The sequence below is a fragment of the Pipra filicauda genome, unplaced genomic scaffold (genome assembly GCF_003945595.2).
Source record: "Pipra filicauda isolate LSUMZ 115617 unplaced genomic scaffold, ASM394559v2 scaffold215_size1667880_pilon, whole genome shotgun sequence".
In the NCBI taxonomy this organism is placed as follows: domain Eukaryota; kingdom Metazoa; phylum Chordata; class Aves; order Passeriformes; family Pipridae; genus Pipra; species Pipra filicauda.
In genome coordinates, this window is record NW_024104327.1 from 1,181,955 (window position 1) to 1,304,598 (window position 122,644).

At 43.6% G+C, this 122,644-nt stretch overlaps 5 protein-coding genes across 26 annotated transcripts in view; 1 reads left to right on the forward strand and 4 right to left on the reverse strand.

The window, feature by feature from the left end:
• Positions 1-618: 618 nt before the first annotated feature.
• PIAS2 (protein inhibitor of activated STAT 2) lies at positions 619-25,635 on the reverse strand. 15 transcript variants are annotated; one of them, XR_005563512.1, is made up of 15 exons: positions 25,248-25,351; positions 19,244-19,718; positions 16,586-16,670; positions 15,917-15,967; positions 15,721-15,811; positions 12,467-12,601; positions 10,373-10,478; positions 9,708-9,781; positions 8,711-8,871; positions 7,993-8,126; positions 7,395-7,566; positions 5,150-5,289; positions 3,660-3,821; positions 3,293-3,330; positions 619-2,604 (listed from the first exon to the last, which is right to left on the reverse strand). XR_005563512.1 is itself a non-coding variant. In XM_039381162.1 (14 exons), the coding sequence occupies exons 2-14, from the start codon at positions 19,713-19,715 to the stop codon at positions 2,398-2,400; spliced, it is 1,869 nt and encodes a 622-aa protein (XP_039237096.1). In that variant the 5' UTR covers positions 19,716-19,718; positions 25,544-25,635; the 3' UTR covers positions 619-2,397. The 15 variants fall into 15 exon arrangements, 4 of the variants coding, with proteins under 4 accessions (XP_039237096.1, XP_027575767.1, XP_027575766.1 ...); XR_005563514.1 differs by adding an exon at positions 4,598-4,656 and having other exon boundaries at positions 2,545-2,604; positions 3,293-3,821; XR_005563515.1 differs by lacking the exon at positions 3,660-3,821 and adding an exon at positions 4,598-4,656 and having other exon boundaries at positions 2,551-2,604.
• A 5,402-nt stretch (positions 25,636-31,037) lies between these two features.
• KATNAL2 (katanin catalytic subunit A1 like 2) lies at positions 31,038-61,009 on the forward strand. Of its 7 annotated transcripts, none has more exons than XM_027719969.2 (16): positions 31,038-31,177; positions 38,862-38,932; positions 39,320-39,486; positions 41,526-41,568; positions 41,964-42,084; positions 43,085-43,195; positions 43,677-43,775; positions 44,385-44,462; positions 47,509-47,607; positions 48,161-48,224; positions 49,472-49,590; positions 51,681-51,772; positions 53,233-53,343; positions 58,930-59,092; positions 60,144-60,246; positions 60,575-61,009. In XM_027719969.2, exons 1-16 carry the CDS (start codon positions 31,127-31,129, stop codon positions 60,712-60,714), a joined length of 1,632 nt encoding a protein of 543 aa, XP_027575770.2. In that variant the 5' UTR covers positions 31,038-31,126; the 3' UTR covers positions 60,715-61,009. The 7 variants fall into 7 exon arrangements, with proteins under 7 accessions (XP_027575770.2, XP_039237101.1, XP_027575771.2 ...); XM_039381167.1 differs by having other exon boundaries at positions 41,526-41,563; positions 41,962-42,084; XM_027719970.2 differs by having other exon boundaries at positions 41,529-41,568.
• Positions 61,010-62,837: 1,828 nt separating this feature from the next.
• Positions 62,838-77,340, reverse strand: HDHD2 (haloacid dehalogenase like hydrolase domain containing 2). 2 transcript variants are annotated; one of them, XM_027719999.2, is made up of 8 exons: positions 77,323-77,340; positions 76,923-76,989; positions 74,313-74,423; positions 72,178-72,386; positions 69,784-69,868; positions 65,669-65,885; positions 64,844-64,907; positions 62,838-63,905 (listed from the first exon to the last, which is right to left on the reverse strand). In XM_027719999.2, exons 3-8 carry the CDS (start codon positions 74,411-74,413, stop codon positions 63,802-63,804), a joined length of 780 nt encoding a protein of 259 aa, XP_027575800.1. In that variant the 5' UTR covers positions 74,414-74,423; positions 76,923-76,989; positions 77,323-77,340; the 3' UTR covers positions 62,838-63,801. The 2 variants fall into 2 exon arrangements, with proteins under 2 accessions (XP_027575800.1, XP_027575799.1); XM_027719998.2 differs by lacking the exon at positions 77,323-77,340 and adding an exon at positions 77,130-77,232.
• A 2,404-nt stretch (positions 77,341-79,744) lies between these two features.
• Positions 79,745-83,681, reverse strand: IER3IP1 (immediate early response 3 interacting protein 1). The gene is made up of 3 exons (XM_027720000.2): positions 83,519-83,681; positions 81,926-82,027; positions 79,745-81,175 (listed from the first exon to the last, which is right to left on the reverse strand). Exons 1-3 carry the CDS (start codon positions 83,607-83,609, stop codon positions 81,120-81,122), a joined length of 249 nt encoding a protein of 82 aa, XP_027575801.1. The 5' UTR covers positions 83,610-83,681; the 3' UTR covers positions 79,745-81,119.
• Positions 83,682-100,328: 16,647 nt separating this feature from the next.
• Positions 100,329-122,644, reverse strand: part of SKOR2 (SKI family transcriptional corepressor 2) — a 35,013-nt gene continuing 12,697 nt past the window's right edge. The window contains exons 5-9 of the mRNA XM_039381170.1: positions 117,284-117,349; positions 116,791-116,889; positions 112,024-112,091; positions 103,355-103,419; positions 100,329-101,076 (exon numbers count right to left, since the gene is read on the reverse strand). Coding sequence (XP_039237104.1) covers positions 103,357-103,419; positions 112,024-112,091; positions 116,791-116,889; positions 117,284-117,349 — 296 coding nt within the window. The 3' untranslated portion in view covers positions 100,329-101,076; positions 103,355-103,356. The remainder of the gene's footprint in view (positions 101,077-103,354; positions 103,420-112,023; positions 112,092-116,790; positions 116,890-117,283; positions 117,350-122,644) is intronic.

Sequence of the window (122,644 nt, forward strand, 5' to 3'; positions counted from 1 at the left end):
TGGTCCCACTGGACACATTGTTTTCCCATTCAGGAAACACCCAAATTTCTGCTGCTCGACAGGTGCAGAACCTCCTGGAGTATGAAAATCAGAAGCCAGCTCAGGCTGAGAGCCTTCAGGAAGGTAGAGCCTTTCTGTCACTAGGATTTTAGCAAATAGCTCACTTCCAGGAACTGCAGAAAAAGTTGCAGCAAACTGATGGGTGAGGGGAAAAAAAAAAAAAAAAAAAAAAAAAAAGGCCAGTTGGTGTAGGAAGGCTTTCATTGCATGCTGTTACCTGCATCTTTAGTTATCTCACCTTCATCTCTTTCTGCAGTTGGCTTGAAGGTTTGATACAGTTCACTCAAAGTAGTAAGGTGTCATCTAACTTTTTCTCCAAGATTTTCCTTGTGTGAGAAGTTCTTGGATAGACAAGAATGTATTTGGGAATTTGCCAAAGGAAAAATAAACCAAAACCTCATCTAGCTACAACAGAGTCCTGCAGTCCTGCTTAGCAGGGCTTGAGAGGTGCAGGCCTCAGTTCAGTTGCAGCCTCCTCCATCCACCCTCTCCACCCACCCCAACAAATTTTCTCTGGTGTCTTGAGGAGAGCAAAAAAAAGCATCTTCAACAACAAAGACCAGTTTTAAATGCTTTATTTTGGAGCCCCTCTCCACACTCTACTTACAGGTCAAGTCACTGTGCAATGGTGATGCAGAAAGCACTGATCTGCTGCAGGCCATCAGGAAAAACTTCCTGAGAAGCATGGTTTTATAGGAAATAAATCATGCTAAAAACTGATCCTTAACAGGTACAAAAAATTAAACAGATAAGGAGAAGAAAAAAAGACTAGATGCACTATTAAGACCAACATGTGAACTCAAGACTGCTGTGAAATATCATACAAAAAAGGCAATAAGGAACAGTAATGCAGCATTAAAGGTGGGAGTACAGGGCAGACAAGAGTTACAAAACATTCTGCTTCAATATTTCTCATCCATGTACTTCGTTCAATACTGTAACAGCAATGGAGAGCAAAAAGCACCAGACATCCAATTAAAGAAATAACGAAAGAGGAACATAAAATTAGGAAAAAAAGTGAAACCTTCACATTAGGGAAGGAATAATCTCAAATACATTTATTCAACAGAAACACACCACTTGGAAAAGCTGCTATGTCAGCATACATAGACAATACCATTATTCCAGCTCTATGGAAATGACTTGTTTTTCCTAGTCTGTAACCTCTTCCACATACAGTACTGCTGAGGTTATCCCCAGGTGTATGGCAGACACTGCACACACACGAACAAAGCAGCACACTTGGAGGAGTAAAACAGGAGGAAATTGTTCCCTTTGAAGTAGAAAAGCAACAATCAGGAGGCCAGGAAACATGGGACAAAGCATCATTGAGCCCTAAACACATAATTCCAATTAGGTGGGGACATTGTGCAGCTTCTGCCTTCCAAAAAACCAAGCCTCCCCCACAGTCTAAGTGCAGTATTCCCATGTGGGATACAGCAGTTACTGAAGTGACAGAAACCATGAGCAAGAAATCCTTGCAAATACATCTGCACTTGAGAAACTAATTCCCATTTTATCTCCTTACAGCTGGCACAGAAAGCAACTGTACTCTCAACTGCATAGTTTGAGTTTTTGTGATGGGGATGTGTCCTGATTCCGACATGGCAGCACAGAGACTGTGTGATTCAGGGTTTGCATAGATAGTCTGTCCCCTTCCCAGCCCAAAGAACACAAAAGAGGAAGAAGTCACAGCCTAGGATTTTGTTGCATTTGAGAAAGACATGAAATTAGGAAAAAACCCCCCCAAACAATCCCATTTACAGAGGTTTCTTATATATCCCCAGGTAAGGGGGAGGTGGGGAACAAGACAAACAACACATCATGGCTATTTCAAAGCTTCATTGTCTTAATGAAGTTTATTACAGGCCCCAGTGAAAATATTAAGAATTCACTAACTCATACACTTCTGCACCTTTATCCAGGTTGTTGTTCTAGAGTGATTAAGTTCCTTTATTTATTAAAAAAAAAAACCACAACCTTATTAATTTTTACATTATTGCTGTTTCTTACAACCAAATTAGAAAACATTTATGGAATCCACCTAGCAAGAAAAAGGCAGTGCTCCCAGAACAAACCAAAAGCATAAACACATGTTCTCCAAGGGCCTTTTCTACACCAGCTACTTAATGAGCAGGGGAAAAAAAACCAAACAAAACCAACCATCCAATCTATCACTTCTGTCTCCTGGCATCAACAAATTTACCCCCCTTTCCAGAAGGGAAATCCTTTCAAAATAAACACCAGGATGACCTCCGGGGTGATGACGCTGGAGTTCCAGAGGGAGGAGCTGCAGCTCTGTGCAATGCCTGCAGGAGTCCAGTGCTGCCCCGAGTGTCAGTCCAGGGAGATGATGTCCAGGGAGATGATGTCAGGAGCACTGCTGTTGCTGCTGCTGGTTATCACCCCGACCTCGGGCTCGGCCCTGCCGGAGGAGCTAACGAGCGTGCTGCTCTCCTGGTGGCTGGCTGAGGTGATGATGCTGCCAGGCGTGCTGCTTGTTAAGGTTGAGGTGAGACTATCCAAAAACATAGGAGGACAGTACTGCTTGAAACAAACAATGAAGAGTGAAGAGACTAACTGCACGAGGGAAATGTATTCTCTGAAGATACATCTTCCCTACAACAAGCACCAGACACGTTTCTAGTGGAACACCATGAAGGTGTGCACAGCAAGAACCAGACTTGTGCAAAGAGAGTAAGCAAGCGGGGATGGCATACACAAGCACTTCCCCACTATCCTCTCCCCTTTCTGCTTTTCAAAGAATCCCAGAATGGTTTGGGTTGAAAGGGACCTTAAAGCTCATCTTGTTCCACTGCCCTGCCACGGGCATGGACACGTTCCACTATTCCAGGTTGCTCCAAGCCCTGTCCAACTTCGTCTTGGACACTTCCAGGGATGGGGAAGCCACAGCTTCTCTGTGCCAGGGCCTCACCACCCTGGCTGTATTCAAGTTAGTACTGAGCATGTACTTGCTTTAGAAAGGCAAACCGCCAGTAAGGAGTGAGTTTCCAGGCCTGGATTTATCATAGTAAGGTTAAACTGAACCTTCCTCAGTGCACCTACATTACTGGCTCTCACTGGGAAACCAGATTTTCCTGGGCTGTGGTTAGGTCCAAGCAAGTGGACTGCAAACATGGTTTGGATGACAACAGCACCCTGATAATTATTGGAGCAGAATGTCACAAAAATCAGACTTGGAAGTTAACACCACAGCGGTTCAGAAACTTACCTGTGATTCAACTGGGATTAGTGAAAGAAAATCCAGACCTAGGAGGAAGAGAAGGATAATAAATTGATAAGTCTCTCTTTTATTCGCACACAACAAATTTAAGGAATTTTTTTTTTGTGGTTGTAGAACAGATTTTGCAATTGATACACAGCTTCTAAATGGAATATACCACTGTGACACCACTCTCAATGACTACTTCAGGCAGCAGCAAAACAAGTTATCTAGTACAAGTGGCTCTTTTTAAGAATGAGGATGACAATGATGTATTATTCACTGGATATTGCAGGGTGGTTCAATGTGGTTGCTTAGATGGAGGTTGCCGTTTGGAGCTGTTGGTTCATAATGCAAGTTTCACTGCATATTGTACCTGACTTGGCCAAACTGGGACATGAAGAGTGTCATCACATTAAAGATGCTGGAATGAAGTAAAGTCACAACATGCACAAGTCCAAAAACAAGCAGCAGGTCTCTTCCTCCACCCACGGGCAGCCAATAAGGAAACATTTCTAATATCATCCCCGTTTTGTGTCTAGACAAATAAAAGGAACGAAGAAGAGGAAACTACAAGTAGTTCAAAGTATATCCTCTAAGAGCAGTGACAACTAGCGTCCATCTTAAACACCATTAGCGTGTAAGCATTTAGGGTAAGATGTTTAGAATTATGAAACCAATGAGAAATTACCACATTTTTTTGTTTTGTTTCTAAATATTGGCCTTGTGTTTGCTATGTCAACAGAAAGAAATGATCGACTTACTCCCTCCCTCTCCCCTCACCTCCACATCTGTTCTGGCCAGTGACATCTCTCCTCCTCTTCTCCATTAGAGAGAAATTTTGAAGGAGATTTAAAGCTCAGTTGCATTTACAGAATTGACAGCTTCTTTTGTTCATGCACATTCTAGAACTTCTGTTGATACAGATGGACAACAGTTCTAGGCTTCCATTCTCTCAGTTCACTCTTCTAACCAATTTGAGAAAACAACTGATTTCATAACAAGGGAGAAGTGGAGGGAGGGAGCAGTAAGGGAGCCAAAATGGACAGAGAAACAAGGGGAATGATATCCATCTCATTGCCAAACTGGTGCTGAAAGAAGAGGAAAAAACCCAGAGATGTTGCAGGGGAGGCATGGAAACAGGCAATGGAGCAGGGAGAGGGGAAGTACAGGAGGCCAAAGTGACACCTGTCACCACAAGTCACCACTTCCTGGGCTCTGGGTTTGTTACAGCCGGCCAAGAGAACCCCCAGAGTCCCTATATACAAGTGTTCTTTTCAAGGAGCCAGGATAGAAAACAATCAGTATCCCCACCTTTTGTCTGATATTTAGCAGCAGTGTTGAAGAATACATCATAGGCATTTAGGGTATGTCTAGGTAAAGAAAGTCAATAGAGGTCAGCTCACAGATTGTAGCTCACCTTAACCTTTTTCATACAGTCTAGACAGAGCACCACTACAATCAGCAAGCAGAGTATCTATACCAAGGGCTGGGATGAGTCAGCACCTTCACAACTCTACTAACTTAAACAAGCAACTACTCTCCCTCACTTCTACAGCGCATAACCACAGGATGTTTACACAAAGTCTGACTGAGCACAGCGAGAGCAGTCTCTGGCTGCTGTGCCCAAGTGCCAATTTGTACCCCAAAAGCAACGTTTGTCACACTGCTGTTGCAAAATGCAACCTGAAACTGGGCAAACAGCCTGTACTGGGCTTGTCTAGACATCACATCAGAGCAATACTGCATATAGTCTTGTTCCATTAGAAAAAAAAACCAACAAAGTGTTAATTTTTACCCCCCTCCTCCCGCCCCCTTAAATTAATAATGCTGTCAGAACACACACGAAAAACATCCAGCACCTACCTGGCAAGTCCGATGAAATACTGGATATTGGTGGGTGATGGAATGGTACTGGGTACTCTGTTAATGAAGGAGGAATTGCAACAGCATCGACCGTCGTCACGCTGGGCACTCTGGCAGTGGATGGCTGGTACATGAGAACCCTGTTTCAGACAGCATGGGAAATTACAAACAACCTGGCCGTTAGTTGCAGAAGGGAAACCACACACTGCTGTGCACTCTCATTCACAAGTCACTGGGTTACAACACAACTCCAGTGTGGCTACTCACTACAAAGTATCCACTCTAATTTCCTCTTTCATAACAGTCTTCATAATAACTTGGCTCTCAACAGCAGCTGTGACATAAGAGCAAGCTGGCATTAAAACAAAGTACAGTGCTGGAGTCATTGGTGACAAAGACAGAAATGGGTGTCTGTGAGCACACTCAGAGGGATGTGCAGGTGGCCAAAGTCAGGAGTGCTCAGTCTGATTTGTCCTCAGAACTCCTCCTCAATGCCAATCTGTCATGCCAGGGGCATGACTGACCATTATCCAGCCCCCGGAGCACAGATTATACATGTGGCAATTAAATATAAGCCCACCTTACTCAAAGCCTGAGCCCAAGCTAAGTTTAGCTCTCCAGGAGCATACAATCAGCTCCAACCTTACTGCCTTTCCTCCTGCTGCCTGACCTCTTCACAACACTGTTACAGACACCACCACGGGTGCTCAGGCCACATGAATAAAACAGTTCATAAACTCCAAGTCAGGTGGAAACACCTAGAATCCTGCACCCAGCTGCTTCACATCACTCCCTCCAGCCATGAGTGTTATCCACTCATGTCTTCCTCCCTGGACTCCTGTCTTTAAGCTACTTCTGGTGTCAGAAACTTGGATTTCAGACCCTCCCTTCATAAGCACCTCTCACACTTCACCTACCTGCCTATAAGACACCCCACGGTTTTGCCAAAACCAGCAGACAACACTGTTTACAGGAGACAAGTTGTTGCCCAAAAGCCTGGCTTTGACCTGAAGAATGAAAACGCCATATTCATACCCAAAAAGCAAGGAAAACACATGGGTCACAGAGAGACAAGAAAACTCAGTCCTCCTACAATTATGGTTGCAGGTAGCCACGTCAAACACAGGAGCATGGAAAAAAGTCTTGGTGCCTTCTGAAACTTCATTAGGAGATGCACTTGTAGCTATTTTTTCTTGTAAAAATAAGAAAGAGTCTCTTGCAGAAGGATTCCTCCACAGTCCTCACAAAAAAGCAACAGCATTTCAGTATTGCTGCTGAAAGTGGTTGAAGATGACCAACTCTCTGTTCACCTAAGCCCACACACACATTCTTGTGGACTAGAGACACAGAGCACCTGCTCATTTCTTCTGGCGAAACAGACGGAGTTTGGGGTTACTTAGTACAAGACATAAGAGAGACATGGACACGCATGCAGCAACACTAACTGATGAGCCATTACTAAAAGCTGAGCTTGGAGCAGCAAGTGCTGGCAAGCCTGACCAGTGCCCCTCGCTCCCTGCAGGTCTCCAGGCCACGAGCAAGAACAGTATGGAAGCCACAAACAGTACCTGAGCCGAGGTGCACAGATCAGGACAGAGAAAAGGTGGCACAGCAGTAAAGTTAAGCCTGGTGCTGAAGTCAGGCCTGACTATAAAGATGGAGCAGTTGCCAGAGAACTTGGGAAGTCGTTTGCTGTGCCAAGCAAGGTGCAGGACTGACTGATAACCACGGCCAACAACAGCGTTCAAGACATTCCAGAGCTTATCAGAGACACGGAGGAAAAGGTTGTCTCGATTCAAAACAGCAAAGTGCCTCCCTTGGATGAAAGACACCACACAGCCTCGCTCCCTGGGCACCAGAGCAGATTAGATAAAGGGTGTAACAAACAGCAAGATAAAGGATCACACTTTAAGAAGAAACTAACTTAGCAAGAATGCACAAAACTCCTCCACATGGCATAATCTACTTTCTCATGGGAACACTGTCCACTAGATTAGTCAGCTTCCTTTTCTATGGAGAAACATCCCTGCAAACACAGCAACAGTCACTGATAGTCTTTTGTAAAGTGTAAAACTATTTAACAGTGTTTTGCCTGCACAAAGTTACCGTATCAATACAACCTTCTGCAAGGAGAGGCCTAGAAATTCTCCTCTGGAAGTGTGGAGTTGGATCCCCAGTCCATTTCTCCACACATCAGTTTATCTGAGACATTACAGAATAACAACTAACTTTAAAATTGACAAACCCTTTGGTTGGGCTCCCTTGTATTTCAGACATGAATATGCACTTCCTTTTGGCAGGAGGATCTTCCTCTTCATCGGAAGAGCTTTCTGTTGTCAGGTCGATAACGTCAACTTTCTTCTTGTTAACTTCACTGGCCACTGTCACAGGACAGGGTTTGCTAACAACACTGGAACCTGAAGAAGAAAATAAAGCACTGTTCTCTAAAGGCTGGTGACATCAGCAGTTTCTATTTGCAACACAACCAGGAACTCAGATCCTGCTTTATAGATCACCTTCCTGGCCACTACAGAGAATGTTACAGCCCAGTAACTGTTCTGTGACCATTCTGTGTCCCATTGAGGATATTAAAGCACAAACTTTTGTCTTCACTTATCAGTTAAGGGATGCAAAAGCAACCTTTTCATTTTCTTAACTGCTATTATAAAGAGGAAAGGCAAAGCCCAAAAGCGCACTCTTTGTTTCTTAGTTCAAATTACAAGACAGTCTGAAGTACTAAGCCCTCCACAAAACAAACACCAACACCCACATACATTATCCAAGCTACAATTAAGTCTCCAAGACTTTTTGCTGGTTTGCAATCAGTACCCAGATGTACATACTTTCTATTTTGGTACATTGAGAACTTGAGACTTTCACAGCTTCTTTCTTTGGCCTCATGGGGCACCAGGAGCCATCTTCTTGGAATTTGATCTCATCCACATCTGAACATTCATTAAGAATTTCCATAAAGAGCCTGAAAAATAAATTTTCCCTTTTGAGTCCAAGTGAAATTTTTCTTCTAAGTGAAAAGGAGACACAGTAGAAAAGATAATTATGATCACCTTCCACCCACTCTTCTCTCTCCTTAGTTCCTGCTTACCTGAAAGCCTGTAATTACAGCCTTTGCAGATATCAGAAAAGATTATCCCAACCTATCCATATTTCACTCCAAGATTACTGTAATTCAAAGGTTTTCATACAAAAGCAGAAATCATCACCATTTGAACCAAGTTTGGCAATTTTTTTATGAGTTAAACTTTGAAGTTAACAGCTTTCAGAGACAGGGACATGTGAAAGGAAGACCTATCCCTAGATGTCACATTTGGATTTCTCCAGAGGAAGTACACTGAGGCTCAAGAGTCTCACGATGCAGTTAGGAGATAACTCACATAGTTCTTTACATGAGAGGAGAAATTAAGAGTCTAACAGTTCCTCCTAGACTAAAGCATTTTGACAAAAAATAGTATGAAATGGTTAAACCTCAAGAACGAAAGTAGCTGTCAAGTACATAATGAAAACTTTTAAGTAACTGTGTAATCTGCAAACCAAGTCTCTTACCCATCTAGTATTAGGCTCTCATAAGCTGCCTTTTTGTCACAGACAGGGCAGATCCAGGTAGGCTTCTTTTCATTCATTTGAAGATAAAGAGCAGCATCAAAACATTGCAGGTGTGTGCAAGTCACAGCCCGGCAGGGGATTGTCAGTCTCATTTTTCCCAGCTGTGGGAGATGCATTTAAAGAGTGTCAAAACTGAAGACAGAAGCAGGCCTGGATGGTTGACAATGAATCCAGAGGCACTGGGTGAAACAGCTCTCTCTGCTCCTACAGAGGTGCCCTGGGATAAGGGTGCTGCCAACAAATCCACCCCACCACAGGACGTACAATGCTCCTAAAGGAACAATTAATCTACATTCAAAGGCTTCCCAAAGCAGAAAACAGTCAGGAACATTTCTAATGGACCTGCAACCATGTTATTTCTAGGATCCTATTTTTAATAAATTACCTACTGAAATGCCTGCTGTCACAATTTTCTTTTAACTGAAAAATTCAGGCGTTTTCCCGAGCTCCATGTACCAGTAAGACTCAGAATGACCAATTTTTGCCCGGAAACAGAAACCCCAAGGCAGCAATACCTTGTTACAAGATGATCAACTTTTTGTTTGCTATAGTAGCTGCATTAAAGCCATCAAGATGAGGAGATATGGATTTTACTTACTTTTACTGTATCCTTTAATTATAAACCAGCCTGCCCCATTAGCCTCAACACCTCAATATACAAGGTTACTCCCTCTACAGACATCACTATACAGGCACAAGCAGCAACTTGCCTCAGTGCTTCACAGCTGAGGTTCTAAACACAGTTCTAAACCACAGATGGGTGACTGCTGCTACAGCCAGGTGCTTTAGATGCAGCCTTCTCCCCACTACTTTATACTGATTAATATAAAATATAAAGCCAGTGAGGTTTCTAAAGCAGGGCTTCTGAAAAGCAGCCCAATTCTGCACTACAGATGAAAATACAAATCTGTATCTGTAAATTTCCAGCCATACTTACAGGACACATCAGAGATACCCGCAGACTGGTTGTAGCAATCTCACTATCAGGATCTGCAGTTAGCTTTTCTTTAACTATTAAAATAAAGTAGGAAGTTACACACAGACATCATTATTTCAAATGCTAATCTTGATTCACTGGTACATGTACTTTCTTCCAGCCATCTAAAAAAATTAAGCATCTAGGAAACTAGTTCGTAGCAATATCAAACAACAGCTTCACTACTTATCAGCAATTGGCAAACTGTATCACAACATTATCTGATGCTGTTTGATTGCAGATGCACTAACAGCCACATGGTTAGTAGAGCAAACTCAACCCAACACGTGAAGAGAGAAATGAAACAATTATCGATGAGTAAGGTACAAGTGAAGAGAATTTTAAGATATTTACCTGCACCTCACAGCCCAGCACAGTAAGGGGTGCTCATGGTATTCCCATAAGGACATTTCAGATGGGATCTCTGGGTGTGCTCCCCACCAGCACAGGGGACCCCCACTTAAAAAAAGTGTGATGCCTCAGCAACAGCAAAGGGAACCTGTGACAACCTGGGCATGAACTTTCATCTCAAAATGCTGCAAATCCCTTCTGTATTACCAGGTTTAGCTTTAAAGAGACACCAACCACCCTCCAAAAGTACAGGCAGGCAAGTTAATGAGACTTACTTAGTGCTCTGGAATGGTCGGGGTTTCTGATACCTTTCAGTTTTAACCTCTGCAAAAGCATAGCTGAAGTGAGCTGACGGACGAGATACACAGACATGGAGTAACTCTATAAAGAGAGTGATTAAAGGTGAAATGTTGATTTCATACAGTACTTCCACTATGTCAACAGATCACTATTTACACTAGCTGTAGCATACAGTAAAAAAAAAAAAAACTGACTTTTTGCTTAACTGTTATTAAAAGTATTGACAGACAACTTCAATTTTGTGGAAGACCAACGGTGTGCCAGAATTCTCTGGCCAATCAAATTCAACTGTCTCACTCCAGTTATGGCAACTAAGAAAAATAATTCCACAACCAAGAGACAACCTTGGCTCTTTTCTTGAAAAGATCAATTAGATAATGACACATCTCATACACACAGTCTTTAGGAACTCCTTACATTTGTATCCTAAATCCTTCCCTTTTCACCAGTGTCAGCGGGGAGTTCAAAGGATCACATGACAGAAGATATATGGTCTTTATGGTGCAAACAGTACACCTTCAGATGGCACAGAACTGCCCCAGTTTCTTTGTACCTTTTCTTTAGCTTGTTCTGCACTTCTAAGCCCAGCTTTGTTACACCGTGTTCACTCTGCTGAGCCTGGCCCCGCTCCCTGGCATTTCCTACTCCTCCCTAACTCACACCACTTGCCAGCTTCTTTTGTTCAGTGTTCACTCCCTCTTTGAGGTCACTAATGAAAAGTCTGCAAGCCCCACTGCTGCAGGATAATAATGGTTTCATCTGTATAATGAGCACAATCCATGACCTTTTATTTCTACTCTCTGCCAGCCACCTTCCTCTGGCTCCTGTACTGCCTGGGTACTGCACAGGTATTTTAGACAACACCTACAGCTCTGCTCTTCCTTTACCATGTAGAGGAAAAACAGCTCTTACCTAGACAAGCAGATAAATTGATCTAATTGCATGTGAAGCCACTAACAAACAAGGATTTTTGGTTTTTTGGTTGTTTTTTTTTTTTTTAAAGAACAACCATCTGTTACCTGCAGAGAGGATGCTACAGGCTCAAGTCTGCCCAGCTCTGAGGGGTTTACACCCCCTTCGCTCAGCACCCTTCACTATCAACCCAGTCCATGCCAACACCACATGAGCTGCTGACACCCCACGCTGTCCCCCAGGGTCTCACTTTGAGGATGAAAAGCAACGGCTGCTACGCAAGTTCTGGCACCAACTTTAAACCAAAGAACTCGCTTCACCTCTCAGGGCAAGAGGGAGGATGTCCAAGCATTCCAAGTCATCTGCTTTGGCAGTACAGGGGGGAAAGAAAGCAGGAGTCAGCAGGAGAGCCAAGACCACACACAGCACTGGAGTCATCTAAAGATTCTGTGCTTTGATTGGGAAGCAACAACTTAGATCTTTCCCTCCACTTCTGTTTTAGAAAAATCACCCTTTGATGTCAGCACTGCCCTTCATTTATTTTATGAACATTAGCTTTCTCTGCAATTTATTTTTAAAATTTTAATATAAAAGCTTATACTGGAGTCTCACTTTGAAACATGTGGTGCCTTCAGTCCACAGAATTTGATTTTGAAGAACAACTTAAGCAGCAAACTACTTTGGTAACTGAATCCAGAATTTACACAACTAATCAGAGATAAAGGAATAAGTAGTTTTTGACTTGTCAAGAGCTGAAAGAGTGTTGCAACAATTATTTAAACCTAGGATGAAGTCAGAAATTCCTTGCACTCTCCCTTTCTTTCCGTAATAAATCCACAGGGGGATTTACTATTTACACAAAAAGAATTTGCTATTTTCGACATGCATTTCAGGCAAACCCTTAAAGGAAGCTTTCTAATGTGAATCCCATAAGGAAGTCTTTCCATCTGTATGTGAATCTTATATGTGTTACTTATATGTGTTACCACAGTTTTAGAGCAAACTTTGTTTCCTGGCACTGATGGTGAGTTCAGCCACCTAACACTAAACACTTGCTGGTGTGTGCCTTGCCAGCCACACCAGGCAGCAGGGGGACAGGAATGCTAGAAGAGGTTATTTAGACAAACTTCCCACACCCTACAGAACACACAGGTTACCTTCCCAATTTCAGAGGCCCAGGAAATGGAAATCTGGTTTGGCACTGCTGACGACAGCCTAACTAGAGATGTGATATTCAAGGGACGGCCAGGTCGCTTCTGTTCAATTCCATTTTTTGGTGGAGGAGCATATCCCTGTGGGAAGAAAGGACAATTAATGTGTTACCAAGTCTGCTGACACAGACTTGTTTTAAACAGATCCATGGGAAGCATGGATCCAACAAGAGACTGCAGCTTTGTCTTGCAAAGAACTGACTGACAGATTTCATTTAGTTCAAGACAGTGTTGTTTTATACAAGAAATGCTCCCAGAAAGAATATGCTGGAAAAATGTGTATTTCTTTACCCAGAGAAACTCATGCATTCACAGACTAGTGCTTGGGAAAGGAGTCACTTTGAAATATGGTAAGTCTGAAAATAAAAACAGTAATAATTAAAAAAAAAAAAAAAGAAAAAAAAAAGATAAAAACAGCCTCTTCCACCCCCTAGACCAGCAGACCATAGGATAATCACTGCTTTTAGTGGTGCTCACCACAGATGAGTGACCAGGAACCTCATAACGTGTGCTTTACCCCAGAACACAGAGGCAGTAGACTCATGGGGATTGCTGACAATTTCACATTTAAAAGATGGAATGATTTGCCTTTTCTTTAACCAGACAAAACAGCTGCAGCCATTTACAGAGTATACATCCCTATTGCTTTGCTGTAGTAGGTCTTTCTCTACTAATGAGCTTATGTGGATGAATACACCATTCCTGCAATATTTAGGAGGGTATTTCCACCCATACCATACCAGCCAAAATAACCCTGCTGCCTCCAACCTACAGTGAAGCTGCCCTGCTTTCAGAAGAAAAAGAATGCAAATTCCCTTACATTTCCCAATTTTTTTCCTTTTTTAGAGACAGACTCTGCAGTGCACGTGACTCATTTCAGTGAAGTTTTTGTTGAGGTTTTCTTCCACAGACGTTTTTCTTGAGAACAGATTCACCCTAAAATTCCTACAACAAATTTGAAGCCTTCCCTTCCTATCCTCCAGGAGCTGAGAGCACTCTGCTTGCCATTCACAACCAGAATGGCCTGTTTAGTCAGGCTGCCAACTCCAGTGGCAAGCAACTGCCAACATTATTTGGACCTTAAGTCTTCCATGCTTCTTCCAAGAACCATATTATTCAAAGCAGGTATCATCTGCTACAGCCAGGAAATTTATCAACAGAAAGAAGACTGCTCTTCTGACTATTTCCAACCTGCCCTGCCCTACTGGACTTCGGCCTTTGAAAGGGACCTGCAGTGGCCCATGGAGGTCCCCTGAGACGAAAAGCAATTTATCTTTTGACTTCCCTACAGTAGACTTCGACAGGAGAAGCCCTCGCTGTAATGCAACATGTATCAAATCCTTGTTACCAGCACGGTAAGCTCTACATTTATTCCTTTTAATTCAGACCCAACACTAAGAGGAGGACACAGACGTAGGAGTACAAAGAAACACTGTGTTAACATGAGCTGGCACAACCTGAACCAGCATTGGCACACTGGCAGCATTTCCATGAAGCTTCTGGTAAGGACTGCAGCCAAGGAGATGACCAAGAATAACGTACAGACACCTGCAGAGGCAAGAACTGCCATACCAGAGAAAGACAGGTCAGTGCTCACTTATGAACTGCGCAAGCTGGCACCGGAGACTGGTATCATTATTTACCTAACACCAACACTACTGAGATGGACAATGCCGGTCTTTGAGGCAAAGAGGTTATCTTACTCTTCTTGCAACAGAAAGGAACCACGAGAGGATGCAGACAGTGACCACATCAACTAAAAAATGTCTGCAGAAGCACTCAGACTGAGACTGTATTTGTCATTCAGCTCATAGTGAAGGAGGAGGGGAAAGGAAGTTGCCAAGACAACAGTGTTTTTTTCACTTTCTCACCTAAAGTTCTGCTAAACAGATGAAAGAGTCATCTTATGACATGCAGGAAGAATCTACAGGATTTAGATGCAAAGCAAAGCAATAATCCAAGACTACAGTTTCTGCCATGACTGTGACAAGTTATGCACAAAATGGAGAGTACAACACAGCACAGCAGGGTGTAAACTATATTAACTCCTATAAAAACTGTAAACTGTATTAACAAGACACTGATGTCCACAAGATAACAACAGACTCAACTCTTTTTGGTTGCTTGCTGCAAGAAATTAAGACAATCTGCCAAAGAAAGGAGAAAATGCTCAAGGTCATCGCAGAGAACGTAAGTGGCACTTGCAAAAAGTACTGACCAGAAAACATACAAAAGAAACCCTCTTATACCCTGAAGACATAAGTAGGGGGAAGAGAAACTGAAGAGTCTCATTTAAGCTGCATAGAGGCACACAAAAAAAAAAAAAGTCATGGCTGCATAAGGGAGGAGGGAAGGTACAGGACAACACATCTGACACACCAAGATGGTTACAAGCATTCTGAAAAAGAAGTTTCACACTTTCTCCTGCCAACCAGCATCTTTGCAAACCCACTGCTGAAAAACACCTCTGTACTATGACTTTTTCCATCTTCTACAGGTTCCAGAACTATTTCTGAGTGGGTTGTATAAGAGTTTCTCTCTGTTCTCTTGAAGAGAGAAACCTATTCCAGAGGTATTTTGAGAATGAGAGTGCTTTTCCCTTTCTGCACATATCCAAGCAGGTGACCCTGCCCATGTACCGCAACATCAGACACCAGTGAAGTGTGACTGCCAACACCGTTCTGTCCCAGTATCAGCAAATGCTGGAAAGCCTAAGAAGTGCCTGTTCATCCCCATAATTAACTCTGCTCTACCCAGAACAGATGCATGGCAATGTACAAGTGGTACACAAGAAGGTGATGCCATTTCCTTGTGACAAGGAAGAACTTAAACCTATCACAAACTCAGATTGCCCACACAATAAGAAATACCACCCACAAATAAACTCAGTCTAAGGACTTATGAGGAGGATTCTCCATGCAGACACTGGTTTGTTCCTGACATATTCTGTTATATGTTAACTGCAACAGATGAGGTTCACTATAGGTGGCTACAACACAATTAGCCATTACTGCTATTAATCATGTTACAGCCACTGCATGGACTATCTCATACAGCAAATGTACAAACCACATGCCTAACATTAGAAGAATTTGACTGTTTGACTAATAGCTTGACTATTTTAGAAAGCCAACATTACAGAGGAATGCAATCTCCCCCCCATAAGCCACCAAGAAGGCACAAATGATACAAACACTTACCGGCAATGGAAAAAGCTTCCCATTTACTTTAATACACAAACTATTAGGATAATTATCTTCTTGAGGGCAGCTTGTCTCTGCCAGGCATAACCTGCGTACACAAAAAAGGGAAAGCATCATTTTCAAGTGTTCCCACAAACACTTATGTTACATTAGCCAATTAAGAAGTTTTAAGAGAACACTACAGAAAAGGTACCTTAGCTGAACTTGGACTGTGTAATCTCTCCTGCCTCCAGGCAAGAAGTCCCTGTGACAAAGAGAAGAAAAAAAAGAGAAGTACCCATTAAGACAGCAGGACTCATATCCCAGTCATACACAGACAGAACTGGCACACCTGCTCCAGCATCACTAAACTTTGTTCTCATTTTTCTTTTATTGATCTATGAACGAGTCTTACAAGCGACGCTTCTGTTTGGCTACTGCTAAGTTATGCAGGACTTCAGTATCGGCATCCTCTATCAAGAGTTTATAGTAGCCATAAAGTTTGATGATGCCAGAGAGGAAAAAGCACCTATGAATTGTTTTGGTTTACACCAACAGGTCTTGCAACAACATGAACCCTGGGACAAACGATAAAAGCAGTCTTCCATGCAGGGAAGAGAAGCTTTCCACCCCTCTAAATAGTGTCAATTATTTAAAAATCAGTCAATGTTAACTCTTTAATGGGGTAGGATTTACCCCAAATGCACACAAATTCTATGCACAGTAGTTCCTGAAGAAAACACGACAGATAAACTCAGCATAACTTGAGGATTATCACTCTGCATCTACAGAGCACATGATGAACAAAATGAACAAAAACCCGCACACTTTCTCTTGAAATTTTGCAGAAGTGTACTTACATTATGCCACACTCATTTCTTACCTGGAAATACAGATTTCTCTGACTTGCTGAGGTGTTAAAGCAAAGATAAAAAACTTCTCTTGGAATCGCTGAATACTGCTCTGTACTAGAAAAAGAGAGACACAAAAGAGGTTGAACCACAGTGATTAAAGTCATTGATTAAAGCAGGATCTGCAACTGAGTTTTTCCTGGAATGAGGCATAAGTCATTGAATGTACTCAAATTGTGGCTGAATTGCATGTAACTGTCACAAGGAAAGCAATGGAACAAATCACTCATTCAACTACACTCAGATGGTTTAACATCATGTTACACTTCAGTACTAAAGCAGCTTGGCAAACTGTGTTACAATCCTTCCTCCCAAGGGAGGAAGGCTCAAACAAACACACAACAAAATATTACACTGGATACCTGACATAAGGAGGACCACAGAGATGCTGACAACTTCTGTAACGTACTACAGGAAGAGAACGTGCACCAGAAGTTATCAATGGGCAGCTGGGAAATTCAGGAACAGCTAAAGGTAACTAAACCTTTGGGGAGGGAGGGAGACACCACAACCCCTAGTGCCAGAGAAGCCAGCTAGACTTTGTGTCTGGAATTACCCATCAGTAGCATCTGGCAAAAAAATAAATAACTACAACTTTCACATCAGAGTCCAACTTGTCTGTCAGTGACGGGAAGCAGAAAGATTTTAGTATTAAAGGTCAATAGTACGCACATTTTACTTTTCTACTTTCTTTCAACTTGAAAACTTAAAAATCTTGACCTGAAATAAAGGAAGACTAGACATGTGCAATTTAAAATAAGCAGCAAGGAGGACATATGCAAAAACAGCACAACTAAACCAGGCATACTTGTGAGAGCTGGACTGCCCTGGACACTGCAATATTGAGCAGATATCTCTATGCCCAGAAAAAACACACAAAAAAGAAGACAAACTTGAAATAGAGCCCCGGTGGAGCAAACACACATCAAGTTCTTCAAACAGTTACAAACAGCTACACTGTGCACACATGCACATACACACCACAGGAGGCACTTGATATTTTAAAATAATACTTGAGTACATGTCAAAAAGACCACAGAAATATTTTGCTATTTAATTAAGTGGGGGTTAAAACCACACACCTACACTTGTGCTCTCATGTTAGTGCAAAACAATACCTACACTCATCCCTTTTAAAAGAGTTGCAGTGAAGTGGACTGAACTCTCTGACCTACTTGTTATTTGAATCCTTAATTCCCAAACTGTTTGTTCCATGTCTCAGTTGCCAAGGTCTACTAACTGGGAACACAAGCTATCCACATAAATATAAAAATATTAAATAAAAGATGCCAAATTTCCACATGAGTCCACAATTAGCATGATTCACAGTCAATGTTACCATATCCCTATAACATCTGAAGGGCCCATTATTTGCATATCAATTACTCCTCATATCTGATTTCTATGCTCATCCAGTACATTGTGGCACTGACAGGTTATCTCTGCAAGGGTAATGACAGCACAGGTCAGAGCTGTCCAACACCAAAATAGCTATTGCACCAATACCCAGGTAGATATTAAACCCTCCTCTAACAGGGTGTCACAACAGACACAAAGAAGTGACAACTGGCACTGTAAACAACATTTCTTAGTAAAGTTTTCTGCTTTAGGTACTGGAGTATGACCAATGATCAGTATATGCCTCACTGAAATATAAGTCACAGACTAAAAGGTTTTATGATCAGTTTCAGAAATAAAATGTTTAATAGGATGCAAACAGCTTATTACTAAATAGTTAGGGAACTTTTTTTGCCTTTTAAGGTAAGCCACATTGAATTTCAAGACAGAAAATGTAGTTCAAAATAATTAAACATAGAAGACTGAGGTACTTGAGGAAGACAAACCGGATTTCAGGTTATTTGGAAGACAAAGGTCCACTCCACGTTATAACATCCAGTATGGCAACAACCTTCAGGCTAAGAAACCTTCAGCACTCTGAGCTCAACACTGAACATCCCAGCACAAAGTATCTCTTTCAGTGACAGATGTCAGAGCCTGCAGAATTGTTGCAGTGAGATAAGGGTAAAATAGACAAATGAATTTGTTCTCTTTACATTGTTGCAACTTGTAAGTTACTGAGACTCTGAAATCCTTTTCCTACTGACCCCGCCAGACCTATTCCTCATCTGTAACAGGCAGAGTTTTCAGGTCCAAATCTTTCAGCGAAAAAGTGGAGGTTCAGACAAGGTATTAGGGAGCATTTATTTATCAGGAGTGTGATCAAACATCGGAACAGGCTTTTTGGAGAGGCGGTCAATGCCCCAAGCCTGTCAGTGTTTAAAAGGCATTTGGACAATGCCCTTAAATATTACTCTTCAACTTTCGGTCAGGCAGTTGGATGACCATTGTAGGTCCCTTCCAACTAAACTACCTGGCTCTATTATTTAATATTCAAAAGACAAAGGTCTTTAAGCATATTACATTTACAAAAGAGAGCACTATTTTCCATGAAGTGTAGCTTTGCACTTCTGGGGACAAGTGGTGCAGAGAGGGCAAGCGTAAAGACGAGAAAGGAAGGGTGTTGCCACTTCTCCCCAGGAGCAAAAAGTCATTTAAGTCTGGGCTCAGTACTGTCAGAAGCAACACTTATTTCACAAATTAAGCCATCTGCAGAGGTGGTAAACACTTACCTAGACTCGTGGGTTTTATGAGCACATCAAGTACATCGTAGAAAGGCAAGCTTTTCAGCTGAACATCAGGATGAACGGGTGGGATTGGAGGGGACGGCTGCTGCATCTCAAAGTGGGACTTAGTGTCTTGGAGGAGCACGGATCTGACAGGCGAGGAAGGAGACTGAGGCGTGACCGAAGTGGAAGGGAGTGTGTGAATGCCAGAAACAGCCAGCTCAGGCTCCACAGGAGAGGAACTACTGTCCAAGTTGAAAGCTGCAGGTTTTATTGCCGATAAATCTGAAAGTCCCTCGATCGTCCTGGGGTACCGTCGCCTATAGAGTTCTCGGATTTTGATCTGAACTGCCGGGCTGCAGCCGCTTTTCACTAAGTGCAGAGCCCTCATCAGGAGGTCATGTTTGCGCCCACTTTTGTTACGTCCAGCAAACCCCAGCAACACTTGCAGTTCAGAAACACGAAAACTTGATACCATATTCTAGAGAGGAGAGAGAGACAAGCACAGGTGAGCCAAGAGTGCCCCAAGGAGGCCTTTTCAAGGAGCATGATGAAGCATCTACTTTCCATCATCGCACCTTAGGTACTACCCACACCCTGACCAAACAAAAGAGCACAGCTGGTTTAAAATGAAGAAACAAAGTGTCCAGGATGCAGGTTGAGTTTGGCTGAGTTAATAACTTCAAAGACTTGTTTCCACAGTGAAACAATACTAACAAACCTCTAATGCAACTCATGCAGCATTACCTTAAACTCACAGGCAGAAGTACATTCTGTAAGACAAAGTAACTGGCTCACTTAAAGGAACAAGCAAACAACAACAACAAAAAAAAAATCAGATGAATCAGTACTGTGACCTGTCTTCCAACACATTTCAAGCACTTCCTTACTTTATTTCTCATTTTCTGCATAGTTTGTTGTGAAATTCCCTTTATTTTGGACAGAGTGTTAAAGGCAGGCATGAACAGAGACAGGCACATCAGGTTTCACTGCTGAAAGGATGGCACAGCAAGGCAGAGTTTTTAAAAAGCCACATTATATCTTACTGTATACAGTCTATATACATCATACAATAGACACAGACTGTTTAGCCAACAATATTGATTCTTCAAATGTCACAAAAATCTTCCTGTCTTTTTCGTATCACATTCTGGCAACATGTGACACAAAGATCTCCGTTACTTGTGGAAGACCTTGAGGATTGAACTATGGTGTTTTGACTTTGCCTTCCCTAATCCTTACTACACAGAGCTTACACCCACGTGTTCTAACATAGATCTGATCTCAACTGAAGTTATAACACAACTATGGCTCAACCATGGAGTCAGTCACCAAAAAAACTCAAAACTTCCCCTGTGCCCCTGGCTGTTTGGTCCCTATCCCCCCCCTTGACATTGTGAAAATTGTTTTGACAGTAAGACAGACCACCAAATTGTGTCAGATGAAAACTGAACTTAGAACCACAGAATCATTAAGGTGGGAAAATCCCTCTAAGATCAGAGTCCAACCATTCCCCAGTACTGCCAAGGCCACCATTAACCCATGTGCCCAAGTGCCACATCCACAGAGTGTTTATATCCCTCCAGGGATGGGGACTCCATCACTGCCTTGGGCAGCCTCTGCCAGGGCTGGACAATTGTTTCCATGAAGACATTTTCCCAGATATCCAATCTAAGCACCATCACCACTCCCAATGCAACTTGAGGCCGTCTCCTCTCATCCTGTCCCTTGTTCCCTGGCAGCAGAGCCCGATCCCCCCCAGCTCCCCCCTCCTGTCAGGGAGTTGCAGAGCCAGAAGGTCCCCCCTGAGCCTCCTTTTCTCCAGCATGAGCCCCCCCAGCTCCCTCAGCCCCTCCTGCTGCTCCAGACCCTTCCCCAGCTCCGTTCCCTTCCCTGCACACGCTCCAGCCCCTCCATGTCTCTCTTGGCTGAGGGCCCAGAACTGCCCCAGCACTGGAGGTGCCTCAGCAGTGCCAGCACAGGGAGGGCACTGCCCTGGCCCTGCTGTCACACCACAGGCTGGGACAGCCCCGGGGCCATTGGCCTCTTGCCCCCCTGGGCACATCTGGGCTCGTGTCCAGCTGCTGTCAATGGCCATTTCTTGTGCCATTAAAAGATAGCAGGAATTAGTAGCCAGGACATGACTTTTCAAGGCCACATTATTTGTGGACATCAAAACAGCCATCTAAAAATACTATGGCAGTACTCTCATCAGGCACACCCTTTCTTCATTGTTGAGCAGACATGAATTCAGACACTGAATTTCAACATTTCCAGGCAGCCTGTAAGGATATACTCATGCTTCTATCAAGCAGATATTTTGATCAGAGCTAACGCAGCAGCCTTGAAACAAGTATTCCCCCAACACCCTGTCTATAAATGCACCACAGACACAGGAGGCAGAGAAAACAAGTCACATTTGGCATTGAGCAGCTCACCCAGACTTCTGAAGAGCTCAACAGCAGATGTCACCTTAATTTCATCCCAGCAACTTCTTTCAACAGGAAAATAATATAATACAAGAGGAGATGGAAACAGAATTCCAGCAGTTTGCAAACTGCTGGAGAAGTTTAGTTTCCACCTGGCATTCCCCTTCTACTTTTCCTTACTCTCAGTCAAACAGGGTGAGGAAAAAGTGTTTCAGCATTCATAAAAAATTGTTTGAAGCACTATAATAGCTTTATAGTTATGACACATAAAAGAGGAGCTGTTTTAAAATACTGATATTCATGAATTTACTGAGAACTTGATGTTGCATTTTTCTGTAGATGGCTGCACAAGTTTGATAGCAACTCCTTTATTTCAGAAGCAGGCAGTAAGTATGATTCTGGATTCCATAATCAGAATGCAAATGAGCAAAATAATCCCTTACACAGATTAAGGAAACAGCATGTATTGCAAAATACCATCTATTACCCTGCCTGCTGCCTTCTGTGCATTCCTGCAAGTTAATCAAGGTGAAATGTGCAGTCAGTCACACCTCAAAACAGCTAACATTTCAGAGGGAAATTCCACAAACTAGCACTTCACTACATGATGGATTCCATTTTATTAGAAGACACAGGCTGGATTCAATACCATGGTCAGAAAAATTTTAAATTAACACCTACATTAGAAGTGCCTGGGAGTATAAAAAAATACACATGGTTTTGTCCATTTCAGGCTTTTGAAATAAGTCTTGCAAGGGTAAGGTTTACTGTAAGTATTTAAACACTGGCTTTTACAACATTTCCCCCCTAAAGCTGATTCTACATTCACTTTAAGGCAACAACCACCATGTAAATTAAAACACACCTCATCTAATCAACAAATTCTGCCTGACAAATCTGAAATAAAAGAGGTGAGAATGTGCAAACCTCATGAAGTTCAACAAGGCCAAGTTCAAGGTGCTGCACCTGGGTGGGGGCAATCCCAAGTACAAACACAGCATGGGTAGAGAATGTTGCTCAGCCAGGCGATGCTCTATGGAGACCTTAGAGCTCCTTCCAGTGTCTAAACAGGCTCCAAGAGAGCTGAAGAAGGACTTGGGACAAGGGGAATGGATTTCCACTGCCAGAGGGCACTGTTAGATTGGATATCAGGAAGGAATTCTTGGCTGAAAGGGTGGTGAGGCCCTGGCACAGGTTGCCCAGAGAAGCTGTGGCTGTCCCTAGATCCCTGGAAGCATTCAAGGTCAGGCTGGACAGGGCTTGGAGCAACTTGGGATAGTGGAAAGTGTCCCTGCTGTGGCAGAGGGAGTGGAACTGGATGGCCCTTGAAGGTCCCTTCCAACCCAAACATATCTATGATTCCATACACATTTTACCTTCTCACTCCGTTTACAGACATAAAGTGGACACTCTTATCATCAACACAGTTTTATGGACACAACATACACTTTGGAGCATTTATAATTACGGTGCAAGGCAGGTATGGCTTCCAACAAACCCTAACAAGTTATTTTCTTTTGAGGTTCCAGCAATATTGCAGAAGACTGCAGCCTAGTTATTAACATGCTTTTCACATCACTCAATTAAGATTAGACATTCAAGTTGTGTCGTGTAAATGCCATCAGTTTTCTCTTAAGAGAAGTTCTTTACAGCTGCACAGCCCAATAAAAAAGCCTTTTTAACACAGAAGACCAAAGCTATTTTAGTTTTAATGTTTCTCCATGAACACAAAGAGTAGTTTGACAGAACTCTAAAGAAGGAAATCAGACTATATAATTCAAGCACTTTTATATTCCAGAAACATTTTTCCCCCTGAAATTCATACTTGAAGGTCATATGAAGTTTCTTATTACTAAACTTTAGCAACCATGATTAATCAGCAGAAATACTGTTCCAAAGCATTAAGCCGTAGGTGTATCTGATGTATCCTCTTTATGAAAAAAAAAAAGGCAGCTAAGGCCTTGCAGGCATGAGGCAGACTGCTACATTCTCTTCCAAAAAAATACCTAGAGCCTTCCCAAAACAGGCCATGAATTATTATCAAACGTATGTTGAACATTTAGAAAAGCTCCAGGCTAACAGATTCATCCCATAGGCACTCCAGTTTACAAATAGGATGAATAGGAACATCAAAAACACGTCTTCAGACAATTTTTTTTTTTAACTAGTGGCACCTCTTCTTTTGAGTGATGAAAGGGCAGCCCTGCAGCCAGCCTGAAACCCAGCTCCTTTTCCCCTCCATACCTCCTATACTATTTCTGGCAAGCAACTCAGGTGAGTTGCTATTAATTATCTGTTAATTTCAAAGGTATTTAGGTATCTAATTCCCAGAAGGAGACTATCAATACTTCTGGATATCCATCACAGTGCCCTGGGAAACATGGATCACAGCTCCAACCTAAACCTGAAGAGGAGGAGGTAAAAGAAGGGTCACCTCTGCCACAAAGTTTACACTGGGGCGTTCGCTAAACCCTTTGAGACACCTTGGAATGAGGGTTGAGAATGAATGAGGACACCGAGCAAAAACACAAACAAGTTTAAAGGGAAAAATAAAAAACAAACAACATAAGGTTACCTTAGGAAAAAATGAACCAACCATTCCTAAACCTAAAACTGAGACAGAGCGCTGTTGTCCTCAGACAAAGAAACTCAGTTCTTCCCATTATATTTTTACAAGCGAGCTCCTCAGCTGCACCCCAGCCGTGTTAGTGCTGGAAGAAGCCTCGGTGTAGGAAATTCTCTGGCGATTGCAGCACATTTCCCGCTCCTGGTCGCACCAACATCAGCTCAGCCCTCAGACCTTCCTCTCAACTAAAGCCCAGCTCACAGCGGTTCCTATTTAACCCGATTTTATTCCTTCAGTAGCAAAGTCTAGGTCGGGGGGACAAGGCGGCGGGTTGGCGTTCCCGCGGAATTCCCAGGAAGAATTCCACTTTTGCAGGTGCGGATGCTGCAGAAGGAACAACCTCCTCCTTCCGAACAAAGATACCCGCGGATTGCTCAGGAAACGGGAGGAAAAATATAAACTGTGCAGTCAGCTTTTTGTGTACACACCTTAAAAAATGAAAGGTCACACACACACACACACACACAGAGACAAATCTGCTACAGCACAACATGAAAGACACTGAACTGGAGATAAAACAGGTCTGAAAAGCCAACGCCGTGCTCCGCGTTCCGCAGGCACAGCTTTCCCGGTGGGAAAGCAGTCCACGGATTCCCACAGATTCCACAACTATCAGCATTTTCAGCAACCCGGGGGTTATTCATCGCCTTCCCTTCGGCTCCCGGCAGGCGCCATGCGAGCCCCGGGGCCGCACGGCAGGGCCGAGGCGGCTCTAAAATGTCGGGAGGCGCGGGAAGAACCCCCCCGGCGGCGGCGGCAGCAGCAGCAGCACAACCCGCACGGCGGAGATGGAGAACCGGGCACCGAGAGGGAGGGTCCCCCCGGGCAGACCCCGCCGCCCCCCGGGGAGGCCGGGGCGTCCCCGCTCCCTCCGTCCCTCCCCAGGGAAGCCGCGGATCCCCCCGCGCCGACATCTTGTCCCGCCGCCGCCTCTCGCCCCCTCTTTCCCCCTCACCCGCAGCTCCTCGAAATCCGCCATTTTCTACCCGCCGCCGCCGGACGCCGCCGCCACCATCATCGTGCACCCGGTGCGCGCCCCCGGCACGTGACGGGGAGGGCGGGCCGGCGGCGAAGAGGGAGGGACGCGGGGGGACCCGCGGGGAAAGGGCCCGCTGCGGTACCGGGAACCCTGGGGGAAACCGGCCCGCTGCGGTACAAACACAGCGGCAACCATGAGGGGAGACAGGGCCGGCGTGCCACAGACACACCGGGAACCGTGAGGGAAATCGGCCCGCTGTGGCGCAGACACACCTGCCGGTGCCGGCCCTGGCTCCGCGGGGCTCCTGCGGCAGCTGCGGGGTGGCAGGAAATCCAGCCGTCATGGACGTGATCCCGGTGGGATCACAGAATTGTTAAGGTTGGAAGGGACCTGTGGAGATCATCCAGTCCACACCCTCCCGCCCGCCAAAGCAGGGTCACCAGGAGCAGGTCACACAGGAAGGCATCCAGGTGGGTTTGGGATGTCTCCAGAGAGGGAGACTCCACGCCCACCCTGGGCAGCTGTTCCAGTGCTCTGCCACCCTCAACATGAAGAAGTTATTCCTCGTGTTGAGGTGAAGCTTCCTGTGTTGTAGTTTACGGCCACTGCTCCACATCCTGTCGCTGAGCGCCACTGAAAAGTCTGGCACCGTGCTCTGACACCCACCTTTGAGATGTTTATGTGCATTACTTATGCCCTCTCAGTTTTCTAGACTAAACAGGTGCAGCTCCTGCAGTTACTCTCTGCTCATCAGAGGAGACTCGTAATCATCTCTCTGCCCTTCACTGGACTCTCTCCAGTCTTTCTGGTACTGAGGAGCCCAGAAATGGACACACCTGCTGTGCTCCCTCCCCTCCAGGATTAACACTCAGCTCTTCAACAGAATTGTTCTGTTACAAAAAGAAAAAGAAAAACAGCAAGTCACGGAAATAATAAATAAAAAATAACCCGGTATTGCAATTGAAGTGGATTAAATGGAAAGGTTATGATTTTACAGCTTTCTCAGTTTATCCACCCAATCAAGAGCACTCTCTCATAATTTGTGTTATAATGATGATGCAGCACGTTTTATTAATAAAAAATGAAGGGAAAATGTCACCAGCAGTAAGCTTCAAAAACTGGATAATGGGTTTCCCGCTGCAAGGGAAATGTTGAGACATTTACAGAAAAATAAACATCGAGGTGCAGCTGAGAATATTGTTTTCAAAAGCAGCCAGAGATCATTATCTAGTCACAATAATTACCTAGTCACAATATCCAGTTTCGTTGGCAACTGGGCCGTTAAACCAAACAACCAATTTATTGCAATAAAAAATAGCAAAGACTTGGCCAACAAACAGGCAAGCAGCCCAACCAACCCCCACAAGAAAATGAAGAGACACTGGAAGAGAAAGGAGGTCTGAAATGCAAGACATATTTGGTCATATGAACCAAAAGGCAGCTGTTTCAGCACAATTGACAGATTCAAAGCAGTGACTGCAACATTAACTTGTGGGCCAAGGGTCCAGGCTGTTCTGCTGGGGGGGATGCTGGCAGACAATTTTGGGAACAAGTAGCTGAGCTTTTCTAGAGGATACTGATCTCTACCATACACACCAGCTATAGACACTTAATACTGCTACAAGACCTGGACACCAGGAAACTCAATAATTACCATTACTAGTGGTAATTTTGCAATAGCTTTCTGAAGCAGGCTTTCCTTTTTATTTACTGTCAGCTACTCCAAAATAAACCTTTAGCTATGCTAAAATTTTTAAACACAGGCACAGATATCTAGTCCTCTGCATAAACTCGTTCTGTGCTTGGTCATAGGACACCCATTTCCTTGAAGGTTTAAACATGTGGACTTTATTAATTCCAAGCCCCTTTTGTTAGTCAAAACCAAGAATTCACAGGCTAATAAAACATGCCATCTGCCACACCGTTGTGCAAGTTCAACTCCCAAGTCCATCAAATGCTTGTTTTTCCCTGTGATTCAATACTAGACTAAAGGGGCAAGCTGTAGGTTAGGCTCTCTGAGATCATTAAAACACAACCAGACCAGAGCTTTCTCCTTGTCCTTTTTGCACATCCCCACAGGTTCCTTCCTGCAAGGACACTGGGAGAGACAACAGTGTTCAAGGTCACATCAGAGCTGGGCATTTCTTTTCTCGTGTACATTCACCTCTCACTTCATAACCACATCTTTCAATATTCCCATTAATCCCATCCTCAATATCCGCTGGGATAAGAGCTAACGATATAGTTTATGTTTTAACACCTCACATGCATAAGAGAATAAGAGTTTACATAGTAGCTTATCCTAATTTTTTTCTTAGAGTTCCTTCATCGTATTTTGTTTTCCTCCACCTTTTCCTCACAACCTTTCTGTTACACATCTCTGGAGCCATATCCTCAAAAAAACCCCAAACAAAACAAAACCAAAAAAGAAAAACACAAACCAAAAAAACACCCCAACACCAAATAAAACAACTATACTTTTGGTCCTCCTCAAGTTTTTTCTTGGGTCCCTACTTCACAAAAGCATAGGCCACAGTCATATCCTCTCCCATTCCATTATCTCCACACTGAAATTTCTCTCAAATCTCCCTCTTCTGCTTTTACAGTAACAAGAATCAGTCTCCCCTTTTGCTCTACTTCTTCAAAAATCCTGCTCTTTTATCAAAACCCCTCACACACACATCAACTCTAGGCTTGCACTCCCCAGTTACCAGGCCATCTTACCTAAATTTCAACCATTCCAACATTTCCCTTTCCTCCAAACTTTTAAGAAACCTACCTCAAGTCTCTGACATCCTTCCAGGTTCTGATGCTTCTTGCACTGACTCTTCCAGTATCGCCTGTTTCCCCTCCTCCTTTTCCTCTGGTGACGTGTTGCTGCAGCTTCTAAACCATTCTGTGGGCTCTCCTGTTCTGGGTCTGCAGGGGAGGCCTCAGCACTCTGCTCATCAGCAGCCATCCGAGGAGCAGGAGACCTACCCTTCCCCAAGGCACTCAGTCCACAACCCCATCTGACAGGTTATCACAGGAGTTTTTTATATTTTTTTCCCCCAATAGGCTATAATTGGGGCAAGAAGGCAGCCTATAGGTGCTAAGCATCCCGCCCCCTAAACTGAGGCTCATTAGGGAAAAACAATCCATCTGTTTTCAACTTTTTCTAGTAATCTTTCTAGCACTATGAATGGTATGTCAACACGAGCGCTGTCTGTTCCCCCAGCTGTGTTAAGTACTGAAAGACATCTGAGCATCCAAACAAACCCTCCCAGCCTTCCACAAACTCTTCAGACAGTTAAAAATAAAAAGTTTAAAAAAAAACAACAAACCAAAATGAATCAAAACCATCAGTCTACAGCTGTTCCCAGCCACGCAGCAATTACTCTTATCTACATTATACCTCCTCAAACTCCTCCTGTGCTTCTGAACCAGCTGCTAATAGACAATGGAGTGTGCACTGCAAGCAGGGCTGGGAGTCTGGAGCGACTGGCTGGAAAGTAGATTTGTTCTGTGTGTGCTGTGTCTAAAGGAAAGAACTTTATAAGGTCAGCCTTAGGCTTCTCCCTCGTCTCTCCTGTCCCATAGTCATTTACTTTAAGGTAAGACACGTTACTTTGAGGTAACACTAAAAGTGGATGGCAAAAATGTTTAAGTCGTGGTCAGTGCGTACAACCCTCTTTTGTGAGGTCTAGAGCTGTCAAAGCACAGATTAAATACATGTTTTGCTTGCCCATCCTAAGGTGATACACCTATATTTTGGTTATAAGTCCAACAGGAAAATATTTAAATTTTGCTATAAAGTTGTTTACTTGAACATTATTATTTTTATTTAATTATGTCTATTAACATATGCCTAGATTTCAAAGTCTTGAACACAGCCTCCCTGGCTGTAGGTGGACATTTGCCTCTATGGACAGTTCTTGTGAAAATTACCCTCAAGTTTTCTTCCAAGAATTTGAAGAGTCTCTCTCTTTATCCATCAAAACAATAGAAAACCCCATATTAAGATACCACTAATCCTTTAACAGTCATGGTGGAAAACTGTCTCCAGTGGAGCACAGCCTCAAACTGAGGCTATTCTCCCAACAGTAATGAACTTGGAAACATTATTGGGATGGCTTGGATCCTAACTTTAATTCTCTTCACCTCTCTTTCAGAGCCATAAACCAGAAGTAACCAATAATGGAAAACCAAATTTATTACCCACTCTACTACCATGCTAAGGCAAAAAAGATTGAATGCAAATTCTAGTAGGAGGGGACCTGACTTAGATGCAGGAACATGAATCTGATCCACTTTGAAAAAACTCCATGTTTTATGGGACAGATTTAATAAAAGAGATATATATTTAATTAGATGCTTAACAGGGTGAAAGTACATTACGTTTGCAGCACAACCATCTGAGCTGTGAAGATACACCAAAGTCACGTTTTCGACGGGGACATCCTGGAGACTGAGACATACTGAAACGAGGGAGGGAAGGGTTGTAAGAGATATGTGCACTTGGAGATACTTGTTGAAGGGAGCTCAAGGGAACACAAAGCCTGTGTTGGCCTATACTGGAATGGGAAAGTTTAAGAAAAGGGCAAGGGAAACATCCTGAGTGGGAACAGTGATACCACAAGAATAAGGGGATATGGACAGTGGTACTAAGGAGTGTGTTTGAAGGAAGGTCTGGATGTCTGGAAAACATGTTTTTGAGGATGAGATGCTAAGCAAGCATTGGTATGGAATCCCAGAACAGTTTGGGTTGGAATGGACCTTAAAGATTTCATTTCAACCCCCCTTCAGTGGGCAGGGACACCTTGCATTAGACCAGGTTGCATTGCATGGGTGTGAGAACCTGGTAGTTACGCTGTCCAAGAACAGCTGGTGAAACTGGGTAGCTGTTGGATTTGGGAATAGGGATGATAAAAGCCTTTCCCACAAAGCTGTTGGGTGCTATGCATGTGTATACCAATCCCTGTGAGTGGAAAGCACAAGTTTTGGGAGAGGTCTTGAGACAGAGCTTTAGGTTTCATCAACCTCTACCAGGATCATAGGTTCTCCTCCAGCTGGGCTGAAGCCGGACAGTATCCAAGAGGCACAACTGACCCCTCCAAGAAATCACACCCTGAACCCAGGAGGCTGCAGCAACCAGGCAGCCGAGTCGTGCTCCGAGGAGGGCCCTTCTCTCAGCCCTGCGGTGCCTCGGAGTGGTGGTCTCCATTTTAACACTTGCCAGCATCTTTGACGTGAGGGACCGAGTGGAGTCTGCGTCTGGTTGGACACCCCTCGGCTGTGTCAGGTGAGCCTGGCGTACTTAACACTGAGGTGGGCAGGGCTGTGCTGGTTTGGCTTGGCATGTTCTTGGAATGGTTTGTTTTGGCTTGGTTTGGATTGGTTTGGGTTGTTTTCGCTTGTTTTGGGTTGGCTTGGCTTGGTTTGCATGTTGTGGGATGTTTTGGGTTGGTTCATCATGTTTTGGGTTGGCTTAGCTTGTTTGGGGTTGGTTTGCCTTGGTTCGGCATATTTTGGCATGGTTTGGGTTGGTTTGTCATGTTCTGGGATGGTTTGGGCTAGTCTGGCCTGTTCTGCGTCCCCTCAGCCCGACCCTCCCCGCTCCCCTCACAGATCCCCGCCGCTCAGGTGAGCCCAGCGCCATTGGTCAGCGCCGCTGCTAGCCCGCCTTTCCATCACTCTACTTCACTCTTTATTGGTCGTCCCTCTTGTCAGTCTTTCACCTTCCGGCATTCCGATTGGCTGCGCGGGGAGGCAGGGCGGGCCTGTCCCCCGCGGCGCCCGCGGGGCTCGGTGGGGTACGGGCTCGTGCGTTCCCGGCTGCATTCCCCTTGGTACTCCCGCCGGCATTCTCCGCCGCCATGGAGTTGTCCTGCCAGGTGCTCAGAACCACCTACCAGGCGAGAGAAGCGGTGAGATCCGACAGGGCGGGTGGCCGCGCGTCGCCGTTGCCATGGCAACGGCAGTGCGCATGCGCAGGGGTGTGCGAGGTGTCATGGCGGCGGGGCCGAGGCCAGTTGTGATGGGCAGGGACGGGCACGGACGGGCACGGACCCCCCACAGCCCCTCTGTTCATGATCCTGGAGCACCAGGCACAGCGAAAGCGGACAGTCCGTGCTCCTCCCTTCCCCGGCCCCTGTTTCCATCGGTCACGGCTGTACTGCCCCGCCGCTCCCCCACCCCATCAGCCCCATTCCTGGAAGTGTCCAGGGCCAGGCTGGACGGGCCTTGGAGCAGCTTGGTCTAGCGGAAAGTGTCTTTTCCCATGGCACGGGGCTGGAACTGCATGATCCTTAAAGATCCCTTTCAACCCAAACCATTCTGTTATTCTGTGATTCTTCCCCCAGAAAGCCCAGAAACAGCAGGATTTAGCTAAATTTTGTAGCCTGTTCTTTTGCTTCCATCTGCTGGTCAAATTACACCGGAGTGTGGGCGACTGCAGGGATGCTAAAAGCCTTTCCTATAGTGCTGTTGGGTGCTGTGGATGCATACACCAATCCCTGTTCCCACTGTGCCTGGAAAGCACAAGATTCCTCAAAAAAGAGGAGTTTTGGAAGGGGTTCTGTTGTCACCAAAAATCGTCGGGAAGAAGTGAAAAGAAGTGAAAAGAAGGGAAGAAGTGAAAACCTCCACCATCCTTAAGTGTTGTTGAGCCAGGCATTGCTTTGTTCTGGGCAGAGACACCTAGTGAATCATTCCAGCCACATAAGTCCCTTGCAAGACTTTTCACATATTTATACATTTTAGCAAACACAGAAAGTGACATTAATTGGTTCCAAGTTACACAATTCTCTTCATTTAATTAGTATTCTGTCCTTTATTGTCTAATTGGGTCCACATTCTTTGGTTCTCTTATCATTCTTCCTTAGACAGAGAGTCTCTAACTCTCAGGGTGTAATGTCTTTGTTAATCTCCTCTGTGTCTTCTGGTTACTCCAACATGTCTTAGAAGGGTCATAAATTTAAAAACCCAGATGTCCAATCCTCAACTCCCTCAAGCTTTGTTTACTGAAGCTCATCAGAGCTAATCTAGAGAAACTCAAAGCTTTGGTGATTTAATGATCAAACTGACAAGAGTTTGTAAGGGGAAAAAAAAAAGGAACCCAGCCAATTGCTACCATTAATTAAAGTTTTAGGAAAGTTATATCATATTGAACACTGAGACTGAGCTTTAGGTTATGTCAACCTCTTGCAGAATCGCAGTACACCCTGAGTTGGAAGAGACCCACAAGGATCATCTGGTTCTGCCCAGGACACCCCAGCAATCCCTGTCCCTGACAGCATTGTCCAAACACTCCTTGAGCTCTGGCAGCCTTGGTGCTGTGCCCACTGCCCTGGGGAGCCTGTTCAGTGCCCAACCATCCTCTGGGGGAGGAATCTTTTCCTGAGATCCAACTAAACCTTCCCTGGCACAGCTCCAGGCGTTCCCTGAGTCCTGTCACTGGTCACCACGGGGAAGAGATCAGTGCCTGCCCCTCTGCTATGTCTCCTGAGGAAGTATTAGTAGGTTATACATTTCCTAGGAATGGTGTCCTCCTGCAGAGTCTCTTTCTGAGCCCTGAAGTGGATTCAAATTCCAGCCACTGGGAATGGAGCCCTAAGGTGTGGTATTGAGACAGCACTGAGGTGCAGGAGGAAAAGAGGAGGAAAAGGGATCTGATTTGTTACCTCACCAGTGGGTATTTGGGTGGCCTTGGTCCCGAGGATGGTGTTGGCTACTAAATGAAGAAACATCTGTGGGATGAGGGCCTGGCGCTTAAGCTCTGTCAGCTGTACCTCTGGGTTTGGGTTGGTGTGCTTTGTGAGCTGGCTTCTCCACAGCCTTTTGGCAGGATGGATGTGAAGATAGCAATCTGTAGTTTGGGTACAGAGTAGAAGGGAGTTGTTTGTGTTCCACAGAGGAGCAGAAGTTCGGAGCCCTTTTGTTAATTAGTGACTTGAAATTAAGCTGCCAAGAGGATTTTTTGGTTTGTGCTCTAAGGTTTTGCCTCCCTTCCGTGGAGGGAGCCTCGCTACTTATTGTTTGGTTCTTGAATTCCAGTATTCCAGTGGAGTATCTCTAAGTTAGACTGTTATATGTTTAATTTGTAGCACTAAGTAATTACTGGGATTTCTAACTCCATAGTCCTGCCCTTATCTGTACTGCATTTTCCCACTAATCTGTTCTACAGAATGGAAATTATTATTTTCTAGCAATTTTGGGGAAAAGTGTTTTAAAAAAAATTCCTACATGCAATTCCATAGCTGTTCACAGCTACCCAGTGTAGTCTTACAGTCAAATAAATTTGTCTTGTGAGGCATTTCACTGGTGTTAACTGTAAAATATTTCCTGTGTTTGCTTTGTGAATGCCCCTTGACAAACAATATTATTGTGAACTGCAGTAAGACTTTGCAAATTCCTACAAAGGAGTGGGAGAGTTAATGCTTTATTGAGCAATGCTTTATTGTTAATTGTTAATTAATTTGTAAATCCATCATCCTTAATGTGTATAATTCACCATACTTTGTGTCCATTCATTTTTATGTGTTCATAATATGTATCACTTCAAATTACTGAGGTCTTGGCAGTGTAAAACCTGTCTTCAGTAGTGTTCCTATTAAAAGAGGGAAACAATAGTGCTCTGTGAGTGGCTCTTAAAATTGGAGCATGAATTAATGAAAGACAACATTGCAATGGGGGGAGAAATCAGAAGGTTTTTTGTTTTCAGTGCACCAAACTCAAATTGTAAAATGTCTCTTGATTTTACATGTAACAGTGTCGGGTGCATCCTACTGCTAGGACAGCCATAAGTTCTGTGGTGAGCTTGCTGTATGTCTTTAATTATGAAAGCTCATTGTAATCCTTGAAAACTTTGCCAACTCTTATTGTTTGCAGCAGCCGTGTGTAATTTGGAAGAGAGAAGAGGGCAAAGTGCTCTTTCTTTGTCCTGGGAAATTCTATTCAGTGGCAGCCAAGTTATACATTGTTTAAAACTCACCAGTTCCCTCCTCTGCTTATGTTTCTCAAAAAGTACTGTCAGCAAGCCAGACAATAACTGAACATTCAGCCCTCTAAAAAGCCTGTCAAGGCTGCAAATATCCAAAGCAATAAGGGGGAGGGAAAGCTGTGGGGATACAGGGTGATGGAGGGGGGAGGAAGACTAGGTGAGCCCATAAAGCCTCTCTATCCTGGCACATGGTGCCAACTTGATCTCGAGGAACCCTGTTCTTGGCAGCGCCCTGGAATCCTAAAGACAAAGAGGGAAGGGACACTGCATGCGTGTCGTGATAAATTCTTTCCCTGTGCGATGACAGCCTGGATTCCTGACCACAGATCCCTCTGAACTCATCCTATTGACTGCCCCAGTTGGATGTACACAGACACAATGCTAAAGCAGTACAGTTCTCATTCCCAAACTCCCCAGACCGTGACTTACACTGCGACCCTTTTTTTTCCCCACCCTAACAAATATATTAATGTAGAATATATAGGGTCAAAAGATAATGAAACATTATAGAGTTAAATTAATCTTTTAGTAGGCCCATTAATTTGATGGAATTACACAAGAGACTTGGTTGATTTATAATGTAAATGGATTTTAATAAAAGGTGTGGAAATGACTAAACAAACAATTGCATTTAAAGATGCACAACTCTATTAGAGCTTAATTTTAAATGACTCAAAGAAAGGAGTATGTACTGCTCTTTTGTTAAGCTAGAAATAAATAAAATAGCACTATACGTGTTGGAGCTAATTAGTTAAGTGCTCAACTATTTAGTTTTTAAAACAAGATCACATTTAAGTGCCTTAAGCTTTTATTAATTTCAGGGACCCCAAAATCCCCTATAGTAATTGAAAATTTAATTACATACATTTTTTTGTTCTTTTAAGAATGGAAGCTTATTAAACTTTAAACATTTAAACATCTATTGAAATACCAGTGGCTATAAACAACATGCAATTCTAAATACTAATTAAACAGGACGGCTAAATCGCTATAAAGCTAAACTGAATTTTAAGTAACTTTGCACTCGTAAGCACTCCTATTTTTTCATGCTGTGTTAAGATTTACCATTTCCTCTCTGAGCACAGCAGAAGCCCTGGGCAGTGTTAGTGTCTGTCTGTACTGTGGCCATATTTTGTGGACATGTTTGCAGGGGGGCTCGGTCCCTGGAGGATAAACTGGAGTTCAGGACAGCAGACAAGGGTGGGCAGAGAGCTTTTTTAAGGGAACAGCTAAAGCTGTTGGTGGCACTGACACAAGCATCTGGCAAGAGTATGTGGTACAATAGGCCTGGTAAAGGCAGGAAAAGGATTGGTCAAGAAAGCAGTGATCTGTGCACCACTGACTCACCAGATTCATGATCTGGTAACGGCAATATAATGTAAGATCCTTGATTTTTCTTTTGTAGAAACCTCACAGAACTTGGACCAGAGTTATCTCTGTTCTGTGTTTCAGATCCAACCTAATGCAAGTCGTTGTCAGTTGGTCGACTGATCAACAGCTTAGTTAGTTTTCTTTGGACACATCTGACTTCTCAAAATCAGCTATTGCTCTTTGTGTTCTTAACATGAGTTAAAGGCAGAATTAACCTCTCAGTCTAAACTCTGCTGGTTTTTAGATGAGGCTCTTTTTGGATGTAAAGGTGCACTTTTCCTTTTCTTGGTCAGTGCAACCAGAACATTAGTATGTCAAGGTTGAAGTAAGTGTCTCATACGTAGGCACAATGTTGTACTATACCCAAAGCAAGTCTCTACACACAGTATTTGAGATGCTGCCAATCACTGTATCACTAATTATACTAGAACTTAAAATGCTTTAGGGATATCAGAAGTAACCCAGAGGGATGTAACAGCAGCAGAAGACATGCCAGAATGCAAACTCTTTTCAAGGGAAGTTCCAAGCATGGATAGTGAGCCCTAGTGAGTCAGTTCATGAGGCAGAGGCAATTCCTCTCTTGTCAAGAGTATCCATGTTTATTACATGAAACACTTGATGTGTTTGTCTTCTGTGGCAGCTACTGTGTTTGCATACTGTGTTTTAAATATTCAGAGATAGCTGTGACCTTGCCCTTTGATATGTGGGCAAACACAACAGTTAATCTTTCTCAGCAGAAAACATCAGGAGCAGTTGCATTTTGAAGAATGTCCAGGTGGGATTCTCAGCTTCCTTCTTGCGCCTCCAACTGGGTTTCAGAAGATTCAGATCATCCAGGAGAAATGGTAAAAGGGCCACAATTCAAAATCTGTTTTCTGAGCACCGGCACCTCAAAAATTAAGAAGGAAAAGATCCTTTTGTCCCAGGATGTCAGTGTTTTCTCTTTCCTTATGACAGTTCTCAGAACTGGTTCATTTCTTGTTGCAGCACCTCACAGGAACCAGTCTGCTTCATTCAAGTGGTGCTAATCGACCAAGCATTTTCACAGTTTTCTTTTCTCACCAGAATGGTTCAGAAAAGTTATCTTGGTACCACCACTGAAATGCAAACAGTATTGTAGCTTCCTTATGGACTCTGAAAAACCTTATCAAGATGGTATCGAAGTATCTAAAGGCTAGAAATGGGGTATGGTTTCTTCAGCTTTCCCCAGCCCGTTTTATTCTTCTTTCTTGAAAAGTGGAATGAAGAGTCTATGAATCTTTTCAGTAATATGTGAATTGCAAATACACTGTCACTCTGCAGGAAGTGTTGTGAAGAGCAAGCCCCAGCCCTTTCTCAGTTGTGACACTAGGTGGCCCCACGACTGAAGGAAACATCCCAGGAAATACTTGCTGTACTGGGTTACCTTTTCCCTGCTCTACCCAGTACTTTTTACAGACTGACAGATTTTATTTTAAAATAAAACAATAGCTGACTGTGCTATCTCAAGTATTTAAATTAGCAGCAGAATGCTACGTGATATCCACAGTGCAGAGCAAAGGGAGTAGTTAGATCTAATCTGGCAAAGGAGCAGCATGCTGAAGAGGTAAATTGGTTTTGCATCACCCAAAAGCACCTTTGGTTTTAGGAATATATGATTCTCCAATTATATGATTCTCCAATATCAGCGGTTTACTATAATGACGTTTCCTTCCAAGAGATCATCATGAAGGATAGAGGAATTGTCTGTTTGTATTTATATTCCTTCTGGGTGCCTTGTGGGATTTGAGAACATAAGCCTTGGCCAGTAGTAATTCTTTGGCATGTCTGTGTGCCAGGCACAGGCAGAGCAGCAGAAGTCATTGCCACAGGTGCTGGGGCTCTGTTTGCAGCATGAAGGGGATGGAGGTCTTTGGGTCTGTCACCTGCAGGTCTCACAGTTGGGCTGGGCTTTTCTTGGGGGTGGATGCAGGTGGGAAGTGGGAGCCTGTGTAGCATTACTGTGCAGTGTGATCAGGAATGTTTCTGTGCTGTGCAAGCAACAGAAATTGCTGCTCTTACCCCATCCACTAAGTGCGTGCCACTCTTTCAGCTCACACTGGGTCCTCATAAGTAATCATAGAATTATAGAGTACACGGAATATCCCAAGTTGGAGTGGACCCATGAGGATCATGAACTCCATCTTCCAATGCTGAATGCCAGCATCCTAAGAGAGAAAGAATTTATTTCCCTAAATGTGGGTTTGGCCATACCTGCTTTTCCTGTGGTCCCAGCTCCAAGTCCCAGTGAGGCAGGCCAGAGTCAACCTGCTGATTTGTAGAGCTTTCCATGTAGCAACTTCAGTTATGACCCTAAAATCTCAGGGTTTCTCTGCAGTCACTCAGCGAAGACAGCATATTCCACTGGAGTTAGGCCTTGTTCCAGCATCTGGCATGATTTCTGTTTCCACTGCCCCTTTAGCCCTACTTGATACTGCACCTGATGCTCCCCCTGATGTTGCTTCACTGAATGAAGACAGAGGTGTTTTACACTGCTTTGTTTTTATTGCTGAACTGTTTGTGAATGACTTTGGGTTCTCCACTCTATGCCAAGGAATCCACGGGACTGAATCCATATTGAAATTTCTGTGTCTTGAGACCTGGTTTTGGTCACTCCTGTGTTAAAATCACGCAAGTTCAGTGCTACCCCAACCCACTACAATTCTGCAAGTGTCTGTGTTTCATTTGCTGTGTTTATATGTCAAGGCCCATGAAACAGGAGGTGCCAACAGTGTTACAGCTGGTCTTCGTAGTAGAGCCATGCAAATCCCAGACCTGTTCTCCATCCCCTCCTCCAAGCACTCAGAGAACAGGTTTCTAGTTGCAAGGGAAGGACACAGGCAGGCTGGAGCACTAGATTTCCTTGCACAGCCCCTGGAGATGCTGGGCATTGAAGCCTCCAAGAGTCCTGCCCTGGAGTCTGCAGCAGCATGAACATGTTGGGCATCCATAACCCTAGTAAGGGAAGTAAGCTATTTGTTCAACCTCAAGGTAATTTTCTCTTTTCTAGGAAAAGGCTTCTACCCATCCAGTAGCCCTGATAATGTGTAAGAAAAATTAGATTGAAAACCACTTTCCTTGTGTTTATTAACAGTGAGTTGTTTTACAGTTCTTACATGCTGTTGTCTTAATTTGTTTGTTTCCACAGGCTACATTTAGATGCTGTTTACAGCAATAAAGAGAATATTACATTTGATCTAGAGTTCTGTCTTAATTCACAGGAGGAGATGCGAACAGAAGCTCGTCGGAAAAATCTCCTCATTCTAATTTTGCATTATTTAATGGAGGAAGGGTAAGTGTTTTAAATAACGGGGCTCTACTTTGTGGGACTGTGTGTGTCTGACCTCCTGTACTGTGTCCTTCTGTTGGGTGGATGAATACTATGGGCCTTTGGGCTGATGTGAGAAAGAGGTAAACTACTGTTACATATTCTTGGCATTTTACTTTGCTAAATTGTTTCAGTTCCTGGAACAAAAATGTCGACTATAATTAAAAAATACTTTAGATCAACCAGCAAAGGCTTTTTTAAATAGAGTTTATACTTTTATAATAAGTAGACTTGTGGACAAGTTAAAGATACCATATAGTTACTAATGCCATTGTTTGCTTTTTCTCTCAAAAATCAGAGTAAGATAATGACTCAGTTTTTTGATCTTTGTTCCTTTTTTTAAATTACCAGATATGTCGATGCTGCAAATGCTTTGGAACAAGAGACGAAATTAAATTTACGTGGCTTTGAAGTTTGTGACAACGTTGATCTTGAGACAATTTTGATGGAATATGAAAGCTATTACTTTGTAAAATTTCAAAAGTATCCTAAAATTACCAAAAAGGTCCTGGACACCGGTATGTGACTGTTCCAAAAAGAAAGCTTTTGTTTCCAAAGACTAAAATGTATGTTTGCTTGCTATGCTAGCAGCCCTTTTTGTGTATGTCAGCATTTAGTGTTCCAACCCTTACAGTTACAGACCTATAGTTCTAGCATGGAAGACATAAGAATTGAGAGATGGGGTTTTGAGCCCTTCTCCTCTCCATTCTCTCATTATGTAGAGGAACAAAAAAGTGGCATTTTTCTGTCTTTTAAAAACTGCTGTGATAGTGGAAAATGTCAGCTAAGCACAAAGCATTATGGCATAGATATATTTATTCACTTCTCATGGAGAGAGACTACTAAGGCTGAGGTATAAAAGAATGATACAGAATAAGGCAAGTCAGAATATGACCATTGTGTTATGACCCTGAGAGCCTGAATGGTTTTGTACTTGAGCACAAAATGTGACTTAGAGAAGCCATAAGAACAACTGTGTAAAAAGCAGTGATGAAGAGCTTGAAGGATATAGATTTGAACTGGATATTGGGAAAATTTCTTCATGGAGAGGGTTGTCCAGCCAGCCCTGGCACAGCCGCTCAGGGCAGTGTTGGAGTTCCCATCCCTGGAGGGATTTAAAAGCCATATGGATGCGGCACTTGGGAACATGGGTTAGTGATGCCTTTGGCAGTGCTGAGGGAGTGGTTGGACTTGATGGCCTTGGAGGGCTTTTCCAACCTAAGGATTCTGTGATTATTTGCATGAAAAAGGTATGCACATCTAGAACATATTAAGTGGTGCTAATACAAAAAGGAACAGCCTTGCAGGACAAAACTAAAGGGATTTGTCATGAATCAAGAGTGAAAATGTATTACAAAGCATTTTTTCACATCTTAGTCAAACTGAGGGGTAGTCAAGGCTCAATCCATGATCTAAGTGAAAAAACAATTCATAGAAAGCCACTCGGGGACATTTAAAAGCTCTCAGGATGCATTTTTTTTGGTCAGTAAAGCCTCTCCGACTTGGAGTACTGCACCATTACCCAGGCTCAGAGTTGTGACTGTGTTGGCAGGGAGGCATCATCCTTTTTCCCTGAAGTGTAAGCAGCTTCCTCTCCTGCATGTAGTTTGCAAGGTGCCCTAAATTGTGCCCATAGTCAGATATGTGTATCTAAACAAAAGGCTTAGTGTGGTGCTCCTTCCTACTTAACTGTTTGCAACACTCTTGGCAAGTCCTGCAGAACTAACTTGGTCATTTCCATGCTGGGTCCCAGTTGGAAGTATTACAGACAAACCCACAGGATTACAGGTTTATCTGTGGGCTCTGCTACCTCTATGTTCCCAAGCTCTTTCAGGGAAAGAGCTGTTTGGGAAGGATTATTTTATATAAGCGTGTGAGAATCTTGAACGGAAAAGCGTCGTACAGAGAACACTGATGGGAGACATGTTTTGGAACAACCAGGTCTGTGCTGATAAGGGCACAAACCCTTGGCTTTATGAGTTCACATCTGAGCTTTGTGAGTTCAACATTTTGTGACAAAAACCTTTTCTTTGACAGAATTCGTTTCAAATTATATAAACGCAAAAAATAGCATAGTTTGATAACCACCATTGCAATGTGACTTTTATTCTGTCTTGTTGTGTTGAACTTGATTATTATGAAGAGAAGCAAGGCAAATTCGTATTTCCCAGTTCAGCAGTGAAAAAATTATTAGCATTAAATAAGCATTCTGTGTGATATATTAAATTATTGTGCTTAATCTAATTTCTGGTAGTGCCCATTTTCCTGTGAACATGATACTTGTTTTAAAATGTAAGCAGAGAAACCAAAGACTGAATGAGCCTAAACTTGAACAAACTTGAAGCAAAACTGCTCTCACCAATATCAGTTCATTTTCAAAAAGTTTTTGCAAGCTTGCAGTGCTTATAATCATGCTGATCCTGCTTATGCATTGTTATTTCCAATGTCACTAATGTATGCTTAAAAATATTTTTGAAGGGAGGAAAAAAAAAAGTCAAATTGCTTTTTTTTTTTCTATCCTTAATTATTTTCTATTTCAATGTTGTTTTTGCCACAGCAGAAAATAAACAACAGCTGCGAACTGGGGGAAGAGCAAGAAGGTAAGAGAAACATGTGAGGTGTTTTTCTGGGCAGAAAATTCTCCTGTGAAAACAATATGCACCCTGGTTAAAATAACGTTGTGATACTGCAGGAATATTAAAGCCCAGGGCTATGCAGCTGACTGTGTGATGTGTTACAGGCAAATAGAGACTTATTTCCCAAATGGAGAGGCAGACAATTTGCAAAGTTTCTGCAGTGTGGATAAGGTGGAGTGAGGTGTTTGTAAACAGTGAGCATAGAACTCTGCTGTGATTGAAGTTGATGCCATAACTTCAGCGGGAGCAAAGTTAGCCCAAAACTGCTTTATTTGAAAACTTTGCCTTCTAATATTTTGGTATTTGGAAGGAAAAAAGAAATTGTGAAACTGTTTGGTTTTGTTTTTTTTTAATTCTAGGGCAGCAAGCTCTTCTCAAAATATACCAAGGCTCAAGCAACAGACAGCGCAACAACCAGTGTCAAAAACTTCTGGGAGCACAACAGAACCTAAATCATCTGCCAAGGAGAGCCCCAGACAGGTTTAAACATGTTTTACCTTGGTAGCATTACAATTGAAATTAATGTGATTTTATTTTGAGAGTCTATAGGCAGCAAATGTATGGGAGTCACACCATTGCAACTAATGGGCTTTACTGATTATGTAATTCAAGGATTATAGGTGAAAGACTTAAAGAGAACATGTTTTCTGGCTGTGAGTTGGGGGGCAAGTCACAGGCAAAAATTGGAGGAAAAGGAGCCATATAATCCAACCTGCACTGAAAGCAATCAGAGTTTTCCCATTAATATCAGCATATTCACCCTTTAGTGCCAGAAAGCAAGACAAACAAATCTAATAGAAAGCCTTGTGTCAGTTGTAAGCATCTTCACAGTGCATAAGGTGTTTGAGACTGGGGGAGTAATTTGACCCTGTAATTTTCAATTTTGGGAGTCTCATTTTGTTCAGATTACTGTGAAATCCACTTTATTATCATCCCTTACAGTGGGTCGTCCAGGAATAGCAGGTTGGTGGGCAAGCACTGTGTCTGTTACAGCTTTTTTTAAGGGCTTGTCTATATTTCCTCTCGCACCAAGAGGAATTAATCTCTGACCTGTTCTTACCCTTAAAATACCCAAAACGTTACCGTTTGGATTTTTCAGGAATAGCGGCTGTGAAGTGAATATGTGATAACTCGTCATCTCTGAGTTGATGTTCCGTGCCTTACACTTGCCTGTAATTTCTACTGTACATAAATGTTGCTTCTTACAACTGTATAAAATGCAGTTTTCTGCTCTGTACATGTAATAACTGGACTGCTGAGCTCTAGAGCTGTGGCTTTCACTGCTGTCACCAGTCAGATGAAGCCTAACTAAATGTGAGTGGTGTTGGTCTGACAAGTATGGGATTACTCTTGGAACTTCCATGTAATGATACAGTTCATCTGGGCATATATGAAGAGGTGGGATGATACCTATAATGTAATGTCTTCAATTCACCTAATTGGCAACACATCTTTTTAAAAATTTATTTGTTTTTTTTAGAATAGTGACAGTGCAGTTACTCCAGACCAATCTGGCTTTGGCTTAAGCATCTCAGCAATCAGCAAACCTGGAGGAGACAGCCCTCACCCAAGAAAGGTTGGTGGAAACCTGGTATGTGATTTATCATAGAAATATGTATGGATTAAAAAACACAAAGGTTTTCAAAAATATCAAATGTTAGCCTTCTGAGTCTATATTTTTATAAAATGTTCCTGTATAATCAGCTGAAAGGTGAATTTTATGATTTGGGTAACAATTCTTTGCATAGGAAGCTCTGTTTGCATTAAATACTATTTTAGACATACTCAAGAAGGAAGAATATGTTTTTTTTAAAAACCCAGTGGTAATACCTAAAATTGAAGATAAATTTTGAATTCCTGAATGAGATTATAAGAGGCTCTGCAGTTAAATTGTTTCAATGGCTGAGATATGTGTTCTACTCCTGTTGCTACCACAGATTTTGTGGTCTATTTTTTGCCATAATTAGGACTGTATATGAAGGAAGGAAACCCTGTAACTGCAAACAAAATTTGGTCCAATGTAGAGCTACCGTCGTGGGTAGAGCCTATTACAACATTATTTTCTCCTTTAGGGCCAAGTAATTGACTTCCATGGGATGATCCAGGATGCTGTCAGAATGTCACCAAATGAAATTGCCTTGAACAGCCTTAATTATGATCCAGATCCCTCAGTAGGTGTTTCTGTTCATGTTTCCATCCAGTAATAATAAAATGAGTTTTACATAACCAGAAAAAAACCAAAATAGTGAAACAAAGTCGTCTTTGTTCCCAAGTGCTAAAAAGGGGCTTAGATTTCTGAGAGAGATATTTCCTCCGTGAAAGGACAGTCATACTTGATACTGGCTTAATTTGTTGACAGTTGTTTACTTTTTGAACATAAAAGTAAGCAACAAATAGAAATGATACCTTATGATGAAAAAAAAAAAATAATAGCAGAAACCCACAGAACTTCTGAAGGTGAAATTCTGGTTCCTGTGAATGTAGTATGTTTTCAGCATTTGCCTCAGCTGAGACAGCAACGGAGTTTGGATGGCTGAGGTAAATTTTCAGTAATCACTCCTTGACACAAGCCAGACTTCTCAGACAGTGCACCCAGCTCACATGGTGCCAGTCTGCCTTACTGCAAAAATTGCTTACTTCAAAATCTTTGTTATTATCCATGTTTCTACACCTGTAAGAGTTGATATTACACCACGTATCAGCTTTTCAAAAAGTATTTAATAGTTTGTCTGTCTAAAAATATTTGAAGTCTGACAAGAACTTACGTTTTTCTTTTTCAGGAACGATTATTGAAACCCCTTAGTGCTTTTATTGGCATGACCGGTGAGATGAGGGAACTTGCAATGGTTGTAAGCAAAGTAAGATCAATCTCCATGTTAGTTTATCGAGATGTTGGTTATCTTTGTCATCTGAGAATGCTGTTTATTTCTTTTTACTGTCACTGAGAGTGCTTATTCTTGAATATGCAAGCTAACTTTCTTTTCATGCAACTCCCAACAAGTTATTTCTTTAGAAGTTGTTTCTTTTTGATAAACAATGGGAGTAATGAAGACCATTCCTTTCTAATGGGGAACATGTAATCTAATCATGCTGTGGAGACTGTTGTGGGTTTTCCCTTTGTTCTTATTGCTACAGAAAAAGTACAATTCTTCTCTGAAAAGAGAGCTTTAAATATATTAGTTAATACCAACTATCATCTGATGTATTATTTAACTGTAATGTAATGCTGGGAAAAAAACTGAGTCAACCCTGTGGGTGCAGTTTCCATTCAAGGCATTGGGCTTGTGGCAGTGTGGCAGTGTCACACCAGGATCTGAATTCTGAACGTATCTACTAAACAAAAATTATTATTAAACCCTGATATTCATGCATTGTTTAGAATCACAGAATCACAGAATTGTTTAGGTTGGAAAAGCCCTCTAAGACCATCAAGTCCATCTGTTCCCCCAGCACTGCCAAGGCCACCACTAACCCATGTCCACAAATGCCACATCCACATGGCTTTTAAACCTCTTCAGGGATGGGGACTCCAACACTGCCCTGGGCAGCCTGTTCCTAGACTTGATAACGCTTTTCATGAAGAAATTTTCCCTGATGTCCAACCTAAACCTCCCCTTGCGCAACTTAAGGCCTTTTCCTCTCATCCTGTCCCTTGTTCCCTGGCAGCAGAGCCCGATCCCCCCCAGCTCCCCCCTCCTCTCAGGGAGTTGCAGAGCCAGAAGGTCCCCCCTGAGCCTCCTTTTCTCCAGGATGAGCCCCCCCAGCTCCCTCAGCCCCTCCTGCTGCTCCAGACCCTTCCCCAGCTCCGTTCCCTTCCCTGCACACGCTCCAGCCCCTCCATGTCTCTCTTGTCTGAGGGCCCAGAACTGCCCCAGCACTGGAGGTGCCTCAGCAGTGCCAGCACAGGGAGGGCACTGCCCTGGCCCTGCTGCCACACCACGGCTGGGACAGCCCCAGGGCCACTGGCCTGGTACTGGTCCCATGCTTTGCTTTGTGCAGCTGCATGATCTGGACTCCTTGTCTCTTCTCACCTGGTGCAGCTGAGAGATGCTGTAACTGCAGGCTCTGCAAGCAGTGCCCTCATCCCAGCACAGGAGCTGCTCGAGCAGCATCAGTGATGCACCGTATCCCAGGGCAGACTGGGGATTCTTCCGGGATGGGAATTTTGACACCTGGAGGGTTCCCTGACGTAGTCAGCACCATTTCATTTCACTCATGGGTCAAGGTGCAGTCTAACAAACAGTCCCTGGGCTGCTGGGGATCAGTGGCTACAAAGCAGCTGCGCATGCATCACCTTTGGATGAGGCACTCATCCAAAAGGCTTCACAGTATTTGGTACTACAGTATTTGGTACTGTTGTGAGTCTTTCTGGATAGAGACATCAGAAATGGTATCAGCTGTTGCTCCCACATACTTATATCACCTGTTTAAAAAGCCTGGAATACTTCTGCTGACTGATTTTTTCATAGCTGTATATGGCCCAAATTCTTGCATTTGAAGTTTAGTAGAATTGAAGTCTTAAGAAATTTCCGACCTTAAAGTAAGAAAATTCTCATTCATTTCAGTTCCTGTCTGGTCTTTAATTTATGGTAAACCTTTAAAATAGTGATGTTCCTGCTGCTGCATTAGCAAGAAAGCAATACAGTTGCTTTCCCTCCATTATGTTATATTTTTTGCATTGTACTTCATTGTGGTATATTCCTAGTTGCTGTGGTAATTGACACTGTATAAATCAATAAAAATAAAGAGCATGTAGTATCTATTTCATAACACAATCTAATTTAATTTGGAAACAGTTATGGAAGCCTCTACTTAATATCAGAAATCTGATTCATCTTAATTTGCTGTTAATAGAAAGGGAAAATGCAATCTACTCTATATAAATAATTTTTTCTAATCGTATTAAATCAACTTTTCCCCTTGGATACAAGCACATAATCCTTCTTCAGTCTACGGGGGCTGTTTTTATTGGAGAGCAGAATTTGTCTTTAGTATCTGTATTGAGGATATGATACTTTTTGCAGAACAATTAGCCTCTGGAAGGGAAAGCCACAAAATATTTCTAAGGCAAATGGAAAGATTCATAGAAGATTTGGAAAGTTTGATGAATTAAATGAAATTAATTTAGTGAGTGCTTCAGGGCATACACTAATTACCGACTATCTTTTGATAGAAGCTTAGGGGAAAATTTTCCTCCTGTTGCAGAGTTTCTCAAAGCTTTTCTTGCAGCTTATAAAATCTTGCATAGTGTGGGGTAAATAGCAGTTTTTCAGTGTTACTTATAACATGAGTAATAATGTAAGCAATTGGTGCAGCCATAAAGTATCTGAGCATCAAGTTTAAAAAAACAAAAGTATTTTCACATTGCAGAGTGGCTGCTATTGTAAAAAGAGGGAAGAGAAATTTGCTGAAGAAAGAATGTCAAAAGGTGTTTGAACTCAAAGACTAGGATGGAATTTGAATTATTTAAGTCCTGTTGAAGTACACTTGTGGATATAAATTTGAACCAACATGTCAATACCATTGCTTATACTTCTGTTTTTTAAACATCCCATACATGCCAGCAACAGAGGCAAAATATTAGGGTTGATGACCTTTCATATCATGATAGATCTTCATATGTTGGCTGATTACTGAGCCAAACTAACAGAAAACATATCTGAGAGTGTATACATTTGGCAGGAATACATCAGGGAAACTGGGGGTTGGAGGGGAAGCTTGAGGGAAATGATTGCTGTGTATGCTTTCCTCTTGGGAGGTCCCTGGCACATAGGGTTAAATAATACAGCTTGTATCACTTAACAGCACTTTTATTTTATCACCGAGTCGATCCTTTTACTTTGCCAGAGGTCATTATCCCAGTGCAGAAGGGGTTTTACTAACAAGATGTGATGTGTGTTGCAGGACATTTATCTCCATAAGCCCAACGTGAAGTGGGATGATATTATAGGACTGGATGCAGCTAAAAGGCTGGTCAAGGAAGCAGTTGTTTATCCCATAAAGGTAAAGTTCTAAATAGTTTTGGGAAAACCAGTGTTGGGCTCCTTAGCATTTTCCTTGCAATTACAGTGTTGTTTTAGAGTTCTTACTATTTCTGTGCTTTTGTAAGCAGTTCATGTTAGAACTACTCCTGTTCCTGTTTCATGTCAGAACTATTCCTGTTCTCGTTCCATCTGAAATTGCATTTCCTATAGAAAAATGACCTTTCAGGATTAAAATTAACACATTAAAATGTGTCAAGTTAAATTTTTGGAACCTTTGACAATGTAAGAAGTGCTGGATTTGGCCTATATTAATTCCATGAAAAATGACTTACAGAAGAGAATATGAAATCAGTTGCATTTGAAAAAATCACTTAAAACAGATTTCAAATGGTAAATACAGTATTTTTATCAGTATTCAGATCATACATACTACATTGTTTTGGTGTGGTTTTATGCCCCTCTTCGAATTTCATATGTTTCCTGAATGAAGCAGTGAAGGTGGGGACTAGAACTCCTTGCTATTTGTTACAGAGGATACATTTTTAATCCCTGAATTACTTTTCTGTTTCCAGTACCCAGAGCTATTTACTGGCATTCTGTCCCCTTGGAAAGGATTATTGCTCTATGGACCACCAGGTTTGGAGAGCTTTATACTATATCTCTGTGTTCATCATTGTTTCTGGTTTTGTCCCATGGATAAATCATTGATGCTAATTAGGTTAAAGATGTTAGAAAAGAACCTGCTCTGTGATGTGAATTAAAAGGAGAGAGTGTTGGATGATTATGTCCACCACTGACACTCAAACCTGGCCTTTCTCGTGAGCCTTGACTATTTTTACACCTGAATATTCCAGAAACAGTGTTTATACTAACAATTCAGAGGCCTGAAAACTCATACCCCTGTTTTTACTGAGCTATTATTTACATATTAATCAAGTTTGGCATGACCTGATCCTATGATATGTGAATAAATCTGTCATGGACTTATATCCTTAGTGAAAATGGGGGTTTTTTAGGGGTTGTTTTGGGAATGGGAGGAAACTTTGCCCTCTGCTGGGCCAGTTGTGTGTTTTTCTGAGTGTGTCAGCACAGCTTCCCTGCTCCCTCTGCTCCACTTTGACACAAGCACCACCACCATGAGTGTGGCTGGAAGGGGACACAGGGCACAGGAACCACTTGAGTCAGTATGCAGAGGCTGCCACTGCAGTGAACTCCATTTGTTCCTGTGAATGTTTAAATGTACTTGCCACAGAAGGCACCTGACCATTTCAACATGCACTGCTTCAGATTCTGGGAAGTGCATTTGCAGTGCTGTATTACCTGAGTTTCCCCAGACAATCTGGAAGGGCCACAACGTGCTCTGAGGGTTGGAGCCCCTCTGCTCTGGAGCCAGGCTGGGAGAGCTGGGGGTGTTCACCTGGAGAAGAGAAGGCTCCAGGGAGACCTGAGAGCCCCTTCCAGTGCCTAAAGGGGCTCCAGGAGAGCTGGAGAGGGACTTGGGACCAGGGATGGAGGGACAGGATGAAGGAGAATGACTTCCCACTGCCAGAGGGCAGGGTTAGATGGGATATTGGGAAAAAATTCTTGTCTGTGAGGGTGGTGAGGCCCTGGCACTGCTTGCCCAGAGAAGCTGTGGCTGCTCCATCCCTGGAAGTGTCCAAGGCCAGGTTGGACGGGGCTTGGAGCAACCTGGGACACTGGAAGGTGTCCCTGTCCATGGCAGTGGAGTGGAATGAGATGAGCTTTAAGATCCCTTCCAACCCCAACTATACTATGACTTTTTTACTGATTTTACCTGACTGGTAGTATGATGAGGAGAATTATTGAAATGTTTGCATTGTCTTTCTTTAGAGAGTGGATTTCTCAAACGCTTTTGTTTGTAGGTACTGGAAAAACTTTGCTTGCTAAGGCTGTTGCCACAGAATGCAATACAACCTTTTTCAACATATCAGCATCCACCATTGTCAGCAAATGGAGAGGTGATTCAGAAAAACTTGTCCGGGTAAGAATTATTCTCTCATTCATTATAATTTACAAACATCAGGTTCCCTCTTAAAGAACTGGAGTTTAACACAGAACTGGAAAGCAAATGTTCCTCTGGTACTCATAACCTTCCCTGACTTAGACAAAACATGACTTTGTTCATACGTAGTTCTCAAAATGGGAGTAACATCACTTCTGCACAAGTCTCATAATGGATTCTTGCTGTTGAACTTTGTGATGTAAGATGAAACAGATGTTCTGAAGGCAGCAAAGATCTTTGACTCAATGAAGAACAGACAGACAAGCAGAGTTCCTAACTAAAGCAGTGTTTGCTTAGTGACCCCTTCAGAGCATTTCACATCCTTTTTGCAAGTGTTGTCTCCTAGGCTTCCTACAAAATGTTACCAAATTCCCTATTATTCTTAGTCTTCATGGCACAAAATTGACAATTCCCTTGTCACAAAGGTCTTACAGTCAAATGCACATGTAATGTTTTAAGGAAGGTAGTTTAATAGTAAATAGGTAAATGTATTTTCTAATATGGACTAGTAAGAAGTGTTCATGGCTCAGCTGTGGTCCAGAAAAATTCAGGGGTTCAGGTGTAGCATCCTTGCCCTATGATACCCATCGGAATCTCTCCATAATATCCACCATATAAGAAATCCACAAGCCCTTAAGCCCTTCCTTTATGCTCATCTGTGATTCTGTGGTCTCTAAGGCTACACTTTGGATAGATACAAAGCTCTTGGGAATGAATAACCATAACAAATTGTACTCTGCAAGTGGCATTCTGGGCATTGTTAATCTTTCTTGAAATGTTGGCAATGTCTGCAGCACAATTGTTCTTCTTGCCTTCTTGTGCCTTTAAAACAGCACATTTTTCTTCTGACAGTCCCCTCCTGTTACTGATCCTCTTGACACCTGTCTCAGTAGCTTCCTGGACTTTTCCTTTCTGGCAACAGTAGGGGTGGGACAGTCTGTTTTTTGACACCATTACCCAAAAGGTTCTTGTGAACATGCTGCAGCACGTGCATTTATATGGAATTTGTGACATTTTACCCTTAGCTGAGTTTTCGGCAGAATCAAAAAATGAAATAAGATTGTGGACCGGGAGAGCTCTAAGAAAAGTTTTGTGTGAATTTATATCCCAAGATCACACGAGGCTGGTGCAGGAGTTTTCCGAAGTTGTGGAAAGGATACATGGTTTCTGTGGTCATTTGGAGGCATGTCCACTCATCCTGTTTTCCTCAGTTCTACATAGTATTTCTGTGATTTTGTATTTTAGATTTCTAGTAAAATTTGTAATGGTCTACTTGTGACTCTAGGAAAATACTTTAAACCCTGTGTTTTATATTCAAAGTGATGAATATAATAAATATCTTTTTAAATTTGCTTTTTTTTAAGTGTTCAGATTAAAAAGTGCTGGATTAATATATATTGCTAGTGATGCTTGTTTAAAAACTCAAAGAACACTTTAATCTAGAAGAACTGGCATTATGGTCTTCGCACTAATACAAGCCTCTCCATGTTTATGGAAAAATAGATGAAACTTCTTTCTCCAAAGGCAGATCCACATTTTTTGTGTCATCATAACAGTCCATTTTTTAATCTTGATTGGTCAAGAATTTGTGCTTGTTTTCACCAGAAAAAAAAAAATAACCTGCTTGATTCTTATCAAGAGAATCAGTCCTATTTCTTTCACTATGGTTCAGCTGACTTGTAGTTTTTTTTTCTCAAATCCTTATTTAAAAAAAAACCTCAAATGGAGCAACAACAAAAGGCACATGTTTAATCTCTGACAACAATTTAGGAGTTCCCAGAATCCTCTGATGGATCATTTTCTTCTATCTCATTATTCTCAGGGTACTCTGATAGGATTTAGCCAGAAAGATTTACACATAAAGACAGGATTACAAGGCTGTGTTCTTTATATCTCCTTTACAAACCTCTCAGAATTTGAGAGGATTCAGGGACCCTCAGCCTACCCAGAGGTTTTTCCCAGCAGACATCCCTTGGAATGTGGGTGCTGTTATTTATCTTCCATGCCAGCGGTCCTTGATGCCTTTTTGTGTCAGTTTATCCTTCACATTTACTCTTCTCTCTGAACAGGTGTTGTTTGAGCTCGCCCGGTACCACGCTCCTTCCACAATTTTCTTGGATGAGCTGGAGTCAGTGATGAGTCAAAGAGGCACTGCTCCTGGGTAACTGATGGGACCACTTTGGGGGATTTGAAGAGTGGGGTGTAGGGTTATTTCAGTTGCACAGGAGAAGCAAGAGTGAAAGGCAGGTTGTGTGAGGATGAGCAAGAGGCTACGGGGGCAGCAAGGGTCTGAGAAGGAGGGTGGTGCCAGAGTGTATAACCAGTGGTGCTGTATTTTAAAATCAGGGATTTGGAGTGGAAATAAAGGCAGTGGTGGGGGAAACAACAGATGAATTGTCAGATGATTTTTTGACACTTTGGACAATCTTAGGCATAGCAGAGTAATATGGAGAGTGTACACACTGGAATGGCATTTTCATTAATGGGACAGATTTAGGTGGCATTGTCAGGACTTCCAGTTGCAGGAATGGTTGAATATTATTATTTTCACCCAAGGTATAGACAGTTAATAGTTAAAAATTTGATTGAAAAGGTTAGGGATGAGAAAGGAGCAAGAGAAATGTAAAAGTATTGTTATAACCATTAGTAACCCATTACAGTGGATTTTATGTACAGTGAATTACGTGGTCACTTTATATTATGGTTTTTGTTTACAATTTATAAATAGAATATGCCCTATTTTAGTGATACTACTTGTAATCATTCTCAGTTAATAGATACTAATTATGACCCAAATTTTGCCTTCCTTGATGCATTTTTACATATCCTTATTAAATACTGACTTGGCACTGATGTGTGGATGTCTTTGCAGAAATAAGCCATTAAACCTGAAGTGCAGCTCTTGCCATCTAAGACTCTGATGTTTTCCCTGGGCTCAATCCAGGAGTTTCCAAGAGTTCCACATCTGGAACCAAGAGTTCCAGCTGGTCTTCTACAAAATTGATTACCTGAATCAGGGCCAGAACTCTTAGGACTTTGCTTAAGTTCTCCTTTTTTTTTGAGGAAGGATCCTTTCTGTGTGGTCTCTGCCCCATTTTTTAAATTCATGTCATTGAGGCATATTTTTCTGTTTGATTTTGATAGAACATTTTGCAACATGCTGAACTCAGTAGTTAGTGTGTCTTTTTGTGGCCACTTAATATTCACTCACAGAAAAATGCCACCCTGAATAGGTAGGTGTTTTAGTTATTTAAATGGCAACTATCACATTGTAAAAATTCCCTTCTATAGATCAGTTAATCAATCAATCAAAGCCTTAGCTGTTATCCAGTAAAAGTCAGCGTTGAGTGGAGATTTAATATGAAGGAAAAAATAAAAATAAATATTTTCTTTGGATTCAGTAATAGTGAATTCACCTCACTTTAATGCACTGGAAAGAGTCCATTTAAGTAATCGTTAGAAAGCTTGATTTTAATGCTTAGATGTTAGCTAATGGAGCTTAATCATGCTTTGAACTGGGGCAAAACTGTGACAGGGGCTCAGTTGCTGTGAATGACACTTATAAATAAAGATGATTACTTTAATGCACTGAGCAAATAATATTTCTCTGAATCTTGGTAGTGGTGAACATGAAGGAAGTCGGCGGATGAAAACAGAATTACTGGTGCAGATGGATGGCTTGGCCCGATCTGATGATCTTGTATTTGTTTTAGCAGCTTCCAATCTGCCATGGTAAGAGATCCAGAGAGTACATTTTGAATACATTTTCATGAGCTTCTAAGCACAGATAAAGATTTTATTTAGACTTCTGCAGGAAAAGCCTTGATATTTGGTTAAAGCATTTAAAGATTAATTTGGAGCTTTTACTTTTAAACTCTTCAGTTCTTGCTATTTGTGTCACATGAGAATAATCCATAATAAAGTCAACATATGCTGGTCCTACAGCTGCTAATATTTAAAATGGAGTATTTGAATTTATAGGCAAGTTATTTACTATGTTTAAGCTAAGAAGGGTTTCAGCCTGGAACTCTAAGGTGCTTAAAACATCTGGTGCTTAGAAGGATACTCCATAAATAGGAATGTTGGATTTTATTGGTATGAAATGGGACTTTGAAAAGTTGAGGGGCACAATTCCTCAGTTTTCTTAACATAATTTAGTATAGAAGAATAGACAATTTAAGACTGGAACTAGGGCATTTCATCATGTTGGTTCTCAAACTGGACAGGATATTTGTTGGGAACAAGGCAGGCAGGAGAGGGTGAGGGAGGGAGGTAAGATTTTTTGGTGTAACAGCTCTGGATGCTCGGGAGAGGTCAACATGGCCAATGTTTTTGCAGCTGCTGAACCTCACAGCACTGAGGTGTTTCTGGGTGCCCATGTCCCTAAAGGCACACAGACCTAAATGGGCCTATTCCCACCTCCAATGCAGAGGAGCATGAGCTAGGAGTCAGAAAAGGGGAAGATAGCAGTCCTGTTTCCAGGGAACTTCAAACCATAGTCTGGGAAACGTTTGGTGTAGCCCAATGGAAGGTGTTCCCAGGAATGACCTGTGTGAACAGTGGATCAGCAGCATTTCAAGTGGCAATACTTGAAATTTGACATAAAAGGCACTTTGTTCGTTGAGGTGACACTTGCCCAGCTCTGCCGTGTGACAACCACAGAGCAGGGCACCCAAAACCAGCTGGGAGCCAGAGGGGGCACTGCACCCACAAAGCACAGGCTTCATTCATAGATTGTTTTTCACGATTAGTGATTTTTGTCTCATTTTTATGGGGTTGCCATAAGGAGAAATGCTGGAAAAGCCTCTCTTTGTGACTTGAGGGCTCTGGGCTGTGATCAGAGCTGGGTGTGTCTGAGTCTGAGTGACAAAGTGTGTATCCCCATCTTGCTTTTGAGTACTTCAACTCCCAGTGTATTTTATTGTTGTTTTGTTTTTTTTTTAAAATTTTATTTTATGTTGTTTAACACATAGTTGCACCTCTCAGTCATGGCACACCACCTGACATTCTCTCACAATGTCTGTGGTAATGTTTTATTCCTCTCCTCAGCTGATTCCCTTTTTGATTTCCCTGGCTGAAAGGGAACAGGAGAAGAGAGTTAAACCACAGAAGTGATGTTGGTGCCTGAGAATTGAGGCTCAGAGGTAGTATTTTCCATCAGTCCCATGCGGCCTGTGAGCCTGGCCTGTTGTTGCTGAGAAGCCTCAGCCCTTCAGAGAAGCAGGAGGATGTGGATCCCAATTCAAGTGCCAAAATGGCAGCATATTCAGAAGCTTTCATCTGCCCCTCTGTCTGTGGTTTGCCCAGAGCATTTAAGTAAGAGAATGGCTGTGTGGACACCTAAAATTTGTGTAGAAATTAGATGTACAAGTTAGGCTGGTTCCTACCCAAGAGTGTGAGTACAGAGCCATCACAGGCTTTTATAGCCATAATAGCTGAGTCTGTGTGTTGGTTTGGGGGATTTATGCCTTGGACAAACTCATGAATTTAAATCAGTACAAAATCCACCCCATTTTGTGTTTCAGTATCTACGTGAAAGGAACGGAGTGGAATTCTAATTATGTTCCAGTTATATAGGAAAGTGCAGAAAAAGAAATAACTGGACAATTAAGTTTGAAAGTGAATTAAGGCATTAATAATCCATTCGTATCTTTATGGTTTGTTACTAATACACTGTAAATGTTTATGTTACCGCAGCATCATTGCCCTTTTAGAAGGAGAAACTGTGAGCAGTGCATTGCACCTTTCCATGGACTGAAATTAATCCTGTGAAATAATTATCCATGCAGAGTGATTCCTGCATGTGTCTTGTTAACCTGTGTCTGCTTTACACAAGCAATAAACTCTTCCTGGGAAGTCATGTAAAAATTACAGAGTTCAGTTGTGAGTGTTCTACATATTTGATTTTGGATCATTTTATAACACTGAAGTGCTAATTTCTGCAAAATTGCTTCTTTGAAACAGCTAAAATGACACAGCATTTTTTTTTTAATGTCGATCCAAAATTACCGGACTTCTATTTTGGGGGAACTGCCCCAAAAGGAAGCAGGCAGTCTGTGTTGATATGAGGGTGGCAGCTGAGATGTTGTGATAAGCCAGCTCTCACTTCTGAAAGTTTTACCTGAGAGCTTAGAACTTCCTTTTGAACTTTTCTCTCTTTTGGGCAGGTTGGATTTTGCTCTTTCTTGAGCAAATCCAACTTATGAATGTACTGATGAGTTTTTCTGGAAGAAATGTCCCTACCACAGAGAAAATGCTTTAAGAAGTGACTGAATGTGTGCTTAGAAAGGTGTTTTAGGGGGGTGGAAAGCTAGTGAAAATCATGAGCATCTTACACCATCATTGGGCTCCCTAGCCTCAAGGAATTTGGGAGTATCTGCCTCCAGAGAGGGCAGCAGGGACTGAACCTCTCTTAAGATCTCAATTGTATATTTACAGATTGAATTTGTCTGACATTTAGTCACACTGTCAGACCCGGACTTCAGCTCCACAAGAAGAGTTAATAACAAACTTTCAAAATACCTGGTGCCACCATGGGAGGTTGTGGTTTCACAGCACAGCGGTGTGCTCTTGCAAACATTTGGTGTTAAGCTGGATTTCAGGAGATTTGTTTAACTTGGATGTTTATTGATCATGGAAAAAACTGGTACCAAGCTGCTTTTAGATGAATGAAAAGAAGCCTAAACAAAGCTCTTTATGCTGTCCTAAGCTGCACTGCAGCTATTGATCTTCCTCTTTAGCCTGTCCTTGCTGCCCAGCAAGTAGCTTTCGGCTACTCATCAGCAAAGCATTTCTGTTGACAAATTACTTGCTGAAATGATTCAATGTAATTAAATAAAATAAAGGCCTCATTAGTGAAGGAATAAAATGATCCTTAATCACGTAGTGAATGTTTCCTAATGATTTAGCACATTTAATTCAACTTCCATTGCGGTGCTGCTCTCTCCTCCCTCCCCACCCTCAGGGTGGGTGAAGTTTTGGGGTGGGCTGATAGACTCTTCCCTTCCAATACAAACCAGTCTGTGATCCTGTGATGCCTCCTAATGTTAACCTGGGGGAGTTCTGAAAAGTCACTACTCTTATGGGTCCTGTAGAACTTTGTGTATCTTTTCATGATCATCTCTCAGTACTTTCATTGGCTGTTGTTGCAGAGAATATTTTGGTTGGCTCAGTGCTTGTTATTCTACTCTGGTTAATGTCACTTAACCTTGCCTAAAAAAACAATTTAGCAAACGACCTAAACACTTAAGATAACAAAAATATTATTTCTTTATTTTGCTCTTTAGCCAACAAGCCAGGTCATTGTAACCTTTCTGGATAAATAGAATCACAGAATGGTATGGGTTGGAATGGACCTTAAAGCTCATCTTGTTTCACCCCCCTGCCATGGGCAGGGACACCTTCCACTATCCCAGGTTGCTCCAAGCTCCATCCAACCTGGCCTTGAATATTCCAGAGATCCAGGGGCAGCCACAGCTTCTCAAAACAGAGCAACTTCATGTTTACAGAACATGGATAGAGAGCTCGAGAAACTGTGATCTTGGGGGAGACCTGAAGCAGGAGGAGTCATGGAAAACTTCACCATTTGGAGGATTTTCAGGATATTTGCAGAGACTGGCTGTGGTTGTCCTTTGCCTACACGTGCTTTTTAGGGTACCTGTGTAGGCACCTCCAAAACCCTGAGAATTTTTGCCCTCTATACACAGAGGATGTTAATATGGGTAAATAACAGCAAAGGGGTTGGTCAGCCAGAGCAATTATTTCCAGCCAAATAAACAAATTTCCAGCCAAGCAAAGCAATTTTGATGAGTTGGGCTGAAAAATACATTTGGAAGGTGAGCAGGTGAGTGCGGTTCTTTATCTTTTCTGGGTGGGCCTCTGTACTACTGCACTGGATGTTGGACAGCATCTGAAACAGCCTAAAAATATCAATAATAATATCAATATACTGACAGCCATTGATGAACAAATTCTGGTATTTACTCCTGCAGCCTTGATTAGAAGTACTGAGGTGGATCTGAGCAAACTCCTGTTGTCCTCCGGGTTCCTGTTGATCTGGTTTTCTGATCTTTGTGTTCATTGCCCTTGGCTCAGTGCACGTGGAACGAGGTCTCCCAAACCAAGATGTCATTTCTGGGGAGGGGGACATCGCTGCTCTTCCTGAGATGAGAGCCAGCCCCTATATGGAGTTTTGGGAGCCCCTTTTTGGGTTCCTTTATCATGCGCTATGCCACCAGAAAACATTAGCTCTTAAAAAAGAAGGACAAGTCACCAAATGTGACAGAAACAAGCTCTGTCAGTGTGCTACAGATCCATCTTGAGCTGGCTTTGAGCTCCCTGTAAATTAAAGGGAGTTTCATACAAGAAACCCTATTCATTGCCTGAATGTTGACTTTCCTGGCAAAAATATTTCACCCAGGGAATCGGGAAAAGTAGAGGCAGGTTTAATTTAAGTGTATCACAGTCCCAGGTTGCAGGTACAACCCTCCAACAGCCGGTTCCTTCTGCTCAGCCAGCATGGATGGAAATGGTTCTTGTGGCTCCTGTTCTTCTGTCTGCACAAGGCACGTTGAAGTGAGTTTCCCCTAGATGAAAGTTTCTTGGCAGGTATGAGGACGGAATTATATTTTAAACTGGAATAATGAGTGTGTGACTGAATGGGACCAGTAGAGAAAGATTGGTACAGAAGCTTTTTCTTATCTTTTTTTTTTTAGGCAAACCATTTTTATCAGTTTTGATGTTCACAGAGTCATGGTTTTTGGCTCACTGACACATTTATCTAGCCTGTCCACCCTTCACAAGATCCTTTTTATAAGGACAATATGCTTTGTAACTGTATTATTTATAGTTTGTATTGCAGGAGCAGTCCCAGATCGGCGTCTTGTTCAGCTGTAATACATGGCCTCACATCCAAGACCTTCAGTCTGGATTTTATACCTACTGAGCATCCCTTACTAAGTAGCAATTAATTAGTCCTGACAGTGCCCCAGACAGACAATTTGTACTGTCTCCTTAATAGCAGAGGGAGAAAGGGAGAGGTTGTTACTGATGAGACATGCAGCAGATGAGCACCAGAGCCAGGGATGGAAACTGCAACTTCTCATTGCTATTGCTAATCCTCAGTGTCACAAGCCAGTGCATCACTGACATGCTGAACAGGAACACACTGGATAATTAACCCTTTTTTTTCCCATTTTGGCGCAGTTACAGGTGGGGTTGAAAAATGCCAGTCCCTGCAGCGAGGGAGGACCTTGCTGTCAAAGCCAGGTCTCCATGACAAGACACACTGAGATGATCCCTCTCCGCCTTTGCTTGCAGGGAGTTGGACTCTGCCATGCTGCGGAGGCTGGAGAAGAGGATTCTGGTGGACCTGCCCAGTAAAGAGGCACGGCAGGTGATGATCCAGCACTGGCTGCCCCCTCTGAGCAACAGTGGGGGTGTGAAGCTGAGGACGGATCTGGATTACAGCTTGCTGAGTCAGGTGGGAAGCACTGTGACAGGGACAGTGCCTACGTGGTGCTGGAGGCATTTCTGGGCCAGAACTGTGAACAAGGGTTGGGACAGCACTCTGGTGTGGCAGCTGTGACACACAGAGCTGGGGAAGGACCTCAGCTCAGTCTGAGGCTCCAAAGGGAGACTGGCAGCACACGGCACTGAGCATGTCACAGGCCTGTGGAAATCACTGGTTTCACACAGCTCTGCCTGCAAAATGGTGTATTCTGGTCCTCTCTGTTGGGCCAACTTTTCAGCCTTAAATACAGGGAGACTTCCAGCAACAGCACATTTTATCACTGTTCTCACCAAGCTGGGAGCACTTCCAATTCACCGGGGTAATGAACAGTTAATTGTGTAGGGAAGGTTTGTCACCGCTCCACTGCTGTGGGAGAAAAGAGCATTTGACAGTGAAAAGATTCACTAGATACCCAGGCTCTCTTCATTTAGCCCTTTGTCACATCCTGAATTCTTTGGAAATAGAATCACAGAATCCTGGAATGCTCTGGGTTGGAAGGGACCTTAAAGATCATCTAGTTCCAACTCCCTGCCATGGGCAGAGATGCCACTCACTGGACCAGTTTGCTCAAGGACTCAACGCCTAAATATTTTACAGTTTACCCAGTTGACTCATTTTACATGTGTTCATGGAGAAATACTGCTCAGTTTTGGGTTTATAAATCCTAATAAGGAAACACAGTTATTTTTTAACAGGAAAGACGGGGATGGACACACAAAGGTGGGTTTTATTTGACCTACAGAAAATTGGGGTTTAAAGAGAAAATGCACAGTATTTTTCCTTGCTCCTACAAGGTATTGTGGGCATTCAAAAGAAGAATGAGCAACATAACTTCAAGAGGAAATCATACACATAAAAATAGATATGTGTCTGTGTGTGTCTGTGGGTATACATATACAAACAGATATTTCAGACAGCAGTAGACTTTACAAATATTTTCTATAAATACAATATATATGCCTGTAAATGGTATTCCTGTCTGATTTGTGAGCTGTAATGCATTGTTCTGATCCCATCACAGGAAACAGACGGATACTCCGGCTCAGACATAAAACTCGTGTGCAAGGAAGCCGCCATGAGACCAGTGAGGAAAATATTTGATGCTCTTGAAAATCATCAGCCAGGTACCTCAGCTCTGAGCAGAGAATATCAACTGGCAAATGCTGATCTCCTCCTGTAACTCTAGGAACGATCATGTTAACCCCAGCAGGTGGAGCTCTGATACCTGCCTGGAAAAGTTCTAAACTCTACAGATCTAAAACATCTAAATTTCTGAAAACCAGGCCTTCTTTTGAATGTCAGTATCTGTGCTCTCTGCATAAATACAACTTTTTCTTTATCTCACTGCATTTACTCCGTTGTTCCCCTATATTAAGTGTTGCATTAGGCAGGGACATAAAAGAATGTCTTTTGGTAATGATAACGGTATTTATTCACTTCTCTTCTCTTTAGGTAACAGTAAGCTGCCCGTGATCCAACTGGACACGATCACAACAGCTGATTTCCTGGATGTGATCACCCACACCAAGCCATCAGCAAAGAATCTAAGCCGGAAGTACATGGCTTGGCAGAGGGAATTTGAGTCAGTTTGACAGAAAACACACCCAAAACTTCCAAGACTTCCAAAGTGGCATGTCCTTGCTCCAAAGGATCAGATGGTGATGGGGAAGGAAATGCTGTTGTCTCAGGAAAGAGAAAGCAGTGACAAGTGTCAGAGGGAAATCTTTACTTCCAGAATTTAAGGGTGGGTGAAAGAGTGGTGGTTACTCTTTATTAACCATTTTAATGACCATTCAAAAAACATTCCTCATGGAATTAATGTAATGGCAGCTCCTATGCAACAAAGCCTCCAGCCTTAATTTTATGCATGAAGACTTAAAAGATTGATTGCTTCTCAGTCTTTATTCATGACAACTGCATACAGGTTGGAGGTAGAACTGAAGCAGAAAGCTTAAGAACAGTTAGACAATTAGTGTAATTCTCCTTTCCCAAGACTCACTCGAGCATCACAGTCAGTGTAGCTGTACCAGCAGAGACTTGCACCCTTCTTAATGAAACATGAAACAAGGGTTTTCAGTGAAACTCAGGACCTTAGCAAGGCTTTGTAGATGAGGTTAGTTTGTCATTGTTTTCAGCTGATGTGTCAAGTGTGCTACTTTACTGTTGGTTTGGAGCATTTCCAAGGTGGAAAAGGCAAGGAATTAAGAGGGATACTGTAGAAAATCAGCAGGTTTAGGCTAGTTAACTAGAAACTGTACTGGTGGTTACCCAGTGGTTCACAGCCAGCCATAAAACAGGATCACAGAATCCAAAATGGCTCAGGTTGGAAGGGACCACAGTGGGTCACCTGGTCCCACCTCCCTGTTCCAGCAGGGCCATCCCAGAGCACATGGCACAGGATTGTGTCCAGATGGTTCCAGGACATCCCACCCTCTCTGGGCAACCTGTTCAATGCTCAGTCACTGCACAGCAAAGTTCTTCCTCGTGTTCAGGTGGAACTTCCTGGGCATCAGATTGTGCCTGTTCCTCTCGTCCTGTTGCTGGGCCACACAGAGCAGAGCCTGGTCCATCCTCTGACCCTGCAGACACTGACAGACATTAGTGAGGTTCCCTCTCAGTGTCTCTTCTCGAGGCTCAACAGCCCCAGCTCCCTCAGCCTTTCCTCCTCAGAGAGATGCTCCACTCCCTTCATCACCTGTGTCACCCTCCACTGGACCCAGTGGAGTTTTCCAGTCTTTGCAGTGCAGTGTTTAATACCAGCCACTGTTCTTGCACACACAGCCAGGTGAGCAGTCAGCACTGCCATGTGTCCTGCACTCTGCACCAACAATTCTGACAAGTCACTCTTTCAGGTCTCACCACTGCCCTTCTCTTACCATCTTCCTCACCAAGACACTCTTCCCTCTTTGCAGTTCTCCCAGTGTTTTCCTTGTTCTTGTGTGCATCTGCATTCTGAGTACCAGGGTTGTGCATGCTTTCCAGCACGTCCCAGGGCCCCTGAGGCACTGACAGTCGCTTTTAGTTCTAGCATCAGTCATATGGCAAAAGTCTCCATGGGAAATCTCTTCACAGGATTTTGCTTATAGTTCTCCCACCTCCTGAACCTGACTCTGACCCTGGGCCACAGACCTCCCTTATATCCTCCAAGCAGAAACAGGCTCAGAATTGCTGGCACAAAAACTAGATGTGTGAATTTATCCAAAATTGTACGTGACAGTGTGTGAGGGCACACGGACAGTATCTAAAGATGGCCTCTGTTCCTGAGGGGTCTCTGCTCCCAGGTAAAAAGTGACACCATGAGAGGAAACAGCCTCAAGTTGTGCCAGGGGAGGCTGAGGTTGAATATTTGGAATAATTTCTTCACTGAAAGGGCTGTCCAGCCCTGCAGAGGCTGCTCAGGGCAGTGGTGAAGTCCTCATCCCTGGAGAGATTTAAAAGCCATGTGGATGTGGCACTTGGGGACGTGGGTTAGTGGTGGCCTTGGCAGTGCTGGGGGAACGGTTGGACTTGATGATCTTAAAAGGGCTTTTCAAACCTAAATGATTCTGGGTTTCTACTGCAAAATCTGCAAAATCCATCCACACGTTCTGTCTGTGACAGAGATTAGATCTGAATGTAGTAACCACCCATCAAGTGAGGCTGCAGAGAGATGCTGTCACATGTCAGGAAATTCATTCATCACGATGATTTTGTTTAACAAGAATGAGCATGGCTCATTAACACAAAACTGTATTTTCAATAAGGTTAATACTCCAGTAATGCATAATTACAATCTAATAATTTAACACTCAGGAGCACTGTAAAACAACTGTAAAGGACTTTGATTATTACAGTTTGCAAATGGACCAGAAAAGCCATTTACCATCATTACAAAGTTGGTTCATATTGGGGGATGTAGAGCATAGGAAAAGCATTGCATGATACAGAATTAAATTTCATTTTACAGCTCTGCTAACCAACTGTAAAAACTGGAATGTGTCCCCATGGCTCGTGAAGGATTTTCCCCATAACATTAAAAAGAAACAAAAAAATCCCCAACAACAGTGAAATTTTGCAACTGTAGCACTAATAGGACCCTGCTGAAGCCTAATTTTAAAAAGTCACAGTCTCTGAGGCATTTAATACCAGAGTTTTGTTTCTGTATCATTCTTTTTAATAACAGCATCTAATTAAAACATCTGTAAAATGCTGACAGTTTTTAATTTTATGTAAAATTTGAAAAACAAAGAACAGGATCTGCTGTAATGAGAGGAAAGACAGCCACAGTAGTTATTATTAAGCAATAGTGGTACTGTAATTTAAAAGTCACTTCTAAATGTGCATAATCTCTACCTTTAAGTAAGAGCTCAGTGAAATCACTACAGGCCACCTAAGGCTCTGTTACTGTTGGTATTTTCAGTGCATGTTTTCAGAATAAGTCACTTATTCTGCAGAAAGTGACACTTTCCAGACAGGGCTTTTCATCAGATATTTCCTGAAAACTGAAGATGAACAGAACTCTGCCACGCTCCCTGTGTGTGGTGACTGTGCTGGGCCCACTCGGACCCTTTGCCCCTCACACCGCAGGCAGGTTTCTGATGCCACACATGCAATGACTGATCTTGGGACCTTAATTTTTGAAGCAAGAATGAAGGAAATTATGTGAAGCAGATGGTCCTCCAAACCAACTACTCCCTTTCTCACAGCATACTCTTCAGGATGTGTTCCACTGCCTCTGGGAAACTCTCACAGGTTAAGTAGGGAGCCGGATTGATTTTGTCTTCATCTGCTGGTCGATATTTACCTGTGACAGATTAACAAAATGATCCATTTACCAGGCTCCTCTGAGTATCCTTTTTTTATTTTTTTTCCCCCTGAAAATTAGAGCCTCCTCATATCAGTACCAACCAGGTAGGAGGAATGCCCATCTGAGGTTCTCCTGCAACAAACATCCCACAAGGCTTCCCTAAACATACACTGAAGATTCCTCCAGGGGCAGCTCTGGCTCTGAATTACAGTTACTTATGCACTGGTTCACAATGCAATACTGGCACTGTTCTCTCACTGACTGTTCATACGTCCATGTTGAAGGTTCTTGAAATGTTATTTTCACTTTTATAGAATCATAGAATCCCAGAACGGTTTAGGTTGGAAGGGACCTTAATGTTCATCTTGTTCCACCCCCTGCCATGGGCAGGGACACCTTCCACTATCCCAGGGTGCTCCAAGCCCCGTCCAACCTGGCCTTGAACACTTCTAGGGATGGGGCAGCCACAGCTTCTCTGGGCAAGCAGTGCCAGGGCCTCTCCATCCTCCCAGCCAAGAATTTCTTCCCCATATCTCTAACCTGAATTTCATCTTTTTCAGTTTGAACCTGTTACTCCTTGTTCTATCACCACAGTTCCTGATGAAAAGTGCCTCTCTGAAGACTCTTCTGAGGAACAGCAGGATTACTTCCTTTCATGTTCAACATAACAGTGTAGCATGAGCAACAGCCACCTCAGAAAGGCCTCACCCAGTCCACGGTACCATCAGTAACACCGTCAGTCCCTTCACGTTCCTCTCTTACCCAAAGCAAAATTATGCTTGTAGTGACCACTGTAATTCCTAGGTGGGCTGTTACAAAGCACCAGGGCTGGCCACAGGGTGCCTTCACTCTGGGCCCAGGGGCTGCAAGTATCCAGAGTGAGATCACTGAAAGCACCACCATCTCCCAAAACGACTGATGCGTGGACTACTTACCCGTCCTCACCAAAATCCCACGCATGCCCGCGTCCTGGGCACCACCAACATCATCCCTGCAGTCCTGGGGCAGAACAGAGAGCAACTGGTTGGTGGGCATGGACACTTCCAGAACAATTTCTGCTTTGCACATCACTTAAAAGCAGCGACATGGAATTGAAATCTTTTAGCTGCGTGTCAGTGAAACTGTCACAGGAGTGGTTTGCTGAGTGCTTTTTGCCCCATCAAGCAGTGACTGAAGTAAGAGAACCCATCCCAGGTATTACCCATTAAGTCCTGTAAGTTTTCATGGAAATGTTTAGGCTGGGAATGACCTCAAAGATCATCAAGTCTAACCATTCCCCCAGCACTACCAAGGCCACCACTAACCCCAAGTGCCACATCCACACAGCTTTTAAATCCATCCAGGGATGGGACTCCACCACTGCTGCGGACAGCTGTGCCAGGGATGGACAACCCTTTCCATGAGGAAATTTTCCCAAATATCCAATCTAAACCTCCCCTGGCACAACTTTAGGCCATTTCCTCTTCTCCTGTCCCTTGATCCCTGGCAGCAGAGCCCGACCCCTCCCCCAGCTCCCCCCTCTTGTCAGGGAGTTGCAAAGCCAGAAGGTCCCCCCTGAGCCTCCTTTTCTCCAGGCTGAGCCCCCCCCAGCTTCCTCAGCTGCTCCTGCTGCTCCAGACCCTTCCCCAGCTCCGTTCCCTTCTCTGGACACACAAAGGGGTGATTCCAAAGGGTGGAACCATCCCTTTGCAAGCAGTGTGCACAGTGGAGATGAGCACTGTGTCAGTGAGCAGGTGATGAGGGTGTTGGTCCCCACGTACATCTCCGATCATGACGGCCTCCTCTGGGGCACAGCCAGTCCCCCTCAGGGCTTCCAGGAAGAAGGTTTTCTCTGGCTTCCCCACCACCGTCGCTTTGGTGTCCGTCGCGTATTCCAGCCCTGTCACAAAAGGCCCAGGTCCCAGAGACAACCCATCTTTCTTCTTGAAATACCTGGCTTTATGGATTGCTATAAGAGGAGCTCCATCCAAAATCAACCTAAAAAATGAATGAAGAAGAAAGCACAAAATATTAAAAGTTATATTTACAGCTGAAGGCCTCAATGGCTTTCACAGAAAGGTTCGGGTGGGAAGGGACCTTAAAGCCCATCCAGTTCCACCCCTTGCCATGGGCAGGGACACCTTCCACTATCCCAGGTTGCTCCAAGCCCCATCCAACCTGGCCTTGGACACTTCCAGGGATCCAGGGGCAGCCACAGCTTCTCTGGGCAACCTGTGCCAGGGCCTCACCACCCTCACAGGGAAGAATTTCTTACAGGTACAAGACAAATCATTTGACCTTAACTTTGTATTGTAACATGGAAGGAATTACAGTAAAGAGTTAAGTAACCCACAAAGCTATTTGCTGCATTCATGTCCCACTGAATTCCCCAGTTAACAGTGCTATTACTGAGCCTGTCAGGAACAAAGCTGGATTAGAGCTCCTTCCTTTTCCTCACATCAGACACAGCAGCTCCCTGTCCTGCAGGGAAGGGCAGCCTGTGTAGCTGCTGCACTGCAGGAACCCTCCTGGACCACCAAGCACAGCCATGTTACTACAGTTCTCTCCCCTCCCCACGTTTCAGTGCAACAAGAGCCCTCCAGACAGCATCTGTAAAAGCTGATATAATGAGTGCCAAGTGCTTCCCCTTCCACGATACACCTTCTCCAGGTACTGCAGGTCATTCCAACAGGTAGGAGTAAGGAGCAAAGCTGGGGGATAGAGGAGAAACACTGGCTGTTATCCTCGCGGCAGAAAGGAGGATTCCTTTGCCTCTTAACACCACATGATTTACAAAACAAAACAAAACAAAAAAGCCTTTAAGAAAACAAACAAAATCCTGCTGTGCTCCTGTTGCTTGAGGCTGGCTGAGGAGAGCTGGATGCTCCCTGGAAGAGGTCTGCTCCTTCCTGCCTGCTTGCAGAGCAGCCTGGCTACTCTGAGCAGTAGATAAATGAAAATACTTCATTTCACTTCATTATCACAAAACACCTCAGTTAAATCAATGCATTCCAAAGCAAGCTCCAACAGAAGAGAGCTGGTGTGTGTATCTGTGAGCAGCCAGACACTGTTCATGATGGGAGGATGCCTCTAGGACACAGAAAAATTTAATTTGACAGCAGCACCACAACCACTACATCCAGCAGTTTGCAGGGAAGATCTCACCTGAGAGAATTCTTTTAAGCGTGGCATCAAAATCCCACGTACACAAAAAGAGAAATTTAGTCTCAGTCATTTCAAATGGTGCCTGGAGAACGGCCTTACTCTGTGCACCTCGTTTGGGGACTCATGTTGGGTTAGATTTACCTAATGTTGGGTGTCAGTGGAATAGCTGCCTACCAGGTAATTAGTCAGCATGGGCTCTTCACAGCCAGTGCAGAGGAAAATGCACTTCTAGAGCACAGTTCAACTGTCCTATTTTAAGCACTACTAGGGGAAAAATGCCTTACAAGTGCCTCCTCCTCGCTCCAGAGCCCAGGCACCTGCACTGTAGATACCTGCATTTAATCAGATTCCCTTCAAAGTTTTGCAATCCCAGTGCAATTCCACTTGCAGCGCAAATCCCAACTGACTCAATCACCTGAGCAGAAAGGAGAAGGAATATAGACATGGCATAGGGGAGGTTTAGGTTAGATATTAGAAAGAAATTCTTTACAGAGAGGGTAATCAGCCATTGGAATGGGCTGCCCAGGGAAGTGGTGGATTCTCCGTCCCTGGAGGTTTTTAGGATGAGGCTGGACGTGGCACTCAGTGCCATGGTCTAGCAACTGTGGTGGTAGTGGATCAAGGGTTGGACTTGATGATCTCAGAGTTCCTTTCCAACCTGTCTGATTCTATGATTCTATGATAAGACTCAATAAGAAGATAATGTGGCCAGTGGTTAGTTTTTCCATCAGGCCAAACAGAATTGACACCAGCAAAAGTTTACCCTCAATAGAAGACTGGGGAAAACACCCAGAACAAGTCAGTGAGGTGTTACAGATCAGACAAAGCCAGTCCTAGGGCCTCTGCAAGGCCTGAAACACAGGAAAGCACCAGGCAGAGCCAGGACAGGTTCACAGAGGATGAAATCTTCCTCCAGGCAGACAAGCCAGGAGTGGCTGGGAATGTATCTGCACAAGGCAAGGAGAGCTGAAGGACGCAGCCTTGCCCAGCTCTCAGCCACACCACCCAGGCAGTGCTGGGTACGGGGTGCTCAGGCAGCACACCCACTGTTACCCCCTAATACCTCTCCCATGGGCACCAAGGCCATGCTGTACCCACTGTCCTCTGCAGGGGACTGGATTTGGCCCTCAGCACTTTCCTTCCATCACAGAGCTAGCATCCACTTCTATGCTTAATGCATAAATCCCGAATCCAGCCTGGGACAACCTCGCCCACCCCCACAGGGCCAGTTCCCCGGGCATTCCCACATAACCTGGGAGCCTGGAACCCTCAAGAGACTCTCCATGCCATCACTGGTTTCTTGTTTTAAATGCCCTGATCTGCAGCCCCAGGCAGCGAATGGATATGATTCAACAGCTAATATAGTCAGGATAGAAATATCAATAAATGAAATGACGTAAGCCCCAGGACACACCATGGGTTAAGCTCATGCAGTTGTAAAATTGGAGTCCACTCCTGACTGCACTGTAAAACTCCAAAATCAATGCCTTTGGCAACATGCACTGAGACAGAGGCAGTTTTGGTCAGTATGTGTTGTTATGACACATAATTGGTAGCAGATAAGCACAGCACTGGCCTCCTACCCCAAGGAAGATACTGGTCAGCAGTAATTCATACTCCCTTTTCGGATTTTGTGGTTATAAGGACAGATTAAAGTGCTTGAGATCAGGGTTTTTACCAGATTTCAAGGTGCAAAACTGTGTGGTAGCCACCATCCCATTGAGCAAAAAGAGTGGAAAGGACTCATCACATCCATCACCCAGGCTACACTCAGCAACAGGCTCACACTCAAGCCTCTTCAAGCTGAAGGTTTTTGGAGTTAAAAATCAAAGGTGTGGTGTCAAGCCAGAACCAGAGAGAAGGAAACAAGGCTCTGCACACACTACTGCACGTCTGGCTCATGGATGATGACAAGCAAATTTAGTCTGATTTACCCTTTAGCCTATGGACAAAACAAAGAGTTTTAAAAATAAGACACACTGGATCTGCTCCATAGTTCACCTCACCTCACCCATGTTGTGCTGGCCACTCCTGAACAGAAGATGATTCAGAAGATATTGCTGGATATCCTGCATTATGTAGGTAAGGAATAATCTGCCCTAAACACTGGATTTCATTCCCTATAATATTTGGGATCTGAAGGCTGGGCTTTGAACATGGAAGCTATCTCTCCTCTTGGACAAGAGGAAACAGCCTCAAGCTGTGCCAGGGGAGGTTCAGATTGGACATGAGGAGGAATTTCTTCCTGGAAAGGGTGGTCAGGCATTGGAAGGGGCTGCCCAGAGAGGTGGTGGATCCCCATCCCTGGAGGTGTCCAAGGAAGGACTGGCTGTGGCACTCAGTGCTCTGGGCTGGAGGGGGAACTCGATGGTCTTGGAAGGCTTTTCCATCCTATCTGATTCTGTGATTCTGTGCTTGCTTCCCCACATCCTTGCTTTTGTGTATTTCCTCTTGAGGCATTGCTAACTTTGCCCCCTCCCAGTCACAATGGTGCTGTACTTCCGCAGTTTATTTACAGACTGAAAGCTGTAAAAATGAGGTTCTGGGCCACCTGAAGCTCATGGTGACGGCCCCAATCCACCAAGATGAGTGGCTCTCTCACACCCTGCTCAACAGTGATATTCCTACCACCCTCTTCTTCCCACAGGAGACGGAATTCCTCACACATGCAGAGGTTTAGAGCCCAGCACAAGACAGCCACCACCCAAAACCCCACGAGGGGCGGCCTTACCGAAATGCCCTGTTCATCATCTCATAGTGGAAGTGCTCAGGAGCCAGTCCCACCACCACTGCATTGGGGTCATCAGTGCCTATCCCTGGAAAACCAGAACACGACTCTGAGCGAGCAGAGTTTAATTCACACTTAGCAGCACACGGTCAGTAAGTGCATTTAATCACTTTACAGCAAAAATGAGCATTTTCAGACAGAGAGTACCTAAGAGACTAGTTTTTATGTCTTTTAAGAATGAAGAAAGCATTGTGGAAAAGGTGTTGGTCTATCCAGACTCTACAATCCTCCAGGATCAACACAGCTCTGGAGCTGAACAGTCTTAAAAACAACTGTTGAATGATTGTCTCACTGCCTCCCTTGAAATGCAGCAGACCACACAAATCCCTCTTTTAACTGAATGATGTTATTTGAGTCTGTTATTTGAGAGTCCCTCTCTACATATATTTATCTGCTTTGTAAGACAAGCAAAGCAGGAAGGCTAGTAAATTTCGCCCAGTTTTTCTATTCCCTTTTGTCCCAGAAAACTCCACTGAGGGTCTAAAATCTGCCTCTTGTTCCATTATCAAATTATTTATTTGCTGTCTGGTTATGACAGCAAACATGGTACTGCAGCATGGCCTAGAAGTTGTTACTCAAGATTAGTGTGGGCTCTTCTGGAAGGTCTCTTTTTTTTAATGTGAATTTAGTTCCCTAGAGAACAGCCCCTTTGTCCTACACTGCTCCTGAGGAGCAGGACTGTTTTTGCATGTCAGTGCCACCTCTGAACAGAGCCAGCAATGGAAGCAGAGCAGCAGCAACTGGAGAAACAGTTTTATTAATGACACATCATCGGCTGCATCCTGCACTTGCTGTGAGTTTTGTTCCACCTTCCAACGTACCAGAGTTGCCCTGTGGATCTGTGACACCACCCAGAAGCATCTGGGTCCTTTAACCAAGAGTGGATTACGCTCATCCGTGACCAACTTTGTAGAGAGATTGGCCAGGAACAGCAGCCAACAACAGGAATTTGAAGCATTCTGCACTGTACTTAAATGTTTCAAGAGCAGCACTGAAAACACGGAAGCAGCCAAACCCCTTATAGCAAAAAGAAACAAAACAATCCACTCCAGACCCAGGCAACACCAATGAACCCAAATGACACCTCTGTCTGTTCCATCTTTTGCAAAATTAGCATCAGTGATTGCAAAACTGATGGAAAGGTCCCCAAAACCACAGAGATTAAACTGATTTAAACGCTTTCAGCGAAAGAGCTGCTGTCTCTCCTGTTTCTGACCCAAGAAAGCCTTCCTGTGAACACAAACACAGAGTATTGCTGGGGGCATACTTCTCTGGATACAATGTTAGGCAGAGCAGATTATCAGGTTTCACTGCTCTCAAGGCCCGCAGAGCCTCTTCCCCTTAACGCTGATGTATCTGGAGATTACTGACTACAGCACTAAAATTTAACAGGAAATTTCTAGATCCTAGCAAGATTAGAACCTACTGAAATTACGCAGCCAGAGGGATTTCAGTTTTGTAAGACAAGGGGCAAGGAGCAGTGATAAGCCCAACCACGTTTCTGCTGCCTATACTTTAAATGAAAAATTGAACATATAGTTTTTCAATTCTGAGTGTGTTAAAAACATGGTTATCTTCACTACTCTCGAAACAATGACATGGGTCTAACTTCAGGCAGACATATGAAAACATACCATCTTCTACTTCCCTTACTGCTGAGGGAGGGAAATGGGAACACTGAAAGCAAAGCAGGTTTCAACCACGTCTTTAGAAACGACAATCTAGAAATGTAAGGGTGGGGAACCTCCTGCCACCAATGAAGGTATCCAAGTACATGGGGTGAGACCCAGATGTTCAACACAAGATAAGCAACAAAAACTACCTGGAGATTTTGCATTTAATAATAGCCTGTGAAGAGAGAAACAGCCTCCTGCATGGCCTACACACTGTTTGTTCATCTCTTTGTGAGAAAAGCCTCTGTTGGAAATCAGGTATTGCACAACCTGACACATCCTTGCTATAAAAAAACCCAGCACTGGTAGGTGCAATAAAGCTCCAATAACCTACTGCTAACTATTACTGGTATTTTTTTTACACTGGAAATTAATGGAAAGTACTGAGTTTTACCCAAATGACTCTGAGACAAGCTCAGTTGTTTAGAGCATAGTGCTAACACCACCAAGGTTGTCGGTTTGATTCCTGTACAGGCCAATCACTTAATGGTTGGACTTGATGATTCTATTTGGAGACCTCGGCTGCCATTTCCACTGCTCCTTCAAGAAGCTATGACTTCAGGCTGTTTAATTTCAAAAGAAGACAGGTCTATGCATGACAGAGAGCACTATGCTTCCTTAGTCGTTCCCTAATTTCCCCCCTTCAGTTCGGAGAGCCCCTCACCTGTAAAGTCAGGCAGGGCCTTGTCGTCCACCAGGAGCAGAGGCCGCACGTGTTTCTGCTCCAGGAGGTTCCTGGCTGCTGTCAGGGACGTGAAGATCTCATTCTCTGCAATGTCAAAGCCCAGCCTCGTCAGCCTCTCCAGCAGGTCCCTCTTGCTCTCCTTGGTCGTGTTGGTCACGAACCGGATGGTGACAGGGGCACTGCGCAGCCTGTGGGGGAACAGCACACCCAGAGTGGCCAGTGTGATCCACAGCCAGCAATCCTTCTGTTTGCACACTTGTACTTCTCTGTGGGGCTAAAAAAGTAACCATCCGTGGCTGCAGAGGAAACCAGAGCACTGGTGCCACACGAGAACTTCTGTGGGCTGAAGGGTAGCGTGTAACAGAGAGCAAGAATTACAGCTACCAGGGCAAAACCAAGTCTTCCCCCAACTCCTCCTCCCCTTCTCCCACGAAAATTCCAGAGGAAAGTGGTGATTCCAAGCTCCACCTTCACAGCAGTAGCAAACACATCTGTGATCAACAACTAGTTTGAAAAGCTTTTTAATTCAAACTAGATAACAAATAAACCAGCCCCACATTTTTGATCAACAGCACCCTGAACCAGAAATAAACAAACCAAAGAAGCTTGCTGCTAAATTAATACCACTGAACTCCACGTGGTGGGTGAATTCCCAGCAGCTGTGCCTCGCTCTGAGGTGTAGGATGCTCCAGGAACCTGTGTTACCTTGATGGTGGTTTTATGTCAGCTTTTGCAGCCATTTCTCCCCTTCCTGAGGAACACCAGGATCACATAAACCCACATTATTGCCCTGCACTGACAGTACATGCTACCAAACAATCAAATAATTTTAAGTAACAGTTTCAACAGCATTCCCTTTAATTATTCCCCCACCATCACTTTCTCTGTTGCTATAGGAACAAACACTGGCATCAGGACTGCACGGAGAACATCAGAATAAAGTTGGTCAGTGCTGGAGACTTTGCTTGCACCTGCCACTTCCTTCTCGTTTGTCAGATACACTGACCCTGCACAGGCATGAACTGCTAAAACAGTCCCCTGGCTGGTACTAAAATAAAAATTGATACACTTTTTCCTGTGGACCTCAATACTGAGAAGAAACCCTAAAAATGGCATCTCTCCGTTTGTTCCAATGCCAGTCATTCCAGCTCCTCTTCAGGAAGGACAGTGACATGGATTAGCAGAAAAGAGCATGAGAAAATAAATTTTTTTCAAACCTTTAGGGAAAAAGACCTGAATCTTAAGGTGTCCTCCCTCATTCACCACAACAGCATATATCACTCTGTGGCTTTTCCTCATCCATTACAAGATGTCTTCTCCAGGAAAACAGTGTCATATCACTGTACAAATACTCCTGGGATTGTGTATCCTATTTCACCACTGACTTGGTCAGATTAAATCATTTTGCTACGCCTCAGTTTCTTTAGGCACCCTTTCATCACAAGAGCAAGAGGTATTTAATTCTCCCTTTTATTAATATATCGAAATTCCTACAAAAGATGATGAACTGTATTATCAAACGTTTCTCAAACCAAAAAATTACTAGGTTGTTTACCTAGAAGAAAGAAACTTTAAAAATAATAATAAAGAAAAGTCTTGTCTGAATGAAATGAGAATTCTGCAGAGTTTGCCTTGCTCACTAGGCCAAGCTTTTCTGCTATTCCATTTTAGCTTAGCACAGATCTAAGGGCTCTGACACAGGATCAGGCTCCTGCAGTTTCACAAAGCCTCGAGGAACAGCTCAGCTGAAGTGATTTTGTGTAAGTGGGGTAATTCAGGTGAACTCAACTACTCTCCACTTTGGCTAAGGCTGTAGTCATATGTGAATCAGTGGAAACACTTTGAATATTGAGTTTTTTCTACGTGGAAAAGGCTTAGAAAACACACAGAGAGCCACTCAGGAAAGCTGAATTTTCTGAGTTGTCTGGGTGTTAATGCAGGTGTAAATAAAAGCAGAATTTGGCCAAGTCTTTGCTCACCACAACAGCATGAAAAAGGCAGAGGCTCCAGGGCTCACCTAGAGAAGAGACTTTGTGCAAACAGCACTGACACAACCTGCCAGAGGAAATTAAAAACAAAACAAAACAACAGAAAAACAAAGAGGTAAAACTTGCCTTTTGAGAGCCTCCTGGGCGCCTGGCACAGCCGAGTCCTCCACGTGAAGTGTTCCATTGAGATCCACCAGGACGGCTTTGAGCGCCCGCCGCGCTGCCATCGCCCCTCCCCTGGGACACAGGAAAACAAATGAAACCACAAACTGGCTTAGAGACAATGGGCAATAAAAACAAGGAGCTCAGTTAAGCGCCTCGTTTGTGCCAAGCCCGGTATTACTCACAACATTACTCCCAGCACTAAATGGGCCCCTCTAGACTGGGGGGAAATAAGAGGCAGCGCTTAAAAAAAAAAAAAAAACACCAACAAAAACACACAAACAAACAAACAAACAAACAAAAAAAGCCAACATAATTGATGGAGTGGTGGTTTTTTTCTCCCAAAGACTCTATATATGGAAATCAGGTGCTGTTTGTTTTTTAAGTGCCTTCATTTGCGCGTCAAAAGGAAAAAAAAAAATTCTCTGAACAGCTCAAGAGTGCTGGGAAGAGGATCATTAGGTCTGGTATTGCTGGTTCAAGGCCTCAGCAAGCACATTTCAGCAAGTCCCACCTACGCCCGACGGCGCTGCTGAAGTGAAAATAAATACACACTGCTCTGGTTGTAAAGCTCAAAACGCTCCGCCGAAGTGGATATTGTTAATTTTTATTTTTGTAAGCAAGATCGAGGGTGATCCAGCCCAAACCATGCCCCGGGAGCCCTGACTTTGAGGCTGTTTGGTGGTGACAGGGTGGAACTTGCAGATTGTTACACCCATCAGCACAATCGAGTCCAACTCCTGGCCCTGAACAGGACACCCCAATAATTATTTCTTCTTCTATTATTATTATTATCATTATCATTATATAATATCACTATTATTTTATCTTTTACCTTCAATTATTATTAATAATATTATTAGTCATACTTATTATTTCATTATATTTTCAATTTACTGTTATTTTATTATCTTTTACCCTAGATCTCCATGGGTTCTCCTGTTCAAAGGGTATTTATCTAGAAAATATGCACGTTGCCTGCAGAGCCAGTTTTCAGCACAGCCTAATTTTAAGGATATCACTCATGGCCTGGCAAGGAAGTCCCAAAAAACCACTCCAGAACTTCAGTTTTCACAGTCACAGGCCCACAAAAATTCACCCGGTCAGGACAAAGGGACCCCCCAGCCCAGCTCCCACCTGATCTCAGGGCTCATGGATACCCAGCACCCCAAAGGGCTGGTCCCTGTTCTCTCAGATGGGACAGCCAGGCAGGTTTTTTTACAGCGAGCTTCTGGGTCACACAAAAAGGTACAAGAGACTCAGCCCATAATAAGAGCCAGCATTTGAAGGGCACAGGCACTGTGGAAGGAAACAGCAAGTCACCTGGATAAAATCCAGCCTTCAGAAACAGCTCTTTCTCCTCACGTGAGCTGCAAGTGCTGCCTTTTGCTCCAAAAACAAGTCCTGCTATTTCTTAGAAAGTGTCCAATGCAGACACACACAGTCCTGCTCATTAGACAATAACAACTATTGGATAGGCTGGGAGAACTGGGATTGTTCAGCCTGGAGAAGAGGAGCTTCGGCATGACCAAACTGTGCCCCTTCCAGTGCCTGGAGGGAAGCAACAAGAAACGTGGAGAGAGACTATTTACAAGGGCCTGGAGGGACAGGACAAGGGGGAATGGCTTCCCACTGCCAGAGGGCAGGGTTAGATGGGATATTGGGAAGAAATTCCTGGCTGTGAGGGTGATGAAGCCCTGGCACAGGTTGCCCAGAGAAGCTGTGGCTGTCCCTGGATCCCTGGAAGTGTCCAGGGCCAGGTTGGACAGGGCTTGGAGCAACCTGGGATAGTGGAAGGTGTCCCTGCCCATGGCAGGGGGTGGAACTGGATGAATTTTAAGGTCCCTTCCGACCCAAACCATTCCATGAATGTGTGATCTGTCACCACTAGCAAGGGATCACAATTTTTATGTTGAGCTTATTTTGGTTACAGACAACATGTGACATGTTTGTACTTCTGAAACACACACAGGTTAGAACCTGCCTCAATAAACTTATATTTCCCTCAGTTTCATCGTTGCAGACAGTTTAATCAATGATCATGTGAAGTTGATGTCCCAGCTACAAGACACACACACACACACAGAGAAAAATTTGAGCCCCTATGTTCATTTTTCCTGCTGATTCTCTGCAGTAAGAAAATAAAAAAAATGCCTATTTTACAGTATTCTCTGTTGCTAAAAGGGGCCAAAGTTAAACGCTTATGATACAAAGCTGGCAACAGAACTCCTAAAGGAGCCTCATCACCTCCACGGGGAAAGGGGGCACCTCAAGAATAGATAATTTCTGTTGTTGTTCTTCTATTATTATTATTATTATTATTACTATTATTAATATATTTATTAATTTTTATGGCGACTTTATTTTTAATTACTATTATTTTTACTATCTTTTACCCTAGATCTCCATGGGTTCTCCTGTTCACAGGGTATTCATCCAGAAAGTAGGCAAGTTACCTGGAGAGCTAGTTTTCAGCACAGCCTAATTTCAAGGATAACGCTCATGGCCTGGCAAGGAAGTCCTAAAACACCCCAGAACCTCGTTTTTCACAGTCTCATCTCAACGAAAACTCACCTGGTCAGGACAAAGGGACCCCCCAGTCCAGCTCTAGGACAAGGACACGAGGGACACAAGGCGCGACCTAAGGGAAAGAGGGGTATATTATATAATTATATACGTGATTATATACGTGGGGAGGACGCTGACGGCACAGGTGTGCCCCCGCAGTGCCCTCCCGCTCCACACAACCCCCCTGCGCATCCCCCTCCGAAGAGATGGTACCGCCTCTCCCCGCCAGCACACAACGGGCAGACGGGACGGCCCATTCGCCACCGGGGGAATCCCGAGCGCGACGGACTCCCCCCTTCCTGCCGCGGATGGTTCCGCCTGCCCGTTGGCGGCCGAGGGCGGCGGGCGCGCCCACTCTGAGGGGTGGGGGGAACGCCGCGGCTCCCGCCCTCCCCGCGGCACTGACCTGCTCCCGCCGCCGCCGCCGCGCACGGCCCGACGCGCCGTGGGGCCCTCGGGTGCCGCGGCCGCCCTGCCCAGCGCCAGGGCCGCCTACCGCCGGCACGGGGTGTAAAAATTATAATGTGATTATTATTGTTGTAAATAAACACCGAGCTCGGCCCTCAGGGAGTGGGGACGCCGGTCGGCGCCTGGCAGTCGCGACAGGCAGCGCGGCGGGCAGCCCGCGGGGCCCTGAGGGCCCGGGCCGCCTCACAATATGGATGTTTTTATAAATGATACAAATTACATTTATTACATCAATTGTGGCCATTACACCCGTATTATTACATCCAATGCTTATCTTTTTTATCTGATGTCCTGTTTATAATCATATCGTCTGTGGATATGACAGTAAATTATATAAATTATATCTAAGGGTGTGATAATGAATTATATAAATTATATCCATTATGTCCTATATGGATACAATTATACCCATATCCATACACTATGGACATCCGTAATACATATATTATTAATATATCCGTAATCCATATGTTATGGATATTTTATAACCCATATATCATGGGTGTATTTCATCCTATATGGATATTACATATAATAATAATAACATGATGATGATGTACCCATGTATGGATATTATGATTATATACAACTGCATATAATATATAAAATAATATATTATTATGCCCATACATGGATATATCTATAATATAACCATAACAACATATATATGATACTATATGTTTTATATATAAATAAAAGCTTTATATATACTTATATATATGTTGTTATATGTTTTATGTATTCCATATATATGGAAGAAATTCTTCTAAGCATATATATTATATAACTATAGATATCATATTTAGTTATATCCATAATAACTAATCCACTTATTATATCCTTAGATGGATATTATGATTATATAGAACACATTCTATCCATATATACATATATTATATCCATAATATAACCATTTTAAGATAGATAGATAGATAGGATATTAGGAAAAAATTCTTCTAATTACATATATATAATATTATATATATAATTATATCCATACTATATCCATAATAACTAATCCACTTATTATAGTCATACATGGATAAGATTATATTGATATTCCAGGCTGCCCAGGGATGTCGTGGAGTCTCCCTGAGAGGGGAAATTCCAAACCCAGCTGGGCCTATTCCTCTGTCGCCTGGTCCAGGTGACCCTGTCTTGGCAAGGGGATGGAACCAGGTGATTTTAAGGTCCCTTCCCACCCGAACCACTCAGTGATTTCCATGCCAGGTACAAGTGATGATGCTCTGCATGGTTTGAGGTGACCCCTGGAGCGCGGCCTTGGAGCTTTTTGCCAGGGGGAAACTTCATTTTGCATATTCCCAGTCCTTACAGAACCCGAGCCCCGGCCGGGGTTGTTAAGTCACAGCAGAGCTGTTCCAGAACTGCTCGAAGCCACACCAGGAGACAGCAGTGTGGTTATTCCCTTGCTGTTTCTGCACTCCCTTGTCCTCTCCCCTGCTCATTACCTGGGACACCCGATCTCCAGCTGCCCTTCAAATCTTGCATCTCTCAGGTAAAATTTGTCCCAGTTTTGCCTCAAATGCAGGATTTCCTGCTGCGTGAATCCGCTGCTCCTTCTCCCTGCACGTGCCTCACCAACTTGGAAGGGATCTGCCCACGTGCTGTGAGCCACACACTGGAACTTCACCCCTCCTGGAAGGATAAGGAAATGGGGGAAATCAGCTTTTACCCATTTTTAAATCTGTTTCTTGTAATATTTAGTATTGGCTTTTATTTTAGTATTTTAACAGTCAATAGATATAAAAATTAAATGATACACAAGCTGTGCTTCAAATCACTCAGCACTCCAATGAAACAACCAGTGCTTTTCTTTCTCAAAATTTTACAGCAACACAAAGTGGTTTATCATTTCAATCCACTTTTTATCAGTTCCACATACATTCTGCCCATTTTCCATGAAAGACAGATACATGAAAAAACTGAGACAGGCTGTACCCTCTTCACCTCTGAATTACACAAAGATTATATTAAATAAATGCTTTCTAACCAGATCCACCTACTTCAGAACTTAAAGAACCTACTCTGCCTCAGGCCAACGTTGCCATGGCTCATTAGGTTTGCTACATAAACCAAAACACAGCTTTACAGCAAAGATATGATGCCAAAATACAGCTTCACAGTGAAGAGATACGTCTCTCACAGGGATGTGGGAAAAAATTAAGTATTTCCTGTAAGAACAGTAACTCTGATATCTGCAACAGGATGAAGATGAGTTTTGAGATAATCCCACTATACAGAGGTGGAGGGTGAGTTAGGAAAGAGAGTGCTTAATTTAGAAATTCAGAATTTATTTACAAAAATCACTTAAAAAAAAAAAAGGAAACAACACAAAATTCTCCTCCTGGATATATTTTACTCTGCCAAAACACTGCAACTGATCATTAAATGCATTTACACATATTACAGATTCATTTTCATATACAACGTCAAGGCGTCAGGAGAAGAGATTATAAACTAAGCTGTTTTAAAATAATGAAATTGCCAGGTTTCCCTTGGCATCCCCTCATTAAAATTAAGGTAAAAACACTTTAGCAAAGAAACAGACACAAGAATTCTAACTTTTCTGAAAAGGTACATGAGAATGAGCTTCTTCAATCAGACCTAACTCAGCAGCCTAACTGAAACCTGTACCAAAGCAATTATCAATATTCTCTGCGACAGAACTGCAAAGTCATTTCCACAGTTTCACTTTCGAAGATGTTAATTTAACAAATGAAGATGGAGGGTGGGGGAAGGAGCGGTAACAGAAGAGGCTGCAAATTTGCGGGTTTTTAACAAAGAACTGCATTTGAAAAGGGCAGCGTATTTCCCCTCTCCCATGGTATTCCCCTTCTCCCACATTTCCCAGGAATCTCAGAATACAAATGCTTCCCCACTTCGACCACACCAATCACCACGAGGAAGTTTAACACACAAAAAAGTTTAATGACTCCTGACAAAAGAGTAACAAATGCTAATCATTAATATCCCCTGCTAGGCTAAATTAATACAGAGTTGCCCAGCTTCAGACACAGGTGGGTTTTTTTTCTTTTTTTTTTTTTTTGATTTTGCACAACAATTGCACCTATTTTCAACATGCTGACTTTACCATCAGCATGAACTACTGAAGAGATTTGAAGAGAAAAATCCTGTTCTCAATCAAACCAGGAAAATTCAACTTTCAATGTGAGCCAGAATAAGAACTTTACCCAGCTGGTTTTATCTCCATATCACAACTGGACTTCAGTCCCCTATAACGTGAATTGAATTCTTGATAACGTGTTCATATTCTATGAAACAGTGCTGTGGTAGTAACTGAAATTAAAAAAAAAAAAAAAAACAACACACCAAAACATTGCTGTTTTCCTCAATTTAAAAACAAATTGGAAAGCGTACTGAAGGAAATTCATCCCTGAGTAACGAGACATTTAAAAACTGCATCTTATATTAACAGTCACTGCAATATTCTATGACATCAACACTATGAACAGGCAGCAACAGAACTTGTCACAGTCCAACATATTTGCAGCATTGTTGCATTGATCCCCGTGATCTTGGTTAATGAAACTGAAAGGGAACATGGGGAAATAGGATGAATAGAAATAGTGTCTTTATTATTTTAAGTCGGATGTCAAATTGAGAGCTAAACCGTGCTGGATCCCAGAAAACTCAGAGCAGTGATGGTCAGCAACTGGCTTCTTTGGATGTCCAGAGGATTTTCACGAGGTGTCTTCAGCCAAACAAAAGGAGGAGAACGATTGTAATGGAGTTCAGTGCTATTAATGGCACTGCAGAAGGAAAAAGAAAAGAACATTAATTGTGAAAGCTTTCCTTTCCACATCACAAAACCACCGAGCTTCACATTATCTTCAGAGAATACCTTGGGAGAAGGAGCAGAATCAATCAAAAAACTAAAAAATACACTTAAACTTTCCTACGCAAAATTGGGACTAGTGGAAGGAGCCAGGCTCAAAGCCTAAGATACTAAAAATTAGTAGGAAGCAACAGCAGAAATACTTTTCTATGGCCTGTTTTAACTTTAATCCAGAGACTTGAGTTCTGTTTTAACTTTAACCCAGATATCTCTTTCTCCAAATGAAATTAAACCATCTCAAAGTCAGTTGCTGTCCTTGGCTTTACTGTGACTTAGAATAAATGTTTTTCCCTCAGTGGTGGGCCTGAGAGGTAAGATTTGTTACTTCTTCTCTATCATCACATAAAAAAGGAACTTTTGCCGTGTTTTATAATAAAAAGCTATCAGTAACTTACAAATAAAGCATATTTTCCCCCCATCTTCTGAGGCACAAAAGCCTGGTTTACCTCAGGATCCCTGAAATCACATTTCCCTCACCAGGTACTTGCCATAAAACTGAACTTAGACAAGGTGAAACTAATTGCACACTTTGATTGACCACTGAGATTCCCCCCAGCTCCCAAACTCCAAGGAAAGACAAAACTCAGAATGGTAACAACAAATAAACAAACACAATATAACAATAACAACAACAACAATAATAATAATAATGATGTCTCCTTACCTCTCATGACAGTTCGTATTGATCGAATAAGGTTCATTAGCTGTGCTTTAATTCCTGGTTCCTCTCCAAATCCTCCAATCCCTTGGTCAGTTCCCCAGCCAACTGTGTCACGTAAAAACAGATAAACACTTTAGGAAAAAAAGCCCAAAACCATGAAACCAATGCTGTAATTTTAATGAACAATCCATCCTGAACATGGTTTACACTAACACTGAAAGGCAAACCACCTATTAGCTTTATTCCATGATCAGATTTTCATAGAATAGACTGGAAACTGTTAAACCTGATGTTAAGCAATGATAGATCCATGCTCCTGTAAAGGAAACCCTCAACTTTTTAACACACTACTATTCCCCAAGTGCCCAGAGAAACACCAGAATTCATTTGGGCTTCAAAAAGACACCTGCCAAAATTAACCCAAACCAACCACAGTCTGTTCACAGGCCTGAAAATAAAACAGCAAATCATTGCATATGAGGGTGAAGTGATGAAGCCTCAGCGCTGAGAAAGGAAAAACAGCCAGCACAACTTCAAAAGTCAGGATGATGACTTTGTAACTGCTATAAAAAAAAAAAAAAGAGAACTTTTGGGAGAAAATTGGGAACTTTTCCGAGCAGGACCGAAGTCCTGAAGGTTTTCAAAGCCCTCCAAGGGAGTCCTGACCCTCTGCAGGGAGGCACAGCTACGGGTTCAGGGATGTGTCCAGGGATTTCTGAGACCTGCCAGGCACAGCCCTTACCATTCAGGGGACGAGTGGAGCATGGAGCAGCTCTCTGTATTCCAGTTCCAATGCCCAACCTGCGAGTTCCTGTTCTCCAGGGACGACTTTTGCGGGATTCCTCCCCCCCCTTTTGTCTCCCTCGCTCAGCTGGCACCAGGATGAGGGTGGCTCGTCCTCTTCCTCACCTGCCTCGCCAGGTGCTGTTTCCCACTTGGATGAGCTTGGAGCTATTCCCAAGTCTCCTGAGGCCGACAAGTGGCTTCACCCATCCCGTTAGCCCCCACATCCTCCTTTTCCCGCAGCTGCCGCTCATCAGGAAAGCAAAAGGAAACCCCAAACCCACACCGAGCAGATCCCTTGTAGCGATTCCAACTGGGGAACGGGAGATAACCCTTTGCACTCCTGCCAAAAATCCCAGCTCAGCCTTGACGTGGAGAAAAGACGTGGAGAAAAGTCAGGATTCTCCAGATCAGGGAACTGGATTATCAGTATTTTTTTCCATGGCTTTGCAGATCTGTGATGGATTTTCTCTGTTTTGCAGAGCTTTGGTTCCCGTTGAAGGACAAGGATGCCCAACCCTGAGGACCCCGAGGGCCGAGAAGCGCCATCTCATCAAAAAACCAGGCGCGGCGAGAGGAAGGAAAACCTCTGCACGGCACCAAACATCCCGACGGGCGTGGAACAGCGGGAAAGGGCAGGGAAAACACACAATTACAGGGAAAAAAAATAAAAAAAATAAAAAAGAGAGAAAGAGAGAGAGAGAGAGAGAGAGAGAGAGACAAAGCTACGACGGGAGCGGCCGGGAACCCATCCCCACATCCCAGACGAATTCCCAGATCCCTCCCCCGGGCCGCGCGGCCCTCCCGGCTCACCGTGCCGCAGGAAGCGCTCCTCGTGCAGCACGGCCACGGCGTTCACGATGAGCAGCGAGGCCTGCAGCAGTGAGTACAGCGTGAACGCCATGGCCCGGCGGGGCCGGGCCGGGACCGGGATTAGGATCGGGATCGGGATCGGGAGCGAAGCCCGAGCGGGACGTGGCGGGGGGCGGGGCTTAGGGAGGGGCGGAGCTTTGCGGGGCGGGGTTTCGTGGGCGGGGCCGTCGCTCCGGGCATCCGCGAGCGGAGGGGGCGGGGCCTTGCTACACTGTGTGGCGTAGGGGCGTGGCCTCGGGCAGCGCGCGGGGCTCGCCCCACGAGGGCGGGGGGGGCGGGGCTTCCCCCTCACGGCAGCCGCGTCCAGGCGCTGGGACCGCCCGGGGATTCTTGGGAGCGTCCCGGTCCCTTGGATCCGTGGATTCCTCGGAGCCCCCTGAATCTGTCGGGTCTGTAAATCCCCTTAGAGCTCCCTGGATCTCCCCCTAAGCCCCGTGGATCCCGCGTGTCCGTTTATTCCTCAGATCCGTGGATCCCTTGGAGCCTCGTGGGTCCCTCGGGTCTGTGGGTCTCTCGAAGCCGTGTGGATCCCTCGGAGCTCTCTGGGTCCTTCGGAGCCCTGCGGATCCCTCGGATTCATGGATCCCTCGGGTCCGTGGATTCCTCGGATCCATGGATCCCTTGGAGCCTCGTGGGTCCTCGGGTCTGTGGGTCTCTTGGAGCCCTGTGGATCCCTCGGAGCTCCATGGGTCCCTCAGATCCATGGATCCCTCAGAGTCCCGTGGGTCCCTCGGAACCCTCTGAATCCTTTGGGTCTGTAAATCCCTTGGAGCCTCCTGGATCCCTTGGATCTGTGGATCCCTTGGGTCTGTGGATTTCTCAGATCCATGGATCCCTTGGAGCCTCATGGATCCTTCAGGCCTGTGGGTCCCTCGGAGCCCTGTGGACCCCTCAGATCTGTGAATTCCTCGGGCCTGTGAATTCCTCAGGCCTTTGGATCCCTCAGACCTGTGGATTCCTCATGTCTGTGGATCACTCGGATCTGTGGATTCCTTGGTGCCCCGTGGGTCCCTCATGTCCATGAGTCCCTTGTGTCCGTGGATCCCTTGGGTCTGTGGATCCTTCGGAACCCCGTGGGTCCCTCAGAACCCCCTGAATCCCTTGGGTCTGTAAATCCCGTGGAGCCCCCTGGATTCCTCGGAGCCTCGTGGATCCCTCATGTCCATGGGTCACTCAGGTCTCCGGGTCCTTCGGGTCCATGGATCCCTCAGATCCATGGATCCCTTGGAGCCTCGTTGGGCCCTCGAGTCTGTGGGTCTCTCGGAGCCCCATGGATCCCTTTGGAGCCCTTGGTGTCCATCGGATCTGTGGACCCCTCGGAGCCGCGTGGATCCTTCGGTCTGTGGATCCCTTGGAGCCTCGTGGAACACTCGGAGCCCCCTGAATCCCTCGGATCCGTGGATCTCTCGGACCCCCTGGGTCCCTCGAAGCCCCTGGATCCCGGCACAGGCGGGTGACTGGCGGGAAGCTCGCTCTCCGCGTACCGAGTGCCCTCGGTCTCGGTGGGTGCGGGAGGAAGGCGCATCCTCCTCCTCCTTCTCCTTCTCTCTTTCCTCCTCTTTCTCCTCCTCCTCCTCCAGTAACGCAGTAACGTGGCGTCTCCCGGCGGTGGGAGCCGGCAGGGAGACATCGCCCGGCGCGGGGCAGCCCCCGTGGCCACCCCTCGTTAGTAAGCTGGTATCTGTGGAATTAATCAAAAACATATGCAAAAATACGCGGGTTTATATTTTTATTTAATCTTACGGACAGCATTTCCCCTTCCACCTCCCACCCCCCCCGTGTTTCCTCAATATATATTGATTTTCGTTATATCCCCGACTAAGGGTTCTAGCAGGAACTCAGCCCAGATCCCAAATGTCTTCTGTCCAACATGTAAATGATGCAAAATCCAGAAGAAAACAATTATCTTTTATGTTGGATTGATCAGGGCTTCTGGGCGGTTCTGCAGTCAAATAACAAAAATAATAGCAACTGGAGCTCAGGGATACTGTATTGAGGGATATTGTTATTGAGGCACAAATAGGCATTTTTTTCCCATTGCATCCCTCAGTCCTATTGGCTGAAGGGGGTGATTTGCATAATCACTCTGATTTTATTTCTCAGTAATCATACAATACACAAACCCCTTAACTCCGGATGGTTGATAGCTTTTATTGCTCAATCAGGGTACAATGATTTGCATAATCACTATGCTTTGATGGTTATTAGACCCATTCACTGCGACAGAAATCATAACTTTGTGCTTAGTGTGGTGGACTGGAGAGACCCCAACCTCCACTGTTTGCTCTGCCACAGATTTCTGATCTGGGCAAATTATTCACCATTTATCAATATTACATCTCCATGTTAAGACCTACTCACCAGCAAACATGAGATGATCTGATACTTCAGCAATTAATTAAATGTTGGGAGCATATAATCAATAGATGCTCAGACACTGCCTGGACAAAACCACACTTCAGCTGCTCCTTATCTTCATCTTTCTCTTCAAAAATACTCACTTTGTTATAGTCAGTGGCATAATATTATGCATCTTAATAATCATCACTATTAAATAACATCACAATTTAAAAACTGGAACCAGAGCCAAGAGAAAGCACCCCATCATCAGAGCTGTAGCATATTTTGTTACTAATTTACCCGCAAAATTAACTACTGTGAAATAAGAGAGAGAGAACAGAGAACAAAAATCAAACATATCCATCAGATTAACTTCACATATGTCAGCAGCTAGTGGGGATACCTGAGTGTACTGGCACTTGCAAGCTGAAAACTTCCAACCTAACTTCTTTATTTCTCATCTAGGTTTTTAAATTTGGTATAACTGGAAAACTCCTAATAACTGTCCTTTTAATGTTTTTAGTGGAGCCATTTCTAGGTGCCCACGGCCTCCCAGAATTTGACCAAAATTTCAGTTTTTTATCATTCAAGTCATCTTTTTCCATCCGTAAGTAATAAAAAAAAAAAGGCTGAATTTTGCCAAACTCCATACGTGCAGAGAAAGTCAATACTGGGCTGAAAGATTTCATCCCAAAGGCCATTACCATTTTTTAAGAAGTTGTGAGTGGTGGCATGTAATGGTCTCACAAATAAAGCTGACTCTTGTTCTCAGATACAACTTAGGGCATTATGGCAGTAATTCTATAATTAAATACAGATAAATAGGGGGGGTCACTAACAGGCTTGTCTAATAACCACCATCATCAAGTAGCATTTCCTGGGCTACCTCCTTGCAGTATCCAACCTATAAATAAATGCTAACCTCAGTGAAGAGCTAATGCTTAGAATTATGTCACCAAAAAAAAAAATAAATAATGAGGTTTTTACAATAACTGTACAAGTTATGGCTTAGTATTTTTACCCATAATTAAGATGTATTTCCAAAGAGCAGCTGCTATCAAGCTTACATAAACTTGACATGATTTTCCCCTTCGTAAAATCCATCATGGCAACTTAACAACCACAGAGTCTTATCTCTGAATCATGTTACATGGTTGAAGGGGAAACCAGACAAAGTTGCTTGCATTAAAAGGAAAGGGTTTTTTTCCCCCCCCCCTTCATTAAGGTGTTACGTTTCAGTGCAGTAAATTCCTGTGGTGTCATCTGCAGGGTGCAGTCAATCACCATAAAGGAGATTTTTAAACCACCTTACAGATGCCAAAGGATTGAACTTCAGCCTGGTGAAGTATTGTGGAGACCTTGGTATTTTTTATTCTCAGTTTATCATTCAATATTGTCAGACAGAGCACATCTCACTGGGTCTCACTGTCCCCTGCAGAGAATTGGGCTTGTTCCTTGTGAGTTTTCAGGATTACACTGGTTTATTCCTGGTGAACAAATACCAGGCCAGAGGAAGACTTGTCATGACTTCAACCCTTGCTGCCACCATCTTCTGAGTTTATTTTCTGAACTAGTTTTAGTGATTTCCTTCTTTAGATATTTTACATACCCAGACATATTCAGTAAGAGTGTTTTTGAGACACAGGAAAGGCTGGAAATCGGCCTAAACCATCCCAAGCTGAAAGTGAAGAAATGTGTTTCGTTGGCAGCAACTTTCTTACCAACCTCTACCGTGAGTTAACTCCATTAACTGAGAAAACCTGTGCATGTGAAAAAATTTAGGTTCTGTGGCTCAGTCGGGTGCTATAAATAAATCTCATTGCTACATTTCACAGTGGAACTAAAGCCTTTGTCAGCCCTTGCTCATCACACCTATAGCACTGTCAAACTGCTGTAAAGGTTAATGATGCACCCGACTCACAAATTGAGTAGCTGATTTAATGTCCATATGATTTTTTTCACCACCAAAGCTGGGAGTGCAACAATATTTTGTACAGTTGAGAGAACCTATATCTGGTTCTTACCCTTCAGCAGCTAGGTACAGGAAAGGTCCTTGTCTTGTCCGTGAGTCATGGATCAACTCTGCCCTTGCTTGTTTGGGAAGTGAGGAGCTGCCCCCTTCAAAAACACAGCCTGCCAGCTTTGCTAAGGTTTGTGCCTTGAGAGAACATTAATACAGCATCATACACAAAAGGTCTGCCTGAGGATTGATGAACAAAATGAAAACTAATACAAAATTTTGAATTTGCACCCAAATTTATCGATGCTGTTTCTTATCGTAGTTGACTCTGTAACTGTAAAAGCCTTTAAAAGTCAGTTGTTGCCTAGTGGTGACACTCAAATGCACACACATGCTGTTGTTCATCTTGGTATCATCACTACTCCAGTATTGTCATAGAATCATGGAATGATTTGAGTTGGAAGGGACCTTAAAGGTCAACTCTGTGACACTACCTTGTTCTATGATTATTGGCACTGCTTGTGTTGTGTTTTTGCTGGAATACACCAGTCCAGAACCAAATCCTGTTATTCTCAGTACCAGATATTTTACAGAGGTGACAGGTGTAGGACTTTTCCAGTCCATGTCTCAGCTGGAAGACAGTGGATATCAAAAGCAGACCAACGTGGGCAGCAGGGCAGCAAGGAAACAAACAGACTTTGTCACAGAGTTAAAAGTCTGTGCTTAGCCCAGCCTCCTTGCTGACGGATGGGCAGGATTTGTAGGTGCTGAGGCAGCAGCAGGTCTTAGGGGGGGATTTAGAAGCTGGGGAATCAGCTTCATGAATTTTGAAAGGGGTTGGATTTTGTCCTTTTGAAGAAGGAGCAGGGATATTACAGACAGTAAGGGGAAGGGATGTCTGAGGTTGGTGTTACAGCAGCAGACAGGCAGGAGCAGCTCCCTCAACACAGGTGTGGAAAGAGGGAAACTCAAGTGGCTCAAATTCCCACAGGCACAGAGTTGGTGTTTGCCACCACAGACTTGTGCAGACGTGTTTCTGTTGGATGATGGGAAATGTGTGTCAGTAGCAGTGTTTTGAATGGAACCATGGCTAAAGGATCATGTTATCTCGTCAAAGGAACCTGCTGTGGCTGAGCATCCACCAGGGATGGCTGATGTGCCTGCAGCTTCGGAATCAGGTCTGGCTTCCACCTCTGCTAATAGAAAAATTACTGAAATTGCCCTTTTAGGACAAACCCGGAGGAGTTTCAGTGGTGATCGAAGTCCACCTGCCTCTGTGGCACAGATTTTCATTCAGGTCTGTGAAATGCCCACGCGGCTCTGTGCAGGGCACCCTCATCTTCCTGCTCCAACTCCCTCTTTTGACAAGTACCATATGCAGGAACTGACAGGAGTGTGTTGGTGTCCCAGTGTGTCCTGCTGGGGCCAAACTCTCCACCAGCAGCTTTCCCAATGAGCCACTGGCCCCATCTAAGCCTGGAAGAGGAGGAAATTCATAGGCTGTAACCCATGGGTTCCTAGCAGCAGTTAGCAAAGGGCATGAAGTTGGAATAGGCTGGCCAGATGCAGGGAGCACACTGATCCCTCTTGGTGCCAGATCCCAGACTAACCTGATCCCTATTATCTGCCACCTGAATGGGGAGAACAGTCGGGCTTGTTCCCAGCAAGCTGGTGCCATGCCAGAGGCAGAGGTCATCAGTGATGGGGAAGTTGCAGCACTAACTAAAGATTAATAGATGGTATCCTTCATCAGGCTGTAAAAGTGGGTGGGTAAAAAACCAAATCACAGACGTGGTGACTTCAGAGAATCACAGAATATGCTGAGCTGGAAGGGACTCACAGGGATCATTGAGTCCAACCCTGAGCCCTGCACAAGACCATCCCCAAGGGTCACACCCTGTACCCCAGAGGATCATCCAAACGCTCCTTGAGCTCTGTCAGCCTTGGTACTGTGCCCACTGCCCTGGGGAGCCTGTTCAGTGCCCAACCACCCCCTGGGGGAAGAACCTTTCCCTGAGATCCAACCTAACCCTGCCCTGACACAACCTCAGGTCATTCCCTCGACTTTAGAGACTGTGGCCTGTCCAGTAATGTTAGCAGAGCCACAGAGTCCTTCAGTTAGTCAGAAACCATGTGCAAAAGATTAGGCACCTGTGCAGCGTCTGGGATTCACAGTGAGTCAGAGGGATTGGGAAATCTTTGTAAAAATAACCAGGAATCCCCCCCTGTATTTTATTCCCATGACTCATCCCACAGGAAGAGACAACATGGGCAGTTGTAAATCTCTACAGTAAATTTTTAACACAACACATCACAGAGATAAGGTACATGTATCCACGCTTTTTCTCCACTTCCATTAAAAAAAAAAAGTCATTTTCCTGCATTTTCTAATACTTTTGTGGTACGAGTTTCACAGTCCAACGCTATGGTGGAGAAAACGAAGTGCACCATGTCAGTCCATCCACTCACTAGCACATATCCCTGAGCCCTTTATCCCCTTTTCTCTCCGGAAGAAAGCTGCAGATTGAAGAAATTGTGGACCATCGTTGCTCTGGCATTGCAATTGGGGGGGGGGGGTTTAGCAGGAGAAGCAAAGAAGAACAGCAGCTCAAAAATGGAAATCGTCTCTTCAGAGATGGTAGACTCTGGCTGGGGGTGCATTTTGCTTGTCAGGAAGGTAATTTACACACGCTGGGCCAGCCAAATCCACCGTCGAGATCTTTTCAGAGCTGTTCTTTGTCACGGTAACATTTTCCACCACCGCAGGTGTCCTGAGGTTTTTTGAGGAGTAATTCGATGTGCAGTGCCTGGCACAACAGAAATGGAGAAAAAACGAACTGTTGGGTGTCCTATCAGCATGAGGAGCTGCTGGTATTTTGAACCCAATCCAATTAATAACAGGATGTAACTAATGACAGCACAGAACTGATAGCTGGGATAGAGGGGATTTATTTAATTATGGAGGTGGCCTTTTTCCTCTCCCCTCAGTCTTCTGCCCTTCAAAAAAACACATCTTATGACCTCATTGCCCTCCTTAATTTGGCTAGATGCATTCAAACTAACACTGAACAAAATTTTGCTTTGAAGAGACTTCTCAAAACATACAATTTACTTTCTCATTAGAGAAACAAAAATCACAAGGAATGTCCCTTTTTTTGTGGCTTCAGGTTCATTGAAAAAAATTAAAATGTTGGCAGTAGAGAGAATTAGGGGCTTGGGTCTCTTAATTTGCCTTAATTGAATTTTAATACAGACACACAGACACACACATACATATATATACACAATATATGCAAAATCTGAGAATGAGGAGAAAAATTTGGACTAGATATAAATTGATATTATGCAAGCACCCACCCTAGTGATCCTCCAGCCACTGTTATTGCTGATGAAGGAGCCTGGGAAGACCCCAGGAAGCACTAGGGCTTGGCAGACTCGTCCCATGGGCTCCCTGATCACTCCTGGCTCATGCAGGAATTCATCCCTGCACACATTCCCTTGGTGACTCTGGGTCCCCCCCTACTTCCCCAACACTCACCTCCGGAGAACACTTATTGCTACACTGATGGCAACCAGCAGCAAGAGGCTCCCACTGAGAGACACCATGACAATTGCGTAAGTGGAGGGTGGTGAACCTTGGAAAGAACATGGAAATCAGAGGTTAGTTTTGCCAACAAAGAGCTTTAAGAAATGCAGCAGTTTGTGAAATGACCCCAGGTTGTTACAGGCTGCAAATGCTGATGGTCCTTCTGCTGCAAGCCATGGGGTGGTCAGCTCTGTGTTAGGAGGGTGTTCCTGGGAACTACTTTTTGTTCAAAAATCTCACAGTTCAGTTACTAACTTGTGGGTCTTTACCTACCAAAGAACAAAGCAAAGCTGCTTTTCAGGGCTGGGACTGAAATGCAGCCCTATGGATCTCAGGGTGGAAGAGTCTGCCCTGCACTGTTAGACCACAGTGTCATTCCACATATTATCCACCTGTTCACAGTAAAGCCACAGTAGGATCCTGGCTCTTACTGCCTCTCCAGCCAGCACTTTCCATCCACTTTCACCCTTTTCAATCTGCTTTCATCCAATTTTGCTCTTGGATTTAACTCCAAACATTAAGGAGTGAAATTTTTCTCATATCTCCCATCTAGCTCTGCCTCCAAGTCCTCCTCTTGTCTGGTGCAACCCCTCCTTTTATTTGCACCACTCTTCCCACCCTAAAAACCCAACAGAAATGGCTCTACCAATGGCTGATTCATCTATTCCTTTTGAGCCTGTTCAACACTCTGTATCTGCCTTACATACTCGATAACACTCTCAGCAGTGTCACCACACAAATAAAACACTGTCAAACTTATTTAAGATTCTAATGGAAACAGACAGGAGAGTAAAACACCTTCTTCCTCAGAAACCATCATGTTGTGGAAACCTTCGCCATCAGCACAGGCCACCCTGAAAAATTAAGCAGACAGACATTCAGAAGGCTGTTTAATGTTTAAACCCAGCACATTCATTTTACATTCCTTTAGGACCATTTCACTATCTTTAACAGGTATTATCTTTACAACTGACTTACTTTGCTATCACTGTTCTGCAGACTGGAGATTAAAGCAGCATGGGTTAAGGGACAGATCCAAAAGGCAGAAGTTAACCTGACCCAAAAAACCTGGATTTTTCTTTGAAGGCAATGAGCTTGACTTGATGTTTGTCTACGGCATCTAATCTTTATAGAATCACAGAATCCTAAAATGGTTTGGGTTGGAATCTTAAAGCCTGTGTAGTTCCAATCCCCCTGCCATGGGCAGGGACACCTCCACTAGACCAGCCTGCTCCAAGCCCTGTCCAACCTGGCATTGAACATTTCCAGGGGTGGAACCTTGGCATGGACAAGAATGCTGGCATCACACTCCAGCATATCTAGTAGACACTTTTATCTACTCCCAGCCAGTTTGCCTCAGGACACAGAGCAGAGGTTACACCTTGTCTTTTACTGCCTCCAGAAGGGGACAGCTTAACTGCTGTAAAAAATCTCAGTCATCACTTAATAACTACAAGTGGTCAACAAATAGATGGAAAAGGTAACAGGGATCCAAAATACAATGTCTTGCTTTGTGGCAAAGAACATTACCTTACCACAGCAATACCAAAACCCTCATCCAAGCACCAAGTTTCTCAAAATGATGAGTAAAACTTTCTTTGGGCACAGGTGTATCATTAACCAAATTTCAAGTGAAACTGAGGCTAACTATGAGTTTTACATGTGTCAGAGTCTTCTTCATGGATGGGAATCTCAAGGACCTCTCTTGACTCTTGATTTTATGATTAATATTCCACTTGGTGAAACTTAAAGCTGTAACATCCCTTATTATTGGAAAGTATAATGTGTAAAAAGCAAGTGTTCAGGTCAGATTCAGGTGTCACCCTGTATGAATACTGGCACACAATCACAGACACACACATAAGCACACACATATTTCCAGACATTATTATATTCTATTCTAGCTCCTTTTTCTGGAATAGAAAGAAAATGTGGAATCACAGGATGTATCCAGTCAATAAGTATAAGAATAAATTGTCTGGCAATATGTTCTGAGGTCTAAAAGTTCCACATAGAATGCGATCTCCAAAGGTCATCTAGTTCCAACCCCCCTGCAGGGACATCTTCCACTAGACCAGTCTGGAGCTTGCTCCAGCCCCATCCAGCCTGACCTTGAATGTCTCCAGGGATGGGGCATCCACAAGTTTCCTGGGCAACCTGTGCCAGTGCCTCACCACCCTTATCCTAAGCTATTTCTTCCTTCTATCTAGTCTGATTTTCCCCTATTTTAGTTTAAAACCATCACCACTTACCTTATCACTACAGCCTATCAACATGAACCAGAGTGACCTGCAGGTCCTACCTTTTCTAAAGCTTGGATGGTAAAACCAGGCAGTGTAATTTTGTGAAATGTCCCCAGGCTGTTACAGGCTGCAAATACCAATGGTCCAGGCTTTGCATCTTGCCCATTACTGCATGTGAATAAACTGAAATGTTGGCCCAGTGTCTGTGTCAGGATCTCGTGAAATTTCCCCTGGTGCAGGGAGAAATGGGCAGAGGGACACTGAGAATGGAAAACCAACTTGATTGCTAGAGAGTCCTCCAGCCTCCCAAGATACCACCTCTTTTTGTAACATCAGTAAGATGTCCTAAGGAGAACCTTGAGCTTGAAAAAGTCAAGGAAATATACTACATTAATTAAAATATAGAGTAGAATAAAATCACAAATATCTGGATTACCTTGTGACTGCTGGAGACCCCTGTGTCAGCATCCTGCTGCTCAGACCTTGCCTGAAAGTAAAGCTGCTCTGAAGGGCTTCAGGCTAATTGCTCACTTCATTTGCCTCTGTTGATTGCTTCCTTCTCGCAGAGGTTTTTATTAGGGCAGGATAATCTCTTCCGTGTGTGGACAATCAATAAAGTGTGGAGGTGGATCAAACAGAGGGTTTACTCACCATCCCTTTGTTAAGCAATTCCTTTCACAATCTTTCTGGTGGAGCAGGAGGCACAGTTGGACTCCACCCAGGAGCCTGCCAGGGCTTCCGCTGGGCACGGGACCCTCCGATGTGCATAAACTCCTGCAGGAAAACTGCCTCTGTAGCCTTTGCTCAGGAATCACTGCAGGAACATGCCATGTCCCAGGAGGGGTGCCTTTGGGCCCTTCCTCCTTCAGAAAGCTGGGTGGAGAGGGCAGGGTTTGGGTGCTCTCCAGGCAAGGAAACCCCATCATCTTTGACTATGGGACCATGGCAAGTCTGAGCCCCATCCTTGCTCTCTGGGTGTTACACAGCCTGACCTGGCTCTTTGCACTGAAAGGAACAAGGTGGGAATTTAAGGGGATGTTGTTGAGCTGTCCAGTGGAGAGAGCCAGTTCAGGGTTTCAAGCGTGGTTCATTGTGGTGTTTCTTGCAGCCTGGCTTCACTGCACCATGGGCAATCAATCTACCTCTGCAGCACCCACCTTTTCCCATGCCTCAGTATGGGGGAGTCACATCTCCACAGCTCAGGACTTCGTTTTGCTCTGCAAAAGCCCCCATTCCCTACGCCAGACTGAAGCTGAGCTGCCAACTGCACCAACTTCTCTCGTGAAAAGCTGTGGGTACCTGTGCTTTGTGGTCAAAGAGGGAGTGGTGCCCTAGGGTGGAGGCTCCTTTTGTGTTAATACAGGTACTAAGAAAACATTAATAAACCCCACACCGGCAGGTGTTCCAAAACAATAGAGATTGACAGGTTTTTCTACTGTGCTTGGATAAATAACTGCACAACAACTTCAGCGCCTCTTACGTCACAGGACCAAACAGGACCAAAGCACCTCTCCAAGTCCCCTGGAGATTGTTTGGAAGGTGTCCACAGTCCAAGGCACTGAGCACAATGACAGCTGTGAATTTTTGACTGTGACTTAAGGAAACAGCAAATTAACTACATTAAACAGATTTTACGGAGAGAGGAACAGCAGAGAGCAGGCCTGCAGATACATTTTTTGTTAAGCCACACATCAGCTATCCATTCTGTGTCACCCACAGAGGAGAACACTTGGTGTGTGGGTACCTTCTCTTCCATCCTCTAGGGCATCATGGCCTTTTGCTTGGCTTTAAGACAGAACGAGCGTGCTGTTAAAGTAGTTTCTGTGTTGTCGATGCCACAAAAGAGTTCCTGAGAAGGGAGGACTTTATATTCTGGCAAGTGCTGGTTCTTTCCTTCTTTATCAAACTAAGAGAAAGTTCAAATCAAAACTGAGATTGCTTTGTGGAAACCATTTGTGATTTTTGAGTCTGATCCAGACTCCAAAGGTCACCAGAGCTAATGGGAATCTCTTTACTGATTTCTCTGGTATTTAGATTATGTCCCAAGGGAAAAAGCTGCTAAATACAGAGCAGGCCTCACTCCTGGAAGCTACTGAACATCTATATGGTAGATCTCCATCCCTTGTATGTGCCCAGTTGAAGATGTGATGGAAGAAACTGGGACATGTTCTTCTCCACAAATTTCTAGTATAAATGGAAATTCACTTTCACTGAAGTTTCAAAGACATTAAGGAATAAGCAATGGATGCTCTGAATATTCCTGAAGGGGAATACTCTTTTTTTTTTTAATTTAATACGTATTATTTTTTTTTTAAATCCCAATATCCACCTCACTTCAAACTCAGTTTTGTGGAGAAGCTTGAGAACAGAGAGCAGGGAGCTGTGGTGGAGGAGGCATCTCTTTCCTGCAGAAACATCTTATCTCACGTGGACTGGGTGCAGTCCACTACTGCAAACTGCCAGCAGAGATAAAAACAGTCCCACTGAGACCAGGGGAACCAGCCAAGTGTGTCCGAGGCCACAGAGGTGCACACCACAGGGCACAAGCTGTATGCAAGGCCAGAGCTTTAGCACCACGGTAGGTTATTACCTGCTCTGGGATGATTTATTGGTGAATTCTTGGCTAGGAATTTGGAAATAAAACATTTCATAGATGAGGGTACGTATCAAGCGTAATCTTAATGCAACGAAATAAAAAGCCCTCTCAAAATTGTACTGAATAGTCCAAGACAGTTAAATAAAATCGTGTTGAAGTACATTTAGGATCATAGAATCACAGAACGATTTGGGTTGGAGGGGGACCTTAAATATCATCTAGTTTCAGTCCCCTGCCATGCTCATCTAGGCATAAACTCCATAGATAAACCCTTTAGAGGAAGAAAAAAGCTACAAGACGTGACAGAAAAACAGTAAGATGTCCTACAGGAGCTCTCCCAACAGTTTTGCTGAGCAGAGTGATTCATCCCTAAAAGCCAGTGGGGTAGAACTGGTTATCCAAGAGGGTCAGCAAATGCTACACTTTGTTTTTGTTAATTCCTTGTTGATATAGCCTAAAAAATACAGGTTTGCTGAGGAGGAGCTATCTTTTGTACACTGCAGAATTTATACAAAACTTTTGGCACAGTTACCTTGAGGTTTCACGTGAAAATTGTGGAAAAGGAAAAATAACTTAAAGAAATCTGGGCTTTAATTTGTCACAGAAGACATAAGGCTGCAGGAATTGAACTGATCAGTAATGAAAAAAAATCACACATTTTTTCTTTACTATTAATTATTAGGGCCTTAACCTACTTGCCGTACACACTTCAGACAAAACTTCTGTATCTTTACCTTTAATTGGCCTATTTTGGCAGAGTCAACTTTTTTTTTTTAATCATTAAGGCATTTATTCATCAGTGTGATCGATCTCAAGAGCAGTGAACGCTCAGTCTGCTTCCAATGGCTTGTTCATGACCCACAGGGTCAGGCTGGATGGGTCTTGGAGCAACCTGGTCTAGTGGAAGGTGTCCCTGCCCATGGCAGGGGATGGAATGAGATGGGCTTTAAGGTCCCTTCCAACCCAAACTGTTCTAGGATTCTGTGGATTGCATCTGCCGTTTCAGAACAAGGTCAACGAAAGGCAGACAAGGTCACTGAGGGAGATGGCTTGAAGGCACCTAAAATTATGGTCCTGAGAGAAGGTGTGTTCCCATGCCCTGGAACAAAGGAAAGCACACACCTTCATACTGTTGCTTGCTGCACTTCTTCACCAACATAAATAACTACGCTAAAGAGTCTCAGAAGCAAAGAATGTGTGTCCTACATCCTGGACAAGCACCACCACACCTCAGGGACGGAGCCCAGTTTGGAAATGTTGTGAGCAGTTCATGGAAACAACTCTGTGGGGTAAAAAGTGATCCCATCAATCCAAAATTCAGATCGCAGCTCAGCACGTGGCCTGTGCTGGGGTTTTTTGGCGTTCTCAGGGGATTTTGATGAACAAAAGGCTAAAGCTAAGGTCTGTTAGACAGCTATTACCTTTTGCCTCTCATGTGATAATAGCCGTGGAAGTGATATTTGGTCACCTACGCAGGTTTCCTCAAGGTGTTGACAAGCTGCACGTCATGTGTCAGAAAAGCTGAATGTTTATTTTCCACACTAACATGTCACTCATTTTATGTTAAGGGCAGCAACAGTGTGTGCTGTTCCATGTGAGTAAATTAAATGTGGCTGAGGCTGTTCCCACGTGGCACTGAAGAGCTTCATCCACCCAACGAGACATTCATCATCTTTTAGCTCAGGGTGGCCACATCCAAACCACTTCGGGAGAAGCTGCAGAGCTGGACTGACTCCCCATCCATGCTGGTAAGTGCTCCCCAGGACTCCAGTGGGCTCAAACACAACCCTGCCAGGGCCACGGCAGTGATTTAGCCGAGTTCAAATACAGGGGAACACCCCCTTAGGGAGTGTGTACTGCATATAGAACCATACCAACTACTGGGTAAATCTTCCAGTATCCTTTTTTTTTACCTTTTCTTTATGATGCCAGCTGGTGGAAACATTGAGGGTTGAGTCCCTGAAACACTAGTGTTTAATGGGATCCTTGTCACCTTAATGTGTACAAACTTTGGCACAAGAGGAAAGCAAACAAAAAGCTTGGTGATAAGAAAGCTTCCCTGGATATTTATCGAGGTAGATTTGTTTAGGTGGTAACTGCTCGTTGTTTGTTTTCTAGGATCACATTATTAGCGTGAGGAATGATTATTTTTTTAACTCAAAACATTCATGCTTGATTCTGAGATACATGTTCCATTGCAGCATTTGCAGTTGTGCCCTGTGAATCCGTTACAACCCAGGCAAGTGGTGTTTCCATTTCCAAGTGGAAATTGGACACTTCAAGCTTGAATGTTCAATTTGAAGCATATTTGTTGCTTATTCAATCTGTCACGTGTGTGAACTGTGCATTTGACACAGTTTCACAACTCCAACAACACGTATAGGGGCTGCTTACTTGCTGTGGGAAGTCCCTGGGGAACACGATGGTCTGAACACTGCTGAGCTGGGAGCAGAAAACAAATAAATCTGCTGGGGATGCTTTGTGTCTGCTCCTGGGCCTCAACAGGCTGGTTCTCCAATGGTGAGGGACAACAGGTTACTCTGCTGGCCTGACCGCATCCAGGAGCTCTGGCACTCAGAAGCCATTAGGGCGGTAATTTCTTATTGAGCAGCGGGATTGCTTTATGTCTGGGCAAAATTTTTGATCTACAGTGGTTAAGAGATTTTACCACCACGCTGCAGCCAGGTTCATTCATCACGGAAAACAGCACTGTGTCACTCTGTACAATAATCTGTACAGGATCCTGTATCCTGAATATTCTGTGCAGCTAGTTCTCCATCTCATAAAGGATGCAGGTGACTGGGAAAAGGTTCATGAAGGCGACAAAGCTGTGGGACTGCCTGTGTTGGAGAGATGACTACAACTCAACCTGGAAAAAAGACAACCTGAAAGTTTCATAGATGCCTATGAAATCATGACTGACATGCAAAAGGTGGGCAGGGATTGCCAGCAGTCAACAGGCAACTGGTCTCATCCAGTACAAGTAGCCCAGGGCACAAAATGAGGCTAAATTTGGCTGCTCAAAACATCAGAAGCTTGTTTTCCCCCACAACCTGTATTTAAGCTGTGGAGTTTATTGCCACAGGATGCTCTAAGCTGCTAAAAGTGTGCCTAGGTTTTAAAAAGTCACTGGTTGTGTTCATGGAAGAAAAAAATCCATTGAGGGTTATTAAAAACAAGACATCATGTCTAGGTCAGAAAACCCATAACCAGTAAATCATGAGTAGCTAAAACAATATTCTGGGAACATATCTCTCACTGCTCGTGTGCTTTCACAAAGTGTCTGCTTTCATCTGTAACTGGGAACAGGGCACTGGCACAGATGGAACCTGGTCCAGCTTTTCTGGTGCTTTTGTTGCTTTTTTTTCACCCTACAGAGGCCATAATGCTGCCAGTTCAGTGAGTCCTGTCAGCCCACCTACTACCAGAGCCTACGCAGGGAAAGGGCACAAAACCAAGCTTTACCCTTCCCACCCTGGCTTCCAGATCTTCTGGCTGCACCGAGGAGCTGTAAAGCCTGATGGTTTAATCTCCCAGGCCTTTTCTGGGAACGAGGGGAATACTGAAAGAGCGACTCTGCAACACATCCAGGTGCTGGGGATGGACAAAACCACTTTGGGGTGCTGGTGGTGCTGTACTGGTGTGGGAGATCTTCTGGATCAGGGATGACGGTGTCTGGGACTGAGACCTTTAGCATGGAGATGAAGCCTTGGCAATCAGGGTGTTGCACACTACCAAGAAAAGACCTGGAGGACTATGTCTGCAGTCTCAAAAGTCAACTTTGGCATGTCTCCCTTTATTTCTGTGGATCCACAAGGCACTTCCTGAAATGCTACTAAATCTACTTCCAAACAACCAGAGGCAGAGAATTTCCACCATGAAACACTTCAACATATTATTTGTGAATTAAAATACTTATACAAGGATATTCTTGGGGATAAATTTCCCAGTTGTTTGCTTTAGTGGAGTAAGCATAGCATTAAATTACAGGGAAGCGCAACTATTATCTCATAGTTTTCTTTTTTTTATTATAGACTTTTTATCCACATGAATGATAAAGAAACTACAACAGAGTTAAATACTTTTTTTGATAACAGTGATTATATTCTTAATTACACTCAATATTAAATTGTAAAATATTTCCAGAGGAGTACAATCGTAATTCGTACAGCAGGCAAAATACCAGGGGAGGGAAGGGACGAGGGAGAGGGGTGTGAGAATCTCCAGTTTGCTTTTAAAAAGCACTGTGTATGGCTAACGCTGCTCTATCCATCCATCCATCCATCCATCCGTCCACCCAAATCTGGTTCTGGCCCATCTGGTGAGACGTTCACTTCTTTCCATAAAACAACCACTATCCCAAAGCAAGAGATGAACTGGCAGATGTTGTCAAGTGTCTGTGGCACTGAAAGGACCAGCAGTTCCTTTCACAGCTTATCTGCACGATTCGTCAAAAGCATTTTCTCTATCAACTTCAACAGTCCTTCTAAAAACACAAAGACTTAAACTTTGGTACCACCCAAAAAAAAAAAAAGAAATCAAGGACAGGCATTTTTTTTTTTGTGGTTTTGTGTTTACTAATAAATGGCTGCTACATTCTATTTGACATGGTTGTCCATGATACTATGAGGTCACTTGTCCTTAGGTTCAGAGGAACCTGATTTTTTTTGTTATTTAGATCCCCAAACACTTCCATTTCACAGTCTATATACAAGTCAGGTTTCTGACTGGGTTATAACTTATAAGGTAACAGCTGCAAAAACTCTTGTGCCTCTGGGAATTAAAAAAAGAAAAAAAAAGAGAGAGAGAAAGAGAAAGAGAGAGAAAGTGTTACCAACATTAAGTCCAAGTTTGAGATACTCACAGAATTATGACACTTATTTGCAACCCTTGAAAACGGGACACACACAGGTCGCCTGCTCTAGGAGCATCCTTTGAGAGTTTGCTAGTGAGTATCTGCAGGGTCTTGTGGAAATATCCACATTAATGATAAAGTGAAAGTTTTAACTGACTGCAGTGTGAATAAACACAAGAAGACCTGCTGTGGAAAGGAGCACAAGGCCCAGCAAGGGCAGCTGAGGAACACAGAGCATGAACTGAGGGTCCTCACCCCCTGGGTGTACTGTGTGGGTAGGGATGTGCTTACGTGTCTCTTCTTGAGGAGACTCTTTTCTTCTGCTTGGCATATCTGAAATTGCTCCTGAACAATACAGTTGTGATTCTCTGCTTGACTGATTTAGCTTAGCAGTTAAGTAACAACTAATCTTTCAAAAGCACCAGGGCCTGCTTGGAGAAATCCCTGTTGTCTGCAGGGATGGTGTGCCTCTGGAAACAAAAACAGCGTGAGGAGCTCATCCATCCTTCACACTCTCGGCAGACAGGCAGGAAATGCTCGTTGCTGTGGTGCCAGCACCTTCCTTGCAGGGATTGTCAGCTGATGGAAACCTGATGCTGGGAAGAAACGGTGCCTTTTCCTCTGGTGCTGCCATCCTCAGGCAGGCTTTTATTATTGTACAGCAAGTGCTGTGGACAAGGCTCTGAGAGCAGGGCCTGCTGCTTCTCATCTGGGGAGGCGTGCTTTTTTATTCGGGGTATTAATATCACTGAATTTGTTTTAAATCAGCACTCAGATTAATCTACACTCAACCAGAAAGTGCTGGCAGTCAATAAGAAAGTCTGCACAAGAGGCCAAAACAGACCAACTAGATGCTTAGATTAATCTCCTTATCTCAGCAGGTAGAGCTCAAGGCCACAGATATTGGTTATCTGGTAACTCTATACGTACCCTTAATGTTTTTATTTTTAAGTATCTGCTTCTTCCATAGCTCAGGCAAACCTCCTTCATCTGTACTACCAAACCCTTCTCAGATGTCCCAGACTTTCTCTTGAATACGTCTACTTTGTGCATTGCTGAGATCCCTATGTATGAATAGCTCTTTTTTTTTTCTAATCCCACTACTTCTCCTCGGGGATTTTTTCAGTGAATCCACAAGCCAGATTTTGTGACATAACACAGTAGCAGGGCTACCAGCTTTTTGCCTCTGTCTCCAATCCCTAATCCTCTTGTTTTGGTTTGGTTTTCGTTTTGTTGGTTTTTTTTTTTTTTTTTTTTCCCAAAAAAAGGAAAAAGGGGGACTTTATTTAAATGTCAAGACTTTAGCACTCAAAACTGGACTCTCCCAGGCCACTGTTGATGGAGATGGTACTTCTACTGACTGAATACTTCTAATAAACAGTTCTGAAAAATGCAGTGTTGGGTTTAGGAAGGCCCTGCACATGAGCAGCAGGATAATTTCCTTCTGCAGGACACCAAACTACAGATCAACAGTCAGTGGGGTCCTGTAAAAATCCAAATATATCCTAATATGCCGCTCTTTCCTGGAGCTAAAGCAGTTCCATTAAGGGCAGAAAAACCCATTCCTACCTGCTGATGTGTGAACGTTTTTCTACACTGTGAATGCCAAGGTATTTCCCTCCTTGCACTGGAAGTAAAATGACCTTGATGACACTTCCAGTGTCAAGAAAAGCACATGCTCAGGTGATCAGAACCATAGAATCATTGAATGCTTTGGGTTGGAAGGGACCTTAATGTCCATCTCATTCCACCCCCTGCCACGGGCAGGGACACCTTCCACTGTCCCAAGTTGCTCCAAGCCCTGTCCAACCTGGCCTTGGACACTTCCAGGGATGGGGCAGCCACAGCTTCTCTGGGCAACCTGTGCCAGGGCCTCACCACCCTCATAGTACAGAATTTCTTCCTAATATCTACTCTAAACCTATCCTCCATCAGTTTGAAGCCATTGCCCCTTGTCCTGTCACTGCAGAACCCAGTGATCAACTCTCAGCACTATCTCCCACTCCAGTGAAGCCTCATAGCTCATGCCACATGTCAGTTACCAGCTTCAGCTTGTATTGAAACACCTCCACAGACAAGGCTCTGACACCAGAATCAGTAACATCAAACAACAGAATGATCCCATTAATTCTGGCAATGGCTGCAAATAAAGACACCAGGTCAGGTGGAACAAAGTTTCTTCTTTCACAAGCTCACCTTTAGCTTTTGCTGAGGTGTGCACCGAGCTTTTCTTTCCTGATCAAACTTGCTGCATAGGGAATCTGGAATGACACAGAAACAAAGATTCTGCTTTAAGCCAAGGTTTGGTTAATGCAATATCCAAGCTGGAGACTCCTGCAAATGAAAGGGTTTATTTGCCTTCCTGGAAACAGTGAGGAATTTTAGGCAACAATGCCTTAAATTAAAAGTTTGAAGACTTTAGGAAACTAAAAAATGGCCTGAATTAAAACAACAGATAGATCTTAAAATTCGGTGTAAAAGATGTCTTCTGATGCTTTGTTTCTATCAGTTGCTGACAAAGAGTAAAGCCACCTGAGAGATCACAAAAAATCAGCTGTCTGTGACAGAGCAGGCAATGCACACTGATCCCTGCACAGCCAAGATACAGTAGGTTGGGAGTATGAGACTTCATGTATTTATATCACCATAATTAGGAAGTTCATAATAGTTATCTCCGACTTGCACCAATCTGAGGGGAAGCCACTGAAGTGGAACAAATAATTAAAGAAAAACAGAGAACATAGGCATACTAGGGAACATAGTTATATTTAGAAACAAAGTGGGATGATGTGCTCACTGGCCACTGGGAATACAGTGCGGGGCTGCTCTTCTCCACTGCCTTGCCTTTAGAATGCAACAAAACTAATTTGCTCTGAGATTTCTCCATAGCTGGGAATCCAAGTGACTACAAATTCTTTGATGATGTCTTTTGGAAGGACCTTTGGAGGAATTCAGGCTGGGATAAAAAAAAAAATCAGTGTCCTTACGCTCGTAGGTGCTGCTGCACACTGAGGTGACCTGATTCTGCTGCCAGGATCTCCAGGATACTCTCACAAATAATGTCAAATCTGTTACTGCAAGCTGACAAAAATGTCATCTGAAGTCAGCAGTAAGGCCTTAAGCTGCACAAACAGCAGAAGCAACAGAGGCAAATGCACCGAGTTCAAGCAACCTGCCCCACACACCTAAGGACATGGCAGAGCATGTGAATTTTCATCCATATCCACTGATCCCATAAGTTCTTGAACATCCCTGGTTTTGATTTTAAATGCATTATGCCCACAGTGTGTGAGGATGTTTGTGTGAATTGTGCTCAGCATGTGTCTGGGTTGGTGTAAAACATTGTGTCTGCAATGGCAGTGAGAGACACATCCATCCCTGACTACCTTAATAAGGAAAAGAGCAGGGAAGGATCAGGATGAGGGGAAAGAACGGAGCATCTGCAGCTCAAGAACTAACCCTTTCATTTCTCAGGGAAGGAGGTCAATCTGATTGAAAGCAGCAGCACAAGGAAGCAGGAGTGTCTGTGGCTGAATGAAAGCAAAAGCCTTTCCTGGGGGGCACACTGCTTCCTCCACCACGCAGCCCTGGACAAAGGGAAATGTGTGTGCACAAGCCACTGATGGCTGGAAAAGACTAAGGACCCAGGTGTTTTAGCTGACTACTCTTATAGCCCCTAACCCTGGCAGAAGCTAAAAGCCATCAGGAAGCTTGCAGCCAGATCGCCCCGAAAAACCAGAGCTCTCCCCTCCACTAACAGAGCTGCCTCCCTGTGCTTGTGAAGGCCAGAAAGCTCCTCCCCAAACTGCAGCAGGGAGGACGGTGCAAAGAAGCTGTTTACCTGATCACCTGTGGCCACGGTTTAGATTCAAAAGGGAGCCACAGACAAAAAAAAAAACCAGCACGTTCCAGCTGGGACCTGTGACGCCTCACCCGCTGCTTTCTGCCTCTCTCCCACTCACCACGGCCAACAGGCAACTTGGGTTTGCATGGCCGCCAGTTATGTAGGACATCTCCCAGGCTGTACTGACCTAGATAATACAACGGGGTACATTCTGTCAGAAATTAACTGTTCTTAATCCACTTCTCCGCTATATTTGGCGCATCGGCGCCTTTTTAATGTGCGTTGGTTTATCCGCTCTCCTGGTAATAAATGTCACTGGGAGAGGTGGGTGTTCAACAGGGAAATGACTACTTTCTTCATGAGTTAAATCACCTACAGTGTCATCTTCTACCTTTCTCATTGTAAGAGCATTTGGCAGCTCTGGTGCTGCTGTGGAACAGTATTTACACCCCTTCAGTGCGTACAGGGTGACTGTTGTGATGAAGATGGGATCAGCACTCAAATGGGCACGGAGATCCAATGGGTGGCCCTTAACAAAGGGGTCTACAGCAATAAAAAAATTGCAGGCAGTTTGGATTCAAGCAGTAAGAAACCATTTTCTTATGACTAAGCCCACATTAACAGGAAATATGACACAATGAGGGCAGATCTGAAGAGCAACCCCAAGGGAACTGCAATATGGACACTGGGTCCTTCTTCCTTCAGGCCAACTCCAGTCTAGTCCTGGGTACTGATCACCTGTTAGGAGGTAGAGCACACTCCTGTGTGCATTCCTTGAACACATCCTCATTTGTTCCACCTGGAAGGAATCCAGACCCAAGCTCTGGGTCTGCTCCACAACACGAAGCAAAGCACAGGAAATTGGGTGGGATTGGGGATTGATTCATTTCTAAAGTGCAGTTCTGATCCCTGCTATAGACACTTGGACACCAAAGGAGCTTTGGCACACCATCCTCTTTCAGAGCCATCACTTTTTCAGCCCATCTCCAGTGGGGTACACAAAGACACATCACCCTGACTTCTGTTGCTTATAAAAAAGATTTTGCACCCAGGCAATAGCAGAGGATGCGTTTGTGGTTCTCTGTACATCCACACCCATTTTTGATCAGACTTTCTGCAGATTCTAAGGGAAAGGAAGCTCTTGCTTCTATTTTTAATATCTCTGCAAGGCGTTCCTTTTCTCTAATATTTGAATTTATGGGAGGAGGAGGCCCAGATCTGTGCTACCAAGGCATACACAGATGTATTGTCAAGATAAAAATTTTGCTCACTTGTCTTTAAAAAAAAAAAAGGCAACAGTAGCAAATAGAATAGAATTCTGGTGAAAATAGCACTCGTCAGCTCACTTTTGTGTGCCCATTCAGGGATGTGCATTCTACCTTCGGCATCAAAAGGACATATTCCCAATTCATAACACTAAACCTAGAGAGAACTCCACCAAAAATCAAATGAGGATAACAGAACACACAGAAACAGACCAGCAGTATCATCCCAACTGCTAGAGCACAGAAGAAAAAGTTAATTAGAATTTCTGGTTTGGGAGGGCAAGGTGATGAAATCTCCCTCGGAGTCTGCAGGACACACGGTTCCAGAAATGCTCTTTTACCCGTCATTACATGTGTGTGCCTGTGAACAGGCACTCGAGCACAAGATGCAGCTCAAGAAATCCAGGAGCCATTCTGCTGAACAACTGTTTGCCTCTGACACTCTTGTCAAGGTCAGCCATTCCAGCTGGACCACTTCAAGGAGAGGACAAAAAGCAGAAATGCCCATAAAGCACTGCAATTTCATATTTCCTCTTCTTGAAACTGGAGTGACAGTTGTGCAGAGGCCGAGGCCTCCACACACAAAAACAGGGATACTCCTTGTTTGTATAATTAATAAATTAGTTGTACAAAGCACCAACTTTCCATGTACAACCTAAAAGAGGAATTAAACTTTCTGGTGGTTTGTTTGTTTGTTTGTTTGTTTTAATTACAGCGGCACCCAGAGGAACATGATCTCATACCTCTGAAGATTTACCAGTATTACCACATAGTAGATTTTTTTCTTCTTTTAAACATTCCCTGTGATTCTTTAAAGATGGTGCAGAGATGGAAATCAGTTTTGCAGGTGGAGAGTTCCCGATTTATTTTATTGCCTGACTCTGAAGAACAGAGTTGATTCAACGTAGCACTTAGAGCAGAAAGCCATAAAACATAAAAGGGTTCCAAATGGATCCAGTTCTGAGCTCTGAACATTATTATCAGCCTAAAGTTAGGCTACTAAGGAGCAAGTTAAGAAATTAAAATACTCCAAACAAAACCAAACCAACAGTTCCCATTTAATCTGGAGAGACAAAGGACTGCCTGAGTAGTTCATATTTTCTAGCAAATCTCAAAAAACTGCCATCTTTTATCCCTACATAAAATTAGTGGGATTGGTCACTACCTGATGTTCTAAACCACAGTGGGTGATGAACTGAGTTTTTCCTGATGGACAGGTCACCACTGAGGTCAGCACTCCCTGGTAACCCAGAAACCACTTGTAAGGGAGCTCTGATAGGAAATTAGGAAAAGCAACTCTGTTTTCAGGAGACAGAGTGTTCTACTTCTCTGTGGCAACATTTGAGAGGGGTTCACGAAAACATTAAAGGATAAAAATCATCACACTGGGAATGCTGCTCCTGATCTTTTTCTCTCACCAGGCAGCTTGGAAGAAAGTTCATGCCTTTAAAATTTGATCCACTAACACAGTTGCTCAGAAAACAGTATCAGAGAGATACAGAGTCTCAAGTAGGAGCTGACTCAATACTTTCTTAAGGTGCTGCACTGTCCTGGCAGATGAATTCTGGTAAACACTGGACAGAAACTGACAACTCTAAAGGCAGGTGAGGCTCTTCTAAGGCCATACCATGTGTGTCATGAGAGAATTTACCTGAGAGAAATTACCTGCCTGGAATTTGCAGCAATGCCTTCTCTCTGGCCCTTTTTGTACAGCTTAGTGACAACAGCCAGATGATCCACCAAATCACAGAACCTTTTAGGCTGAAAAGCCCTCTAAGATCACCAAGTCCAACCATTCCCCCAGCACTGCCAAGGCCACCACTAACCCATGTCCCCAGCTGCCACTTCCACAGGGCTTTTAAATCCCTCCAGGGATGGGGACTCCACCACTGCCCTGGGCTGCTTGTGCCAGGGCTTGACAACACTTTCAGTGAGGAAATTTTCCCTAATATCCATTCTAAACCTCCCCTGGCACAACAGGATTCATATGCAAACCCCATATTTTATATATGACCTCTGAGTGCCTGCACTGTGCTCAGCCAATCTGGGAGACAGCACTTTGAAAGAGGAGGCAGAAAAAAATTAATTCAGTGAGCTGAGATCCATTTTCCAGTTAAATACGAGTGGAAATCAGTTGTTCCCTGGCACTTGGCTGAGAGCTTGGCACAAACAGGTTGCAAAACTTTCTGGTAGCTGCTCCAGACACCGATCAAATCCTTTTCTCTGAAACACAGGGAGTTCCACCTCCACATCAGGAAGAAATTCTTCACTATGAGGGTGACTGAGCACTGGAACAACCTTCCCAGTCACATCGTGGAGTCTTCCTCACTGGAGATATTCAAAAGCTGCCTGGAAATGCTCTTTTACCTGTTATTATAAGTGTGTGTGCCTCTGAACAATTCTGAGTAATGTGCCCTGGGGGGATCCTGCTTGAGCAGGGAGGTTGGACTAGATGACCTCCAGTCATCCAGGTCCCTTCTAACCTGAACCATCTTGTGATTCTCAGCAAAACCGGTGGCCACACAACGTCCTGCTGCCCCAGCACCCTGCCAAGCCAGGCTGTGCCCAAAGAACTCAACATCCATCACTGAACACAGAACAGGACGGGACCCACCCCGTTTTCCCAGTGATCAAAGCCTTGCTTCCAACTTTCAGGAAGACACAAAATATTATTATTCTTTAACCCCGGAGAGGGCAGGGCACTAAAATACCCCCCCCCCCCCGCTGATTAAGCCCTGCTTTAAGCGAGGCTTTTGACGAGGAACGGAGAGGCCCGGCCGCCGGCGGGTGCAGTGTGGGGCGGGGGGCGGCAGAGGGCGCCCGACCCCTCCGATCCATCCCCGCGGCCGCGGCTCCGCGATGGATTTCTCCAAAAAAAAAAAAAAAACCGGGAGAAAAAAGCATCCCCGGCCACTGTTCAGCACCGTCCGGGCACGGACCGTGCACCACCTTCACCCAGTGCTTTCCGTGCAACACTCAGCCTACAGCTGGGAGCTGGAAAGCTGTCAGATGCGATTGCTTAATTTTTTTTCCTGCCTCTTCTATTCCAGATATTTTTGACACAGGAAACACGCCAAAGATGGTTTAAGGCAGCTTGAGGGGTTACAGTTCAGGGGGAGTGAAACCATCGTTCTGGCAAAACCTGCCTCTGGTGGTCACGGTTACAAGGGATCACGGAACCACAGAATTGTTTAGGTTGGAAAAGCCCTACAAGGTCATCAAGTCCAACCATTCCCCAGCACTGCCAAGGCCACCACTAACCCATGGCCCCAAGTGCCACATCCACGCAGCTGTTAAATCCCTCCAGGGATATTATACAACTAATTTAAGTTGTATAATCCTTCAGCAGTGAGAAGAGCCAAAAAAAGCCCCTGACTCTGGGCATTTACATTGTTTGTAAAATAATTTTTAAAAAGGCAATTAAGCCAAGTTCTGTGGCTAATTATACCGGTAAATTTGGAGTTCAACACTGCAAAGGTATACATGTGTGAAGGTCTAAGTAAAATTAGGATTTAAGTATGCATTAAATACTTCTGCTTTTCTCTTTGCACTTCTATGTTAACAGGAAAATTCGGCTAAAGCTCTGTTAAAGCAACAGTACAGCATCTCAGGTACAAAAGAAAACCACCTGCCGCTGGTTAAAAAAAAAATAACAATAAAAAAAAATCAAAAGTAGCCATGCTTCTCATGTATTCTGCACCAAAAGCTTTAATTCATCCATGCCATAACCCAAGAAGGCCAAAGCAGTTCTATCGTTACCACATTCAGTTCATTAATCTTAATTCTAGAACATAAACATACAAGATACATTCACATGAATGAATTAAAGTAACTGCAGGGATTATCACCTCAAAAGTGCTGACTCCATCTCAGTTATCAACCAAGACATCAGCTGAAGATTTCTTTACCAGTCTTAAACAGACACACTCGTTATTTGCAGCAGTCTCTCACTTCTGCATACGCAAATACCTTTTATCTGTCTCAGTGTCACAAATATGAGCATAAGGCCTTGACTTGATGATTTGACAACATTCCTATTAGTAATAACTAAACTCAGGCAGCGACAGTGCGGGAAGAGGTCCTGAATTGCTGGGGCAGTGCATTAAATGTTGAAACTATTCCCTGTAAGTACATTCAGACAGCTCTGTTTAATGATTAAATGACTATTAGTCTTTCCGTAGCCTGCGTCAGTAAGTGGAAAGGGTGTGAATTACATGATCGTATTTCTTTTCCTGCCCAAGAAAATCAGAAAAAAATGACCACAGCTGGCTCACTGGAAGTCTGGGATATCCAGTTTCAGAAGCAACTTCACAATTGGGACACAAAGTGAATGGCAGGGGTGATCCATTCTCTCTTTGGGAAGGGGAGCTTGTTAGCTCCAAGCTCAGTTGACACAAGAGATAAAGGCTGAGGTGGCCCTGTAAACTCTGTGCTTCACAGCAGGAATTGGGCAGGTGACCTGCCTCAAATACAAAGCAGTAGGGGTGCTTTTCAGGGTGGCATCCTAATTAACATCTTCTGTGACAATGAAATTCACAGATCAAGCCCTGCCTGGCATCAACAAAGAGGGATGTGGTAAGAGCTGGACACATTAAAGGAAAAGAGTGGAGACCGGCAGCAAAAAAAAAAAAAAATATCCAGAGATGTTCTGGACTTGAGTTTCCTCCATTACCAACCTCTTTCAAACACCCTCCACCTCTCATTGAAATCTCTGAAGTCAGCAGGAACAGGGCGCGTGAATGTTCGGCAGCTCTAAAAATAAGGCCAGTCCTAAATGCGTCCAAACGCCGGCACACAGGTTTGACAATCCTGGCCTTCAGCTTTGTTTTTATGTCCTAACCCATCAATTAGAAAATGACAGTACCAGGAGGCTGGACGATGCCTTCTCTGCACCATGGCCCACGACAAGCAGAAGGAAAATTTAAGGTGCTGGAGCACGGGGTTGATTCAGGGAAGTGGGGATATTTGGCAAAGCTGCCTCGACACAGAGGGCTGTTAAATAATGTCAGACTGATCATGGAGAAAGCACTAGCAAAGCAAGTATAAGCTGACAGCCTCCTGTTTGTTACTATGCCCTGCTCTTAAAACCACTAATCAGTGTTTGAGTATGAAACATCTTCCCATGTTCCAGCCGCCTTCCTTGCACTGGATTAAGCATGTCAAGTTTTCAAAACAGCACAGTTGTATGTGATGATCTAGAGTTGCACTAACACACAGGCAAAATCCCTCTTGATTTTAAAACAACAAGCAAGAGACCCAGCAGTAAAGTGTGCCTGCACTGAACTGTGTTTTGGCAACTCGATCCTTTACTGCTGAGTTAAGCACTTCTTCTAGGGTCTGAAACGTGAAAAAGACACATCCTAAGGTTTATTTGCTGGTGAGAAGCTGGGCTCGCACAGATTCCCTACCGAGGGCTGAAATGCACCCCTTGGCAGCTCACATGAGGTAGAAACATTTAACTGTTTGCTGATTCAGTGCTCCCATTCCTCCCTGCTGAAGCACCTCTCGGTGTTGAGTCAACACATTTCATTTAGTTGAAACATGAAGACCCATCTGGTTACTGTATGAAAGTAAATCTCCAGGTAATTAGGCTCTAAACCAGCTGAGAACTGCACACTTAGGTCTTGCTAACTACAAGGTAATAGGAGCTCGGTGACAGTGCATCTGCATGGCTCACAAAGGAAAAGTTTGAGGTGTGCATTTAAAGAACATAAAGCAGCAGCTCATAGCATTTTCAGTGGAGAAGGCAAACTTACAATTTGTAGCTGCTGTACCATTTCTTCTCTGTACGCCAGTTCCCGCTTCATCTGATCTTGAAAATTATCTGTGTGAGGGGGGACAAAAAAAAGTAGATGCAATAATTAAAACAGAGACCACACAGCAGAATTCATATAAATCAAATTATATCAAACCCAATCACCACTGAGGAACTGAAGCACTACACAAAGCCTTTCAGCCAATTAAAATGCGTGCCTAAAAAAAACTTATGTATTAGAAGACACTACAGACAACAGAAAAACTGTGAAAAAATCAGATTTGGCTACTTCCCCAATCAGCAGATCTAGGCTGCTAAGTTTCTGTTGCTATCATTTATTCCCAGTTATTTTTCTTGATGGGCGAGACTCTGCAGTCATTACTCAAACTTCTACCAACACTGAAGAGAGGAGCAAAAACTGCTCTCCTTTGCTTTGGCATAAATCTGTTGGACATCAACAGCAATGTCCAACATGTGAGAGGAGAAAGCGTTCAAGGATGCAGGGTTTGATTTGTAGTGTGTAACACTGTGCTGATGGCTTTGAATAAAACTCAGACTAAAGCTCTAGAAACAGTGACGTGGAATTCAGAAGGGAAAAAGTCTTTGAAAGAAAAGACCCTGAACAGCTGGGCTACAGTACAGTCCTGCCTTCCTGCTCCAGTAGATCCTCCTTCCCTTATTTTCCTCCTAAGTAACCATTTCAGACAAAATTTCATTCGGTAGAAGATTAACTGCTGGTCTGTGTTCCATAACAGTGCTGTTGGAGGGTGGGAAAAAGAAAAACATAAACAAAACTATTGACAAGAACCAAGTAACTCGAAGAGCTGCCTTGGTGGAGATCTGGGTGCAGTGATGGACTGTTACATTGAAGGGGAAAGAAAACCCATTCCAACCAGTATCATTTCAACCCGGGAAACTAGCCTGTCCTGGAGCACGGAACCAGTGAGGTGAATGCCATTGGAAAACATCATGGAGAGCCCGGAGAAGGGAACTGCAAGGCCAAGGTAGCTAAAATGGTTTATTTACAGGTAACCAATTAAAAGAGTTACACAGTCATGCTGGCTGCTGGGACACTAGCCTGGGAGTCAGGAAGCCTTTTGGCTCTGCTGGACTCCGTGTGTGTCTCCATGTCTCCTTTCACTACAAGCAAAGCAGGAGTAACAGCCCTGCTTCACCTGCCAAGTGGGTTGGGAGGATTAATGGATTAAAGGATTGGGATGCTTTGATAGCACAGCACTGTGAGTGGCAGAACTGCCTAAAATGCAATGGAAAGATCTGGGCCCAGGTGAGACTGTGCAGCTCCTATAAATAACCTGTGCTGCTGCAACGCTGGGAACTCGCCCGCTCCCAAACTGGCCGTGCAGCCTCTGCACCACTTCCCAACCCCAAAAAACAGGAGCAGGAAGGCAGGAGAGCAGCTGTGGCATGACTCAGTGGAGGGGAAGGATGTCCCTCATCTGCAGGGAAAAGGGGATTTGTCGCCATCAAGAGCAGGCATAGCAAGACTAGAAGAAAATACAAGGGGGCAGAGCTCTGTCCTCCTCTTTTACACGTGAATTTTGCCCTCTCTGAATGAAGAGTCAAGCTGCTATTTAAAAGGCAAGGAGGCAGGAAAAGAACAGTGAAACAAAGAAAGAGAAATTTTGGTGGGCTGAAACCATCAGGAAGTCCAGCACTGTCACATAGAAAGGGACATGATAACATCCAAATGCAGTTCTTCGTATTTCAAGTAAATTCCCACAGAACTTTTCAGCTTATTCCCTCTACTACTCCAACTTGATAATAAAAATAAGCCAACAGAAATAAAGCAGGTTTACAATTCCTCTTTTCCTACCCCCAGAAAAGTCATGCTGTATAAAAAGGTGATTCCCTCCTGCCCTGGTCACTGAAGGCTGATAAATCTGTGCTAATTCCTATTGAGGTCCTCCAGCTTCACTCTGAGCAGGCTTTAAGGAGAAATTTTCCATCTTTCCTCAACACTTTCCTCCTGACTGCCTCTTTACGGGCTCATCACCTCTCAGAACAAATAGCTCAGAAATCTTTCTCAGTCCTGCACGGCAAACGTCCAAGCTCACAGTGGAAATGGGTGTTAATGGCAGGGATAGTGTTTTTTGTTTTTTTTCCGGCAGCATTAATCCGACTCCGAATGCTTACAGACAAAGCCATAAGCAATACCCAAGAGGAAAGATATGAATATTTAAATAGCTTTCTTAACACAAAATTAAATACTTTAAGTACCCAGACTACTTCTCCACCATTTTATTGCCACGGTTGTTAAATGCAGACGGACAAAACGCGGAGCAGCCGACACCAGCGGCACAAACCAGCGGAGGGTTCCAGGAGAACCTGCCACCAGGCACAGGTGCTTGTATTTCTATCAGGACAGCAAACACTCCGATTTTCTACAAGTGATCTGATCTTTGGGTTTTTTTATTATTTTCTTCAGGTGATCTCTGCTTTGAGAGATCTTACGGGAAAACCTCACCTGCGGCTTTCAAGTACAACAGCAATATGAAACATACAGGTGCAAGCAGCAGAAGACAAGGTCTGCTGTTTTATAAAACACCACAGTCCACGTTTCAAGCAGGTACAAGAAGCCACAGAGAAGCTTGGAGCATAGCACTGCTACAAGAGCTTGCAAATGAGCTCAGTTCTCATTTAAGAGTGATTTCCATGAGGAGAACTCTGAAACCAAACACCACTTACACACAAGAATGCACAGCCCTGTTGTGGATAGTGGTTTATGACTATTAGCATGTAATACCCTGAATGTGCTCTGTTCCAAGTGCAAGACCCAACAAAAGGTGACTTTGGAGTTAACTCCAGGTAACTCGACAGAAGCACTTTCTAGAGAGACATAGTAGTACCTTTCACATCTCATGTGTTGCCTCCCTGCTGAAACAGGGATGAGCTTTCCGCTATTTAAAAAAACACCAAGAAGACTTGAAATTCAAAGGCTTCTTATGCATCTGAACAGTTCAAAGCACAGGGAGATCCACCACCAACCATCGGAGTGAGAATTACCCTGGCAGTGTGTTCCTGTGCCTGGCAGCTTTAGGGATGGGACAGAATTCCAGTCTCCATGACTGCTCACCTGGTGCTGCACGGAGCCGGACTGGGATATAAAAACCTGCAACCTGCCTGGCTCTTCGCTCCCTCCTGCAGCCTCAGGTATTTCCAAGCCATGATAAATCCATCAATACAATTTTAATTTTACCTCAACTTTCATTTAGCTGGATCTCCAAACACTTCTCTCCCTGGCTCCTCCTTACCCAAGACCACCAGAGGCAGTTCCTAATTTGGGAAACCTGGCAAAGTAGTTTTTAATACTTGACCTAAAGCAACAGCCCTGTTCAGCATCAAGAGCCTGGAACAGAACCCCTCTCTTTTGCTAGAACACATACTGCTGTAGAGGGCAAACCACCCTTATCATGGATTCACACTAATTTGCTTTACAAAGACCGTTTTTCTTGTTCTATTATATGTGGAGGAGGGGCAGGTTTTTTTGGTAAATCTAAATCTGTAAATAGGTTTTACGGTCACTTGTAGGTATTGTTTATAGCACATTATCTGTTTTCTATTTTAATCCTGAAGAAAATTGACCACTACTTTGTGGTACGTTGAAACCACATATTTTTCAAGCCGGCATACAGCAGTCACCACTTCCTTGGTCGGCCGTACGTGTTCTTTTCTTTTATTTGAATTGTATTTCATGTGGTTTAATTGCAGTGTTTATTTACATGGGCAATGACAGAGCATTAATTTTACTGTAGAAGAACAAAAGGATAAATAAGAGACCTGAATGGCAAAACTCCAAGGTGCCACTTCGCCAATACCACACGGCAGTGTTTTGATCTACACAAATTATTTGAAAATTACCTCACTCCCAAACCCAAGTAATGACTGGATTTATTCTGAAGGATGAGGTTATACTCCTTTCATTATTATCTGTATCACGTCAGGCGACTCTTTATTTATGGAGCTGTCTACATATTTCAATATTTGGGCTGAAGACAGAGTCATTCCCAGAGTCTTTGCACTTCCTTGCTTCCCTAAACTTGCCTATCTGATGCTATAGGAAGGGGAAAAACATAGTTTCTTTAAACTTTAAACACATGAACCCTGCTAGGTGTCCATTTGGTTTCATTTAACACGTGCTCAGTGCATTCTGTCACCCCGGGATAGCAGCACTGCGCTCATCAGCTGCGGTGCAAGGGCCATCTCCAATAGCCCATCTCAGGGGGAACAATCTAAACAGGCATCTCTCATGCTTAAACACAGGCCAAATGAATTCTCCAGCATCAGCAACAACCACCTGAAAATGGCTATGAAGCACCCTGTCTTCAAAAGCCCCTAAGAGGCTGGTTAAGACCAGTATCACTGTACCCCGAGAGGCTCCAGAAGCGTTTCTCCTTCCTGTATTCAGTGTTACCAAACCCAGTAAAATACACACCAGAACAGACATCCAGCTCTTCCCTACATAAGATCTGCCTGGGCAGCCTGCAAAACCACACCAGAAGTGCCACTGTAGAATCATGGAGTGGTTTGTGCTGGAAGGGACCTTAAAGACCATCTAATTCCAACCCCCTGCCATGGGCAGGGACACTTTCCACCAGACCAGGTTGCTCTGAGCCCTGTCCAACCTGCCTCAGCAGAACTAAGCCAAAGATCCTGGCAACACAACTGAGAACATAACTCTCCCATTTTATCAACCTGGCAACAACCAACCACGCACACACGACACCAAAACCACAGAGATGTGTCTTACTGAAGACTGGGAAAGACGCGTTTCCTTTCAACACCTGGAATTCCTGTTCCAGTCTCCTTCGTAAGTCGATCTGCTCAAACAAAACCTTCTGGAGCTCCTCTAACAAAGAGAAGAGAAAAGTGGGTGTGATAGTCTGTGTAAATAATTCTTGAAGGAACAGTTGCAGGGCAATTCATTACTATAAGACAAAATATTTTAGCGCTTATTAGGAAAAAAAAAAAAGCGTTGCATAGACCTACAATAGATTTTGTGCAGAAAGCCATGAATATAAATCAATGTAATATATTATTTTAAAGTATTATATTACAGTGTCATGTATTGATTGATATATATGCATTAATCTCAATTATATCCACCCAAAGGTCCATATATTATTCATATGTTACTTGACAAGCTTAAAATATGGTGCAGAACAAAAGTGCTCCCTATTACCCTCATATTCTATTAAAACAAAGAGCAGTTTTATAATGTAAGAGGTCCTTATTTATTTTACCTTTCCCCATGTTTTCCACATCCTTCTTCAGCGAATGAGGTGAATTGGTTTCTTGTGTGTGTTCTCCTTAAAAAAAACAAAGAAAGAAAAGAAGTTATTGATTTACTGATAGTGCCTTTTTTTTTTTTTTGTCAGTGTTGTCCTTACTATGCAGCCGCTTCAGAGAATCTGGAGAAAAAAAAAGGGGGGGGGAGAAAACACAAAGAAAGAGTAAGATTGAGCTTTATCTACATTATCTGTGTGTGTATAGCACAAATATTTCGGACACTCATGCTTTCTTCTCGTTTACTGAAGTATCTGCCTACAGCACAGGCTCTTGCAGACAGTATCTCCTCAGCATCCAGGACGGCTCTTCTTGCCAAACAGATCCTTGCTTTCCCTCTAACCCCTCTTGAAGGTGCTCTTATCAGAGAACAACCAGGAGCAAGCCGAGAAAGGGAAGAGCCTTCTCCACAGCCTCATCTCTCCTCCTCGCCACGGGAAGTCTGCGCTGTCCATCTGGGCAGGACCCTGCTCCAAAATCCACAGGCAAAATCCCTTTCTTTGCACCTGCCTTTTTGCCTTCGTCAGCTCTCCAGCTTTATCATCTCCCAGAGCTCCGTGGCACGGGCATGTTGTAACTGGATATAATTTATATTCAGCTGAGATAAAATTGACATTAGTGGTATTTGCATCTAAAAGGTACAGCTCTGAGGTCAACCAACTCAGGGACTTCAGTCTTAGGTTGCTCAAGTTAACTTTTGATCATACTATAGCACAGAATCTTCTAGATAAGAGAATTTGACTATTTCCAGACACATGCATGCTACTTCCTTCAGCTTTTTTCCTTTACAAATTAAATTTAAAAAAAAAAAAAAAAAATCTTCACCTGCTGTTGAGTTCACCTGGATGACAGTATGACTTAAAAATTGAACCTTCTGACAAAAGGTGTTATTTTCATTATCCTCTGGAACTGTGAAATTTTCCTCTGATTTCTATGAATTGGGTTTTGAACAAAAAGCTATGAAAAACTGTTTTTAAAAGAAAAAATACCACTTTAGCTGAAATTGATGGGAGATTTTCTGTTATTTACAGCTGAAATAGAAATGGACTCTCGATAATTAAGAGAATATTTGGTAAATAACCAATTATTGAAGTAATTGGATTAATTCTTGTTTTAGTCCAGCCAGTAAATACACATCATTAACTCTGCTGATAAGTAATCACAAGAGACATTTATATAAAGCTACTCATGTGTTTATGTATTTGGAAGAGAGAATCATGGAGAAAACATTTTGGTTTTTTGTTGTTTTGTTTGTTTGGTTTTTTTTAATAAAAATCCATAGCACTGAATAGGTCACCTCACAACAGACAACAGTTACTTTAAAAATAATTGTGTCATCACAGTGGGCTAATTTTAAAGTTGAATTGGAAAGTCCTGTTATATATGCAGTCAGAAATCTTTCTGCAAAACATTTATTTCTGTTTTTAAAAATCGATGCAATCTTATATCCAGTAAACCTTGAAGTCTTACTATATGAAACCTGTCCAATAGCTATGCATTTTATCATTTGCTTTCTCTTCATTCCTTAAAAAAAAAGCCAAAAAGCAACCACTCATTCAGGCACATACATTTACACAACTGGTATCTGGTGCCAACAATTCCATTTTAAAAACCTGTTTATGTAACATAGTGATAAAAAATATTTTTTTAATTTTTTTTTTTTTTATAAAAACAAAGTATTTTCTAGAGTTGTCTCACTGCAGTAAAAGAAATAGCAAGCTTAAAAATATATCACTTTTTGGGCAGTGGTTCGAGGAGCTTCCACAATGCAAAAGGGTCTTTTTTTTTTTTTTTTTTTTTAGCTAACATAATTGTGTTTTAAACTGGATTGATAACCAAATAAATATATTATTAAATAAATTAGGGTACACTACCATCAAAAGGGAGGAATTTAAGTTTAGGAAGGATATTTATTGAATTATAAATACCAGTAGGTTTCCAATCCATTTCTTCCACCAAGGCATTCTTTTCTGAAAGTTTTATGTGCAATTTTGAGGGATAACAGGCTCGCAGACAGAAGGTAACTGGATTTTTCAAGGGGGAGGAAGAAAAAGGGGAAGACACTAGAGCATGGTGACAACATAGCTCCTTCCCACTGGCTCGTTTGAGCTCTCAGGGCCATATGATTTGAGGCTGCTGACTCGCTGAGACAGAAAAAGCTGCATCAAAATGAAAATAAGGACATGTAGCATGAAGAACAACTTCTCCAGCATCTGCAGCCTCCCTACTAAGCTGACAAAAAGGCTTATTATAAAATCCTCCATCCTTACTCCTGAAATAAGTAAAGAATGGGACTGGAAACATGGAGGTATTTAAAGGCAAAACACAGTATATATGGTTTTGCAGAATAACGGCATTTTTAAACCGCTTTCTGATGTTAAACAAATAGTCTCAACATTGTTATTGTTAATGGCAATAATAATCAGATGGGTTTCACCTTTCCAGTCCCCCTGAAAATGATAATCAGGAGCCTGCTCTTCTCCGTTTTTCCGTACTTCCCAGAGGCCTCATCATGCCTTGTGTGCTGCTCTACCTTAATTGAAAGGGAGGAGGTATTGAATATTTAACCAGCTTCCTTTCTCTTAAATGTTAATTAAAAGCTAAATAGGTGTTTAAAAACAAACAAACAGAAAGCCCAAAGAATTTTAATCAGTCTAAGGAAAAAATCACTTCCCCCTCCTAATAGCTCCACCATAACTCTCCTGGGCCTTGTCTACACACAAACTTGTAGCAGGGTTTAGAAACAGCACTGAAAGCTGGGCAGCCCCTGGCGTGGACACAAAGGCTTTCTTTAAAAGAGATTTATTTAAGTTTACTAGGAAAAATCAAACTATCTCATCCATCTACTGGAAAAGGAGATGGAAGTTGTTTGCAGCTGGTTTAAGCCGCCCCAGCGAAAGCCTCTGGTGCCTCTGTTCTTCCCGATGAGCTCGGGTGCACAGTCACTATTATGGCTTTCCTAACCTGGGATGTGAGCATTCACCCACATGGATGGGGGGCGGGGGATACAGCAGAGATGATGTTTGTGATTAGACACACCTCAGAATGACTCAAAAATCAGCACTGTGGCAAACAGAGGTCCCAGTCCGTGCGCCGGCACAACGTCGGCTCTCGTGGTGCCGCCACTTTACGAGCTCTGCGCCCGCTGGGGCAGTGAGGTTTTGAATTTTTAACGTTCGGGTTTTCAACATTTCTAAATTTATTCTCCCCAAAAAGAAGTGCACTTTGACCCCGTTGTAAAAAAACCAAACCGGACGCGGCCAGGTCACCTCTTTGTGCCGTGCCGCCTGTAATAGCGGATATCCTGCAATCCTTCCCGAGGAAGCTCTCGGAGCGCTCTTCAAACAGCAGCTAGAAAAATTCCACACTGTCCCAGACAACTCCACTGTCTCAATGGGCAGCTGAATTGTCTAGCACAGAGCTCTGATGGTCTGGGAATATAACCCCATCCTCCTGACTCTGCGCCTTGTACCCAGCTGGTGTCCTCTACAATCCTCACTACATCTGCACTGTCAGATCACATCATCCAAAATTATCCATTTGCCCGTGTCTCCGCATCATCCCTGTTATTCCTGGACAGTAACTGTGCATCACAGAGCACACCTTATCTGACAAAAGCTCTTCACCTCACTCCCAACGCTGTTAAGCCCGTGGCATCGATGGTCTATCACAACTTAAACATCCAGCGGTACTTTTAGCTGGAAAGCACTGTCTGCAGACATAAAGACCACAGCAGCAAGTTGTTGGTATCTTCTGGATATAAATATATATACATATATATATATCCATTTAAAAAATATAGGCAGATGTGAATCAGCAGACTTTCAGAGCTCCAGAGGCTCCCTCTGTATTTGAAATTAATTAGTCGCTCTTAAGACATGCAAAGTTCTTGTGTATGTCCTGAAGAAATTCTAACCTTACTGAAAATATTCATGCATCCTGCATATTCATGCTGCTTTTGGGGGGGAATAATCAATAGGATAATCAGGACTTAGCAAAATATGCCTACTTTAGCAAACTCAATATCCATCTTTTAAGTCTTTTCCTGTACTGGGGGCTGATAAACATCTTAAAAAAATCTGCAGTTTCAAATGGTATTTTGCCCCCAAAAGTGATTTAACTTTAAAACAAACTAGTTCTTTTTTATGCACAGATAAAGCCTCATTTTTAACATCCAAAACATGAACATCTGATTAAAAATCATCTGCACTGAAACACTAACAGAGAGAGGGAAAAAGAGTTTCAGGATTTCAAGCCAAACATTCAAAAACTTGGGTGTGACCAACTTAAAAATATGAAATGTTTTAAAAAGATAAGAAATCAGCTCGTTTTCAGTCTGAACTTTATGCATACATCTGAGACCTATTTCATAATTTTATTCTAGAAGCGCAAGAACTAGTAAATTTCAAATCCTTGGTTTAAATGGAAGGTGATATGCTCACCACCTTCCAGAAGACAAGGTTTTAAAAAAACCAGACAAAACACACCTAATATTGTGAAACTTGCAAAAAATAAAGAAATTCGGCAACTATCCACCCTCTTTTAATAATTCAAAGAGAGTTCCTGAGCTCTTTAGTAATAACAGATGAGGAATGAGAGAAATAGTAAATAAGGATGCAGTCCTGCAGTCCTACACTCCGTCTGCAGTTTTGTCTGTCATGCAGATTCACGTACATATACGCAATCTTATCTATTAATATGCAGTGCTGGATCCCACATCTGAAACTTCATCTTGTCTTCTTCCATTTAAACTTTTAACCTCTGTGGGGTTTTTTTTTGTTTGGGTTTTTTTGTTGTTGGTTTGGTTTGGTTTGGTTCTTTTTTTTGCAAACGCTTTCCATAATAAGATTTGAAGTCTGGATTCAACTTCTGGATCCAACGCTTTAACACTTATCCCAGATAAGGCTATATGTGATAAAAGCTGGGCTGTTTTCAACCCTCCATGAAGTATTGTAAATCTACAGTAATAGCAGTAGTTGAAGAGTTATTCTGAAAGTATATTTAAGAGTAAATGAAAGGTATCTGGCTCACCATTTCTAGCGTGAATTTTCCCGAAAATGCCTGACAAAGCATCTTTTACAGATCAAAAAATAAAATCAGGGAAACCGTAACAAGATTTGAGAAGCTGACTTCCAGCTGACACCCAGTTTTTGGGCTCCCCTTTCACATTAGAGCAGATTAAAAATTAGATTAGTTGGAGAACAGCTTACGGAACTCAACTTCTCTTTAGGAAAAGCACAGCCTTGCAAAGCTGTGGTGTGCCAGACACACACAGCTCTCTCACCCTCCAACCCCCACTGATGAAGGAGGGCTGGGAT

What these genes read in the sequence shown, in the direction of transcription:
- PIAS2 (XM_027719965.2), bottom strand. Translation starts at nt 25,271, where the DNA reads ATGGCGGATTTCGAGGAGCTGCGG. An exon ending in CAAGGGAGCCCAACCAAAGG is followed by an intron (nt 5,290 to 7,394) that starts GTTTGTCAATTT and finishes TGTCTGAAACAG; the next exon opens with GGTTCTCATGTACCAGCCAT. An exon ending in TAATCCCAGTTGAATCACAG is followed by an intron (nt 2,608 to 3,292) that starts GTAAGTTTCTGA and finishes GTTTGTTTCAAG; the next exon opens with CAGTACTGTCCTCCTATGTT.
- KATNAL2 (XM_027719969.2), top strand. Translation starts at nt 31,127, where the DNA reads ATGGAGTTGTCCTGCCAGGTGCTCAGAACCACCTACCAGGCGAGAGAA. An exon ending in CAGTTGTTTATCCCATAAAG is followed by an intron (nt 47,608 to 48,160) that starts GTAAAGTTCTAA and finishes TTCTGTTTCCAG; the next exon opens with TACCCAGAGCTATTTACTGG. An exon ending in ATTCAGAAAAACTTGTCCGG is followed by an intron (nt 49,591 to 51,680) that starts GTAAGAATTATT and finishes CTCTCTGAACAG; the next exon opens with GTGTTGTTTGAGCTCGCCCG.
- HDHD2 (XM_027719999.2), bottom strand. Translation starts at nt 74,413, where the DNA reads ATGGCAGCGCGGCGGGCGCTCAAAGCCGTCCTGGTGGATCTCAATGGA. An exon ending in GGCCCTGCCTGACTTTACAG is followed by an intron (nt 69,869 to 72,177) that starts GTGAGGGGCTCT and finishes CTGGTTTTCCAG; the next exon opens with GGATAGGCACTGATGACCCC. An exon ending in TGGGATTTTGGTGAGGACGG is followed by an intron (nt 63,906 to 64,843) that starts GTAAGTAGTCCA and finishes AATCTGTCACAG; the next exon opens with GTAAATATCGACCAGCAGAT.
- IER3IP1 (XM_027720000.2), bottom strand. Translation starts at nt 83,609, where the DNA reads ATGGCGTTCACGCTGTACTCACTGCTGCAGGCCTCGCTGCTCATCGTG. An exon ending in GGAGCGCTTCCTGCGGCACG is followed by an intron (nt 82,028 to 83,518) that starts GTGAGCCGGGAG and finishes TACGTGACACAG; the next exon opens with TTGGCTGGGGAACTGACCAA. An exon ending in AATACGAACTGTCATGAGAG is followed by an intron (nt 81,176 to 81,925) that starts GTAAGGAGACAT and finishes TTCCTTCTGCAG; the next exon opens with TGCCATTAATAGCACTGAAC.